We start from the raw sequence: 144,179 nt of genomic DNA, 5'->3' as shown, positions 1-144,179 counted from the left end.
TTGGTGCCCATCTGTTAGGATGGCAGGGGGCCCACTGCTAAGTTGGCCAGACAATTGCCCTTGAGGATAGTTGCCAGATAATGTTTGAGCTTCTGTGGGCAACACAGCAATGGAAAAACCACCAGCTCTGCTAAACTGCCTCCTTATACCAACAATGGCATCTCACACAGTTATAGTTTCTACTTCACGCAGAAAATCTATGAAGTAAAAATGTGGAAATGATGATTTCTGTCCCTTGCAGATATACAGCTTAAGATGCAATGAGCAAATGTAAAAATCATCCAGGAGAACTATTTCAAGTCAGACTGCAGTAAACTACAATTACATATGTACAGTATGCAGGAGATTTCCCATCAAATAAGAAACTACACAACAGACTGATGCAACACATCTGTGGCAAAACTAAAGATGGGAGTTCTAAAAATACTTCAGGGATTTAGCACTCAACATCAGAGAGAAGATCCTATGACTCAAGTTGGTATTCGCCATGTAGGAGGTGAATTGCTATTTCAAACAACCAAACATATTTTGCTTCATACTAAAGCTAAGGAATGAAAGTATTATTTTGGGGGGAAAAAATCCTTAATTCTTTGCAATTTAAAACAAATTTAGATTCTGAAGACAGTTCATGAAAGTAAAGGTAGGACGAGTAAGGAATAACAATATGAATTGTAGCAAATGCATTTTGCAGAGTATAAAAGTAGAGGTTAAGGTAAGAAAAGAGAAAGTAGGAATTAGCATCAAGAAGGTATCAGAAGCAGGGAGAAGTGAAAAAAGTAGGTAGGTTTGTTTATACCAATTTTAAAAAGTACACAGTGCACAAAGTCTTTAGTTTGGACTTGGAATTGACTACACTGAAGATAAAAGCAGTCATGACTTCAGGAAGGAGAGGGAAAACATAAGCAGGAAAAAGCATTCAGTCTAAGAAAGAAAAATAAGCTTTCATCTGTGGGGGAGCTGGGAAAAAAAACCCCAAGAAATTAAAAGCAGGTGGTAGAAATTGAAGTTCAGCTCTTCCATTGACTGAGGGGGATTAGGCCTTAGAAGCTCTGAAGCCTTGGTTCCTGCACAGTGTTACTGAGAAAAAAAAAAATCTGCTTCTCTCAAGTTCATTCTGGTTCTGGACAGTTCTCTTGTCTCTAGAAGGTCTACTCTGTCAGAATGTTCTCTTTGCCTATACAGATAGTGAGGTCTTCAGTAACAGTGCCTTCTGTACCTGTAACTTTTCTGGGGTCTTTAAATTCTCATTGGAAAAATCAAATTAAGCAGATTTTGTGTTATTGGAAAATAGTAAGAGCTTGACATTAGGACTTTTCACATGAGTTTAAGAGTTTTAATAGAGATTTTATTGGAAAAGATTTGTGTATAAATGGACAAAACTTATTGAGATCACAATTTGGTGGTCAGAATAATTGCTTATGATGAAGAAAGTTGCATGCCAGTTCTTGAACCTGCTTCATTTCAGGAAATATTGATTTCCTTCATGCCAGACAAGTGCCCTGGTCTCTGAATTTTCTGGAGGAAATGGTCACCTTTTCCTTATCTTGTTTTCACCTTGTTTGGGACAGCTGGAACACAACGGTTTTTTTTAAAAAACCATAACTTCCAATGTCGCAGGTTAAAGAGGGCACGCTCTGTGAAGAGGAAATGGCTGTCACAGACTCTAGGCCCCACAAGGGTCCAGCAGTTGAAACTGGTTGTCCAGTTGTCCATTGTCAAATCTCTCTTTGGAGTTTTGAGAGGAAGCTTTAATTTCTGCTAAGAAGGTGTTACTACCCAGGTCACCTGTTCAGTCTGAAAGGGACACCATCCTCTGCTGAAACGAGCTGGCCAAGGAAGTGCTTGAAAGAGAATTCCTCTTAGTGAATCATCTCACTTTTCTTCCATTTCTAATGTTTATGTAATAAATGTGTATTTTCTAAAGTAATCATGGCAGATACAGTCGTGTGTTCCAGGAGATTAAGTTAAACATGCTATATGAAAATGGAACCGCTGAAGTAAAACAATAGTTTTTCTTAGAATCCCATTTTTGTAAGACACCTTCACTCTGTAAATAAGTTTGGTTTCTTTGTGTTGGCTTTATGGCATTTTGTAGCAATCATAAGATTAAGAGGTTAAATCTGTAATCTTTAATGTGTATTTTGGCTGTGTAACATTCATAGATTCACATTGGAGGTTTTCAGATATGAACAGAAATGTGAATTTAATTTTGAGCTTGGCCCCAACATCTAAGATTAACCCATGATAACCCAGTTACATAGTTCATTCTGGACCTGAACTCTAGCAAAAACTTCTGTCTTTTAAGTTTCCCTGAAATAAGTGAAACACAGCACCTATTAGTAACCAGATGTAATTGAAGCAAAATACTTTCAGTTTTAACAGATGGGCCTTTCAAAACCAACCATATGAAACTAGTTTATTTTGAGTGTTTTGTTCCTGGAGGGACAGCATTTTATTTAGTCATCATAGCTCTTATTTGCATATTGTGTTTCATTTGTTTCACGACCACATTAATTAGAAGAAAAGACTATCTTGCTGTAGATGACATTTCAGTTCCTGAATGAACAGGGACATGAGCTTCAGGCAAGTTGCATTAATTTCTTCTGTATAGAAATTAATACCAAGTGTACTTCAAACTTTCCCTTCAAAAATAATTTGAATGTTTATGCATAAGAAAAGGCCCTTCCTGACCCTTGGCCAAGAGATTACTTTGGTTTATCCCCAACAAAATATTTTATGTTGACAAGCCATTACATGAGTGATTTTTTTGAACAGAAACAGAGCACAGAGTTTTTACAAAGCCTTAATCACAAATTTGTTTCATAGAGGTTTGATTATGATCTGAGAGGCTACTCTTGATCTTGGAAATGAAATGTCCAATGTTGCTTTCTACAAAAATTCTAGGCAGAAACAGCCTAGTCCTAATAAAAATCCCAAGTGTTGGGTTGTGGGTTATGTAATGGTCAAAGGGAAACAAGAAAGGGAGGAATGTTGATGTACTTAATAGGTATTAGAAACAAGAAGAGTTTGAAAGTTACCAAAGTTAGTCCAGGATATTCCTTTTGAAACTGCTTCCAAAACTACTTGGATAAATGTCTCAAAGTGAGGATTCCCCAATGAACTCCCTCTTAGAGTGACTACACTGAAAAAGTGCATTATAGGGACATGTGCACTTCAATGCCATCCTTGAAGAGGAAATTCTGACGGGTAGTGCAAAAATAGAAAAAATCTGTTCAGAACAAGAAATTTCATCATGTGTACCTCATTTTTGGAATGTGAACTTCAAAATCTCAGAAGTTTTATTAGGTATTATTGATAAGCAAAGCACATTCAGAGGGCATAGCTTCAACAAGAAACCTCAAGTAGTCTGTAAAGCTGTGTTGACAGAAATATTTTTTAAGATATTGCAATCTCATGCTTTCCATTGGAGGAAAAAACTCTTTTTCTCCCTCCACCTTTCATGAAGTGCTTTATATTTGCAGACTGCATACCTTTTAAGGTCAAGGAAAACTAAGGTTGTCCTTTTATCGTTGGCTTTCCAGTTATTTGTCTGGACTTAGAGCTAAACATCCTACTCTAAACTTTACAAGTTTGTTCATTCTATGCACTTTAAATTTTAAAAAATCTTATCTTTAAATTTAATTTGTTTAGGGCATATAAATATGTTGTCTTTAGAAATTTTTTTTTATAATAGTTCTGATTTTGGCAGGAGGAGATTTTATAGCATCTCCATGTTTTGATTTTATTCATAATATCTTATTTCTGTCCTTCACTTCCACAGGTATTTAAGGAATTTAACTATATTCCTACAATGTTGTCTTTCTCAGAACCATCTCAGAAAAGACATTTAATTTTGACTTTGAATTTTCATTAATATTCTTTTTTTTTCGTATCTTTTCCTTCAATCTTATTTTCCTAGCAGTTCAGTAATTCTAGTCCCATTTCCAGCTCAACCTGAATGCTTTGAATTTCAGATGGATTGCAAAAAAACCTCCTAGACCCTGAGACGGAATGACTTGAGTTACAGAGAATTGGGCAATAGCTTTTTACACTCCCTGGTGTACCTTCTCTTTATCTTAATCTGAAGACAAAATGTCTAAAATTTGATTATGATAATAATAATTTAAAAAGCGATAGCCCCTTTCATGTTCATTGCAGCAATAACTTCTCTAAATGAACAACATAAAGAATCACCCAAAGTAGTACTGATGGGTTTATTTGGCAAAATTGGTCCATCTTTTGCACTTGATTTTACCTGTACAGTCAGAAATAAGGGCGCCAGGTTATGGCAGCTCAAACGCGGGCAAAGCCTGATTTGTGACTTGAAATATTTCCTGGGCAGCCCAAAGGAAGGCCTCAGACATTGGCAGCCATCTACTTCAGCACTGAAGTCACTGGCACTTCCTCTGCTTCTGCAACAGTTGCACAAATTCCATTCGTTTACCTATATGTATTTATTTTGTCTCATTCCAGGTTTCCCAATACATTTCTTGCAAATAATTGAACAGCCTACAAATCCAGACTATTAAAACAATTGTATCAGGTTTTGTACCCAGTGTCTGGGTCCCTATTTAATCTTAGAAAATGAACTGTATTGCAGAAGCCACTATGTTGTTAATGCAAGCAAAGATGTTTAAGGGAGCTGGGGTACCCCAGCAAATCTCCTTTTATTCTACAGCTCTTTTCTTGCTTGAGATTTGTTAATTTTTGAGAGCTGTTCATGAAGCCAGGAAAGCAGTAAAGTCTTTGAAAAGCATGAAATAAATTCCGTTCAGTGAGTGGGTAATTGTTCAAGGTCATCTGTTCGTTGTCTTTGTCTTGATTGTTTGAATTAGTAGCTAATAATGGGGCAGAACCGTGAATGAATTATTATCCATAGGGCATATTTTGGGGAGTGTCAGGAAATATTACAGGGTAATTAAGGTTATCCAATAGCAAGGCTGTGTTACCAGCAGATGTCTAGTAATTACTATGTTTAAAAAGTGTGGGGATTAAACCAAGATTATAGCTTTTATATTGACTGCCTTTACAAGTCAGACTTGGAATTTATTCAGTTTATTCTGCTGCCCTTTTTCTTTTGTTCTGATTCTGTCACTTAAATTCCAACTTAAACACAGGCCTTTCCTGGTGAATTAAAATAAACATCAGCAGATGGTATGCAGTACATGTGTATACAAAATAGCAGTGTGGTTATTGAGGACTACAAAGATAACTGCATTGATAAATACTGCTACTATTTATTTGTTAACAAGTTCTGGTTCCACTCTAGGGTTTGAACATTAGGACTTTCAGGTCCTAAAATAGTGCAAAGATTACTTTCTCTAAATATTTTTCAATACTGTAACAGTATTTAATATGACAGGAGTGCTCAATTGTTGGTTTAAATTTCATTTGTTGAGTTGGATATCTTCATGCAAAACCAAAAGTCCTGAGTTCAAAGTTTTGTTGTTATTCCTGACCCTAAGCTGGCTTAGTGCTACCAGAAGCCAGGCAAGGGGAAGCATTTGTTTAGTCCCCGATCCAGCAAATTTGATTTTAGCAGATGGGCTGAAGGGAGATAATGCAATGGACAAGTATCTGTGGCATCTGGAATGTCTGGATTTAGCACAGTTGACTGGCACTGGGGTGGGGAGGGCAGCGTGGAAGCTGTCTGTGCACACTGAGCCTCAGAGGTAATGAGAAACCTCTCAGGAGAAAAGGGTGATGACTAGGAAGAAAATGTCAGGACATTGAGTGTTTATAGCCAAAACAAAGGAAAAGTGGGAGGTTTGAAAAACGGAGGAGAGCTACAAAATGAACATGACAGAAAAGGGAAATGTGAACAACAGTGAGTAAAGTGTTTATGTTGTATATGGGACCTTTTCAAAGAGGAACACACTGGCAGATTGTTTTTTTCCTTAGCCATAATTTAAAAACACAATTGAAAAAAGTTCCCTTTGCAAATTGTACATAACATCCCAATGTCTAAACCCCTTTGATTCTGGCTTACCAAGCCTTAGCATAATTTTTTCATCTGACTAGCATTAAGCAGGGTAAGCTTTTTATTTATTTATTTTGCATGCTGCTGGCAGTGCAAGAGGGGATTACACAGGAGTGCTATGGATTTGGAAGTCTGGCTCCCATTTAGTGATTTTTGTTGGTATGGGGCTAGCAGGAGGTGAATCAGCCCATGGCAAACACAGTTGGTTGTTGCAGACCAAGCCCCTGCTCACTCTGCCCATAGCTATCTTATGCCAGAGATACCCACTGATGCACAGGCTGTAATGTCAGAAATTATTATAGCCATACTAGAAGGAATCCACTAATTTTGTGTTGTCAGCTTCTTTGACTTTTAAGTAAGTATGGCAAATGTTACATGTTAATGACAAAGGATTGAGCTGATTCAAAATGCTGATTATGTGTGTGCATGTGTGAGCAAAGAAAAATAAGCAACAGTAACCTGACATGCCAGTGTGGGAATGTGGCTTACTTTGGACACAGCACTAGGATGAAACTTTGTCATGAACTGTCTAGGATGTCCAATGCACATTAATTGTCCTAATTGCATGTGGGATCTCGTTAAAGTCAAAGGCATTTTTCATATCTAAAATTAAGGGACATATGAAGTTTTTTACTTGGCTAAAAAACATTCTTACAAAGTTCTTGCTTGAAGAAATTAAAAATTAAAGCTAATACAGTTCAGAATCAAATCTAAAATCTTCTGATATTTAAGAAGTTATTATAATCCAAATGGATTTTCTTTGATATTAATTTTCAAAAAAATTAATCCCTCAAGTTAGTCCCTCAAGTTAGGACTTTTCACTTATTAACCCCTACTGGAATTAATGTTTGACAGGTGTAGAGGAAAAGCTAAGAACATGGAAGGGGAAGGACAGAGAAAGGCAGAAACAACTAGCAAAACATTTGAGATTTCTCATTGAGGTAAATGATACATTTGAGGTAAAGATAGAGGTGAAATATGAAGTGTCTCTGAATGTTTCTGCTTGTGATTATTCTGAGTTAAAGTCCATACTCATCCATGCACATTATAATGGGATTTTCATCTGTTTAGGTTTCCTGACTTTTTAAAGTGCAGGCCCCTCATCAAATCAATTGAGAACTTCAATATCTATTAGTCCCTCCAGTGAAATACTGTAATGCCTCTTGTTTGTATTCCAAGTCATTGATATCCATATGTTACATGATAAATGGCAAAATCTGATGCAAAATGCTCCAAGCCTTGTGGAAGACATCCATATTTCTTGGTTGTCTGGTTACTACCATACAAATGTCTGAGCCAGAACCTGTTTAAACTTAATGAGAGTATTTTTACTGACCTCATTGTACTTTGGGTGCAGATAGAAAACTGTATAACTATTTTCTTTCTTCTTTTATTTTATTAGCAAGTTATTAGTTTTATTTTTTAAAAAGTAAGATTGTCCTTTTTTTGGTGGAATTAGTTAAAATACAGCAGTAGGGAAAGAGAAAGTTCAAACACCTAATCATACCTTTTGATCTGATTGTAAATTAACAAATAAGTAAAAGCACTGCTGCTTTTATAGCATTTTGTATAGCTGAGAAAGGAGCTTAATGGAAAAGCTGCGTTTTACCCTAAAGCTTTTCTTTTACTTTGTAAGGAAAAGAAACACCAATGATTAAGTTTCCCTATACTCAGTTCACTGCTGCAGCAGTAATGCTTTTCCTGAAATCTCAACACTACCAAACATAAGCAAAGGCAGTAAGCACACAGGGCACTGCATTTACTGCCTACAGTGGGCTAATAATGACCTTGGGTATTTCAGAGAAGAAAGAAAAGCAGACTCTGCAACTTTTTGAGGCTCTTTATACAAGTAAGGGGATGAAATCAGAGTGTTCATTAATAATGAAGGAATAGCCAATGTAATGAAGATATGTCATGTGTGAGACCTAGACAAACCCAGTAAAGGTGGGAAATACAGTGCTAGTCATGGTCTGACTTTAGGACATTTGTAGGTTTCTTTACCCTTAATCAACATGTGGCAAAGCCAGGCTTTTGAGAGGTTTTTAACCTTTGTTGTCCATCTTTTCCAAAATGAAAATAAAGAGTACAGAAGAAGATAAGCAGAGTCAATACTTCACCATATGATTTAAAGTAGAAGAATGATCATTGGGGTAGTCGCACCATGTTTGAGTCTCAAGTGCAGTGAAAGGTTGCTATAAAACAGATGTAAAATAATGAAGTTAAGAAATTAAGGAATTCTAGTAGACAAAAAAAAGGATGTTTTAGTTTTCTTTTTTCAGCATTGGTTAGATTTAAGAAATGGGAGAACTTTGAACACCCTGTGTTTTTATTTTAACCTCAGAACAAACATTTAAAAGCTGTAATTATGGGTGGATGATTACTAATGACTTTCTTTGATTTAAACCTTAGATATTTCTAAAATTACCTCATCAGACATAAAATTAACAGTGTATGGAAATGAGTGAAACAAAATTGCTCACATATAAGCAGCTGAACATGTGCTGGCATGAGTGGAGTTACAGAGATAGGGAAGTTGCACCGGAGCCCTTGATTTGCTGTGACGAGGTTTTTAGGATTGTATAAAATGTCTTTTCTGTCTGCAGTCTGGGCTAGTGGAAGGTGTCCCTGCCCATGGCAGGGAGGGTGAAATAAGGTGGTATTTAAGGTCCCTTCCATCCCACAGCCTTCTATGACCCTGTGTGTCCTAAATGATTGTTTCCACACTGACCCCGTGCATGGGCCAGCCCCTGTCCCAGGCTTACACCCAGACATTTACAGCTTGAAACTATTCATAAGCAAAATGATGTTTTAATAAAGGTGAGTTTGCAAATCAAATAAAATATTCTATTACCATTTGATCAAAGCCTATTATTTATTAAAAGGTTTTGGTTAGGCCACTCAAGTAAGACTCCCATTTTTCAGAATTTCATTCTCAATATCATTGCATGGAATTTGTGGCTGTAACTCTTGCTCTGAGAACTGTGCTAATAGTACAGCATGTGTGGTAATTCCTCATCTAAAACATGAACTCCAAGGTAAAACGTGGTGTGAAAGCCTGTAACTTTGACTGGTTTTAATTTCAACACCTTTCAGACTATTACAGTTTAAATCAGAGGTATAAGCATTTTTGTGGACATTTGTTTTCTGTCAATCAAGAATGCATGCTCCAACATCAAATCTCAAAAGTAGGGGAAAGAATTTGCTGTAATTTCTTCAGATCCCTTTTCTACTTTTATAAATATCTTTAAAAGTATCCCACCTAAAGATTGCTCTCTTTTTTTGACTTCAAGTATAACTAGTTTTAGATGTGAGAAGAAATAGTTTGATGTATATTTTAGATCTAAAATTCTCTCATCTGGCTCTGGACTTCATGAGCAGTATGGCTGGTGTTTATTTTTAACATGTTAAATCAGAAAGGAAATAAAAATGGTCATTTCTTGAAACATGATTTGCTGAACTCTTAAAAAGAAAAGGGTAATTTAGAAGGGTATCCTGTGACAGGAAATGACAAGCTGCCTTCACCCTGGTATATTGATTTAGGAGGGAGATGCTTGCACAGAAAAAGCAATACTTGTTCAAGTCACTGGACAGTCTGAGGATTTGAGGAGGAGGCGGGGAGGGGCTGAGGCTTTACACTAAAAAGGCTGGAGTCATCAGACTTTAAAATAGCATGTGTGGCCTTTTTCAGTGAAAATAGAGAGTAATGTGGCTATAAAAAGCAAAGTAAACTACTAGTTGACTGCCTCTTTTATGCCATACACATCTCTGAAGGTTAAATTTGTTATTTTAGAAAAACATAGGGTAGGTTTGAAAAGAAAACCCAGGTTGTTTGGCTACAGTTTTTTATTATGTGAAATCAAAAAGTCATCTCACACTGAAGAAGCAAAAATACTTGCCTTCAATGTTGTGTTAATGTGCAGAACTATGCTATCTTTTAAAAATCCTTCGATAATGATATCTAGTGTTTAATACTTAAACATAGTTTGTAGACATAAATTGTAGACTGTCATATTGCAACTATAAAAAGGAAATTCACAGGTTCACTAGAGTGTGAAGAACTAAATGTCCATACTGCAAACATTTCCAGTTTTAAAAATTTCCCTTATGCATCCACTTTTCTAAAAAATGCTGGGTTTTTTAACTCTTAATGTTTTTCAGATATGAGAAATGTGCAAATAACTAGTGAGCTTTTGATTTTATAGGGTTATTGAAAGAAAATTAAAGGCAAAAATGTACAGATTTGAAGAGAAAAATGAAAGTAGGCATCTTATTCTCAATATGAAATATCTGTAATGTAGGCAAGTGTCATAAAAGTTAGAGACATCTCTGGATTGCCTGAAATAGTAATGCTTAAAATATGGTTGTCTCATTTTGTTAACCTTTTTTTGAATTTTCTGTTCCTAATGCTTTATCCATGTAATACCTAACATGATGAGGATCTCTTTCTTTCTTTCTGTCTTAGCAGCAGTGGAGTTCAGATATGTAAAGACAGAAATATGAAAATATTAGCGTACAATAAAAGTCTGATTTGGAAATGGGCAAAAATGCAGGAAACCTTTAAAGATCTAATATTTATTCATCCAGTGTTGAAAACAAACTGCTTGCTCTATTTTATCCCAGCCCAAATCTACTAAGTTGTTCAAAGTCCCAGGACTTCAGCTCTTTAAATACCTCTCTTCTCTCACTGACTGGTCTGGAAACTGTCTATCTTTGCAAGGACTATTCTTTGGCTTCTTTAGACATTTCAGCTCTTTGGGTCTCAAATCACCTTTGACAATTAGAATTAGTAACTCATGTCCTTTAAGCTACACAATACAATCACCTTTGATTTCATTTAGAACATTCATTTTGTTTAAAACTTCAACTGTTTGAGACATCATTTTGTACATGTGATTTTTTTTTTACAGTAAAAATCATTAATGATTATAGCCGTTCCAGGAAATTTGATAGTGTTGTATCAAATCTTTCCCTTTCCATGCCTCTACAAACCTTCTTAAGTACATTGACAATGACATTTTAGGGGTTCATGTTCCTTCTCTTTTTTTCTACAACAGCTTAACTGCCACTCTCCTTTCTTCTATATGTTATTCTCCATACTGAAAATGTTTTCTAATGCTCTGAAAATCACTTACCAAAATAAAAGGTTTATTTGGGGAACAGTAGAGATGTTGGACAGCAATATCTTTTCTGTCTGAATTCTTTTCATCTACATAATTTTCTGTCTACTCTTAATGTTGCTTTTCCTTCATTCCTAAAGAAGCTTGGTTTTATATCTCAGGCCCTTTTTAAAATATCTATATTACATACAAATGAATTTATAGAAGAACTGACAGCTTTTAATGATTTAATTAACACATTAAAGGCAGTTGCCTGTTTAAAGGCAACTGAGTAATAGCCATGGTATAAAACATTTGGGTGATCTTGCACTTTTATCTTTGGGGAGTTGAGTAACTAATCAGTTCATTCACAAATTAAAGTGGGTATTTTTCCAAAGTATGGTCATAGTTTGTTCTATTATTCAGTTTCCTATTTCAAAGAAGCAATAACATTTTCAGAAAAGCTTGTTGAAGTGAATGTAAAATAGCTTGCAAAAACACGTTCACCTGAAGAAAGTAGCTGGAAAAGGAGCACAATGATACAAATCGCAGGGAGGAGAATTGTTACTTCTTTTGGAGGCTGTTGCCCTGAGAAATTCCTCCCTGCTAAGATTACATTGTGAGCTGGTGTTTGGATATTGGTTCAATGCAATGTGATAACCTGAATAGTTCATGTCTGAAGGAAGTTCATACATCTGTTAATTAGTTCAAAATATCTGCCTCTGGGCATGAAATCAATTAGGTTGAACATCTCACACAGCAAACTGGTAAATAAACATACAGGTGTTCCAGCCAGCATGCAGATTAATAAGAAATATTTTTATTATTGAAAGCCCCTTTCGAGTGCCTCTGTCATTGATATAAGGTAGAGGGCAAGCAGGGCTGAGGGGTTTTCCCACCAGTGACAAGAGGGGAGTGTTGCTCAATCTGTGCTCCCAGAGTGGGAAGTGCTGAGCCTAAAGTGAAAATATCCCTGAATATTTTCAGGGACTGGTGGTGGGAGTGAAGAGGCAGCAGTCCTTGAGCTGGGCAGACAAAACAGGAGAAAGAGGGACGAGCTGGCCCAAGAAATAGAACAGTGTCAATTATTTCATATGGGCTATGTCTAATGACATAGAATGACTGTGCCTTGCTGAGTAGGCCAGGCCAATATGAGAGCATAATCCAGCATTCAAAAGATGATGATGATCATCATCATCATCTCCATCTGTGCCTGTCTATTTTCACAAAAATGAAACAGAATATCTTATTTTCTCATGTAAATGATATGGGATAGCCTTTTTCTGTCTTTTCCCTCTATTATTAAAAAATCAGTGGCGAGAAGTTTTTAGAGATCTGTGAGCTAATAAACCTCAGGTTGTTGCAAGCTAGAAGAGTATAACAGAAAAGTGGGACTACTTGATACTAATGCACTTCACTAGCATTTGTTGATAAGCAGTGCTGGAGGCAAGCCTGAGACCACAACACACTGACACCACCCTCCAGCAGGGTCACTTTACCTGCTCATAAACAGATGTGTCCCACTAAGACTAAAAGGAGATGGCTGGTATGGTAGGGAAATTGTTTTCTCCAGCTTAATACTGGAAGGAATCTTCCATGTCAGAACATTTAGCCAGGCGCTGTTCCATGTCTAGAGGGCTGGGAAGAGTGAAATTATGCAGTAGCTGAAAAAGAGGACAAGAAGCTGGGTCTCCTTTGGAATTTCCTACAGTGGAACAGAAAACTAAAGAAGAAAGAGAAAGATGAAGCAATGGAGGAAAAAAAAGCCAAAACCACTACAACCACCCCCAAAACCTAGTACACCTTCCATATTTCAGTAAAAAATGTGGAAAGATTTCTACCTTTCCAGAGGTCCTTTCTCTTGGAGCACTCTGTAACAGGGCACTGTGTATTGCACCACCTTTTTTTTTTTTCCTGTCCCTTTTGTTTTGGAACCTTTTGGGCGGCCTGTCTCTGCTTTTATGGTTTCATGTACTTAAAGAGGTCTCACTAAACTAAACAGCCCATAGTACTAGAGCACTAGAAGTTTTTCTTTGAACCTGCCAAGTGTTGAAGTGCCACACTGTGGGCAGGGTGACAGACTGTTCTGAAAGCAGAAAGTCTGCCAGGAAGGCGAAGAAGGAGGCAGCTGCCTGGCTATAGCAAAGGAAGGTCAGGGGGATGTGGGATGCAGTCGGGAGGATATGGAGTGACAGAAAGGTACCCAAGCATGGCTGGTTTGTTTAGGAGGACTTCACTCTTGGAGGCTGGATAACAAGAGAGCACAACTTGGGTTTTGCCAGACAAGGTGAGATCTGTGGTTCACCAAATGTCACACAAAAAAATGATGACTCATAGATGTTGTGTGTATTTTGACATTTTCCCACCTATAAATACTATTTTTACCTTGCAAAACACAAACTTTGTTGTATTCTGAAACTAGAGGGTCCTTTTTTCTTCATGATCTGTCTTACAGATTTGATAAACTCTCCCTCAAGACCCTGTAAGATGATATTAGCCAATAGTGCTAACATCAAAGGTTCTTTATTGAATATGATCAAGGAACCTCTAATGTCAATACAAGGGGCGTTTGTTTTGCAGCTGGTTGGCAGCCAGCCAGTTGCTGTGCAGTTATGAAGCTCCTTAATGCTGAAGTGGCGTTAAAAGTGTGGTGAAAAAGACTGATGGAAGGCCTACAACTCCAGACTGTGCAGGAAAGAGATTGCTTGTGTATTACAAAGGTAATATTTTTTAGTTTATGTTTAAAAGGGGTGGAAAGGAAAGAAGAAAATGAAGGTAAGAAAGCAACTCTGTATTTTTTCAGCTGTGTATGCCAACCTGGCAACCAGTACAAATTAGTGAAATGTTACCAGTGACCCCTTTTCTCATCAAAGATGAATAAATTAAGTGAGGTAGAAAATTTAACATTAAATATACAGTAGAATAGCAGAAACTCTTGTGACCCCACTTGCTAGGAACTTTTTGCCTCTGGATTTCAGTTCTTGTGGTGGCAGGCAGAAACACGAGACCCTGCAGCCCTGACTTGATTCACAGAGTGAGGGCTGAAAGTGGCAGCTGCCCATGTGAGCAACCAAGGGTTGAATTCATCCACTGTAAATTATGCATTCCAAGGAAGCTTAACAGCAAGTTATTTTGGAATTTGTCACATTTATATGCTAGGCTTGTGAGATCCAGTAGCACACCTTGTTTATGGATGTTTCTTTCAGTAGCATTCAGATAAATCACCCTAAAACTGCAGTGATGTTGTCAGGCATCTTCTAATGGTGTTGGAGGTGTGGAGCTGGCTGAAGGCTGTTTCGATGAGTTTGCTGAAAGATAAACAAAAGTTTTGTCTCTGCTGTGAGATTTTGGAGCAGTGCTGCAGGAGTCAATGTATCATCCATCTATATAAAGATCAGATACAGATGGTGGCACAGAGTAGCTGCAATATGGACAGATTATTTTTACTCAGTTATCTGTGAATGGATTCTATTCAAGTTACTGTGTTGTCTCCTTGGATTATGTATGTTAATTTTTTACATTCAAAAAACGTGTGTATCTCTGTCTCTGCTAATGCTCTGTCACCTATACAAAAGAAAGTGTGTGAATAGTAAAACTCACTCTTCACCCTGCTTTCCCAGCCCAAGACCAAAAATCCCACAAGTTAAGACTTTAAGCTACCCTGAAGTGAATGAAATAAGACTCCATTGGTCTGGCACATTATCAGCTGATGCTATTGTTACCCATGAAAGCAGTGATGAATTTTGAATGCTGCAGTGCATGGGAGCAGCGAGTGGGGCCAGAAAGGAGCACCAGTCAGTGAAAGCTCCTCCTGCTGCACTCACTGACACAGAAATGAGAAAAGTTTGATTTATAATCCTGATGCTTTTACACTAATATTGGCTACAGAATCTAAACTCTGGCTTAACATTGCAGAATTGGTTTGCACAAAGTCTGAAGTGCAGGGTGAAAGCTGTGACCCACAGCACGTTGTGGAGTGCCACTGGTGAGCTGGGGACAGGACAGGGACGTTCATTTCAGTGCACATTTTCTCATGAAGGGAGAGAAGACAAGTGTGATAGCTGACAAGCTGGAGTTTGGTGTTCCCACTGACAAATACATGCATATCTATGGATGTGAAATTTCCAAACAAGCTCTTAAGGATGCATAAAAATAAACAATCAAATGCTTACAGTCTGATAAGAGCACATATTTAATTCTGATTTAGAGCAAGCACCTTGGAATCTGAGTCTTGTTTTGTTACCAACAATGAGCTATTTCTAATTTTAGTGGTTTGCATGGCCCTTTTTTAAAAGATGAAACTAAAATGTATAAGATGGCTGTTCCCTTAGAAGGCTATTTGCATGCAGTTTAATTAAGATGTGGTCATTTTGAGATTTTTTACAAGAAAAAGAGTCTTTGAAGTCTTTTATCATTGGTGAATATACTCATTAAATGAGATTATGAAATAAAATTTCTAATTAAACCAAAATGTTTAAATAGGTTCTTAGTGTCTAAATTAAAATTTTGAATTTAATTTAGGTCCTATCCATTGCTTTAGTTGATGTAAAAGTATACACCTGGCAAAAATTAAGTAACTGCTTTTTTGAGAATAGGAAATGCAGAAAAATCAGCTTTTTGCAATAGAAAAGTTTTGTACATGTTCTACATTTGAATGTTTGATTCAAATATCATTTGAATTTCTTGCATTAAAAAAGAGACATTTTCTGAATTAGAAAAGTGAAAAGAAAACAAACAATAGGATGAACTTTTCTGATATTTAAACTCAAACATTAAGTAGCTGAACAGCATTGTCATCAAACTAAAAAAACCTATAGTTATGCATTGGCAGTGGAAGTAAAGCTATTTTCACCAAGTTCTATAAAAAATTGCTGATAATCCTCTTCTGATTTTTACTTGATAAAAAATCAGTGGAAAAATAGAAATCTGGGATTTCAGAATTTTCATTTGAGGTACTCTCCTAAATAAGCAGAGGAAATAAAAATAGCCACCTACTTATGTATTGTCTTTGTTGCATCTTTTTGTGAGTGGTTCTGGATACTGCTCCTTTTTTCCCTCCTACGCTAAGTTCAGTCTTTTGTCTCTTTCTAACTCTCCCAAATCAGCATCCAAAACACCTTTGGGAACTGCTGTAGCAGTCAAGTAATCCCAAATTATTTATTACACCATGAAAAGCTTTCTAATATTAGAATTACCTGTGAATTTCCCCTTAGATTTTAACTGTTCACCTAACTTTTGATATTGTCCTATTTCTTTACAAAATTCCATTTTTTATTTTTCCTATACTCCTGTAATAGGGAACCTCTACCAAGAATGGAATTAATGCATTTGAATCCATGCTCTAGCCACACAAACTGAATTTGCAGTGTCTCATTCTCAGGTTAAGATAAATTGCTTCAAAAGTTTGGATATATTTACATAAACACCCAAATGTGAATTAGCACACTTATTAATATTAGCAACGTAAAAACAGTGTTATCAATCTTACTATTAATGCATTTGTAATGTTTTTTGTTGAAGGGAGAGGAGATGCTGGCTGTGGTGTTTGTGCAGTGGCACAGCCATTCCATAATCAGGGATTGCTAATAACCACAAACTGATCAGAGTGCCCCTTTTCCCCTCTGAGTCTGTCAGAGCCACAGAGACCAACCTTGAGATTTCCCCTGGCTGCCACACAAACCATAGCTGAGGCCCTGGCTGGGCATGGCTTTAGTGCCAGAGCACTGGGCTCTTTGGATGGAGCTTCCTGGATGATCCTCTGTAAACTCTCAACATTCATTTTGCTATTTTGTTCATGAATACCTCAGAGTTAACCTTTCTGGTAAAAATTATTTTCTTTTTAATCTAAATTTAATCCACTCCACTCTATGATTAATTTGACTGAGTGGAATCCTGTGGTTGTGAACAGCCTTCTATTTTCAGCTGGGTGGGGGAAAAAAAAGAAAGGTTTTAAAATAGGTCTTTTAATGTTTGTTTTCCCTTTGATTGCAGACAGTGTCCTTACACTCAGTAAATACTTCTGTAGCACTTTTCAACTTTAGTCCTTGCAGGCTATCTACTTAACATTCTCTCAGTGATGTGAACCTGTGCTTTATGAGGTCAGAGGATATCAGCAATGACTTTATATGATATCCTTTTTCAGCTTTAGCTATTGAGTAACTGATTTTATAAATGCATTTCTGTGACATTTTGTCATCACTGTCTTCATGATTTGATTTAAATAAAAGCACTTCTCCTTTTTCAGGGGCGGGGGTGGCAGCCTTTAGCATTCTGTGTGGAAACTGATTTGTATTTTCGTTAGCGACAGGTCTAAAGCCAGGTGGCAGTTTAGAATTTTTGAGTCCTGTAATCATCTTTTACCCCAAATGAAGTTTGGGAGTATTCCATGAAATAATGGTCTATATGACCAGTTACCAGACTGCATCGTGTACAGGTTTTTCTGGTGCAGCTGTCCTTGTTCTTTTCTTTCTAACAAATAACTAAACCAGATGAGAAACTGTACAATATTTATAATAGGTTAGAGTATATGTCACTATTAATACACAACGATTTTCTGGGTGGTTCTCATACTCTCAGTTACTATCTAAAGAAACACCAGTTAGTTAAATATTTTACTGCAATTTGAATAATTGTGTTGGTCAATAATTGCCCTAATAAGGTTAAAATATATTGTTGTTAATGCAGTGTGAGTTTAAGTTGTCGATTCAGTTGATTTCCAGAGTCTTCTGGAAAATGAAACAAACATTAAATTTCCCAGAAAAGTCAGCAGATAGTGGCTCTTGGAAAAAATAGAGCTTTCATGTGTTTTGTAGGTGGTGAGAAGTACTTTTTAAACTTTCTTGTAATTCAAAAGACATGGAATTATTCAGTAAAAAATGGACTGTATATAGCTGTATTAACTCTTCATCTTATACTGCATGGAAAAAGAACGCTTATTTTTTTCCTAGCTGTGAAGTTTTCCATAAAGATCACTGTAATCTTAGCATGGGAGAGGGTATATACGGAACTTTTTGGTCACATCTGCTGCCTCCACACACTCAGGACCGTTTTGGGTTTTTTTATCTCTAGACAAGAATTGTACGCCTAATTTTAAGTTCTTTGAGATACTATCTCCTTCAGCAGCCTGGTGTGCAGGTATTTGTAAACCTTCTCCCAGATGAGTATTTTTTCCTCTTTTTTCTTTTTCTTTTTCTTTTTCTTTTTCTTTTTCTTTTTCTTTTTCTTTTTCTTTTTCTTTTTCTTTTTCTTTTTCTTTTTCTTTTTCTTTTTCTTTTTCTTTTTCTTTTTCTTTTTCTTTTTCTTTCCGGAAAGGTGGAAGTGGTGAGGGACCGTTAGAGCAGTGGTTAAGGAGGTAGGTGTCTGTGGGTATTGATGGGAAACAGTCGTTAGAGGAAAGCTGCATCCCCACACAGGAAGAAGCACAAAACTCTTGAAAGCATTTTCTCCAGCTGTTGCGGAAGAACAATTTAGACAGCAGAACTTGAAAGCCACAGATCTTATACCTCATTTCTAGCTGAGAGAGTCCTTCCAGAAAAAGGACTGATTAGCTGCAGTGTTTTAACAGCTCCCTCTCAAAGGCTCAGCAGTTTCACGGAAAAGATGGGTTTAACAGTAGGGAAACAATAAATTGCAAATGTGTAATCAAATATATACAGGATGGCCTTCAAATTTTGCAATGAAAAACACAAACTATGAAATAAAATAGTGAATCTTTTTATTTTTGAAACAGAGTGTGGCTCCATAATTTATTACAAACCTGCTTGCCAATAAATAGTAGCTAGAGAAACTTCTGAAAAATTGCATTTAAAACCATTTCTGAGAGTAATTAACTTTCTGCCCCCCCTTACCCTTCCCCAGTCACACAATTTCTTTATTCTTTCAGGTATTTTGCATTAAGGGCTGAGCAAAATTTCCTAGTGAGTTGGAGTCATTCAGTTAACTGCAGGAGCTGTGAACTGAGATCTTGGTGTTCCTCCTTCTTGCCCCACTTTCCTTAGGCTGTCTCAAAAACTAGACAGAGACAGACAATTTTCCCATATAAACGTCCAGTGTTCTGCCATCAAGTAACTTCATCACTTGTTTCTCATGACATATTGTTGGTAGCTATTCCACTTCTAAAAGATTGCCACTAGCACCCTTGGAATAAATATTTATCAACTTTTCTTTGAAGTATGTATTTGGAGACAAAGCAGACCAGCATGAGCTTTAAGCCAGTATTTTTCTTTCAAGTGAGATTTAAGGGAAGCAATTTTATAGTTTATAAGAGTAGTACATGATTCACTTAACTGATGGCACATTTTATAGTCCCACTTCTGTTACTGACCTGTTACATCACCACAGGCAAGATATTTCATCTCTGCTTTTGTCCTTTCCAAGGCAAGGGTGGTCACTATTTTTTTTTTAATCTGTACATTTTGAAGCAACATTCAGTAAATTCTGTCTTTTGTAGTGATGTGTGTTCATGTGTGATGTCACGTCTTGCAGTTGTACTTTGTGTCATAATTTTTTTTGAATTTAGAGGGTTTGTTTGCAACACCTTAGTGACATTTGTCTAGGGAAAGAAGCCTGCCCCCACCCAAACCCCAAGAAGAAGCCATGTCCCATTGTTCTCAGAGACACCCAAACCCAGGTCTCTCAAGCACACAGGAGCTTCTCCTCCTCAGTGACAGAAAAATTGAGCTGCACTTGGGGTGGCATGTTTTTAGACACATTCTGAAGCCAAAAAAAGTCCCAAGAATATTTTCCAAAAATTAACTACCCTCTAAGCCTGTAGCAGTCTCAAATATTCAAGCATTTTTTTCATGTTCCCTCTGTGGTGCAAACCTCATGTTTCTCTATGTGCTATGTATTTCCATAACTTAATTTATAATAGTTGGGTTTGAGCTGCTTGCTTTATCCTGCATTGATAAAACATTTGTCATTTAAGAGGCATTCATTTTATCCAGGAGCAATCTGCATCATTTCATATGCTAAAGGATGAAGAAGGTAGAGATGTGATAGTTTGCACACACTGAGAGGCACAAACTGGCAAACCGTGCTGCAGGGAGAAGTTGGGGGGCCTAACTGAGAAAGGGAAATTAAATGATGTCAGACAGGATTATTTTGATCATCTTTGGTATTCAGGATTTCAAGGCAGGAATAGACAAGAAAGTTCCTGTCTATAAGTATAGGTAACTTCATTTGCAAAATAATCTGTACTTCTCCTGTAGATTACTTAGGTCATTCCTACCTACAGAGGAAATGAGGCACATGTGGGTTTTAGTTGATATTGTTTTGGAATCTTTCTTTGGAAGGTGGGGACCATGGTACAGTTGTTTAGAAAAAGGCTCCTGAATGGCAAGAGTGATCCAAAAAGCTTTGTCATGATTAGACAGATCTAAGCACATGTATGTCAGCTGAAGAAAAGGACCTAGGATAAGGTAGAATACTGAATAGTCTGCTGTTCTTTATTATATTTAGCCTCTGCAAGAATAATCTTAGAAAAAGCAACTTTTCTACAGTGCAGACAACCCAGAACTATAAAAATACATAGATGATGATGCATTTGGTATGCATTAGCTTGACTTTAATGCTGTGACCCAGAAACACTCTTTCTCATACTGACAATCTGTTTTTTATGTGAAGGAGAAAAGTAATGGGACTAGTTTATACCTACCATAGTGCAGATGTTGCTATTTGATACCAAGGACCAAACTGACTATGCTGTCTTTACTGGAAATCCTAGTTAATGTTTTGCTTGTGTTAATATTTCCATGTGCTGATCCTCTTGGGCAACACCTCAAAGTACTTGTGTTTCATTGCTAAAAAATTTTAGTCTCGTTGAAAATCATTGGGATTTGAATTTTTGAGGTTGGTTGTTATGTTTTGTTTCAAGTTTCACCAATTGCTACATCAGAGCAATACATAAAACAAGGGATTTAACTTCTTTGGGCAGATATCCAAAAGGTATGTGGTCTGAAATGTGGGATGTGAGGCTTGACTCTCTTCTCTGCCAGAGATACCAGTGTAATTTTGAACAAGCCTTTTAATATTTCTGTTCCTCACATCTCCAGTAAGGAAAGGAAAAATGTGGTAGTTCTCTGCTTGGAAATACCACCTTTCAGAGGCCACTATATTTATGCTTGTATGTCAAATACCTTTGGTTGCCTTTTTTTCCAAACAATCTGCTCCTGCATTCTGAACCAGTATAGTAACTTTGCAGAAGGGAGTTCTGCTGAGGTCGGCACCTTGGTGGGTGCTAATTCTGTTCTGAAAGGGTCATCTGAGAACTATTTTAAAGGCAATGAAATTCTGTGTCATTATCATTTTCACTCTTCTAATTCAACCCCCAAACAAAAATGAGTACCAAGACTTTTGTCCCTTCCACAGTGGGGGTGGGATGGGAGGTGATGCTCTTCTGTGTCTGTGTACTTCATACATGAGTACAATGACACACTAGAGATGTATATTCTTATATGAGCAGATGGTATCTGTCCATAGCTCAGGCAAAAAAAAGCCTGAAAAGCCAAAAAAACTTCTGAAAATCTTCCAAAAATAATGACTTGTTCCCCAAGACAAACTTACTCAGGATGCAGTTACCAGACAGAACTCAACATCCTGTATTAAGAGAAGCTGTTTGAGCAAAGGCAGTTATTACATGCTATGACATTTTGAAAATGAAATTGATGGATTCTTCTCACGGCTGGAGCAGACACTAATGGAAAGTCCTGTGAAAGTGCTGAGACCATTTGAAGGAGCTGCTCAAGAGCTGACTGCTGAAACAGCACAGCTCCACAGCACAGCTCTTACTCTCAGCTGTTGATGCATGACTCCTCTCCTCCCCACCACCCATAAAGTCATCCAATGAGGAATCTTATTTGTTGCCAAAACGTTTAGGGGAAAAAAAGATGATGGATACTATTTAAGCCCCTTTTTTTTCTGGTTTAGAGAAAAGTCTCTGTCTTTATGGAAGTTTGCTTTCAAATCCCTATCTTTGAAAAACTGGTGGAAATTTAGTGTCAAGGGAGTAACAAGATTAAGTGACCACATATATCTGAAGGGTTGGGGAACACTCATATTCCTTTGGCTGCCACTTTTTCTATAAATTCCCTTTGAAACATTGCTCACGGGTGTAAGCAGACAAAATTTTAGTTGTTAAAGCAAGCAAAAGAGAGTTGCATACTATTGCTGTCCTTTGCTAACTCACTGAGCCCAACTAAAAGTAAAATTCAGATACTTGTCTGCTGGGATTTCAAATAAACCATCTGGCTAAGCAATGTGATAATTAAGTGTCTTGAATTCCATCCCACTAAATTGTCATTTAAAACAACAATGACAACACTTTAGTAGTTGAGGCTTTTTTAATTTATTTATTTTAATTCTATGCAGATCATATTTAAATCTCAAAGCCCGGGTAGCTGGCTATCAGACAGATTCTTCATTTTGAACTGCTGACACACATTAGTTAAAATATCACAGATACTATAAAGGGCTGGTTAATTACACGTTAAACAAAACCAAAACAAAACAGAACCCCCCCCCAATACTAAACACAGAAACTTCAATGGGCCTTCTTTGGAAAGTACTCTTGGTTTTGCACAAGTATTTATTATTCCTTAATTTCACTGAATGGATAGAAAAAAGAATTTTCTTGTATTGTTTGCAAACTGCTCATAAACTCTGTGCAGTTAAATTTGTTTTGTGGTTGTTCCCTGTTGACACTTAGATCTATTTGAAAATGCATAGCTAAAATTCTGAATTTACCAGTACAAATGGTGAAATTTGAAAGAATTTAATATATTTTAATGCTATATAAATATTTTGGAGTAATAAAGTTGTAGAGCACTGGCCAAGCACTGGGCAGCTCTGAGCTAGAAGATAAGAACACAGGGCTGAAGTCAATTTCACCAAAGTTTCCTCTTTACACAGACCCCTCTGAACACAGTACAAGCTGTTCCTCACAGTACCCCCCAATGGAGCAGTTGGAGAGTTGTTGAGTGACTGAAAAGTGCTGGCTTACACTAATAATTCTAATAAACTTGGTGAGGAAACTTGTGAAAAAGTATTACTGGAAAAATAATATCTTTACCATTTCTATTGATTTTTTTTTTTGATTGGCACAATGAAAAGTACAAATATTTTAATTTTCTGTGGGTAGACAGACAAAAGGTAAGAATAGGTATGAAAATCTCATATATTTCATTCTTCAGCTGTAGTAAAGTAGAGAAGGAGCAGACAAATAGTGCAAAGTAAATTTATAATAAATCTTTTTCTAGGGAAGAGTCAAATGTTTAAATCTTCCACATCATAATTGAATGCCCAAATCAAAGGTGTCTATAGAAACAACTTCTTCTGTGGCCCAATAAATTTTTGAGGTCAAGAGACTAAGTAGCTCACTGCTTGGCTCTCAACAAATGGGAGCCATGATCTCACTTGGCATTGAATAAACTGAGGGAGCAGCAGGCTGCCAGAAAAATAGCTGCAATTCTTACTGGTGCTGTGACTGTAGCTCTGAACAAACATTGATGGGACAGTGTCAGGAGTGAGATGGAACCAAATGAGGACACATCATTAGGAAAAACACATTACAATTTACAGTCTAGTCCTGAACTGAATAGTTATCATATGGTGCTAATACCCATTTCACTCTTCTGTGGAGCAGGTCTGGGATTTAACATCTTGAGATTGGCTTAATCTAAAACATATGTGTTTTCTTTTATTTCACATATGTGTTCTGCATTTCCCTTTTTCCAAGAGCTAGGATCAGCATGATAATATGCTGTGATGAGAGAAATACAGAGAGAGTTGTTGTGATATAGCTACAGAAACAATATGGGACCTACAAGAAAATGAGTATGTTCTCTTTTACGGGTTTATTTTGTGGTGCAGATGGTGTTTCTATTAAGATTAGAAAGAAAAGTTTCCCCTGTTGGTCATGCTATGTGTGTGTATGTATGTCCCATCCCCAAAAAAAGCTTTAGTAACTTAACTGAACATTTACTAAAATTTGCAGCAAAGGCTGAAGCATCCTGAAATGATAAACCCTAAACATGTGTCTGTCTTCTACCATGGGAACGCTGTAAAGGAGGATTCTGTCACAAAGCTTGGGATCACTTAGATTTTTGTGGGTCTTTGTGTCTGGATCTATTTAAGTCTAGCATTATAAGACAAAAGACTGAAATATTTTTTTAAAAAAAGAAAAGGATGATTTATAGCATTAGTTTATCAAAGTGGAATAAAAAATATATATATAACATGAAAAGCATTTCATGTAAAGATGTCATTTCCTTTCAGTACTAAAATATAAGTCTATCCCATAATATATTCTTTTGTTATGTGGGGCTGCACTAGAGTATACTACAAAATAAATTAATTCCCTGTCATAACAATGTGGTATATGCAGTTCTAGCAGAATTGTTTGTCCAACACAATTTTCTTTCTAGTCAGAAACCCCCTAACTGTCACACTGAAACTGTCTTTTCTGGCAAAAGAAGCTCCCTTGATCAGTGCTACATACCCACAAGGGATTTTCTTTTGTCTTCTTTGGTCATAAGGTTGCCTTACTGTGTGGAACTAGTTCAGTATGGTAAATGAAGTCTCAGCTGAAAACTCATTATGTAGCACGGTGTCTCTCCCCAATGTTTTGCTTCCTTTTGCTAGAACTTCTGCTTTTAAATAAGTGAATATGGAAAGTACATTTGAACTATAAATAGTCTGTAAAGGAAAATCCAGAAAAGAGACTTGCTATCTTTTCTAAAAGGAATCAAACATCTTTCATGTGTTTGAACCATTGCATTTGCATGGAAACTCCTCTTTACCCTCATGAGAATTCTAGGGAATTTATTGGATGTATTTGAGCATGCTCACTGGTGTTAGGAAGTAATGACAGAGGTTATCTAAACAAAACCTCCTATTTAATCTAACCTACAGCTTTCTTTAGTCTTCAAAAGACTGCAAACATAAAATTCTCTTTTATTATAACATGCATGTAACAAGTCTGGGAAGACCATTAAATTCTGCTGTATAATTAATATTGAACACGGAGTCTCTGTGCTGATACTCTAAATGGAAAGAGTTGGAAAAGAAAATGAATCATCCTGGCATCATCCTGCACAAATTGAGTGGAGGAAAAGTTCTACCTGGTTATAGGCAGACACTTAGGTGGTCACCTGCTGTGCTGCCTGAGGGGATGTGCCTTGTTTGCTGAGCAGGGACCAATCACAGTGAGGCAGAGAGGCCACAAAATGAACCATGCAGCAACACCTTCACCAGAATGTGACATGTGTAATGGGAAGGATGTGCAGCAGTGCCAGCTCTTCTCTTTCTTTATTCTCTGGGTTTTACAGGCCGTCATTTCATGGGGTTGAGTCTTACTTGTGTAGCTCAAGCTAGAAAAGTCTAGCCTAGATTGGCCTCAAGAACATTATTTTCTGAAGCTTTTCTGTATCTAAAGTGGCAATCCTTATGCAGCCTGCACTGCAGTGCAGCATGGCCTCTGCTGAAAGAATAGTACATAAGGTGTACATTGTTTACCAGTAGTATACAGTGCTTAATTTGTTTGGTCGGAGGTGATGCCCCTGAGTGGAATTTGCCACATAAAAGTGATTTGCATTTTGGTCTTTGTTACTGCTTAAACAGAGGAATGGGTTCTTTGCAGCACAGTCTCTAAATCTACATTCAGAGACCTTATAGAAACATTCTCCAGATACAGAAATTCACAATTAATCTTCTGTTGTAGTGCTACCCAAATTGAATTTCTTTGGGCACTGTGTTGCATAAAGCATGAACATATAGTTTTATTATTCACTGGACAAATGTTTGAATGTTATTGAGCGAGTGGGTTTTCCAGTAGAGAAATGCATGTTCTAAAGGTGGACCAAAATGTATGGATTTGTGTACAAGGGAAGTGGGTAGCAAGGAAAGATAAGTGTCATTTCTTCTGGCTGACTATTAAAATGCACAAACTTAATTTTTTTGCCATTGTATTGTCATTTGACTTGAAAACATTTAATGATAGATGGCTAAGCTTGTGTTATTGTATATGCAAACATGTTTGTCAATCTCTTTGTTCTCTGAAATGAACCAAACAGGAAACTGCCTGTCAGGTCCTTTGATGATGTGTCTTCTTATCACAAGTAGGAAAGTCTGCATTCAAGTCAGTATTTTTTCCATCACCTGTATTCAGGTTCTATGTCCAAACCACCCCTACATTTTAGAAGTCAACTTAAATCTATCCCATACAAATATTCCATTTATGTTGTTATGAGAAAAGCAACAAAAATTAGTCTTAGTTATTCTGAGTTAAAACAGTGTTTTAGCAAAAGGAAACAGTTCCAGACAAAAACATAAACATTCTTTAATATCCATATGGTTTATCTTTCTGAGAAGCTAGGGAAAGCTTGATTCCTTACATCCATTTACAAGTATTTAAAGCCTTCTAACTTCTAAACTTTTCAAACTTTAATACCTTTTTAACTTTTTAACTATTCCAAACTTAAATTGCAAGCAACTGCCTTGGCAACAAATGAATAATTTATGTGATGGGATTCCATGTTCAAATTTTGTGCTTCTGCAAATTATATGTGTGATGTTAGGCAATAAAGCTCTTCCTTTTAAAGAGGTTGTTTCACATTGGATAAGAAGGCATTTTAACAATTGTTTTTAAGCCATCTGTTAAATAGAATGAGTTGTTTCAGGGTTGGTGTTTTTTAAGCCTGATTTTGCTTCTGCCTTACGTCTGAAGAGAACTGCTGGGCAGAATAAAATGTAGATCTATAGAAGGTACTGCCAAGAGAAAACAAAATCCAAGAACAAGAAAGAAATCATTTAAAATTGAGAACATATATTTTTCTTGTTAGGTGGGTGGGTTCACAATTTCCAAGTTTGAAACTCAAGCAAGAGAAGGACCAACTGGGCTGTCAGACTGACGATTGTGTAACAAGCAGTTAATCCAGGCTGGCCCCGGGGGACATCATCTGCTCCTCCTCTCAGAGACTGCACAGCACTTCTAATACCCTGTAACAAGCTTAAACCCATGATAAAAGATCTGTGGTCACAATTACAGTGTGCCACAGGAAGAAGGCAGGAGACTCAGCAGCTTTATTGCTGTCACAGGACATGGCAGTGGCAGGGACTCGCTGAGTGAAATTTCCAGGTGAGCCTCAGATGCAAGGCTGGGTCTGCATGAGCAGGGGAGTCCCACAGCCCCACTTGTGCCAGGCAGTGGACCCTGGGGGGAAATGCCTTCCTGGCTGCAGTCTGGCAATCTGTAAGTGCTTGAGCCAAGCATCACACAAACTTCAGGGATTTTTATATCAGCCAAAGGGTTCTGTTCCTATTTCTGGCTACAGCTACTTTTCTTCAGAAAAATACCCCAGGAGTTAGCTAATATGTCACCATGGGGAGAGTGCTGGGGGAGAATAGGTGATGGAAAGAAAAGCTGCTAGGTCCTGCAGCAATCAGTGAGTGCTGAAGCAAGGGGGAATACAAGCTTAATACAAAGGTCCCATTGAACCGTTTTGTCACCACCCTCACAGGATATACTAACAAACTGTGGTTTTAGAAAAATGTGTTCTGTCTGCAGAGAGGTGCCTCTTGCTCCATACCCCTCCCCACCAAGCAGTTAGGTCAGACATATAAGGCTCTCTGGATTTTGGTTGCTGTGGCCATAAAGTATGGGACTAGAAAGAGAAGTAGGAAAGGGATTTTCTATGTTTTGCTGAACATCAAAGCCAATCCACATCTGACATCGGCAGCTGGCTTCTGTTATGGTTGAATGAAACAAAAAACAGAATTCAAGAACACTTGTATCATTAGGACAGTCTCCCCATTAAACACTTCCCAAAATAGACATGTAATAAAAAGCTAAAAATAAATGTTAACTGCAAATTTGAGATATTTAAATTATAAGTATTCTGCTTTGTGCATATTTTTGAGAGAGGCCTGTTTTGGAATAAATAATGCTTGACCAAATCAGTTTTTAAGATGATTGTTAATCACACATATGTTAGTATTGGCTTGTGTTAATTGATACTTTACTTCATGAACCTAGTACATATTAGCCTGGCTTTGGTCTTCTAAGCTACTCTGAACTTTAGGAAAACAAATTATAAGGTTGTGTACTAGGCCTTTATTAACAACACCTTTGTAGCATTAACACCGAAGTCGAGCACCTTTGTATTCCTGCCACTTTGCATTCCTGTTTCTCTGTTATTACCTTAACACATGGTAACGAGACTGTGACAGAGCCACACAGCCAGGCTCTCTGCACAGGCCTGAGAAAACAGCAGCCCCCTAGGGTTTATGCCTTTCTCACCAAAACACTGGTAATTTGAATTTACCCTTAAAAAGTTTGATGCCTCTTTGATTGTTAAATCAAAACCTGCTTATTAAGCACTGTGTGTTTGATAGGTGTCTGTCTCTAGATGCCTGGTTCTCATTACTTCAAATATTTAACTTGAATGATCAGTCAATTCCCATGAATGATTTAAAGAATTTGATATAGGCTGAAATAAGTTAAATGCCTAATTTTAAGCATAGATAATTGAGTGACCCACTTCCTTTCTGCTTAAGATGTTTAAAGAGGCTTAGTTTCAGTTTCTGATGGATGTGTTGCTGTTTTATCCAACTCTCTTAATCCCAACCTTATATAAACCCCACGCTGGTGTATTTCTAAGCAGAGACAGAGGCAGGAGTTTCTGTGTGTACACTCAGAGAGTGAATGTCATTTGGCAGCCTGAAAACTTTGATTCAGACTTAGTAATATTGTTCCATGGGCCTGACAGGGTACAGCATCCTGTGGAGGGGTGCAGAGGAAACATTCCTTGTGCACTGTGTGCCAGAGGTGATGGAGCTGCTGGATAAAGCAACTGCTCTGTTACTGCAAATTGTTACTGCAGTCCATTCAGGCCTGGCTTTCAGGGTGGCGGCTCCCAGGCCTTAATCTGCTCACTCCCCATATGAATTGCTGTAGAACTCAGTGGGTTTACATTCAGACAGGAATGTTTTTATCACTATCTTAAAGAATTACCCTTTCAGTGGTGCTGAAACAGAACAGTGGTACTGTGATCCTTGACTTCAGTAATGTTATGTCCTCTCCACACTAACTCACAAATTATGTAAGCCCAGGACCCCAGAAGGTCAGCTCTGAATCCAGACTTTTCCCAGTATGAGAAGCTTTCTCCTTGGATTTCAGCTCCACCCACTCTAGAAATAAAGGCCAAATGTTAAGGTTTGAGAGGGACTGGGCTTGCACAACTGGAGTTGGGTGATGTATAATAGTCTGTGACTGCTTTCCAGTTCTAAAGATAGTGATTCTTGAGCTTTGATGGAAATAACTCTGGAGCACAGCTATAACTAGGATCAATCCAGTGTGGCTCAGTGCATTTTAAAGGATTGCCTTATTGGAAGCAGTGCCATCCAGTATGTGGCTTACTCAAACAAGCTTTTCTACAAACACCAGAGTGCAACTTCATGGACCCTGTCAGTCCAATGGATTTACATCCCACGTCATTAAACGTCTTCTGCCCTTATTTTTTGTTTTCTTTCACTTTCCCTGCTTCTCACTCCCTGGTAGTTTGCTATGCTGCCAGGTGTCCCCACATCTCTTCACCTTGCTGGACTGAAAATAATTCTGCAGAATTATAAGTATATTTGGTAACTGTGAGTCTAATGTAAATGATAGCATAGGTTTTCATCTCTAAAAATTTAATGAAAATACCAAAAAAACTGAAATATACTCAATTTTTCTGGTCTGGTTTTCAATTGCCTTTTCCCCACAATCTTTGATGTGGTTGCAGTGCATCCAGATCTTAAATTACAGCTGCTCTGAGTAAATGAATCAGAGTTATGAAAGCTGAGAATATTGGAAAACTAAGCAGCAAATAGTTTGTTGCAGCACCGAAGAGCAATGGCTGATTTAGAGAAAATGTCTGTCTGCTTGCTAGGGGTGGTATTAAAGCACTTAACTTCTCCTCCTTTATTGGAAGGTATGAGGAAGCTTTGATATAAAAGTGCTGGAACTTTTTCAGCCTCAGTAAACTTTTACAAAACTTTTGTAAGCTTTAATAGAGCCATAAAGCCATGGAAGTTTATACCATATCCTAAGTTTGTATACTGTATCTCAGGTTCAAGTGATATTCTGGAAGCCCTCAAGCTTTTTCAGAAAATTGACTTGGGTTTCTTGTGCATGAACACTTTTCCAATCTGCTTTACAGTAAACTTTTTGATTGCTGAGATTTTTTTGTCCACCATGACTAAAATAATGTAAGGGGGTTTTTTCTTTCTTGTCTAAGCCAATTCATTTCATGTTTGAACCAAGATGCCATTTTTTCCAAAGGCTGTAGATGCTAGCAATGTCAGTTAGGACTGTAGGAGCAGCAAAAACGAGATCAGTTAAATACCAGAAATAAATTTGATCATAGACTTTTACAACATCACCAAAAAAAGACATTATCTTTATATGGAAAGGTTCTTCACTACTAATAAACTAAAAATAAGTTGTTTACTTTCTTTCCCCCTTAAGGCCTTATGACTATAATTGTATTCTCTAACACCTAAATTTAGTTCTGAATCAAGTACAGTAGCTCAATAGAACACCACACATTAAGATCCACATTGAATTTCACATGACAGGCTTTACATTTGCTGAAGGCTTGGGGGCTGTGGTTTTAACAGTCATCTCACATTTTGGTTGAACACAGTTTGATGCACGTCTATGAAATTTGTGTTTTGCTCACACAGGGGATGATTCAAGTCTACAGCTGTCGCAAACAGTATGTAGGACCTAATTCATGAATAAGCTGTCAGTTACTATAACCCCCCAAAATAAAAACAAATTACAATCACAAGAGGAAATTGGTATGAAATGTAAGAGTGGAACAAAAACTTGATCCCAATAAATTTGGACACAGATTTGCCTTAAAAAATTAGTGTACCTACCTCTGCCTCAACTTGTGTTATTGCAATTGGATCTTTGTAAAGCATACCTCACTTATGAATCTAGAATTATGAACACTTGAATAGTATTATTTACCCTTAAAAATATATTAATTCATTTACAGTGCCATTAAAATAGCTCTAATGGTAAAAGCAATGCAGTCATGCTGAAAAACCTCATTGTGCTGTTGTCCTTGTATTTGTCAGCAATCTGCATGTAAGACAAATACTAAAAAATACCATGTAAGGAAGTTACCATTTCATAGCTAAGATCAGGGTTCCTCAAGAACTTAAGAAACCCAGAAATCCTTTCTGGAAGTCTCTGATGTTGTCTCCTGAGGCTGGATAGAAGCATCCAACACAGAATGTACTTAGCAGCAGATTAATTATGTCACTCTTCTGTGGGCAGAACTCTTCCCATTTGGCCATAATACAGTGTTATTCATTTATTTACAGAAATTTACTGATGTAACATTTCAGACAGTCAAGTGACATTTCTAGTCTTTTTCCTAGTGTGAAAATAAGCATGAAGTGCCAATTTTATGGAAGTGCTGATACACTGAAGTATTTTGAAAGCTATTATTTGATCCCATTGTATGTTTTAATACCCAAATAGTAGAAAAATATATGTATTACTCAGATAAATATGAACCAGAGTTAAATATATATGTGTGATGTACAACTAATTAAGCTAGTACTTGGTGAAGAGTAAAAACTTATAATGATTTGACACCAAAAGATGTTGTACAGGAGTAGACAGCCATTATTTTTACTGAAGTAAGGAAACTTCAGAAAATATCACAAGAAGCCTATTTATTTAGTAGTAGTAGTACCTATTTTTGATTTTTTTAGCTCTCTTACTGCAAATATTGTCCCCTAAAAACCATTTCCATTCATCTCATCTTGTATCTTCAATTTCACTTGGGCTTCTCTGGCTTAGTACTTTTGGCTGTGTGAATGTCATTATGCTTTATTTCTAAATCCTATTTTCTAATCTAGATTCAGAGCATCAACATGAATGCAGTTCCCCTGTGTTTCTTCTTTCCATGTCACCTAAATAAACATCTCCACCCTTAGCCCATTCTTTGAGAAGAAACTTTTCCTTAAAGCCTCTTCAGCCAGAGCTTCAGAAGTACAAAGGTGGCTCCTCATCACATGAACTGACCTTCCTCTCTTATGCTCAGAGCTCATTTGACAGCCCAGTGGGACTGAGTGTGTGTGTGTGGTGACACATGTGCCTAGGCTGCTGCAGGCTCAGATCTCAAGGGATGTGTGTGTCCCAGTTTATACCAACTGTTGGGTAAGAACAGTTAAATAATAATCTGATCATTATTAGCACAACATAAGACTTACAGTGCAAGATAGTCTGACTGGTAGAAGCAGGTGCAGCTTATGACCATCTATTTTTTTTAATGGGAAAGCTCTATCTGTAGCCATTCCTGAGTGTCACGTATTGTACAGGATTATTGTGTGACGCAGTTATTTAAAATCATAAATTAATGCATTTAAAATGAAACTAAATCTAAACAAGCCTGGAAATGAATATTTCCATGTGAAGTACCTGTAACCACATGATAGCAGTATAGTTTTTGTTGAAGACCAAAAGTATGCAACCTGTGTGACATTTAACAAGAACTTTGGAAAATGGAATATCATTGCTACAAACAAGACCAAGGAATTGTTTGAGGTAATTAAAGCTGCACCACACAATAGTTAATTCGTGTATGTAACTTCGCTTCCATTTCAACTGTCTCTGTGTACAGATCCCTCAAGTGCTCTTATCTAGTTTTCTCCAAGCTTGTTCTGGCAAGTTGGAATAGTGGTGGTTTGTTCAGAAGCAGTCAGTCCTTCTGACAATGCAAAGAATTAATCTTTTGTCAGTGCATACCATGTGCAACAAAGGCGCCATTCTGTACAGCCTGATTCGGTGGCTGTTTTTCAGCAAGGCTGATGACTGCGTTTCCAAATTGTGAAAATTTAACACTGCTGCCATGGCTGGAGATTTATTTTTTCTCATGTGCTCAGTGACAAATAAGCTCACAGTTGAAATTGTTGCTAATTTAGAGGAGCTCATTTTTTAATTATAGTTGTTGGATTTTAAGACTTCGTGCCTTACTTTACGGATATACATAGTCATGCTTGGTTTTATTTGGCATTTAGGGGAAATGTCATACCATTTTCTGAAATGTCTTGAAATATTTAAAAAACACTTCTGGCCATAGTTTATTCTTAATACTCAAAACCTTTAATTTATATTTTTTTATTCAAAGAGAGAATCTCAGGGAAGTCACAGTTGATTATAATAATAGTTATCAAGATTTATTTTGTTTATTTTATTTTAATCAGCTTTAACATAATACCTATTTACTTTTTTAGTTACACAGACTGTTCTTTTATATCTAAATAGAAATTTTAGCTTTTCATTCTTCAGATTCCTATTTTCATAATGACGTGTTCCTACATCAGAAATTGACCCTACCTTAATTTTATTATGAAGACTTGGGTGATTTTACTTACAGATGTATGAAATATTCTTTATCCCTGGAAGTTTCCAACCCTTGTGAAAGATCTTGCTGTAGCTCATGAAAGACTATTACCTATAAAAATCATATTATGGGCTGTAAAGAAGTATAACTTGAAGATATATGAAATAGACTGTGAAACTTTAATTACATATAATCTGTCAGACATAGGCTGACAAAGACCAAGCTTTATTAATAATTTGTGAATTAAAACCACCAAGGAACCAGAATAGAAATATGGACTCCTAAAGTTGTAATTACTCAGCTACTTACAAGGCTGTTTGCAGTGGTTACAAAGTTTTACATCTCTTTATTTGAATTACAGTTTATATGCAATCTGACAAAGCATAAAAAGTGACAACACAGGCATTTATCTAAATATATTTAATAATACTCTTGTGCAATGTAAACACATCACATGGCCATCCTTTTAGCTGCAGTGACCATTGCAAATTCCTCAATCCTATATTCTATTCCTCACTTAAAAAGGCATCTGTCATTTTCATCTCACTACAAAATCAATCTTTCTCAATCCTTTTTCTATCCTGTAAGCATAGTTCATATGTGTTGACTGGTTAAGGAATGACAAGTGGCAGAATGCATGATGTTTCAGTTAAATAATGTGACCCTGTTAATTATCTATAAGAACAGTCTAAACTCTAGAGTGTTAACATTTCATCTTGGTTTCCTATTTGTTTCTTTTAATTTTTTTAGCACTTAATTGATTCTTGCATTTTCTTTTAGGAAGGAACTTAGTGAAATTTGTTTGCAGCAAGCCAGTTGTTTCTAATATAGAAACTATTTTCTTAATGGAACAGAAATTTTACTATGAAAATGCAGACTCTTTCTTTGTGGTTGGAGCTAAGACATTTGATTTCAATAAGGCAAACTTCACAGTTATTTTTCTAATGCAGGGTTATTCCTGGTCATATTTTTAATTGCAGGGTTTCTAGAAGACAATTTATGTAGGCTGCTATGTTTTGTTCCTCCATTTAGAATGGTAAATGTAAGAACAGATACTTGAAGGAAGTCTCTAGCCAAGGATAAGATAAAGCTATTGTTATTCAGGTCTTTTATTCTGTGATAAAGTTTTAATCCATTCCAGAAAGACTTAGTTGTCTCTTAAAGAAGCAGTTTATGTGAATGGGTTTCTCAGGATATCTAGGGTCTCTGTGAGATACAAGCAACTGGGAAAAATTTCTTGTAATGCCTATATGAAGACCAAGAGCTGTGGCAGAGGGCTGTCCTATTCTTTGGCATTCTCAGTGGCCACTTCACAGGCTCAATCACCAAAGGAGGAAGGCAGGAAGCTGTTTCAGTTTGAACAGGACAAGTGCTAGATGAGGACCAGGTTAATAACTTAAACTAGTTCTACTGAACCAAGAAAGTGAGGAAACATACTCTGAGAGACAGAGATGATAACTATGTGGAGTGTTAGACAGCAAGACAGCCAAAACACTGATTCAAAAAGACAGGGGCTCCTTCTGAGAGTTTACCTGACCATCTACTGAGAGATGCATGGCCAGTGCTTCCTGTCTGTGTTTGGATGTGCTGCAGGGCAGGGAGGAGCTCTAATGTACAGCCAGGGCACATCTTGGCTCCTGTGCAACTGCACTTCAAATTCAACTGCTCATTCACCATAGATAACTCTGGAAAATTTTCAATTTACACTGCATTTAGTATGGGAATTGCCTGAGAAATAACACCAAAGAACCGCTGACTGTGAGAAAGGCACAGGATTTAGCTTTAAGGTCTTAATAGGGCTGTACATCCAAAAATCCTCCTGAAGGCACACAGGGAATTTTCCTTCCTCCAGTGGCTGCAGAAATAACCTACTGTCACCAGCCCATCTAGCAGCAGGGAAGCTTCTGTATGTTCACACTTCAGATCCTCCTCCTGCTCTGCCTGCCTATTTTGACTTCTATGAGGCAGTGGTATCAAGGTGATAAGTGATGTTTCCAGTCAAGCAACCAGCCTGAGGATATCAGCCCTCCCTACAGCACCCCCACTGGCAACTGTCCCCAGCCATTCTGGCACAGCAACAAGGGCTTAATCCAACCTGAGCCCACATGCCTTCTGTCTGCCTGCCACTGGAGATAAACCCTCAGGAATCTCTCTGCACACCACCTCATGTTTTGTCGAATTTCATTCCTACACCTGCTGATATTTTTATCAGATTGATGGAGTCTTTATATAAGCTTTGTGGAAGCTCCAGTCCATATACAATATTGCAGTAGAAACCAGAGATAAAGGAGATATTGCTGTTGGGACTATGCATAAATTTTCTATTCTCTTTCTGATTTTAAAATTTATTTACTCTTAAAAGGCTCTAATTTTAGAGCCTTTTAAGACTTAGAGGGATCAAAATTACCTTCTCCTTCAAATTGAGAGGTGAGAAAGCCTTTTCATTGCTCTGTTTTTGGGGAGTCTTGGCACTGTATTGCAGTCCACAACTGACTACACAAGGACACAGCACAGAAGGAGGGATGGCTTTCTCCAGTTAATCTGTTGGCAGTTTGGGTGCATGTTTGCTTATACTGTAATAAAACATATATTTCCTCAAGGCAGGTCATGTTAAAGGTTGGAAACAATACAGATTTTTGACAGAAAATTCCATTCTTTGAAGTTTCATACAGAAAACTGTATTGTAAATTTTCCATAGATGGATTCTCTGGCTATTATTTATCTGTGTTTGGTTCAAAGATAGTCATGGATGAGAATGTTGGTATTTAGAAAGATGATGTTGATGGTACCACAGGTACTGTGGTACCTGTTGACTTTGTCTGTGCCTGGGGAATGCAAATTCCATGGACAGATTTCTGCTTTGTTGTATCCATTTTTATTACACGCTGTCATCACAAAATACTGTACTGCTGCATCTTGTTCAGACAGCAGAGTCACAGGAACTTTGCAGCTTCACCTCTGGTTTCAGTGTGTTGTTCATCAAATTTGTAGCTTTGTGACCCTGTTGTAAATACATCAGCCCAATTTTGCAAGAAAATTTAAGTACTTTTATCTGATTTTGTTACCCTTTAGTGAATATGGCAAATGACATCCAAAGGCATGCAAATAGAACAATTGAAATGTAAAGGCCCTGAAGAGCTCCCAGCTAGTGCTGATGGTACAAAGCTCACACCATTGGTGCTTAACATAAAGAAGTGTCCTGGGGTGTACTAAGGAACTGCAGGCCATGTTTGGGGGTGGCAGATAGTCACTCATTTGAAATGAAAGGTGTTTACTTACAGAGAAGGAGAAAAAAGGTCAGACTCCTGCTATATTCCTAGTTTCTATGGATTTTATACATACAGAGCACAGAATGACAGAATCAGCTAGTTTGGGAAAGACCTTTGAGGTCTTGGAGCCCAACCTGTGACCCTACACCACCTTCGCAACCAGACAGTGGCACTGAGTGCCACATCCTAAGTCTTTCCTTAAACACCTCCAGGGACAGTGACTCCACCAACTCCCAGGTAGCCTTTTCCAATGCCCAATCACCCTTTCCATGAAAAAACTTCTTCCCAACGTCCAACCTAAATGCTATATTGGATCTATCAGGGTGATATCAAAGATGGCAGAAAAGAAGATGGAGTAAAAAAAAAAAAAAATTAGTCTGCAACTGCAGCGTTTATAAAGGGCTTTAAATACTGTAAGTGCTGAAAAGGTGGCATTTCCAGAAGATGCAAAGATTTAGTACTTTTCTTTATAAAGCCTCTTACTGAGTGTCATCTGCAATCTAGTTTCTCCAACAGAAATATTTTAGTATAAACCATCATTATTTTCTTTGTCAGACAAATTTATTTGTAATTTACTGAAATGCATTTGTTTGGAATGCCATTGTTCAGTTACATGTGGACAATAGGAAATATTTAGACAACACCTTAGGATGAAAAACTTGTTAATTTGAATGTGGTTATTAATAGATACCTCATGTATTACACACTAAAACTTATTTTTCAGACAAATAAGACCAGATTGAAAAAGATCATTCCCTTTCATGCTAAATCTACTTAATAATAGTTTTTTTATTATTATTCCTACAGCCCCTCAAGCAAATCAGGCTTGGATTCTGTCTGATGTGCATTTGTTTGTATTTAAGACATTAACTTGTCTAAGAAGTGAATATGATAAAGGATCGTATTTCAAAACTATGAATGTATTCCAGCTTTGTGAATCAAAGACCTTCTGACAGAGCTTTTACTTGTCAAAATAAAATATGTATTTTAACATTTCTATCCGCGTACTCTGATGTATATCCTCTTCCAACCCATATTTAAAATGTCAATTGCCTAACCCAAATTGAGAACATCCATATATGAAAAGACTTTGTCTACATGTTTGGAATTATGTCGTTTTTACTTCAAAAATGCATCACTTAAAAAGAAGACTTTACAGTTTCACTTTAATGTTGATATTAAAAACCACAAGTATTTTTTAAATGCTTCACTAATTGTTTTATTTTGATTAGATCACATTTTATTGTTCTGTTACAAGTCCATGTTTTTTCCATCAGCATTGCACTCTCCTGTTTAGGGTTCTGTATGAGCACATTGTACATATAAATTTAACAGGGTGATGATCACAGTTCACAGGGAACCACACATCTATGTCATGATGGTTTCCAAAGACGTTATGAAACAGTATTATGACTGCAGATATTCTTAGTTCCAGAAGATTGTTTTAACCAAAGGACTATTATTATCTTGAAATAGTGTAGTTCAGGCTCTCAGGAGTCTCTTCAACTACAGACCTTGGAGGAGATTTTTCCCTTCTGTTCTGGTGTCTCTTTCTTCAGAAGTCCACAGACACAAACACAGCAAACCAAGCAGAGAATCACAGGAGAAAACTCAGAGCATTTTCAGTTAAATACCAATGGCATGTTAGTATTCACTTCAGCCAGTTTGCCAATCTCACTGATTTTCCAGAAAGAAGAGTATAGGCAAAATTTGCAACAACAGCACTCTGCAGGACTCTTTCAGGTAGAGAAAAAAGTCCTTAAAATCCTAAATACCTTGCTAGCACTTGAACAGAGATCACAGCATTTCTTCTCTGTACACAACTCATCTTTCTTACCAACCTGAGAGTGTATTTCTTGTTTGTCAAAATGACAGCAGCCGGGCCGGCTGTCTGTAACATGACAAAGCACAAAGAAGGGAGAGACAGGTCTCCCTGAGGAGGCTGGCAGCGGGCAGCAGCCCGAGCCCTGCCCGGCACGGGGCCCTGGCGCTGAGCGCTGCGGGCTCCGCTGGGCTGCGGCTGCCGCAGCGCGCCTCGGAGGGCGGTGCTGCCGGGAGGCACCGCCACCGCCCCGAGAGTATCATTTGTCAGGATAGCATGTTCTGTTTGTTTGCCAAAGAATATATTTGATCAAAGATCTCAGGGCTTATCTGTCTCAATATTTTTGTCATTGATTATACAATGTCTGCATTTTCTAGGTCACTTACGTATTATGCTTATATGTGAGCATGTCAAAGAAATGTATTCGCTAATGTATGTTTAATGTGAATGCATCTGAACTCTTATTCAAACAATGAATATTTCCTAATCTTTAATATCTTCCACTCAACTCCTTTTGTAAATTAACATCTTTTTATATATATTATCCATAATCCCAAATATTATCAGCAGAAATAATAGGTTTAAAAAACCGTAACATTTACAGTTGAGCTTTATAGTCTGATGCATGTTTTTCACTAATTAACCCATTTTAGTTGTTTTGTATCCCAAGACGCTCTGTATTCATCATTTATATGCTCTATTTAACTCTTTTCAGGCAGAAGACAATACGAATATATACAAGCAAACTCCTGCATATGTTACCCTAGTGAATTGTTCATTCTTTGATGAATGTGCTAGCTGGAAAGTGATTATTGTAGCTAAATAGATGAATAGAAAATTATTGTTCTCTTGTTTGAAAAAAAAAAAAAAGGCCTTTTTCCAGGACATGGTGTTCCTAAAAGAGACAGACTGACTCTATAGGAAATAAAAAATATGTATACCAGAATTCCCAGGTTTTTAATAAAAAGAGGTTTTCAAAATTGTCAATAACACAGGAATACTGTAACTGTATTCTGTAGCACTCCTAAACAACAGACCCCGCACAAACACTGATGTTGCCTCTCTATTTTCTCCACAGAATCTCTGAATGTATTTACGTATTTGGAAACCTGCTTTACCAGAAATATTTGAATCTGAAATATGTGATTCCTATCCCAGCAAACTGACATGGTAAGTAGATGCTATTTCTTTTGCATAATTCAGTAGCTTTAAAGGGAATTTTAAAATTGGAATTATCTGGATGTTTTAAACAAACAGAGTGTTCCTATAGGAATTTTTCTTTTCACACCTGGAAAGCAAAATGCCACTGACCTTAAGAACTGTAAGGCAATACTAACTGTCTCTAGCAACCAATGTTTGCCCCAATTGTTCCTTGAGTGAATAACATTTTTAATGATCAAGAGCCTTGAATGCCTTGTTGTGGTGTACACGTCCTTAAAACAGATTTGGAAATCTCAGCTTCCCTATGTAATAACACAGTTTCACCTTGGATGAAACACATTAATGAGTATAATGTAATGTCCAAACCTTTAGCTTTTCTTTTTATTGCGATGGTTATCTGTGGTTGTTTCTTTGGACATGGTCTCTTGTGACTAGACAGACAAACTGAGATCTCTCAGTAGTTAAAGTCAGATTAATCAGAAACAGGGCAAAGGAAGAATTCATGGTGCTTAGGAAACCACATATTATATACTACAACATTTCAAAAAATATATTTTAAAAGTCTAAAGTCATGCAAGAGTAAACTCCATTCCATAATGTGTCACAAATATCTGAACCATCCCCTCAGAGTACAGAACACGTGCCGGCTGCTTTTTGTTTTGTTCAGTAACATGAGATGTTACAGTTCCACCATGGTTGTTAGCCTGATGGACATTTCCTGAAGTCACTAGTATTAAATTTAGAGGAAATACATGAGCAGGATGATTGTTTTGAGTATTGAGAACTTTTAAATGGAGATAATTAAATCAAATAAATATTCAGATTTGGTTTGGATTTTCTTTCCTTTTTTTTTTTTAACTACAGACTCTTTTTGACTGATGGGAAGCTCTCACTCTTTTCTTAGTCTGTATAAGGTATAAATATCATTGTTATATAGTTTATTGCATTGAAAATGTGAGTTATAATTAGATTGTTGTTTCCACCAAAACCTATCCTAAAGCTCCTGTTAGAAACAACTAGACAGATTTACATCACTAAAAGGGCAGCACAAGAAATCAAGTAAAATAGAATTTAGTGCCTATAAGCAGATGAGTAAAACCTCCCCATCAAGCCACCCTCACTCAAAGAACAGAAATTTTAAAAATTCTCAAATCAAACACAGACAGGATACTTCAAAAGACAAATATGAGACTTGTTAGAAAAGGGAGTGAGAAAAATTTCTGTTTGGAGCAAGTAATTATCTTTTATGATTTTACCCCACATTGTATGAATACATTGGTACCCAGTTTAGCTTGGAGCACCAATCTTTCTGTTTCTGTGAATTACATATTCTGAGGCAGCATCATGCAGTTTCAAGTCTTTTTAATATATTGTTTTACAATTGGACATTAATTTTTGACATTTAGTAATCATCAGTGTCTCAATACCTATGTCTGCTTATTTATAGGAAGTTTCTCTATATATCCATTAATATCAGAATAATCTGCAGTTTGAACTTTGATGTACAAAATCTGTAATAATGGTAGTTCTTTGGGAGAATTCAGCTTCAAATGAGAAATAGGTCATTTATTCAAGAAGTCACAGAAGTAGGAGTAATTCTTTCCTCCTTTGGCATGTCTCCTTTTTTCCTTGCATTCATTTCATATGACAAAATTCCATTTTTTTCCAGCACTCAGTTTTTACCAGTAGGTTAAAATGGTTTTGTCTTGCTGAGATTTGTTACGTACTCATGTTTTATCGCAATTGACAGTTTGGGGCAGCACTGTCCCTTGAGTTTTGTGTTTTATTTTCTATTGAAATGTTTGCTACCGTGTTCTGATAATCTCTGCCAGTGAAAACAGGAAAAAAACAAAGAAAAAGGAGGGTTGATGTCCTCATGTTAGAAACACTGCACAGAGACCAAAGATCAGAGAGACAGACACTGGAGGAAGAGTTATTCAGAAGTGATTTGTGAGCAAATGTAGGAGCTGCCTTCCTTCCTGGTTAATATTAGCCATTAAATGTGTGAAAGTCAAGTCTTCCATTTGCCTGGGAGAGCTCAAAGGGATTCATAAAAGGGACCATAATTCCTAAAGGAGATCCATCATACAGATCAATAGCTTGGGTGAGTTTTTGACTGTTTAAAGTTCAGCACAGCATTTCAGGCTGGATGATCCCAAATAGGGATTTACCAGCTTAGCATTTATCAGCATCCAAGTTTAAAACTTTGGGCTTTGTGCAAAGTTAATTATATATTGCATTTTTTTATACAACTGGAATATTTTTTGTTGCATTTTAACTGATCCAAGAGGGGAAATATATTGGACATGGAGAGATCAAATTATTTTGCCTGGGGAAACATCCTCACAGTTTGATTTTTGAGAGTTACAATTAGCTAGGTGCAGTGAATACAACGGTGGTGGCAGACAGATGAAAAGGACGGGCTGTTCCCCAGTGTTCCATAAGATTTCCTTCCTTGGCCTCACTGTGTACAGGAGATTTGAGCCTTATGTAAAACTGGCTCTTATGCAAGGTCTTTGACACTTCTGTGCGCACTGAAAGTCACTGGAGAAGGCTGCAGGTATCCCTCTGCTTTTTAAATTTTTTTAGTCAAAATATTTGGTGCTTAACAACTGAATTCCAAAGAAGCAGCAACTGCTGAGAGCATCTTTATTTCACAGAGAGCATTCAGCATCTTTAAGAACTGATGCTTTCCTAGATGGATTTGGCATTGTCAGCTTGCTTTCACTGTTATTTTCTGAGTGTTTCATCTACATTTTTCCTCTAGTTGTCATTGGTGTCAAAAGAGAAATAAGACAACTGATTCAAAGGTCAGAGACATCATTTCAGATTTGATGAGTCAGTGACAATAGAGCTCAGAGAAGTAGCCCTTGGCAAGTTTAAAAGTAGTGACAGTTTTGACGGTGAAATGGTTCGGGGCAGCTGGGAAGGCGGCTTCTTTCCACATAGGAAGATGAATAATGAACTAATACTTCTATTGGTGAGATATGCAAAAGATTTATTTAGGGACAAGTTTGGTCTTTAGTTTTCACAACCTAAAAAGTGATGAAGGTTTGAATATTCCAGCTGCTCCTATGGTGATCACCAGCTGCTGGTAGGAAACTGATCTGCTAGGATGGAATCTCACCCTCCTACAAAAGGATGGAGCCTTTCCCAACAATATCCCTTCTTTTGCCCAAATATATTTTTAGTTCAAGAGGTCCTGTGCAACTGGAAGACAAGCTGTCTCTTACATGGTACCAGTAATGGATTTTTTTTTTTTTGTCTCTGAAGTGAGGAAGAAACTAGGGTAATAGTGAAATGTGAACCTATGTTAATAAATGCAGGACATTTATGCTGAGACCACTTTTATTTGCCCTTCTTCTTCAAGATACATTTTAAAATGAAAGTAATGAGCTGGGTTAAATCACACAATTTTTCTTATGTTGTGGATCTTCAGCTGGCAAGAGAATGTGCACTGCTCCACATCCTGGAAAAAAATAGAGGAAGAATCAACATAAAAACCCATTTCTCACAGGGGAAACCACTCACTCTGTAACCTCTGTGTTTTGGTGCGAAACAGACTTTCACCAAGAATGTCCAGATCAAGTTTCTTTCCTGTTGACTCAAATGTAGAATCTAAACCCGAGACAGAATCTTTGATAATATTAATAAAACTTTCCTGCTTTATGCTTTGATTGTTGCCTAGAGTAGGAAGCTGGTCACAGAAAAAGTAGGTCACTGAAATAATTACTGTACTGAAAATAATATAGCCTGACAGTTCTGGGGTTGAGCTGCTGTGTGTCCATCGGGCTGCAGCAGGTTTGGAGTGTGTGTATTACCATGAAGATGTAAGTCTCTAGTATTTAACTTTAACGGGGAACTTGTGTCTAATCTTCTATAAGAGGTGCTTTCTTGTCAGCTAGATGACATCTATTTTCCTTTTCAAAGCTACCTGCCAACTATGTTAAAAAAAAGTGGGATCATCTATAATTGATCTTGCAAGTACTGCATTTTTATTTTACCAGAGTGTGCATCTGTATTTTCTTTCTGGTATTTGCTGCTGGTGTCCAGAGTTGCCCAGTCATTTAGCACTTAATGTCCTGTAATTCTTGCACAAACTTTAAAACTGGATTATTTCTTGTAGTAACATTGCAATCCACTTCTATACCACATGTTTACACTGAATGGAGAAAAGAATAAAAGGTGATGGATGTCTGAAAAGGTATCCAAAGGATGGCTGAAGGTCAGGCTGGACAGTCTTTTTGTTGCATTAATTTTCAAACACTGCCTTATCTTACATACAGGGTGTATCACAGGAGAAATATTTGACTTTGAGGGATATGTTTTTCTGCATTTGTGATCATTTTGTGACACACAATTTTTGTGTCAAATATGTGCCATAATAATAAAAAAAAATGTAGCTCAAAGGAATGTTACTAGTAAACATACTCCTTTCTAAAGCCTTCCAGTAAAGATACATAAATCAACAGGAGAAAAAGGGTCTACAAACGATAGGAATGAGCTCCAAACCATAGGTTTTACAGAGGAAAATATTAGGAAAATAAAATATGATTGTAGTCTTAGAGACAATAATACTGCTTTTTATGTTTCACAACTCTATTTTTAGACAGCCAAAAGCTCTGGTGTGTTAAAAAGCTATTCCTCATGAATTATACATTTGTTCTTTTTCATTTGGCTACAGTGACTTTGTCATATGAGTCCTGAAGATACTGAAGATGTATGTATGTATGCTGAAATTTTCTGTTGGCAGTATGCACAGTTGTCTGTTCGAGCTTTTTGACTGCCTTTGTATATTTATATGTTAACTAGATTATACACTTCTTTGTGACAGTGATTTATTTTTTTTTAAAATCTGTATTTTCAGATAGATTTAGTGCATTCCTTCTGCCTGGACTTTTTGGGGTTTTTTAATTAAGAGTTCAGGAAGGTAGGAATCACATTTTTGAATTTTTTGCTTTAATTTTTAAGGACTGGCAGGACAAAAGTGTTCTTCAGTTAGCTTCCTGGGTGCCCTTGAGCCTTACAGAGATGTAAGAGACACAACCGAGTTTGTTGTCAGCATTGGGTAAACCTGTTGATCAGATCGTGTTGTAAAGTATTTTAGGCAACCATCTTAACTCCCAATTTCATGAAAAAGAATACAGCCTGCTCATGCCTGCTGGAAAGAATTCATTTCCTACTTGGTGTTTTATTCTTGAGATTGTGTTACCAATGCTGCACATCCTTGTCCTGGTATGAAGACGTGCACTGTAACCTCAGCTGTTCACCAGGGCGAGTACCTCATCCTGCCAGTCACAACCCCCTCCCCAAACTGCCCTGCCTGCTAAGGAGATGTGTGGTGTACTAAAAAACAAACAGAGAGGCAAGTAACCTCCAAAGCTGCTGCTCTGTTTCTCACTATGGTGTATTTAACTTGTGGCATAATTGGCTTTGAAAGGATGGCTTTGCAGCAGCCAGGAACATAATCTGGGTTGTGGGCTTCAGTTTGTGTTTTACCAGGGATGATTTGTGTCACATCTGTCAGTAATTTAGTTTCTCTGTCTTCTCTATTTGCCCTATTTCACTAAAATATTCTGGAGGTAAAGAGATCATCCTCCAGCATTCAGAGCCCACTTCATGGAATTCAGATAAGGATCTATCAGACATCAATGAATTACATTAAATGATCTTTTCTGCCATTGAGAGGACAAGTGAACATACTTGTTTCTCATCTTCCAGAAGAACATTTATTTTAGTGTTGAAGGAGAGGATCTGTCTCACTCAAATTCTTCCCCAGCCTCAGCTTCCTTTTTTTCCTTAGCTATTTCCATCTTTTCAGATGCCAAAGATTCCTTTTCACAGTCACTTGTCATTTGTAACCCTGAGTATTTTGCCTCTGCCTTTCTCGGCCCTGGCAAAGCTACAGATTAGAAATAAAGTCAATTCTCTTGCTTTCCAAGTTCAGTTCATTCTCACTATTTTTATTTTACCAGGTCAAAAAAGGTGAAGCTCCTCTCAGATGTGGATTGTCTGATTTAGTGGATTGGGTTCGGATTTTGGGTATTTCGGGGTTTTTGGGTTTTTTTCTAATTTGATTGTGAGTTTTGGTGGTCTGGTGGTATGACATAAATTTAAATTGTGAGCTTGTGCAGAAGGAGTAATATTCAACAAAAGGAGTGAACACAAGTTAACAGCCTCATGGATGGGGAAATTTTACCCATGTTACAGTAGCTCTGGTTTCTTCTATCAAAATATCTGTCTCTGATTTATTGCAATTTCAAGCATGCAGGAGCTGTAAATTGCTTAGTACTTTGACATCTTTTTCTTAGCCTCTTTCTTCTTTATTTCAGTGGCCAGTTAAAGTAACTAGCAATTTTTTTTCTGAACCATACTTTTCTTTGGACTCATATTTGCCATATTGCTAAAATCTGGAGTAGAATTTCTTTGGGTCTTGCATGTGCTTTAGAAGGAAAGCAAGCTGAAGTGGAGGGCAGCTGTTTCCCTGCTGCTGAGATGTGAACAGCAAGGCTGGCTGGGGGGCTGCAGGTTTCCCCACCCCAGGACAGAGAACTCGTGGGTAGGGGTTATATAAATATATATCCATAACAAAATTATATATCACAGGACCAGGAGAGGCTCTATTCCTCTTCTTGGCCCCAAGCCGCAGGGGGCTGAGCCTGGGGTGCAAAATCAAGTGTATCATTGCCAATACAGCTTTCACCTGCATGTGAACCCCTACAGGGTGTACCCCAGAGTCTGTGGGAAGGGAAAAGGACTTTGCACCTTCCACTGGCCTCAGGGATCCCTAAGGACCACTAAAATTACTGCTACTCTTAGTAGAAAGAAACTTTATGCATTTTTTATACAGCAGGAGAAGAATGTAAAAGGACAAATGACTCAAGGAGATGGGTAGAAATTCTTGCAGAGTTACTGAACAATTTAAAATTATACTTAGCATTAGGAAACCATGACCTTCATCTATCTTGATTTTCTTTGTACTAAACTGAGGACAATTTTAATATGGGTTCAGTTGCTCATAGCAGTTTTAAAATGACAGAAGTTCTGTAATTAAAAAAGTGATAACAGAGCAAACGATAATGCTATTTTAGAAGGTACTTGTGGCAGCCCCCTGGTAGGCTACAGCTTGTCTAAATATAGGAACTAACAGAAGAGGTTTCCATGTTCTATGTCAGTGACATTATTACACTGCTGATTTCATAAAAATAAATCACAATTGTACCTCTTTCAAATCCTCAGCACAAATGGCTTGTGTTTATACCACATAGTTCAAATGTTGACTTCTTGTTTTGTTTTTTAAAATAATGTTACCTTTTTTTCATTTTTTCAGACATGCTTATGCAATAGAATTTCCCCTAAACTAAAATTTTGAGTGATTTTGAACACGTACCAGAGCTCAGTTTTTACTTGATACACTATGGAGGTCTCCTTTTTTGTATGGCCAAAAAGAAAAGATGTGTGAAAATAAGCTGAATATGTCTTTATCTTACATTGGGAAACTGATCTGCAAAGCCTCCTCACATGTGACAGGGTTATGATGATGTAAAACTAAAGTATTTTCTGTATGTACTTCATTTTGAAATACTTAAAGTGTTCAACTCAAAAAGCTGACTGAAAAATGTTCCCTCCCTGTATTGTATCTTGTCAGTAATTTGGTTGAGTTAGAAATGAAATCTAGGTGGTATGTGGACAGTGCTAAGTTAATTCAATAAATTAACTAGAGAGTATTTCCATAGAGTGGGGAAGACACAACTTTGGAGACCAAAAACTTATGAATGTTACTATATACTTCTGACAATTTATTTTTATCTCAGTGTCTATGATTTTGTTTTCTTCCAAGTCCTAAGCTTGACACCATGAATAACTTTGTACATATTTCTAGGATATTTTTAGCCAAAACAGAAGATGCTGGATCTCTTTTCCACCACAAATTTGCACAAGTGGAGGGTCACATGGCTGTCACAGTAGTGTTCAAGCAGCAGTACCCGAAAACTCTTGCCAAAACTCAAAGCATGCTCCAGGGCCATCCCTGAATTTGTCAAGTGTTGTTTGCAGCATTCGGGCTGCAGATGAGGGGTCAGCAGGACAGCAGGGAGGAACCTGTCCCTGGGAAAGGGACGGGAGGCAAGGGCAGGTGAGGCCAGAGGAGGGAGAAACCTGTCCCTGGGAAAGGGACGGGAGGCAAGGGCAGGTGAGGCCAGAGGAGGGAGGGCGGCGGCACAAGCGCGCTCCGCGATGCTGCAGTGCGGGGCGGTGGCGGTGATGGTGACACTGATCCTTCCTGATGGGCTGGCCGGGCTGCCCTCCCCCACCTCGGGTAGTGTGTGAAGCTGTCTGAGAACAGCCTTGGAGAAGAAAAGAAACGCGGAGGGTTCTGTTGCCCCCGCAGTCGGGTTCCAAGGCCAGCACGGTCCCAGGAAGCGCTGGGAGGCCCAGCCGTGCCAGCCCAGCCCCGGCAGGGTCAGCGCTGTCCTGCGGTCTCTGTCCGTGTGCCGTGAGGGGGCTGCAGCAGCCGGGGGATCCGTGCAGGAGCGCTGCAGGAGCCCCGCCGGCCCGGCCCGCGCTGCAGAGCGGTGCAGGGGGTGCCTGAGGCACCTGGGAAGCGCTGACGGTGCTGCTGCTGCCCCTGCCCAGCGATGGGCCGTGTAGGAGCGGCCGCCGAGGCCAGGCCCGGGCGCCACCCCCGCTCAGCTCTCGGCTGTGGGCAGCGGAACGTGGGAGCGGCACGGGCGGCCCGGGTTGGGTTGCTGCACTGAACCCAACACACGTTAATTTACTGTAGAAGGGCCTTTCTTGTCTTCAGCCAGGAAACAGAACAATCACACAGCAAAATTCTCTCCTCCCCTGCCCCCCTCCTTTTTTTAAAAAAAACTTGGGGAAAGATGTCACAGAAATTTTCAGACCACTGGAGGTAGTTTTTGACTGTCAGTTTACAATACCAGCAGATTGCATTGTAAACTTCTAAATAAAAATGAGGACAGAACACTAGCTATGTTCTAGGCGTAGGATTTTAAAGTTTAAAATTAACTTTAAAAAAATAATTTTTTACTATTATTATTGTAAAGAATGCAGTAAATACTGTGAAAAAGCCAATGCTGTGTGGCTTCCCTAAGAATTTTAGGATGCAGGCTTGACCAAAGTGTTACTGTAGTTTTCTTGCATGTGCAGTACCAGTCTGTTTTGTCAAGTTTGTATTGCTCTTGCCAGAAGGGTGTGGAAGGGAGTAAATCCACCTTACAGAGGTGGAGTTGAAGGAAATGCCATTCAAGCCGCCATGCAATCAACCCAGAATAGTTTGCATGGTGCAAATTGAATTGCTCTTAACCCTGCAATATGCGGGGACTGTGCAAAAAATGCCTGTCTGTTATGAAAATCAAAAATCCAAAACTTGAAAAGCAATTTTGCGGTTGGACTTTCAAAGTAACCCAGAAAGTTTCAGACATTATCTGGAAAACTTCTTGAAAGTGTTCCTAACTAAAGCTGGGTTGGGGTTTTGGGGAAGGGTTTTTTTGGTTGGTTTTTTTTTTTTTTTTTTTTTAGTGCTTCTTTTTTGTTTTGTTTTTCTGTCTTCTTTTAAAGAAAAAAAAAAAAAGTTGATATCATTAAAAACAAAGCCATTAGGAATTGGGTCAGTTATTTAGATAGCATCACTTAAGTGATGTCCCAAGTGCATTGAAGAGGTATTTTTTTTCTCATAGACTTTCTGGAAAAAAAATTCAGCAGTCACTGAAGGAGATAAAGCTTTTTTTATTGCAAAAAAAGAAGAGAAATTAGGAGAGTGATTCACAAAAGAGTCTGAATATAGATTTTTAAGACCATAATAAATATAAAACTGCAGGATTCATTGACCAAGATACAAGGACATGGTTCCCTCTCATTTTATAAACATGTTATCTGTAATGCCAGAATGATTATTAGCTGAAAGTCAATGTTCTTTCCTTGACCACAGATTGGATTAATGGTTGTTCTGGAATGATCAGTGCTTTGCATTCTGGCACATACTGAGAACAGCAGAATTTCCTAACATTTAAATAAAATCGAGCTGCAGAAACACAATACTCGGAACAGACAGGTTAGATGGATGTTTGCTACAGCATTTGTTGTTCTGTCCATCTGCTTGAAAATAATCAGCTATATTAAATTTACAGCAGACATTTCTTACTCTCATTCCGTGCTGGCAATGTGGAAATAATTTATAGAAGCACAGGTAGCATCTTTTGTAATAAAATTATTGCTCATCTACTACTACCTTAGGGAAAATCATGAAAATGGCAGGCTTAGAAATCAACTAAAGTAAGTAAAAGACTAGGCATGAGTTGCATAAGATACATACAAGTTTATTTATGCTGCAGAAAATACTCAGATTTAGTCCTCACTATTTTCAGCAGTAAGTGAAAATACAACACTTGAAATAATGAATTATCTGTACAGGACTATATTATTTTGCCTCATTAACAAAAACCAAACACAAACCCAAAAAAACAAGACACTATGAAATAAGGTTGTGGCATGCAAATGAAGAGAGAGATGGGGACTGGAAATAGGGGGTTATCTTTCTGAAAGATTTTTAAATGTTTCTTAGTTAGTTTTTTCAAAAAAAACCCCGAAATCCCTTACTTCTGAAACCCATGAAGTGAGTGCAGATGCACTGTCTCTTAAGTAGTTTTAAATAACTATATTAATAATATAAATGAGTGAGATGAGAAGAGGACAAAAAGCCAAACATTTATTTCCTCTTTCTTTCATCACTTTCCTGGAAGGCATTACATCAGCTTTTCCTCCTCATGCTCTCACTTCAGTACCTCTGCTGGCAGAAGGCAGCCTGAACTTGCAGTGTCTGGGAGGAGGGTGGCCACAGCAGAGGCACCGGGGCTCCGTGTGTGACCCGGCTACCCCCGCTGCCAGCTGATGTGACACATTCCAGGGTGTGTCCCCGTGTCCCCGGTGCAGGGAGCAGCGCAGCGCTGTGGGATCAGTCCCTCTGCCCGTGTGGGGCTGCTGGGCACAGCAGGAGTGGCAGCTTCTCTGGAGAGCCTCCCTGTTGTGGAGTCCAGTAGAGATAAAGCCTTAGTTCTGTAAAATCAGTCAGAAAGAGTCAGGTGAGAACTGTTGAGAGAGAATGTGGTGCTTTTCTGAGGGAAGGAAGAATCTAAGAAGAGTTAAAAGTGATTGTTAAGGCAAAGTAAAATAGGAAGCATCTTGATAGTAGACGGTGGATTGTTTATTGCAACTTGCTAATTCAAGGTGATATTTAAATAGCTTAGAATTGTTGAAGGGGTTAAAAAATCATCATGGACAGAGCAGCCAAGCCTCTACAATTGCATGAAAACCCAGTTACACCAACAAGAAGCTGCTCTCAAATGCCAAGCCTGCAACAGCCTAATTTGAAATGCTGGTTAGAAGCTGTGGGGCTGTGGTTTGCATGCTGACTGTCTGGGCATCTGTGATTTTTTTCTTATTCTGTGCTGTGATAGCACCTAATAAATGGATTATTTTCTTAGCAATCCTTAAGTTTGGTTATTGGGATGCTGGAGGCGGACAGTTCTTGGAGGAAATCTGTCAGCCCCAGAATTTGTTTCCCTGTTGGTTTGTCAGAGCTATTCTTTTGACCTTCAAGGTGCAGAACAGGGTTCTTCTATTCACTCAAGCTTTTGCCTGAGGAGAGGAGACTGAGGGAAATCAAGCCTGTTCTTGGATCACAGTCTATTTGGCTTGACGTTGTCAGTAAGTGTTATATATCACTGTAAATGTTTACTCAGCCTGTTGGTGAAGCACACTTTATAAGATGAAGGATATATAAAAGCAGTGTGGATATGTGTTAAGAGGGAGACAGTTAAATGGCACGAGGGCAGAACAAAGAAAGGAAAGAAATTAAATGCATCGGGGTGGATTACAGTGAATTATATCTGCACTGAGGTGGACATTGGCAATTATTTTCTATGATTTTTGGAGGCTAAAATGCATCTGCTAAAATGGAAGACTCTAGGTTTTCATTAAACTGTGCTTTGTATCTGGATGAAAAGATGTATTTTGATTTAAAATATAACACTGAAAGTTGCATGGTAGGAGTGATATTTACAAAAGATGGATCTGCTAACCCTTGATATGTAGACTGCTTAAAAGGAAAAGCTGAGCACGGAAATGAGGAAAGCCCTGGAGCCAAGGGGCAGTGGGTCTCTGTTGTTCCAGGCTGTTGATGGTATGTCCATGCTGCTCAGTGGAGCTTCTGAAACCTTTGCATGGCAAGGCTGACTCCAGCTTCCCTGCACAAAGTGCTGCCTCTGCATTCCCTGTGGGACTACAGGGAGCCCAAGATTTTTTGGTTAAGAAGCTGTTGTCAATGTTATGTCAGATAAAAAGAAGTCTGTCCCATGGGAATTTACTTGCATGAATGGATATTCACGTTTTAGAAGTTTTAAATAGCTTTTACACATCTGGTAGGTGGTCATGTTTATATTTCTCAAATTATCTTCAAATTTCAAGCTGTCTGGAATGTCTTGCCTGAAAAATTTGTGCCAACAAAAGTTGGAGCTTAAATCAAAACCAGAAGTTTCATCTCGTAAAAGTAGTAATTAATTTTTTTTTTTTTTTAGATGGGAATTTTCTTTAATTGTGACTTTTGTTCTGTTTCTGCTTGAAAATGAAATGGTAAAAGGCTACATGAAAATTTCCTGAGAAAAAAATTTTTAAATACTCCCATTTTTGGGTAGGAGAAGGAGTTGCAATTTTTGGCTAACTTTTCCTACAAATGTTTTATAAATCCAAAATAAGGTATTGTGGAATTAAAGAAGGAAAATAAGTCTCTCCCTGCTTTTAGAGATACATTGAAAAGGTAACATCTTTTCCCACGGCCTGATCCACGTGCAGCAGAGGCGGAGCAGAGGCAGAGCTGCGCTGCAGCCCCAGCAGGAGCGCTCAGAGCTGCCCCAGGGCACCGAGCCGTGCCGAGCCCACCGGGCCGTGCCCAGCGCCGCCCTCTCAGCAGCCTGAGCGCACTCGGGCTGTGCTGGGAAAGCCTTTCTGCTCTCACTGGGCACAGGAGAACCTCGCTCAGGTCTCCTGCCGGCCCGAGCAGTGGCAGCTGTGTGATCGCAGCCAGCACCAAGCTGTGCCGGTGCTCCTGTCCATTCACTGTCCCTTAGTGTAAAAACAGAACAGGGCTGGATCAGCCTCCTGGCTACACCAGCTGAGCGTGCACGAGAGGGAATGAGGGAGAATTTTGAGTTTAGGTTTGGGGTTTTTAATAATAATTTCTAAAAATTAGAAATCGGCTTACATATCAAATTTCTGAGAAATTATTTTTACGAATAAATCTGATCAATACAAACTTTGTACCCATCCCCCATCTGACACACTTGGTGCAAAACCTCATCTCTGAACATGCCTTCAAATGTTCTGAAAGTGCAGATCTGAGCATCCTGGTTATTGCTAACATATAATGTTGCTTTAAAAAAAGTAATTTGCCATGAAATTCTGTAGGCAATGTGTTAGGAAAGGAATTAGAAAATACAGTGAGTAAGAAATAGATTAGCTTGGGCTATTATAACCAACCTAAATTTTTTAAATGGCAGTCCAGTTTATCTCTCCTGCAGCTGCATCAGACCTTGTAATGGGATTAGGCTTTTCCTTAAAATCTTTTTTTTTTTTTTTCCAGAGCTGTATGTTTCTGGCAGGGAATAGTATTCCAGTTATCACTCCCAAAGAGATGATGCACTTTAATATAAAAGCAAAGAGGGGGCACCTATAACAACTGAGTCTGAGTGTGAACTCATTTCAGCATGGTGGGAAATGGTGCACAGTGTCTGCCTTGCACAACAGGGTGGTCCTCAATTTGTTTAGATACAAACACTGTTACTGGAATAACTTTGTGGCTTAGTATTGGCCTGTATGAATGCTACAGAAATCCCATCTCCTCACTAAAAGAGAAGAAGGAATTCACTGTCCAAAAAAGAAATAAAATCCTATGCTTTGTCAGCTCTGACCTGAATAAGGACATGAACTGACCACAAGTGCCCAGTAAACTGCAAGTGTTAAAATGTTCCCAGAAGGTGGAATTCCTGTAGTTCAGCTTTTCAGTGATCTCAGCTGTAAAATGACCGCCACACTCTATTTGTAAATTTTCCCAGTAAATGGAGCATCCTGATTGTAGAGCATCTTGACACAGCTGGCACCCAGAGACAGGGGATCAGTTGCTAATAAACAACTGCTAACACTAGTAATGAAAAAGCAGAAAGAGGGGCAGGCTCTGTGAGTAAGCAACAGTTGCTGATGCCCTTGGGGGTATCTCCAGAGAGACCTGCTCTATCTAGCATATGGAGTATATCTAGGATACAGTCAACTCGGTGTACTAAGTTATTTATTTCTTTGAGAAAGTCAACTCAATGCATCTGTGTTAGCTGTCCATACCCATGGTTTGCATCCTGGATCCATGGAAACCACACAGGATTCTGTGGACACTCAGCATGCTCCTTTAGTGGATGCAGAGGCCTTTCCTGTACTTCCAAAGGGATCTGCCTGGGTCACATACAGAGCACTGAGAACAGTGCTGTCATTGCTCTTAGTGATTTATTTTGCTCCTGATTTAAGCAGGATTATGAATTGAGGTTAAATTGTACATCTCTTTAATCCCTATTGTGGGTAGTTTCAGGACAGATATGCATGTGTCAGGAATTCTTAGCAGGGTCTGTGTTTAACATGGATGAGAGCAGAGAGGGCTGTGCTGCACAACCTGCTCCAAAGACAAACTGAGAAGGGCTGAGTGGGCTTGTTCCCTGGCATGACCTGGGTAATCCTCTGCAGGTGTGGCACGGTTTGTCCTGCCAGCCCAGCCTGACTTTGGGAGGCTGTCCTAAAGCATAATCAGCAAAACCATTTTACTGTCTTGCACCATTTCTCAGGATGTCTGCCCAAAATTTGAGCAGAATTTGAAGCAAATGTCTATTAATAAGAAAAAGGGTTTTAATCCATATCTTACAATGATTTAAGTACATATTAGTAATTAATAAATGGAATACATATGTGTATGCATCCCCACACTGAAATATGTGTATTTGTCCCTGCTGTGAGGGCCACTCCAGCTGCAGGTGTAGCATCTGCCGAGGGTCACAGTCTGGCTGTGGCAGCTGGAGTGACTAAGTGACTCTGGCACAAGTCAGAGTGGGAGTAAGGCAGGTGTTTTTATGGGGCAGGGTAGCACAAGATCACAGTGGGCCATAGCAAACGAGGCTACAATATAATTACCTATGACTCCAACTCCTTTGTGTTATGTGTTGAAACCAGCATGGAATGTGCTTTGGAAGTTCTTTTGTGTTTGTTGAATACAGCAATATGCAGGGCCTTATGCATTAAGCATGACAATCTGGTTTTCAAATAGATGCTCTCCTGAATTTATAAGTCCAAATCATCCTTCGTCCCCACACATATGAGTAGAAAACACTGATGTGGAGTAAGGTAGAGCCCCTGACTTATGGCTTATCTTTCTTTTTTTTTCATGTTATTTGGCTGATTCCTGTGTAAAATAGTTGCATTGAGTAAACATGATGCTGAGTATGCCCCAGGTCACCTAGACTCTGCTAAGACATCAAACTAAACTTCCTTGAACAACACTTGCATTGGATTGGGTTGCTCCCAGTAGAAAAAGGACTGATAATGTAGGTTTCCAGTCTCCTGGGAGTTCATTTTATGACCTGTCTTTCTACAAGCTAAGAGGTGTTTGTCTTGTGTCCATATGATTATAAATGAAAAAGCATACTCTGTGCTTTGCTCCAGCCATATAAACAGAAACACAGACACAAGTCTTTATTGAGCTACAGTGAGCTGTTCAGCACAAAATTGAACTCCAGCCAACTCCACCTCTCAACACTGTATTAAAAACAGCTCAGATCCGGTTTTACATTTCCCTATTAGACTTGTGTTGGGATTACACAGGCTAAAAGCAAATGGAAGGGAAAAAAACTCACCTTGAGGTTCAGACTTTCAGTTAACCAATAAAAAAGAAGGAGGCACCTAGGCAGGGAAAAAACATCCACAAGAGTCTCCTGCTGGAAAAAGGTTAAAAATTGGGAGTAAGAGAATTTGAGTGTAAGTACTGTGGATTGCGGGACAGGGAAAATATGATAGTGAAAACTGAAATCCTTCAGGAGTGTCTAAAGAGCTGCTGCAAAAGAGCTACAGGGGCTGTGAAGAAAAGAGTAAGTCACCTGGAATAAGTCACATGCTTTGCTTGAGCTGTGCCCATTTGCTGCCAAACCTGTCCATCCTCTTGTGTTCCCTGAACCAGGCAAGCGCTCCAGGAGGGGAGAGAATTTTGGTATGACAGTGTCAGTCAATAAACTGCTCAGCAGCCAGGACTCAGGGACATGACCCCCCATCAGGCTCTTTCCAACTGTTTAATAAATTGAAATGTGTTCTGGGAAGTGCTGGTGGCCTGGACCACAAAGCCTGCCACCTTGTTGAGCTGGCTTGTAAAAATGGTGACGTGGCTTGGATGAAACAGGGTTCCTGACCCAGGCTTTGATTTAGAATGGTTTTGCTAGTAGGAGCAAGGTGAGAGGAAGGATGGAAACAACATTTTTGATACTTTTTCTTGTTTGGGTTTCTGTTTATTTTTCATTTTCCAATAAATAGGTAAAAGTACTAGTTACAAAGATTAGTGACTGTTCTTGTTTTTTTAGGCCAGAAGGGAAGAGAAGACATTAGTGCAAATGCAAGAAAGCTCATTCTTGGGAGAGATGTGACATAAATTTTAGGCTTAAGTACAAGATGTTAACAAACAGGCAGATAAATTTTTGCATTCTAATTACTGTCCTTACTTTCAAAACAGGTAAGCACCAGGAACTCTCACAGTGATCTGTAGTTTTAAAATTAAACTATCTGAATAATCAAATTTGAGTCTAGCATTAGGCTGCCATATAAAATCAACAAAGAAAGCCTGTTCTGGAGACTCAGCTAAATGTCTGGCTTCTTGAGGGCAATTATCCTAAGCAATTTTCCAAGTTATCTGAAACTACACTGCCATAATTTACAGGGATTCAAACATATTTCAGAAATTCTCAGATATCATCCAAATGGAATTAATCTCTTACTGGATGAGGGGCTCTGTAAACAAAGTTGTCAAAGCCAAGGACTTTCAAAGGTTCTTTTAGGGAAGCAGGACATGCCAGAGGTTCAAAAGCTGCTCAGGTTAGAGGCTGTATAAAAAGAGAGAGTTCTTTTCCTGCACTTATTTCTCTATTTATATTTAGAATATACTTGGCATCAATAATTAACAAAGGTTAACACAGGATTAAAACAGGATTACTCCTCTTACAGGTATTCAGAATAGTCCACATTGCATCTGAAAATTTGATTTGGTTTGAATATTGTCAGAGTTCTACACAGGGTAGCAGCCCAGCTTTGTTCCTACAAATATCATTAAAGAGGACTTGTTGAGACTGTAATATTTATTAAACAGTTTAAATCCTCCAATTTCATAAACAAATGCTTTGGCATCCTTTTTCATTTGGGTGTAGAAGCTGCTTGTATGCAATTGTTAATTGAAATCACTTTCCTTAGTGACCCCCTGGCAGCTTTGATGCACTGTATCCCTGATTTCTGATCGTGAGACCAGAAGTCAAAAGCAACAAAAGATAATTATTTTATTTCTAGTCTTTGTTTTAATTCGTAATTTTGAACTTAAGTGCTTCCAAAGTTGCCAGACAACAGTGGAATTTCCTTTTTAATTGCCTAATGTGAGAAATGTTTGCCAAATGCTATGGTAACAAAAGAAATACTGCAATTTACTGATTATAAAAGCCTTTTGTAATTTAACTTTATGTACCATGCTGACTTTCAGTCACCCAAGGAAAATGTCCTTTGACACGGCCTCCCTTGCAATCCTTGATCATTTCAACAGAGCTATTTATCTGCATTTCAGATCTATTTATGAACAAATAAATGCCTTAACAGCAACAAAAAACATAAAAAACCCCTCGTATGAGCAAAATGCACAAATTCCATGGATCTTCTGCATGACTTGAACTGCCTAATTGTACAGTTAGTTCTAAAAATGGATGACTTACACAAGGGAACACTAGCCTGCAGCCATGGTTGAAAGTGCATATTTCTGTGAAACATTCAAAAGTGAACCTCAGTTCCCAGAGTTAAAATGAAGATTTACATATTTGATAAGATCTGGAATGGCTGTATGACTTGCAGCAGACCTAGATGTCATATGGGTCACTGGAAAGTACACAGATTATAGCAATAAAATGAATATAATTCAGCAGCAAGAGTAACACAACACAGAGTCTCATTAGAAATCATCCCCCCTATTTGGGTTTTAGTTACAAATGAGGAATGTTCAGAATGTTGAGATCTTTAATTTGGATGAGTCTTTGTAAAGGAGAGCTCTTATAAAAATTTCCTTTTTCTAAAACCAGTGGCAATTGACTTAAAAAAAATTCTGGTCAGGATGGAAAAGAATGATCCACTCAATCTGAAATCTGCAACCAAGCTGAACAGGAAATTACTGTAATGATCTTACATGCTTGCCCATCACTTTGGATTCACAGAAAATAGCTAATTTTACAAAGACAGGAACCCATCTACATGGATGGGTTAACCAAAATCTAGCAAAGCTAATGACCAAACTTTTCAATGTTTTGGACAGCTGCAACTGCTGGTGAAATCATTTTAATTCTCATTCTAATAGTTTTCTAACAAATTTTCAGTAGTTTACCTGTTCTGAGAGATTGAGAAAAGGAGGTGAGTTACATACAACAGAAGACTTTTTGGAGGGAGTCTGCCTAGGGGTATGAGAGATTTTTTTAATTTAATTTATTTATGTTTAAAGTTTTGGGAGCAAAACTGTTTAAGGCATCGTGATGTGAGAAGCAATTCTTTGTTATGGGTTTGGGTAATAACACAATTTGGAATCTGTTGTTGGTGAGCATATGTTCAGATTTGTTTGCTAGTACTTAAATCTGTATGATCAGAACTTGCTACTTGGCAGAGGGGTCCAAATTCCTCAGTAGCTGGAAAATACATTCCTGAGCATAGATTAGTTGCCCAAGTGCTCTTGCTGGCAGCATGCAGAAGGTTTGGGGACCTGTGGCAAGCACCAACATAAACAAAGAGCATGCCTAGAAAAGCCTGCCTGTTAGCACAGTGTTACATGTTTGACTGGATGGTCATGGACCTTCAGACACAAACCTCTGTGCCAGAGAATGTTGGAATTTCTTTCAAAATTGTAAATTATAAATATCCATTTCCTGACTTGATAAGCATTACATCTTCCATGGGAAATCCACAGTAATCCTCATCTTAATGCTTATGTAAGAACTGATCTTGGAACTTGGAATTGGTGATTGTCCTGCTTATGAAATGATTATAGTTGAGATATATATGAGTATAATAAAATCCCACCTAATACTCATAAATCTGTAATTGATTATTAGTTCAGTCATAAGGGAAAAATATAAATATTGATTTTACTTGGGCAGTAGTTGGCAAGATTTTACTTTTCTATCCCTAAACCCAAACCCTCAAATCTAGGAAAGAAACCTTATGCTGATTTAAAAAGAAACATATGGGGTAAGAGGGAAGTATTTAAATCCAGAAGAAGGATAATTCAGCAAATGAAACTAGGAAAAAAAAAATAGGATTATAAGGTTTATAAGGGAAGAAAAAAACCTAGAAAAAGTGTATAGTCATTAGAAAATGACAATATATTAAAATTAATATATCAAATCAATTATATACAATTACTAGATGAACAGGTAATGGGAGAAGAAGGTGTTTTCAGTAAATATTTCAATTCTATAACTAGGAAAGCAGTAGATTATATATTAATGGGATAGGTTAATTAAATATTTTCCATTCTTTAAAGAATTTTTAAACATCACCTGAGTCAACATTCAACAGAAATTTCCCCCAAGTATTTCAGGGGATGTGTCTCATAGAGTATTTTTGACTGCTAGTATTTATTTTCAACAAATTTTGGAAAACTGAGAAAGTTTCAAAAGCCTGGGGGGGGAAATCTCACATCCCATTGTTTAAAATATTAAATGGCATAAGTCAAGTAATTATAAGCATTGTTCACCTGACTTCAGGCATGGGAAAAATGATGGAATGGCCTTTAAAACTCTAATACGGGTTGAAACAATGGTACTGTAAATAATATTGCTCAACAGAGGATGAGAGAAGTAAGTTTTTGTCAGATCAGTTTATTTGCAAGACTGTAATAAAAAGAGTCCTAATAGTGCTTTATAAAGCTTTCAACTTAGAATGGTGCAAAAGTTTGAGAAATCAAGTTGCCATGGCACATATTGAATGAGTCAAAACAAGTGACAAAACAGAAGTCTAACCAGGGGCTTGTCACAATGTTTTTCTCCAGCATGCACCACTGAACATCTGAACTTCAGTCCCACTTCCTCTTTCATCCAGATCCAGGTATCATGGTTAAAAATATATCAATACATTTTGAATCTGAAAGAAGATTAGGTTGCTAAATTTGAAAGGCTCAAAAGGACAAGTTATTCAGTATCAGATGGAAATTATTTGGGATTTTCATCCATGATGAGTCTCTTTCTGTGCCTTCTGGAGGGAGGCTCCCATGAGCATTTAGAGGATTTTTCAAAGTACACCAGCCAGTGCTAGTGCACCCACCAACTGGCCAGCACGTACCTCAGTCATCCCTCTTACCTCTCACAGCCTTCATCTGGACAGAAGCTGATGCTGAACTCTGAAAAGGTCTTGCAAATATCACCACCATCAGGCTGTTACTTCAATCTTACTTGGCAGTCCTTAGAACAAGTTTGTATGCCATGCTGCAGTAATTTTTTAAAAAAGAAAAATATAATTATGCTGGTCAGGAGCTAACACCTGATTTTTCATTTCAGTGATCAAGCCTGGAATAGCTTTTAAATCCTACTTAAACTGGATAATTTCTAAGAGAGATTTTGTGTAAAACAAATAAAATCCTAACTGTCCATGGCAAGCATGGGAAAGATGATAATGCACCCTGTGGAGGGTACTTCTTACATTTTCCTGGACTGATTTATAAAAGGTTGAAACCCTTCACAAAGTGTTTAGATCATAGAGATAAAATTATATGACTTAAACTACTTTCTTGCCTTCTTGCCCCTAAATGATGGAGTGCAGTTTCAAAGACCACAGATTCTGTAACATCTTTCTGTATTAACTATGACATCTAAAAGCTCTTGGAGAGAAATCTGAACTTCAATACACTATGCTATAAAAAAGCATCACATAAAAATGGATTCATGCATAGTAAGCGTTGGAAAGCTTCACGGATGTTTTTGTCCCTTCTGTTCCATCTGGGATGTGCTATTTTAGATTGGGTTTAGTTTATAGTATTGTTACAGTTTCCTTAGTTATGAAAACATAGATACAATAGTAGAGGTCTGTGCTTCATATACTGCAGTTTTTGTTAGGAGTTTGTTTATTGGCTATGGGAAGTGTAGAAATTAATTCAAGATGGAGAAATGTACAGTAAAAGACACATTGTCTTGTTACACAAAGACATTGTAGTCTTATATCTTAAAAAAAATGCATTCTGACTGAAGTAAGAGTTTTCCTCTTGGTATTTGAGGAGCACAACACAACCAAACCACTCTTGGGGCATGGATTTCATTTGGAGAAAGAGCCATGATTCTCTTACAGATAAGTGACATAATTTTTATCTCATCAAGATGGAGCTTTTCAAATATAAACAGGCTGCTCTCTTTATAGCATCTATTTGCCTCAAAATGCTTGTCTCACCTAATAGTTTAGAAATTCCAAGGACAGCCGGACTCATTTTCCAGCTGACTTCAGTTTCTGAACTGAACTCTCTGATCCTTTTTTGAAATATTTAATTTATACTTTCTGTCCATCCATGCATAATGATAGCATTTTGACATGTCTTATATAAAAAGCACTTGTAACAAATCCTGCATTCACAGAAATGTTTACGAGCACCACAGATTCTCTGTGGAACAATTGCCAATGAAACCAATGTCTAGAGACCACCTAACTGTTCGTGGGCAGGTTTTCCTGGCCTCACTCTGTAGTTCAGCTTAAGAATTGTTCTTTGGTGCCAGGATTTTTTTCAGCCTAGAGTGGTTTTTTTTTTTTTTCCTCTGGAGGAACAAATATGAAATTAGTGACTGGAGCATGGTGTCTCTGGCTTAGCAACAAGAATAGGTAAACACAGCTTATACTGAAGCTCTGACTGCTCATTTCTGACAGACTGGAAGTTGAACCTGTGTGGTTGAAGCCTCGATCTCGCAGTAACACTCAGGGTTATGGTGCTAGACTCTGCATGCAGCTCTGAGAGCATCACCGAGGCTGCACTGCAGCTTGTGCTACACTTCTGTAGCCGCCAGCCAAGTGCTTGGGAGGGCACAGTAAGGAAGGCATTGCCTTCTAGCAGGTCCTAGCACTGCAGGGTACATGCAAGATTAACCTACTGAAGTCACCCAGAAAATGTCCCTTGCATTTAACTGGACCAGGGTTTCATCTCTTGCATGCTTTTAATTTTTTGTGAGAGTACTTATCAGCCATTTTGTCTGGCCTGTGACACATGCCACTAAGGCTGGAGACACATCAAGGCTCTTCAATGATGCACTCTAGGTCTGTCTGCAGGTTGTGTGCCTTTCTCAGGAAGCTGCAGGTACTGGTGTAGCCCACTTACGTGTCCCCATTTGAAATTGTAAAATTATGTTGTTCTTTGTTCTGAATTTTTAAAATTCTTCAAGAAGGATTTGCTGTAAAATAGAGGATTAGACAAAAATAATGTACTTAGTCTCAAAGCAGAAAAATGCAATTTATGCCCCTGCACTAGTTAGCTTATCAAATTGATGATGAATATATGTGACATATGAGTTCTTGTTGCTGTAACACATTTAAAAGATTATGTTGAAATGGAACAAGATACTTTAAAAAATCAGATTAAACAAGATTTTCAAATGTATTTACATTCAGGGCATATGGGTCTAGCTAACAAATAAACCCCATTTATCTAACTACATTTCATCCACAATTTTTTCTATAAAGTTTGAAACAACTTCCATATTTGACTATATTCCTTTTAGTATTTATGTTCTTGGGCAAATTTTGTGCTGTCTAGTACTGCTCATAAAGCTATTACAGGCTGCAGGATTTTGTGGGATTGTGCAGTCCAAATTTGGCTTGCTATAAGCCAGATTCATCAGTTTAATACTGATGTACTACAAGTCATTTATGACTTGTGCTCATGTTGTTCTAAGTGTTTTTCTTAAAGGCAGCAAGTATGATTTTTCCTGCTGCTTTCTGTCTCCTCAGAGGTCAGTTATGTACTGCAGTGTGATGTGTAAAATACCCTCAAGCCTTTGCACATAAATGCTAATACCTAAAGACATTATATACTCTAAAGTGCTCTCACTAATAATCGAGTTTAGGATATGATATGGATTTCCATTATAAAAAACCTTAAAGCTGAAACTTTACTATACATTTTGCATTGCAGCCTGAACAGTTGTTATACCTCAGGAAGTTCAGAAGTACGAGTTATCTGAATTTTGTCCTTTTCTGTCAGGAGCTTATCACTGTGGTGTGAACTGACATGCTTGGTTATTCTGATGTCTGCTCTTGCAGTGCCCTGTAGTTAGAGCTGCTCTATTCCATGTCAGGAATTAAGTACTTAAATACTGAGTGCTCAGTGCTGCTTTTTGGCTAGCATGTGACAATTTTGCATGTGCAAGATAATTCTTACTCTCTGAAGGTTTATAATTGTACAGTCAGGCTGACTGTACTATCTCATGCTGTATTTTATTGCCAGTGCAGTATCAGGATGTACTTCAGGTGTGTGTGCTTCACACATATTCAAAAGAATATGCTAAGATGAAGCCTCATTTGGAAAAAAAAAATATGCAGGATGGATTTGCTGGTTGTGCATCCAGTGTTTTCCTGTAAATTGAATATTTCCAGAATATTTCCTGGGATGCAGTGTGGATACAGGTTCTACATTTGCTGGAGTTGTGTTCCCTATTGTATCGAAAATCTTACATTAAGTTAAAAAGAAAGGAAGCATGCAATAGGAATTCAGATGGGGAAATGTATTTGGTTGTGTTTGATCACTGTGAAAAAATCCAGAGTGTAAGTAACTTTTTGCAGTATTTTGCAGTGTTTGGGACAGTTTGGAAAAAAGATTACATTTAGGCCAATATCTAGTCAAAAATCCATGTTTTAATGTGGAATGTTATCCAGCCAAGCTTCAACACCAAAAGTGTTCTACTGACATCACTGGAAAAATCTTGCTAATCCACATGTTTTATAATCTGAAGAGCTGGCTCTGCCAGTGTGGCCACTTGTGCCAGAAGCCCCAGCTGGACTAATTGTGCAGATCAGTAGAGCTCTGCACAGGTGTAAGGGGGCTGGAGCAAGGTTTTCTTGGCTTCCAGCAGCCCAGACCATAAGATTTCCAGTAGGCCCCAGATTAGGAGAACAGATTAGAACAGTGATTGCAGTGATTACTTTATGATATAGGTGTGGACAAGGAAGTTTGTAACAGATGAATGGCGTTGATACAAATATAGGAAGAATTACACATATTTGTGCTAATCCTTTAATAAAAGAGTGTACTTGGACCTAATTTAGAGTAGGTGATTTAAGTTATTTTGACATCAGCCTGCTAAGAAACACCAGAAACTTTAGAATTCAGATTGAAATAAACTATTAATTCTGTCAAGAAGCTGTTGCATCTCATAGCTAAAAATAATATTTTAGAAAAAAACCCACCTTAGGCTGGTTTTCCAATAATGTGTTCATATGAGGCTGCAGTTCTACCTCATTGATATCTAATGGGCAGTCACATAGACATTATTGGGAAAATTGTCGGAGTTCTAGCAAAGGTGTTGAGAGAGAATGAAAGCAACTCACTCTCCCTCTTAATGTTTCCTCTGTAGCTTTTATATTACAACACCATAGCATTAAAAACCTCCCAGATGGAGAATGAGAGAACCAAGATGTCTTTCAGATGACCAAATCACTTAAAGTTTGGCCTATGGGATAAGCATTAACTTACTCCACAGGGAGGAAGTCATTAATTTCTGATTTTAACTTCTGTTACTGTGCCTGTTCTGGGCATGCTCAACATTCCAAGTAACAAAGATCCAGGTATGCAGAATATGATAATCACAAAACCAGACAAAATGAAAATGAAATTGTAAATGCTCTGTGTGCCCTCTCGTCTTATAACCAGGCACAACTAGCCTCTTCTCGAGTAAAAGCTTACTTAGATTAAAAAATACTTGGAGAATCACTTGTAATACTTCATTGGAAGACAGTCTTGAGTATTCTGAAACGCAGAGTGCTTAATAACCTCGACTGTGAATGCTGTCAAATATTTATGCTTCCTTCCTTCCAATGTTTATTCAGAATGCATTTTTGTACAGCTGGGAAGGTTGTTAGGAGCTGATGACTGGGGCTGCAGAATGACAGATATTCTTAAAGGGGAAGAAATGAAAACTTTCCATCCAGAAGATGCAGATGTTGATGTAGCCTGTGATGTGTGGTGTGAATTAGTGATGAGTAAAGCAGCATCCATGCAAGATGAAAGACTAAATCAGAGTGAAGAGGATTCCTCAGTAAATGAATCCCTTGAAAGGAAAGTACCACTTAGCAGCCCAGATTTAACCAACTTGAAACACAGACACAGAAAGAATTAAATTATTAAGTAGCTTATGAAGATGTGGCGTGGAATAAGGGGAAACTTTTGAAAGTACAGTGCTAACTTTTTAATGATTTTCTCAACGGATTGAATACACTTCAGTGACAACTACAGTCAGGTGTCTTTTTTCATGTAAATTGTTCTGATCTGTTCAAACAGACTAAAATAATTTTAATTAGCAAATAGATAAATAGTGTAGATTAATGTAGTTAAAGATGCTCTCCAAAATAATTTTCTTTAGAATTTGTCATTCTCATTTTCTTTAGAGAGGATAAGTCTTTGCTCTCAGCAATTATACTGCATAATTCACAGTACTTCTTATTTTTCAATAGCTGTGCAAACATTACGTAATCTCCCAGCATCCCTGGAGCTGGATAATGGAGTCTTTCTCATTTATGGATGGTGTGATCAGGACTTCAGCAGTGAATGCTCTCTGCACACTAACCCAAAGGCACAGCAAACCCAGGCATTCTGCACCACGTGTTCTCAGCTATTTCATGTCAGTCAGACACTGCTCTGCATGCTATCCATTTCCATACAAGTACACAGGGAAGCCCATGATATTATTTCTTTTTCAAAGTGAGACCTTCTTTAATCTACCTCCTGCATATACTTCACGGTAATTTCAGACTGGCTCAATGAAATAGAAAAATACTTTAGAATCACACTGTAGATTTTGGCAAGCATCTCTACCAAAAATAAATTTTAAAAATTAGGCTGACCTTTAAGCACACTCATGGTTCAGAAAAACTGTTCTACTTTGGACGAGACCAAAACAAAACCACCTTCAGATCCATCAGCCTATTGCCTTTCTCTTACTCTTCTTACAATTTATTCCAGCAGGAGGAATGAGGGTACAAGCCTCCATTTTGCACTAGCAAGGTGAACTGAAAGCTGTGCTGCCACCTTCCTAAAGTGCCTCCCCACCTCACACCAATGAGGGTGTGTTTTGCAGAGGCATTGCAAATTAATAAAGGCCTGACAAAACAAGGAATCTCGCGCCAAAAGGGGAAGATGAGCTTTTCAAACAGAAAAAAAAATAGTAAAAATCAGGGGCCTGGAATTTGAGTACCTGTTAACTGTGAGGAAATTATATGAAAATCCAAATGCAAGCAGATAACACAATACAAAGAGATTAAAACATGAGGCATGGCTAGGAGCCAGAATGATCTGGTTTGAACTATTACTATGGAGAGGTTTCTCTTTATGTTTTCTGTGTGCAGCACAGCTCTGGTTCTCTCTGCATTGAGTATCCCAAGTAGTGAGTGACACAGTAGAGCATCTCATCCTTTTCCTCAAATGTAGCACTAAGTCTATCAAGCTTATACCAAATAAATTCAGAGAAAAGTAACAACTCTTTTTTTTTACATGTAAGGCCTTAGAATCTTTATTTCTTTGTTAGATATGTCAACATAAAGGCAATCAAGTGCCAATATGTTTCACCTAAATCATGTCTGATTTTATGTGCGTAGACCATTTTGTCTTTTATATTCAAGAGTCTGAAAATATTAAATGTGTTCTTTTAGCTCCACTTATTTAAGTAACAATCATAAAGTAATTTAAGAGATGGATTTTCAGGCTTGGCTGTACACCAGAAGTAGTCTAGCACATATGTTGCACACTTTGCTATATAGTTCCTCCTTTGTGTACTTAAGGGGGAAGTCTTACCTCTCTTTGGTTTGCAGTGCAGAGGGGACATAGAGCTCTTGATCTGGCAAAAATGGCTTTACATGTAGGATGGGACTTGGGCAGGCTCCTGTGGCAGAAGAAATGCCTTCCACATAGAAGACCTGAAGTTTTGCATGTGTGAATCTGTATCTGAGCGTTCCCTTCCCTTTAATGAGTGTGATGTGTACAATTTGGTGTGCAGCTAGAAGTCTGCTGATCCAAAAATTGTCACAACTGTTCGTGGCACCTTTTCTTTGCTGTACTGATGTTGATATAATACTGATGCTTATGCTGATAAGTAGTGTCCAAAATGCCTGCTCATTTTCCTAGGAGGAAATAATTAAACAACTGTTTCAGGGTAGACTATTCTGCTAAATTAGATTTATAAGTTTTAATGTTAGTTTTAAATCCACTGGAAAGTGGCACTGAGCCTAGAAAGGGAAAATAATTCTAAAAAAAGATTAAAATGTTTACAAGGTATTATAGAATTGCACTAGATTGCACTTCCAAAAGGGCCTCTGACCTCGATCACTGGTGATGAATAATCATAAAGAACAAACTGGGAGAAATTCTCTGTTATATAAGAAAGTGAGTTGATGCCATTGTGCTCAGGATTCTACGGATGTCAGGAGAAAAAGAAAAAAAAAAGGTCCAAAACAGATCAATCCTTAATGCAAAAGTGGCCCAGGAAAACGATGATGAAAATTACTAAAAACTGTTAACCTATATTATGCCTTTTTGAAATCAGACAGAAAATTGTTCTTGCATAGCAGGAAAAATCCAGATTCTCAACTAACTGTGACAGTGTGATTTTTGGAAGAACAGCTTTTAAGTTAAAATAAAGTAAAATCCCTTCTTGACACTAGTAAAATTTCATGTCATTTGCCTTTGCCTGCAATGAAATTTAGTATAAATCATTTTATACAAATCATGCAATCACTGAAAAAGAATATGTGATTTAGATTATAACTTTTCCAGCAATTGGATATGCACATGAGGACTGCAACACTATTAGTCTAGCTAGAATCCACACTGCTGCAGGCATCTTAGGAGAAAATATGGATTCTTAAAGTGAACATCCTTACCTTCCAGTGAGGTAACAGCAACACTGGGACCTTATTATCCAGTACAGCACTGGTGCCACTGTAGCTCCTGTGAGTGCACATGTAGCGCATCTCACGTGGAGTGTTAAGGTGGGGTATGAGCTAGTCTTAAAAATAGCATAGGCACAGTAAATAGAAAGTCTCAGGGGTTGTGTAATATGTCAAATCCAGGTGTAATTTTTTTTTTTTTTTTTGGTTTGCAACTACAAGGAAAACAGCCACACTGGAAACCCTCACCAAAGCACTTGCCTTAATCTTTCTCATGCCCTTAGCCTCCCCTTCTTATTTCAGTACTCCCCTCCTCCCAAAGCACATTAAACAGCCTTCATGGACCACGAGGGGAACAACAGTGGAAACAATAGCTCATACTACAGTGGTCTGAATTCAAACCCCTCTGAATACTCTGAGGAGCACTAGTGGCACTGGTGACCTCTTGCTCGGCAGTTTCCCACTCCTACTGCCTTGCACAGCTGCAAAGTATGACGGCAAATTTCAGAGGAGCATCGAGGCCCAGCTCTTGTTTTCACTAACTTCGTTTGCACCACTGTAGAAAAATAAATACTCCTACAATATATAGCCCCCTGGAGAATTAGAGAGTGAAGTTTGTGGGAGTGGAGGGTTTAGTATCCAAGAATTTCTGAAACTCTAACTGTACATGTGTGTTGTGTGTGTATATTAGTATAAGCAGTGCTGATAAAGAAAATTTTGACTAGTATTTCTGGTGAATTAGATAACTAAGAAGGGGTGGATCTTGGCAGTCTCAAAATGGATGTACCATTGCTGTTTTGTTGCTGCTTATTTTCATAGAATCAAATTGCTTTTTGGCTGTTCTTTTAGTTTCATTCTCTCTGTCATTCTTTAAAGCTGAGATGTTTGATCTGTGGCAGTAGAAAGAGCTGACTTTCTCAATGTCCAAAAAAAGTCTTTTTTGGACATTGAGAATGAATGAACCAACAAATCAGATAAGGGATGGCAGGGATCACATCACTGTGAATTTATGAAAGCTAAACAGAGCAAAAGGAAGGGAGGAGAAGGAGGTATGCATCCTCATACAACTCCTCCCCCTCCCAGCCCACCCCAGTGAGTGCACTGCATGGAAAGCTCTGCAGCAGTACTCTGCCTTGGGTAGCCTGCCCTACAGTTAGGTTGCATTTCCAGAGAAATTAGTGTACCAACTGAGGTGAATTAAAGTCACTGCATTCCCACTCAGGTTCAGTGCTTTATTTTTAAGTTTTTTAGCTTAACACACATTGGCTAGTTTTGTCTGAGGTATGTTGATTTCATGCTTAAATAATTCAGCAAACTCTTTTCGTTGTTGTTGCAAATTGTACTGTTGCCAAAACCTTGTGGAACTCAGCTGTTAGTGCCCATGTGGGAAACCTATAATGCTGCTCTGAACGGTCTGCAATTCATTCTGCTCCATTCATTGGGGTTTCACGTTTCTTTTAGCACAGACCCCAATTCTCTACGCTCTTTTACATTCTGTGTTTAGTCTAGTACCATTCCTTGCTCGCTGGCGGTTGTACTGGAAAAAGATTGTTGATATTATTCTGGCATATATAAGCAGTAAGGATTACACCACAGTCACTTTGTTGCTTTTAACTCACATTTGAGCTTCTTGAAGGAATCTTCTACTCTTTTTTACATATGTGGATACAGTAAACTTGGCTGCTTCCAGTACAAAAGTTGTAGCAGGCCCAGCAGAAAGTATAGTGTCCATTCAGTGGATGTGCTAGTGTTGACTGCACTGCAATGTGCAATCATCCCCCTTGAGCATTGCAGAAGTCCTCTAGGGGGAGAAATTCAAGTGGTTAAAAAAGTATTGCCTGTTTCTTTCAATTTGTAGATGTCTGGGTTTTGAGAGTCCTGGTTTTTACATTTGCAATTCAGTTAAATGATAATTATTATCCTGACTAGAACATTATCTCTCTTGATTAGTATTGCAGACATTTGTAGTAATGAACCATTCCTGTGGCTCCAAATGTTAAATTTTGCTCTTAGCATGGGTCTGTCTCTGAAACACAAGGTCTAAATGTTCAGACAAATTTGGCTACCTATATTCATCAACTGAAATAAACATTTCAGTTACTGTTCTGCAAGAAACTTCCTTGATGCAAGTGAAAACTGTTTTCCACTTTGGATTATATCAATACATTTTTCATGCAAGTGAAATTCATACAATTTTTCTCTCAAGCTTCAACTCAGCATAGGACTCAAGCATATGTAGAATCCAATTGGAACTATTTTCATGTACACTAAGATTGTTTTTTCCTGCAAGAGTGTTATTAAAAAGTCTGTAATGAAAATTAGAATCTTTCATTTCAAAAATCAGAGTTACAGATAAAAACCAGATTATGGGCCTTTATTCTTAAAGCATAAAAACAGAAATATCATTTAGTATTAAACATCATAAGTTTTTACACTGTTGTAACTATTTCAGCTGACTTTGCCCTACTATGGTTTTATTTGCATTTGAATTAAATCACTTTTCTTACGCCACAGATTATTTCCTTTCAGAAGATTTACCATTACCTGAACTTTTATTAGCTTGGATAGCAAATATTGGACCTAATTATTGAAAAATAAATTAAAAATACACTTCGAATTTGAAACCAGGGGACTTCATTGGAGTTGCAGGTAAATGGACTAAAATAGTAACTAGAGACAATAATGAATTATCTGCATAAATAAAAACAACAAATAAAAGCAATAAAAAAGGATATTTTATTGAATAGAAAAAACCACAAATTTACTAGCATCTGTTTTTATTGTCATCAGAAGAGTGACTAAAGGAACAGTTTTGTTTAGGCAATATTTACTTTCTTAGTGGTTTTTTTTCCAACCCTTTTAGAAGGGGTAGTAGAGTATCTGTATATTCAAGGGTTTAGAGGTAATTATTTAGAGGTAAATAATTGGCACAGATTAGAGATTGGTAAAATGGTAGAAAATAAACCAGAAAAATTGGTAAAATTCCAAAATGGCAAAGAATTAACTGAGGAGAGCCCAAATGAGACCAGTTGTTAAACAGTGTCTGGAAGTGAGGGAGAACATTTGCAAATTAGAATTTGCATATGGCACAGAAACTGTTAGGTTAGCCAAGACTAGAGAACTCTTGAGGGACCAATACAATTTAGGCACTTGGGCAGCACAATGGCAGATGGGATTAAATGCTGACAAATACATATTGGAAAGGATAATTGGGTTAAAATATGATTGCATCAGCTCCCTTAGTTGTTTTACAGTCTCGTTTTTAAACACTTCCTTTGAAGTAGTTGGCAAACACCCATTTGTTTGAGTTAGAGAAGACCCAGATCTCAGGTCTGAAATCTGTGTAGCTCTATAGCTTGTTTGGCAAAATTATACAGATACCAGGCTCTGCTGCTGCATTTTCTTTCAAACAGATGCAGATATTATGCTTATTTTATTTGCTGTGTGCTACCACAATTCTCCTCCCCTTCAGTCCCTGCAATATTATTATTGGGTTGCATGGCAGAGGCCACCCAGCCTTTGCTCACCCAAACAGCTGATGAGTGCAGTGCAGTCCTGGGAGTTCTGGGAATCCTTGTGGCCTGAGCCTGGCTTTGCCGGGCTTTGGGCAGTGCCTGTCTGGCCAGCACACACCAACTGATGCTCCAAAGGGCCAGGTCTGGGCAGCCTCTGTGTGCCATACACACCACATGCTGGGTGTGTGATTTAAGGTAACTTGTGAGCTCACCCTGCAGGAGGAGAAAGAAAGTAGTGTTGAGCTTATTTCAGTTCTTCCCTCATTCAGGTGTTGGTGGTTTATTTGTCTTTTTGGGCTGTAGCAGTGAATCTGAATGCTGATGAAACCCAAATAGGCCTGGCTGTGGGCAATCAATTTGTGTTAATGATTTGGATGCTGTCCCTGGACCACAAATTTTGTTGCTGTTTCCAGCTTAGACAAATCAGCCAGTTATTAATTTTGATATACTGTGATCTTCAAGAGTGTCCAAATCAGCTAACTACTGCAGTATTTGTGTCTCCAAAACTGGGATGCTGAACCAAGAAAATATCTAGGAAACTTCTTCAAAGTAGCTATTTCTATAAATGAAAGCAATTTCAGGTACTCTGCCATGCTCCTACAGTTCCATTGACTGGATATTCCCTAGTACAGTGCTTTGTCTGGGCATCTCCAAGGTTTGGAACCTCTGAAGAAATGGCTGCTCATAGAACACTCTGCATGGGCGACCAAGGGACCCTGGATGGACATACAGACAGAGGAATGAGACACTGGGGAGAGCAGCACTATGGAAAGGGCCCTGAGGGTCCTGCTCAGTGCCCTGGCAGCCAGGAAGGGACATCCTTGTCCTAGGGGCACCAGGGACAGCACAGCCAGCCGGGCAAGAGAGGGGACTGTCCTGCTCTGCTCTGCACTGGGACAGCCTCACCTCGAGGTGGTCCTGTGAAGGGCCTGGAGTTAGACTTAGATGATCCTTGTGGGTCCCTTCTGACTCAGGATATTATATGAGCTTATGATATTATCTTTTGGATCCTGAAATTATTTATTCACACTGTATAGCTCAGAAAGCATCCTCCTATTCATGGACAAAGTCACAATTTTTTAGTCCATTTCCTCATTCTATTCCAGAAATTTGTATAATCATCTTGATGCATTTTTGCCCTAAGTTGTCACAACTCCATATAATTTTTTTTTTTTTTTTACTAGGATAATTTTCTTTATCAGGTTTCCTTCTGGCCCAGCCCTGCAATTTCTCCAGTCCCCTCCAGCTTTTAGACAGTGTCTGAAGGAGCCATGTCTGCCCACACGCTCTGCAGCTGAGGCAATGAGCACTGACCTCTTCACCCTGAGCAGTGTCCCCTCCACCTGCCCCACAGGAAAGGGCTGGGGTGTACCCTGAGGACTCAATTCCCCAGCACATGGCTGTGAAGGCTGCCCTCGCCTCCTCAGCTCATCCATATTCCTTCCCCCCACCACAGGCACTGAGTCCAGACTGGCCCCCCACACCAGTCCCTCTCTCTTCTTCAGGAGCTTGGGAAGGTTAAGAGTGAGCAGCAGGCACATGGGAGGGAGGGAGGGAGGGGCCACTCCTGCTCACATATAAACTGGGAGGCAGAGAGAGAAGTACAGGTGGTGAAGACAGAGAGAGGGAGCAGTAGCTGCATCCACTGGGCTCCATGGCTCTCCTTTGGCTCATTTCCACCCAGACCAGCCTGATGTCTTCCTGCTTGCCTCTAGATCCTCCTGAGACTCCTCTCCTTTCTCCATCGTACCGTTTGGCTAACCTTGGAGATCCTTCCTGCCCTAGAACCACTCTGTTCCTCATTTCTGCTTGAATCCAGATGACCCCTTCAAGTCCTCTTCCCCTCTGGCCCCCTAAACTTCTAAACTCCCTTTGCCAGAAAATTGGACTGAGCCTCCATGGCTGAGACATTCTGAGCCAGCTCTGCACTTCTTGAGTCTTTCCCCAGTGAGTCTGGTAATATCAAACAGATGTTTGAAGGAACTGGGAACTTTGCCCATTCTGAGGGAAGCCAAGTCCAGGCTTTTACATGAGTAATGTCCTTGGTGTCTGAAACTCAACTTGTCCCAGGCTCTGGCTATTCACCAGAATCATCTTCCTTTTCTCCAGTGACCATTGCACATCTTGTGACTCACAGACTTTGTTGTCAGATGGAGTAGGTGCCTGGCTTTACATTTCCTTTGGCCACAAGTGTGTGAAGAAGCCAGATAGTGTCAGGCTTTGCTGCCATGAAGTGACTGCAGTGCCTGCAGAGCCCTTGCAAGTGCAGTGTCAAGTCATGCCCAGCCATGCCTTTTGCTAAGAAACAGATAATTCTGCATGTTTACTAGAACTCAATGGGACTTCTGAAAGGAATAGATGAAGTCCCAAGGTTATGATAGTGTCACTCTGATTTTGCTTCTCTTCAAATTTCATTCTCTGTTGTTAACCAGCTTCTGTTTTAAGGATGAGAATACTATTTACAGTATTTGCACATCCACTATGGCTGTGTTCATCAACTTTATTCTTGATTTTTAACTCATTCCATTCAGATTTGCAGTGGGTTTGTCTCAATATGTATAAATGAGTTTAACTGAATTAACTGACTTGAAGCTTCACCCAGATATTTAGGAGGTTTAAGGGTGTCTAGAGAAGCTTTTACTCTCCAGTTTTCATGTTCCCAGTGTTTCTTCTCTCTGATTCTTGCTCAAACTTGTGACAACATGCACAAGAAAATGTGCATATTTAGCCTACATTTTTAAATTTTCATGCATAAATAAATATGTAAATTTGTACAAATAAAAATTTGGAGACTTCTCATTTCTCTGAAGAGTGAAAGTGGACCAAAGACCTGAGAGAAACACTTAGAAGTTTGGGTAACTGAAATAAAGACCAAAATGTTACAAATGCAATCCATTTCTGGCCTTAAAAAATTTTGCTGAAAGGAAAAGCATATGCAGCATGACTGCTGGTGGTGAGTACAAAATTTCTACTTACTATTCTTCATTTTTGCATCTCCTTGTTTTCTGTTTTGTTGCCCTTGCTGCTGGGGTTCCTATATCTGAGCAGTTACTCATTCCTTTTCATTGACATTTAATGTAGCAAACTGTTTTCTTTAAGGGTTTGCTGTCAATCAAGCTGATACTTTATATAAAAAATAGAAAATGCCAACCTGTCTATGAAGATTATTACAAAAGAAACAAATTTAAAATACTTCCTTTTGGATCTATCCCTCTTCTGTTTGTATTCTGTATTTCACAAAGCCCAGGCTGTGACACTGGAAAATACTGAGCCTGACTTCTTCCCACTTCCACTTTTATTTCCTTTTATTTTATGTACCCCTGCATAACAGTACTGTTAATCTTCTTAATACTTGAGATGGAAGTTTATATTAAAAGACATAAAATTACTGATTTGAGTTTTAATTTTTATTTGGATCCTAAGTTTTGTAAAACCCCCTTGCAGTTTGGGGGCCCCAGTCTAAGGGACAGTGGCCCTTTAACAATGGTGGAAGTTTCACAGACTTCCAACTTGGCTGCCTTACAGTTTATTCTCAATATAAATATACCACCTGGGAATGCTTGATTCAATGTTTCCCACATAATTGCTTTCTCATGTCAATGCTCCATTCTTTCCCTGAGTGCAGTAGCCTTTCCCTGCACTATTTTGGGGGACAACGATAGCGGCCACCAGTACCTCAGACACTGAATCAGATGGAAATATTGGTAGCAGCACGAAATGTTCATGGTTTGCAGCACTTGTCAGTAAGATCAGTAGCCTTGGGAGAAAAAGGAACTCACTGTGTGCAGAAAAGGGAAACAAATATGCTCCATCAGGAAAGGCATGGAGAGAATGCCCATTATTATGGGTATATATGAATAACTGGAACTTCAAGGAATTTAAATTTATGTGTAAAGTGTGTGTTTACATGTATTCTTAAACTGAAGTTGCTTGCAATTTGTTTCAAACAGGAGTTCCATAAATTCACCTAAGAAATATTGAAGCAAGTTACAGAAAATTGGTAGAAATTAGTTTTACTCTACATTTGAAACTAATACATTCAAAGACTGAATTTCTTTCTTCTTTTTTCTATGACTTGTTTTTCTCCCATGTGACCAAAAAGTAGATTTTGTCACTAAGGTGGTATAGCAAAAGTGCAAGTTTCTGTTTGTAATCAGTCAATAAACAGACTTGTGACAAAAAAAAAAACAACAAAAAACAAAAAAACAGTAACATTTCAGTTGGTTATGCTGAGGTATATAACAAATGAAAAAGTAATATTTAACATTTTGTAAAAGGACAGATGCCACGCTTAACATTTGTGTTATTTATTAATTAGTAGCTAAATTTGTTCACTTAAAACACCCTTGTCTGTCGAGGCCTCTGGCAGCTCATGTCCATACTGAGGGCTCTGCTGTCTTCATCAAACCTTCTCATAAATACCACTGACATTTGGGTTGTCTTTTTTTAAAGTATCCATGTATAATGTAGACAGGTGAGTTTGATTATTCAGTTTGTATGTAGGCCTGTAAACAGCTTGTGAGGCAATACTGGGCCCTACCTAAATCAATGGAGTGCTGGACTAGAGCTTAAGACTTCAATTAAACTAGAAAGTCTGTAATAAGTAATTGCACAATAGATCATGGACAGGGACTTCTCTCAGAAATTATTTTTTGTAAGTACACAAATGATGTAGGTCTTTCAGAACATTTAAAAAATTCCTGTACAAATCCATCCATATCTTTAGGCACACAAGAATCCGTAAAAATCTCTCAAAAGTGCCATAAAAAACTTTCCACTGACTTTCACATTGGGTAACTTGTTTTCATTAGAATATACACATACTTTGGTGCTTAGATTTTGCATATTTACCTTCTTTTTGATATGCAATATTTAAATAAATACAGATTTTGCATCTAGAGGGACCATGACTTCAAAAAGGTTCTTAAGATATTTGGATAGGTGTCAAAAATTATGTTGACTTATTAATAACTAACACGTGGCTTAAGTATTTCCTTTTAGTCACATTCACATCATGGTTTCTACCTAATTGTTATTAATCTAAACATTATTCAACATAATAAAACTTAATAAATTCTATCTCGTACCCTGTAGTTTTTCCATTTTAATACAACTGTTTGTCATAGAAGAGAAACTTCAAATACACTTTAATAGCTTTCTTTCATAAGAAAGCCCTCCAGTGCTTTTAAATACATTGCAAAATCTTTAATCCAATAAGAGAAATAATAAAATGTGCTACGCTGCTCCATGTCCACAGAAATAACCTTAACAATAAGGCATTTCTTAATGCCAGTGAAGGGATTCAGTGCAGAATTGGGACAGATTGCTAAACATTGTAATATGGTGCTAATTCAAGTTTGCCTGTGTTCCGTCCCTTTAGAAAACTGTAGATATACATCATCCTTTTTTTGTATGGTGTAGGAGTCAGCTTTGGCAAAGAGCATCAGTGTGTTGTGTCTGGACAGCTGGCTTTAAGAACTGCTATGTTTGGAGCATGGGGATGAAAGGAGTTAAGTAAGGAAGGATTCATCAAACAATCTGAGAAATATCAACTGGTGAATCTACTGAATTTTTAGACAAACCATCTTTCAATTTTATTCTACTTATGTGTTAAGACTAATATTTATAATATTTTAAAATTCTAAGCCAGCATTTTTTGCAGATGACATAGTGAGCTCTATCCTCTATTTGCATCTTTCTTTTCCCCCTTTCACTTCTCCTGCAACCTATTTAAAATCAATGCTATTTATTCTGTTATGCCAAAGAACCAGAAATATAACAGCACATTAGGGTCACAAGTAAGCACTGAGCTAGTAGTAATCAATCCTTTAAGATCTCAGAAGTGTCATTGTCTTGGGTTTAAACAAAATATGATCCATAAAAGTTTGTTTGTCTGTTTGTTTGTTATTGAGTTGTCTGTTTGAATATGAACTGAATGTTGCCCAGAACTCCAAGCATCTCATATCCTCCCATCTGCCTTGAGCAAAACCAAGTCCATCAGGAACATTCTACATGAGTGTTTTCACATGCTGTGAGCATTTAGGCTCTCTCCACAGACACTGCTTCAGGAAGTCCTGTCACCTCTCTTGCAATAAGGACATTTACTCTCTGTCCTGTATCAGTACAAGTCCCTTCCCTCAAAGGTACCATCTTTGGCTAAGGAGTCAGTTATGGTAAAAGTTCAAGTGGCCTAGCAGATTTAAGACAGAAAGCACAGGAAATTGATCTAAGAAATCTGCAAAGACATGTTGTTTGCATTGGAATGTTTAAATCTTCTGCTTTTTAAAATGAATAATTCATGTATCTAACAATTTTGCTCAAGTCTGAATGAATTGTAAAAGATGAAATTTTGGTAAAGATTACTAAAATGTCCTAAATAACCTAAGCACCAATTTTTCCTAAAAGGTTCATGTGTTAAAAAATATTATTACATATTTCCAAGACTTGTTAGAGACATTAATGCTTCTTGAATGTTTTCTTGAGGCTGCAGAAGTTATGGTAACAGAAAGGTATTCTCAGACGTCCCAGCTGGAATAGCAGGAGCAGAAGTCACTCCAATATGATGCCCTTTAAAATCACTAGGCAGCCTTCTGACTCCTTCACATGTGTGTGACAACAGAGTGGCAAAAGGCTTCCAATATCTGTGGCTTTTACTATTTATTTTGATTTCTGTATTAGTCATCAACTGGTTTAAGAAGTTTCTGTTTATGACAAGGCTCTGTCCTTCATTCAGAGTTCTGCAGGAAGGTTCTGTGCTCTCCAGGTTTGCTAAGCACAGGCAATAGAGTGAGGCAGTCAGCAATCCCTGGATGATGCTGCCATGAGCTCCCTGATGCTTTACTGTGGCTTTCCCTTCCCTATCCCATTATCCATCTCAATGTGCTTGGCTTCAGCATTAGGGTGCCTCAATTCCTCACTGATAAGGGGGTGTTGCTTTCCTAGAGAGAGCAAACACTAATTAAATGGGCACATATGGGACCAACCGTGCATGCCCTGTCAGGGCCTCTGATTGCTCTCATGCCTGATCACACAGCGCTTGGCCAGAGCCTGCTGAAGGCAACAGCACTTCACCTGTGATTAACAGGCACTAGAGGCCGTGGTGCTCTCAGGGCATCCTTGCCTGGGTTTTCACATAGATCACTCGATGGAAAGGCAGGTGCCCTGCCCCAAGCCAGCTGTCTCTATGCTATGGTGAGAAAACTGTGTGCCTTTCTGTCTCAAGAGAAAAGAAGGAGTAAAGTCTGAAGTGGGTGCAAACAGGGAAATGAAGGATCTGCCCTTTAACTTCAGAGCTCATTTTTTGTTGTCTTTTACCTGATTGTGTAGAAAACTGGGCACAGAACTCAGTTTGCAAGCCAGATAACAAAGGATTTTCTGTAAACTAACTAAAGGTTAATTTCCAGAGCACTTTCTGACTCTGAAGTTTGGGGAATTCAGTCTTGCACAATACCATGAAAGGAGTCTTATTTTTGTAATGTAGGCTTAAAAATCAGTCCAACCATAAACAAAGAAATTAAATGTTAGGAATTATCCCTGACCTAGAAACCTGATCCTTCACCTTAAATCCCTCGCTTACCACACCTGTTTGTCTTTGCCTTCCAATAAACACTGGTATTACAAAATATTCACTACAGCTGCACAACATTTAACACTGCTGATGTTTTCATTACATGGGAGTACATGGCTTTTTACTTTACATTTAATTAAATGTTTTTATGGTTTTATTATGAGGTAATTTATCTGTCAGAAAACAACCTGAAATTGTGTATGAAATCTTGGCCATAAATTAGCTTTTTTCAAGGACTATTTACGTTTTAGTTATAGCCTTTAATTTTATAGGTAATAACTATCTTCTTTAACAGTGAATTCATTTGGGACAGAGTTGTGTTATCAGATACACTATTAACTTCTTTTCACCTACTGTTTACTGTCTTCATTTCTTTCTCATGATGACAATAAGCAGTTTGTCTGTTTAAGCAGCTAGACTAATTATTTTCAGCTGCACATGAGATTGCTTTAATTCTTCCCAAATGGCCCAAAATTCACCAGAAATATGGTCTGTACTATCTCTGCAATTTATTTCATTCTGCTTTACAAGTGCTGCTTTTAAATCTGGAGAGCAAGTCCTTTTCTCACCAGTTGTGTGAAGGCAAGTTCTAGTTTTTGTTGTCTAGAACTTTAACTAGCAAGAAACTAAATGAGAGATTTAATCCCCTGGGTTGTGGATCCTTCATGTATTTCAGACACAGAATTCACTACTATTCTGCTCTCAAATATTTAACCATATCAACAAGTAACAGGAAATTTTATATTAAGTTGGGCCAAATTTAGCTTTGAACTAACTAATCCAGGAGAAAAGGTTGTGCTATACCTGAGCTGACCCTATTACTCTGTCATTAATCTGCTTTGTTATGCCTGAAGAAGCACGGGGGTCTCAGAACTGCTGGTAATCTTCTCTGCCATATGTGTGGTAATATCTGAACACAGCAGGATGAATTAACACTAGTTCCATCTTTGCTTTATTACTTGTAAATCAGCCCATTAATATTATCTGAAGGCAGTTTGTTAGGATTAACATAGATGATATTTGAATTGCCACAGTGATTACTTCTTTAAAACTCTACTAACATGAATTCTGAAACTTAGAAATAAATTAATTCTGAAGTCAAAAAACCCTTCAAATGAAGCAAAAGGAAGACTAAAGAGTTATATCAATAGGAACAAACAACTTGAAGCCAAGAATATAGAAAATATCTTTTGCTATAGTATATTTCAATCCCAAAAGACAATCCCAAGTATTGGCTTGGGGGCTAGAGTACTTCTCAGTGAGTCAGCAGAGCAAATAAATCACTGCCCAGTTTGAATTAATATAGTAAATTAATAGTATGTAGCCTTTCATTTTTTAATAAACATGTGTTTTTGTCTGATTTACAAAGAAAACATTCACAGTACTAGCCACCATGCTCTGATCTGGTTTATCCCCTGCATCTGTTTTCTACTGTGGGATTTCAGTCAGCTCCGTTTGAATTTGTGAGATGATTACATTTTTCTGATTTTTACAGCTTCTTTTTTAGAAGAAATCCTATGACTGTCATAAAAAATCATGAGCAAAGATGACCCAGGGTGAGCAATGATTGCCCATGGGCACAGACAGAGTCATAAAAAGATGCCTCCTTTGTAAAGGCAGCAAATTCTTTTTCTTGTAAAGATATGCCAAAGAAGCTATATACAAACAATATGTCTGTAATGTGATGAAAACTAAACAGAAAAATCCATCTGTTACATCATTAGAGCCACTGCATAGCATTAACATTTTTATTTGCCAAGGGCCTGCCAAAATTTTTGGGTTTATTGAGCATTGCATATAAAAGTTTCTCAAGCTTTTTCACTGTGATAGATGTTGTTACATTAATAAAAAGCAGTGCTTTGGCACTGTGCAGGTTGATGGCTCTCTTTGCTTTTTGAATTGTGTCCTGGTTCACAGGAACAGGGCAGAGCCTTTGTAGTGAGGAGTGCATTGTAAGAGCCCAGTGCTGAGGAGGGTGGAGAGGAGCTGAACTGCAGGGGGAGGGCCCTGTGACAGCCACCCTGTCCTGCAGCAACACCCTGGGCAGCAGGGCAGCCACTCCTGCCCTGCCCAGCCTTGCTGGCCAAGGGTTTCATGTCCTCCTGCCTGCTGTGACCTGAAAGCCTCTCTAAAGCCTTGGCCAAGCATGAGGGGAATCTTAAGGCAGCTGCTGTTATAGAGTACTTGTAATTACCCACAGTTTCTCAGGCCTATCTTGAAGCCCTTGTGGACATAGTTTGGAAGGTCTCTCTATTAAAATAAACCTTTAATTTAAATGTTGAAGATATTTTTAAGCAGTTTGTAGCTATCAGTTAGTTTTAATTCTATAACAGTGCCTCAGATTTTTTTTTTTATACCTGCAGAGATTTTCTTAGAATTCAGATGGGATAGAAAAAGTGTGAAAGTGAAAAACGGCACAAAAATGGATGTTCCTTTTTGCAGAGGGTCTTGCCTTGTAGAAAAGGCCCTGCCCTTCCATAGCCAGTTCAGCAGACATCAACAGACAGGAAAGCATTTTGTTATTAACTCCTGCAGTGCTGCACCCTGAGAGCAAAAGCAGTGAGAAACTTCGTTTCAGAACAGAGCCATACTGTACCTTCACATTTTATTTTGTTTGCTTTTTGTGTTAAAAATAGCAATCTTCCAGTTGGAAAGCTGCCAATGTCATGGTACTTGCAATCAGATCTTAGCATTTGTTGTATGTTTTTCCTAAAGATGGCAGTTTGTTATAGCAGCCTGTTATATCACACCCTATCTTGGGGTGATTTGGGGATATTCATATAGGAATAAGTGCTCAAACAGCTTGTTATCTTTTGTACCAGTGCATGAAGAATGTAGTTGCTGGTAATCTCTGGAAGTACTAATCCAGTCTTATCCAGTTTAGTTTGTAATATCTGAAAACAGCACAGAAAATATAGCAAGATACACTAAAAGAGCTTTGTATTCACATTGATGTAAGGTAAGATTTATTTTAATGTACTCATGGACTCTTAGAACCATGCATTTGCTATCATGTCATCCTATAATATGTCAGAAAAATAATGCTTCCAAGAGCAAGATGGCAGATTGTCTACTACTGATGATGGTGTATCAGAGATGTAGCATTTTTATGGATAGAATTACAAAAGAACAGCATTTTTTGCCCATGGCAAGGAGCTCTGTTAGGTATTGACAGCATAATAAGTTAAACTGAAATTCTTGTGCTCTTACTAGAAACAGGAACATTAAGTTTAAAATCACCCATTAGCAGGACTACTGTTACAAGTAGGCTCTGGGCAGAGGGTTACATTGATTGTTGTTCAGGACTATAAATTAAAACACCAAAAAGGATGATTCAGCTATTAAATGTTAAATAGAAAGTGTTGCTCTGTTTCACTTACCCTGCAGTGGGGCCTGCAGTTGGGTCTGCAGTAGGAAAGGCCGGTGTACTCAACTGAAGAAAAGGCTCAGCCCAAATTCAGAGCAGCCAAACCCAACTTGAAGAGGAGCTACAAAGACAACAGGGTCAGGCTGTTGTGGTGGCAAGCAGTGTAACAAGGGGCAGCTTGGGAGGTTTTGGTTCTATTTGCTGCCTTTTATATAAGTCTTCATCAAAAAATAAGAAATACAACTCAGACACAAACTCTTTGTTCCAAAAAACCAAGAGACAAATTCTTTCAACTGCTGTAAACCAGAACTTTTTAGTGGTTATGAAAATATTACAGTCACACATGCTGGGTTTTCAAGTGGGACCAATATTGCTGTCAAGATATTGACAATCTGTTGTTTGAGGTGGACTGTCTCCTGACAGAGGTACAGACATAGCAGCTTGGAGCAATGCAGAGATAATTTATTTTTAAAAAATCAGACAGGAGGTTGCATAAGAAAGTGTCATTGCTTGCATTGATGTCAGTCGTCTATAAACAAAAAAATTAGGATTTTTATAGTACTTTCTATAGTAAGAGAAATTGGGTGTCTGTTCCTTTTATCATTTGGTTGACTATTACAAGAGCATCTTATCTGTCATAACAATTTTTTGAGACATTTGGTGTGTTTTCCCCACTGCAAGTATCTACAAAACCTAAAATAGATATAGGTATTAATCCTGAAGTGCAGGGTGCCTGCAGCTCTCAGAATTGTCACTCCCTATGACAGTTGCCAGACCTATGTGTGCAATTTATTGCTTTTGCATTGTTGGATAGATCCACAGGGCTTAGACTTAAACCCAGGATTCATAGGCCCACCATTTCATTCTTCATATGCTCAATTCTATGCTATGGTGCTCACATTTTATAAGAAGTCCTTGATATATATAGTACATTTTACACTACATGCTGCTGTCATTTATGAGCACAAAAAAATCTTAAAGATTATTAAATGAACCAGTTGAAGTTAATAAAAGACAGCAAAATGCAAGAAAACTTTGAATAATATGAATTTGAGGGATTCTTATGGATCTTTTTCCATCCAGCACCTTGTCCTCTGTTTTCACATGACTTTGCCTCATTGAGACTAATAAGCAGAACCTGTCTTACTGCCCCCTTCATAATATAATTAAATATATTTTTCTGAGTTTATGTGCCAGTCCCCTTAGCTCAGAGCAGACCCTTCCAGGTCAGGTTCTCAGTGCTACATGCCCACCAGTTCTGCCTGTCCCCAAGAATGGAGATTCTTTAGGAAGTCCCTTCCACCATTTGACATCTGTCCTGGTAGAGATTTTATTTTCCTAGTAACTGATGAGGATTCATTCATCTGCTGTCAGTTGTGTCCATTGCTGGTTGTTCTATCATCTAGCACCTAGGGGAAGGGGCGGGGTTGAATGTTCTTTCTAGAGGGACCCCATCTGGAGGTTTCCTCCCAAATTTGCTCTAATCCAGGACATCACTACATAAAGAGTTTATATTTTTAGAAAGAAAATGTAATATATGCCCTAAACCATTAAGAACTTATGAGCTCTTTTCCTCCAAGATGCATCTCTCCTATAAAATGATGAACAAGTACTAGTTAGTTTTAACCTAGTCCTTATCCTTTGCAAAACATCTGTAGAAGGTTTTAAAGGTATATAAATTAAATGGATTTGTTTTTCTATGTTTTCGATTGTTACTTACAACATGTAATGCTAATATAACATTCTTCTTTTTAGTGGATAGATTATCTATTTAAAAGAAAAATAAAGCTCAAGCATACTCACCCAACTAACAGTAAAATTTACCAAATTTGCTAAATTTGGTAAATTGGTGTGTGCATTTTAGAGCTCAAACCTTGAAAATTTTGTGTGCCCTTTATTCCTTTAGCACAGTAGGAGGCTGGGGAGCCCATCATTTTGTGAGATGCAAGATTAGATATTGGAATAATCTCCCACCCCCTCAATATTTACATCCCAATATTTCATCATCCTCCCAAGTCCACAGCCTTCTCCAGTATACACGGAGACAGATGGCTCATAAGATTACAGGCTATGGAGATTTGGTGCTACAGACAGGTCCCCTGGTATTCTAAGAAAATTAACAATTTATTTAAACAGCTCTGTCAGATGCAATCCTCTTTGCCTCATTTTGTCTCCTGCTGGCTCTGTCTCATGTAGGATTGCCTGCATGTAGATTCACTGGTTACAGATTCATCATGTAGGAAAGAAAAGGAACTTAGTCATGAGCTATATGACCCGTAGGCACACTGGACAGGCATGTGAGTAACCAGAATAGCAGTCAAAAAATATCACACTTCTTATTGTTGTACCATCTTTATGAAAGAACTCTCTCTTTCAGGGAGCTGAAACAGATTCTTGCCTGTTGAGCAGCTCTAAATTAAGTCAAAGGATTATCTGTATCACAGTAGTCCCAAGCAACATCAGATTTCAGATAAGGAGGTCACTAGCCTGACTGCACCCTGCCAAACCAGTGCTGCTGCTGCCCACCAACAGAGCTGTTCCCTGACTGCTGGGCACTGGGTACCCAGGAGCTGGCACACGGTCAGCAGGGGATGGTTTTACACAGAAAATCTCACACTTCACTGATTATTGCTGCACTGAGCAGTTTGTTGAGCCAGTGGAAACAGGTAGCCAAATTAAGGATCTGGCTCTTGTGGGAACTGTAGCTCTGAGCTGATGAGGGGCCACTTACAGGATGGAGTGATCAGCACATGTCTTGGTGTCACAGATGGGGAATGAGTTCTCCTTTTTCATTTCCTTGTCACAGTCAGGACGTGCAGGTCCATCCAGCCAGAAGGCAGTCCCTGAACTGCTGAGCCTTGTTCCCCATACTTTCAGTAATTCTCATCTGTCACATATTGTAACACAGCTTTTCTGAGTTTCTTTTCTATCATTGTACATGCTACACAATTTGTCAACAGTGTATTCACTCATCACTGGAAATACTGCACTTAGGACATTAGGACTGCATTTGTCTTTTTCACAAATTAATGACAAGGGATGTATAACTATCCTGTGATCCTCCCATACCCTGCCATTTTCCACTCCAACACCCTGGTTTGAAATGTTCTTTGTTAAATTTATCATTCCCTTCAAATTTTCTATTATTGAGCTTCTCACTGTTCTGTTTTTAGTTCTTCTTCTCCTGAAGGTCTTCTCAGTAACTGCTTTTCATCCTGGGAGGTCTGGAGCCATTTCTTATCTGGTTCTTTTTTCTTCACTGGGGAAATAGGGTTCAAATAATTTTTTCAACATTGACAGGAATAAATTTAGGTGTTTGCCAGGGGAAATATCTATGGCATCTGTTTTCTCTCCTACTCTGGCTATGAAGACACACTGTTTTAGGAAAACAAATAAGTCTTTGCTCTCTAATTGGCATTACAGAAGGCAAAAGTGGTTTTTCTGCAAGTGTATACTCATATATTTTGTCATGTGGTTTTCCACACACAGTTTGAAAAAACTCATTCAAAGGAAACCTAACTTCCCTCAACTCTCCTTTATTTCATTCCTTAATATACTGAGAGCTTTTCTGTTTCTTTCACCTATAGCAGAAAAGTGCCATAATAAGTTTTTTTAGGATGAAGTAAAATTCTTAGCAACTCTATTAATGTAAGATCCACAGGCATAAACTATTTTATATTATTGCTATTTTGGTAGTTGCTGCAGCATACTAGAATAAGTATATATCCTAAATAAGTAATAAATAATAAGTATATTTTATAAATAAGTAATTTATCATGGTAAATATTTTCAGTTCTTGTCTGCCTTACACCATGTCCAGTCCTTTGTACTTTTACAAAGGAACTTTAACTGGAGATGTCCACAAACTCACAGTGGCCCACCCACTTTTCTCAGCACTTTTCTTTCACTCTATGACATCAGCTCCAAAGCTACAGAGAGTCAGACACAGAGTCTCATTTTAGACTCACAAAAAATAGAATCCAAACAGTATGAGTCAATGCATTATTTCAATAAAGTAAATAAAATAGTATCTGAAATAAATAAAAAAAAAGAAGGTAGATGTCATTCCAGTGCAGTAACAAACTCAACAGTATAAAAGCAAATTCAGCCCTGGAAAAGCAGGTGTGGAGGAGGGGAGACAGCATCAAGATATTTCTTGAACCTTTTCTGACAAAGACAAGAGGTTGTGGGAAATCTTTGGCTACAGTACCATTAAATCTTGCATCAAACATAAGCTTTCTGGACTTAATTTTTACTTAACAGGGATGTCTTCTTTCCATAGGATCGTGCTCATATGTATAGGTCTTACATTCTCCTAAATATCTCTTTGAAATTAGCAGCATAGAAAAGTCTTCATGAAATCAAGGAATTTTGCCTTTTTCATTTCTCTTCACTCCAAACCTAGAAAAATCAAACTTCTCACGACCCTTTATTGACTGTATAAAGATATTCTCAGTCTGACATGCAAGATGTCCTAATTTCCCTTAGTCTCTCAGTGAGCCCTGGCTGTCATTTGGCAGCTCTCAGTGGTCTCTGCAATGTGATTCAGCTGTTGACTGCAACAGCCACCTTCCCATGTGAAAACATTTCCCAACACAAAAAGATGTAGATATAATTGCTTAAAGAAAAACACTGAAAAATCCATAAACCAAGACCAAAAAAAGTGAAAATACAGTTACAACCACAGAATATGCCCCATTTCTCTCCCCCATTTATGCCTAAGGAGGACAATATAGGTTAACTGAGCACAACAGCTGATCACCTTGGAGTAGGATCTGTTGAAAATACAAGTGCTCATTTATCATTTTTCTAAAGGCCATTGCATTGTAAGTGAGGAGTGTTCAGGTGAACATTTGTTTAGTGAAAGATCACTAGAATCACATCCAGAAATGATATGACATGAGTAGATCTCACACATTTCCTGCAGAAACATGTTCTGGTTGTAGGAAAATCTCCAGAGTAAAACTGGTAATTTTTTTGATATTATAATAAAAAAAATGTCCCAAGAGAAGAGAACAAAAGAACCCCCTTCCCCAAAAATGTGTTTTGTTCTCAAGACTATCCTTTCCTCAAAGCTATGTGGTGCTTTGGGCTCCAAAGCTTTAGGATAAGAATGGCAGAGAGAATACTGAGTTACTCTTGCTCAGAAAAAGGCAAAAAGCAAAAGGGATAGCTATGTCTTTTGATTCAAGCTTGTCTGTCTCTTCTGCTTTGTTTTCCTTCTCATATTGATAGTAGCAGCTAAATGTGAGTGATTAGCATTATAATCTCTATAGCACCTGCATACAGCTAAAGATTTTCTAGCCTACCTACAGGATTAGCAGGCCTAGTGCTGAAGTTAATGGAATTGGGTATTAAAATCACAGAGGGAGTTTTGGAAATCACAACAAGGGTGATCAGCAATTACTCAAGGCTGCTTTTAACTTAGGCAAGAGTTTCTTAGAGGACAGTCAGTAAATTATCCTCCTGAAAATTCTGCAGCCCAGTCATATATTGGATCCCGTTCCGTAGCAGCCTGCTTGGGACAATTTTTAATTCTTAGTACAACTGTCACTAATAAACTTTAATTTCTAGTGCTTAGCACATTTTTCTGAGGGAAAGAATCAAAGCACATCTTTTTCTATACACAGCCAGAATGTACAGATTTGAGTTGCTCAATTGCACTAATGTTTTTTCATGAACGTGTAACGAGTGGTTGGATAAGAATGAAATACAAGAAGTATGGATATTTTGCTTCAAGCTTGTAGGTAGCAAAGAGAGTGAGTAAAGTGAGAGGTGTAATTCTGACATGGAGAGGTGCAATTCCACTGAGATCATTAATGACTGCAAAGCTCAGAGAAATCTCATTAGTGTCCTGGAACAGAAGGTCAGATAAGGTCAAATATAAATAGTGTGTAAAAAAATAAAAGTTATCAGGTACACTTAGAACTCAATGTGTCTGGACCAATCAGGTGGGATACTTAGAATCTGTTCAGAGATATTTTGACTTTTCTGAAGTCTAAAATTTGTGGACTTAAATTTAAAATTATTAGTGTCCCAGAAAATGTAAATCTAAAGCAGGGCTGTCTCCAGCAAGCCTGGGCCCCCTTACACTATTCCTTAGATAGGTCTTCCACTTCAAAATGAATGTCAACTTCCCCACTAACTTTTGATCAAAGAATTTTGACATCCTCCCTGACTGATGAGGGGGTAAACGTGTGTCAATCAGGAATTTCATTTTTTATGGAGAGGTTTCGGGCGATATTGGGCAGAGGTTTCACATTAATACCTGTCATAAGCCAAGGGTAAGGTTGAAGAAAAGACATGTTCAGTTTCCCTCAAGGCTCAGACTGTCACCAAGAGTGGCTGACCCACACCATGGCAAGCAGGATGAGCAGTGGGAATTCCACACTTCAAACTCGTCCCGCAGGATTTGGTAACAGAGTCTCTGCTGTGGGAACACATGGGAAGCAGCAGTCTTTGTGTATGTGACTATGCCTTATGTGAAATGTTTGCATGGCTTCAATCTTACATGCATAAGAACTTGTGGGCTGGCTGTCCTTTCCCTCTCCTGCCAGTCTGGTCTCTGTGTAAGAACTGGGTGAGGATGCCTAAAGGTTGCTTGGCACAAGAGGGCATAGGAACTTGCTGACTCCAGTGGCAAATGAAGTCAGTTCCATGAACTTCTTTGTGGAAGCTGTTATGTACATATTCATTGGTACATTTTAGTTCTTCCACTTGTGCTTCTAAACATTAGTCTTAAAAATAAGAAGGGTATTTTTGAGAACAAGATGCTGGAAATTGCAGTATTTTATGCCAGTATTAGTACACTAAAGATGTTGTATTGCAGAAAGTATAAATAAAAACATTAAAGAAGTGACAGACTTTGATATTAAGTAATTCATCTTCTTCCCTTGGTGCTACAGAGAATTGACACATTCATTTCAGACATTTTAATACGAGCATTAGTGAAACTGGTTTCTCAGCAAACCAAGTTGCTGTAATCTCTACTTTTCCATTAAATATACTGTATTTCTTCACTTTACCATCTTTATACAGAGAAATACATGGTAGTATAATGAGTATGACAACAGATACCTTTGAAGACTGTGGCCTTTAGGAGCTAGAACTAAATAAATCCCAAGAATTTAATTACCTATCTCTCAGTGTTACTTTGCACCTGAGCAGTAAGGGTGCAGTGTGGTTTAATAATGCTCCCAGAATCTCCTGTGAGCACCAGTTTTGCTTCTGGAGGCCCCAGCTCTGTGACAGTCCTCACCTCACATCCCATGGGACTTTGATATATATTTGCATTTTATCCTCTATAAGGAGATAAACCTGCAGGAGTTCTAACAACAGTCTTGAGAAGTGTGGAGCGGGAGTGTGAGCACTGATAAATTTATGGTCCAAAGGGCACTATCCCCAAACCTGGGGGGACCCATGACTGTGCTGCTCAAGAGATTGTTACCCATTTGAGCAAGAAGTATTATGGCAGTGAGCAGAGCAAAAGAATAAGAGGATGGAGAGCATATTCCAGTGTAATTATAATAATTTATAACTCAGGGTTGTTCTCCTGTTAAAATCTCAAAAGCAGAATATTTTTACTTTCTTATAAATTATTCACAGTCATTTGCTTTGCTTCGTGACAAGTAACTTCTTTTCTTCAGACAGGATTTTCAACCTGAAAGAATGAAAGTGTTGACCCAGTTATGCCTAACAAACAAAACGTGAAAAGAACTAAAATTAGAAATGGATAAAATAATCTTAGTAGGAGCAAGAAATAAAGCGTTTTTTCCCTTCCTGTTCCATCTGAATTTAAAATTGGTAAAGTGTTTTCACTAAAAAAAAAAAAAGAAAATAGACTTCATAATGAAACTGCTCAGAGAAGGATGAGGTAACATTTATGGAAATGCATTATTTAAAAAAAAAAGTTTCAAAAATGCCCTAAACCAGAATTTAGTCCCTTTCCAGTTCTGTGAAAAGTTCCTGATGTCTTGCCAGACTCCCATGCCCCATCTGCAGCCTCTCTCCTGCAGACTGAGACCCTTGTCATTCAGCATGAATTTCTGAGATGGGATTGAGGGCAAGGTACAGGAATTGAAAAAGTACATACTATGTGATATTTAAGGGGTTACAAATGCTTTCGTGGCATCATTCTCCAGAATGGATCTACCCACTCCCAGATTCAGGAGAATCCTGGAAAGGAAAAATTAAAAGGCTTAATGGAAAACAAGTGCCCCTTTTAACCTTCTGCTATAATCAGTACTAATGCATGGGATGTTATTAATGTATTGATTGCGTATTCCATTTAAAAAGTCAGAAAAACTTTACATAGGTCAAAAAATTACTTCCCTTTTAAAACATAGAAATCAAGACATTAAAAATTATGAGACTTTCTTAAAATTCCTAAAGCCATAGTTAAAACATTTAATGGGTAACAGTATTTTTTTAAAAAAACCTTACACTTAAAATTCCCACTAGGATCAAGGATTTAGGCTTTATTATCTGAAGTGCTTCAGAAACCGGTAGTAAACAACACTTAATTAAACAGATTAAATAAGAAAATGTTTGTTTACATTATTCTATAAAGGAAAGAATCCCACAAATTTTGTAATGTGAACTATGTTTGCTCTTTGAAGGAGTTAACAGAAACAGAGTGCCAAGCAGTTTCTTATCTACTCACTGGCGACAGTTATGATTACATTCAAGATAAGAGAGGGGTTGTATATATTTAAATGACTTGCAGTCCTTGCTTGTGCATTTTAAATTGGCTAAATGCATCTACGTTTCATTTTTCCTCAACCACTCTTCACAGTATTTGAAATCTGTATTAGTTCATAACTCAGCTCCCAACATGTGTGGACTACTATGGAAAGGCAACATAAGATGGGAGTTTATTCTTCTCTCTGTGAGATATAAAAATGGAGCATATCTCCTTGGGCATATACATTTCCTTCTTGGCTAAGTATTTTGTTGATTTTGTCCTATTTATAGTAGTTTTCAGGGTTTCAGTAATGTCCAGTTAAAATATCCAGGCAAATCTTTTCTGACTTGGGAGCTGTGGACTATTAGAGGTCTTCCTGCTTGCAGTAATTTGTGTGTACCTTATTTACTTTGGATATCAGACCTAAACTTGGCTGCATTTATGAATACTTTCTTAGGTGTTTAGAAAAGCAGTTGTTGGACAGCAGGGAACCATTTCACTTGCAGCTGTTTATTTAGTATTTATCATTTTAACAGTTCAGGAAAAAGAACATTTTCCAACCTCATTTTTTACAAGAATTTCCACTCACTACAAGCTATCAATACCTTCACCAAGTCAGAAATATAAAGCTGGCCTCATTCTCCTTACCTTATAATTTATAATGATGTTTTGGTAGCTGGTAGTCTCAGCATGTTCAGTGGAGTCAGTGAAGGGACTCGTGGACACAATTAGTAAAGTACATAGTAGCTCTGAAAATGATTATTACATCAGGATTCTCAACTATATTTTGAAAACATAATTTCTGTGTAAAGAACCTCAAACTTTCAAAGAAAGAAAGCAAGCCAGCTGCATGGCAGGCAGTGATAAGCACAACTGAAAATCAGGCTGTGCCAATATAGAATTGTAAGCCTTTTATCTCCATTTTAAACCTTAGGAAATTTCCTCCAAAAGAGGAAGGCATAAATATCCTCTTCATTTAAATGGCTGCTACTTGATATCCTGATGAAGAAGAAGGTTTTGGGTTGGACTTTTGTTTAGCTTGGGTTTTAATTTCTTTTATTTCTTCCAGTCCTTGACTGCTGTGTCTGCACTGGCTCAGATGTTGTGCTTTTCCTGTGAGAAACCTGCACAGGTTTCCTGAATGTAGGAGATTACTACTGCTTAGGGAACAACATCAGAGATGCAGTGAAGATAAGTGGATTTGTGATCAAATGATCCCCCTTCTTCCATATTCTTCTCCTTCCAGCCAGTGAAAGAGAAGCTTTCTGGATAAAATTAAAGTGGAAGGAGGAAGAGCTGAAATAATTTTCAAAAAACTGATCCAAGCTAGGGCGTGATCATCAATGTCCCCAAATAATATGTAAATTCCCAAATTAGTACGTCCTTGCCAAAGAGTATAATTTTTTCACCTTCTTCAGTTTCCTTCCTTAGATTTACAGTGAATATTTGTATAATTCATGTCCTGTTGATGAGGGAAACGGTTGCCATTGATTGCAGTCATGGGAGATTGGAACTTTTGATCCCTTTTAAAGAAAAACTAATTACTGCTGTGCCATAATGCAGTATCTGAACAGATGAGATGGGTAAAAAAGGCACTTGCTATGATAGGCAGGACTCAATCAGAGGTGATTATCAGGATGTCAGAATCTGGTCAGTGGAGTAGCCACCAAGGTTTTGGAAACTCAGCATTAGTTCATATTTGGGAGACTTCTGCATTTACTCGTGCATTTTACTTGTTAGAGCCACAAGTGTCCTTTCAAGGGTCTGTGACTCCAGCATATCAAAGATTGTTCAAAGACCTAACAATAGGTGTGGACTTAAACAACTTGCTGATTCACGGTTATGATAAAAGTTTTCTTCCTGAGAAAAAAAAATTGCTTCGTCTGTAGCATGTAGTCAGAGATGCATTTAATCTCACCTTGACTGATGTGTGCCATCCCTAGCACATAAAGGAAATGCTTACATAGTCATAGCTACCTTTATTTTAGAGACATGACTGTGGCACTTGCTGCACTAATTCCCCAGGATATTTATTTATAAAAAAATTACTTCCAGAGCCTTTTAGTGCATTGACCTTGTTTCAGGGTTTAGCTGGGAGAAGGGAGAGCTGAGTTTTTTTCTTAAGCACTGCAGGGGATTTCTGTCAGGTTGCTTTAACACTTCCCTTCAGATTCTTGCCAGGCTTTCAGGCTAAAGAATTTTAAGATGTAGCTAGCTATCATCACATAGGTTTTTGCATAGTCTCTGTTATTTTATGAATCTAAAATTCAATTGTTTTTCAAGCAAAGACTAAACAACAGCATGCAAATATAAAGCTACCAGATCAGAATCATAAAGGCATGGAAAAAAGATAACCTCTAATGTATCAGATCTGTATGATACAGTGACCACTGCATAGACTGACTTACTTCATGCATTATATCAATTATCTGTCCATAAATTTGGAAAGGAATTGTACCTCTATAGAATAGGAGAAGGAAGAAAGTCAAATGCATTGAATACTGTTGTATTGTGAAATGTGTTGAATACTATTGAATTTTCTTTGAAAAACTAGAATGTTCTTAAGTAGCAAGACACCAATTTTAGGAATCATAAAAATATTTTTATGCTCTACAGTTGTGATAGTCCTAGCCATCCTTCCCATACCATGACCCAAGCGGGTTAGCACTGCAACTGCTATTAGCCACACCTTTTATTGTTTCTTCCTGTGTTTCCACTTTCAAACTGACGGATTTATGGGAAATGCATGCAGGTAATTCCTGACCCTCCTTCTCTGACTGTAGAGAATGCATCTACCATAGAGGAGCATAAGATGCATAGGGGGTTTACCAAGTTTGGAGATAGTGGGGAGTACCAAATTTGAACGTCTTTCATGCCCCCAAAATAACTGGTTACATCCAGGCCATGAGGAAGTCCCTCACATGCTAGAGCAGTGATTTGGGTTAATGTTAAAGAAAGGCTACTGGTATGGCAACATGCTCCCTCATCTGGTGGTGTAACAGGTCTAACTGTGCACTCTGTGCTGTTACTGCCTATCCTTGAACTCCATCTCTCCCTCCCTGTCACCGCTCCTCAGTTTCACACAGGGCTGCCACATCCGGAAAGTGGATATACAGCCCTGGTCACAGATGGGGCTTAGGCAAAGTGTTCAGCTTCATGGCATTTCTGTGCTAATCCCTGAAGGCCTTTGGATATACCCTTGCAGCAATGCACTTATTGACTAGTGCCACTGTTAACCCTGCTTGGCCAGACAGAAACTTAGGTGTCCTGGGTTAAATACCAAGAAGATTCAGTGGTAGCTAACTAGGTGTAGGCAGGTGAAAATGTACAACACAGCAAAATCTAATTCCACTGCCTCTTGCTTTTATTAGTGTCTCAAAGAAGGGCTGGGTTATTCTAACTGCAGTGTTGATGCATCAGTGTAAAGTCTAACTAAAAAAAGAGGCGTTTGGAGAAATCCTCCATTACTTATACTTTTCAGGAAATAAAAGCAATTGCATCATTCTCAGCAGAGAATGGAAAGAAAGCAATAAATAACACAGCTCTTCGGTGGTAACTAGAAAACAACAGTCAGACTCAAAGCTTGCTATGTCTATTCACAGTGAAGAACTTAGGAAAGAAAAGATTATCATGACCCTGCTATGTGCATATACTAAGGACAATATTGCTGGTAAAGTTCTAGGGTTGTCTCTTAAAATGGTTGATTGCTAACCATGTTAACTAGACTCAATTTTATCATTCTATGTCTATATGCAGTGTGGTACTATGTGCAATTTCAGGTACTCATTCCATCTCAAAGTGGACATTATCTGGATTGCTGTCATGTCCCAAACTGTCTGCACTTTCATTAAAAGAATTACTGTTCCCGTCATCAGCTTGGTAAGAACAGCACCAGGAAATAAGCTACCTCTAAATGGAGAGATGAATTCTATTGTTCACAAAGCTGGTGAAATATTAGTCAAACATACAGCAGATAGGCTGTTTGGAAATGGGAGTTAGTGCCCTTGATGGAGTTCCAAAATGCTGCCTGGCATTTCTGATGGTGCACTGGCATCCTGTTACCTGTAAGATCTTATGAAGGTATTCAACCTCTCTATACCTCAGTTTCTTCAGTCCATCAGTAAAATTATGGCAATTGTTTTCTACTGAAGTTTCCAAGTGATAGACTTAATTGTCACACACTGCAAAACACTTAAGAGATCTCAAATTGAAACATAGTTCAGAAGTGCAAAGTATTTATTGCTGTTAGAAGTCCATTACAGCTCTGTTTTTTTTCGTCCAAACTGGTATTTTGGTACGTGCAGCTAGACAGCTTCTAATGTTATCTTGATTCACAAAGCACTTTTTGTGTGAGGTTTGACTCACAGTAAAATGCCAGTTAGAATTTTTTCCTCAGGAACTCACTGGAGCTTGGCTTACAAAATCTGAAAATTAAATCAACCAAAATAGGTCAAACACAAAACTATATGTCCTTATGTGTCCTCTTGTCCTCTTTTAGCAGTACAGAAGATAGTTGTTGTTTTCTTTTCTGTAAAATTTGGGATTGTGTTTCTCAGTTGGCTACGGTAACTGTATCACAGTTACATTTTGAATACCTGCTCATGCAAGATTTCATTCCCTATTAAATATAGTTTAAAATGATAGGCTCATCTGTTAGTCGTCCAGAAATAACGTGCTGGGTATAGAAGCGGCTGATGCTACTGAACGCGACACAAGAGTGGATCACTGTGTTGCAGCTTGTTGATAGCCATCACTACAGAGATCATTTCAAACCTTAAAAAAGGAACAAAGCATCTTAAATATAATCACATGTTAATATAAGCTGCAGTTTTGCATTTACTTTCCCCCTGTAGCTAATTCTTTAGGAATTTATTCCTATTCACATAATCCTTTAAGTTGATATGTTTATTCTGTACCTATTTTACAATTTCTATTCCTATGTCAAGTATGTAAAGCTGCTGCTTAAATTAGTACTTCAGCATTATACATTTCTGAATTGGTTGTTCAGTGCAGTTAAAATGCACTGAATACATTTGTTAATATTTGAGGTGAGAAAGAAGGTAAACAGGGAAACCATCTATACCAGTCAGAGTCTAGCTTTCTTGTTATAACATATTATAATTTATTTAAACTCAATCAATACTTAATCTGGAGTTTAAATTCTGCTAAAGATCTGTGGCATGGCTAAAAGCAGCTGGTGCCAGGGAATAAAATTTTCTTCAGGCTGTGATGAATTTATAATGCGCTCTAAGGGTGATGCATTGACCTAAATTCACAAAAGCACTGCTATTCCTATTTATTATTATGAAAGTTATCCTACCCGCAGTTTTGTTCTATCAGATGTTGTGTGGCTACATGGAAACGATGACAGGTTGCAGTGAGGATGACTAGGAAGGAGCTGCACACACATCCCTGGCACGTAGTGGCTGCCCAGCCTAGCAGCCCTGGGGTTTGGAGGGCACTCCCAGGCAGGAGGGCAAATCCCTGGCAAGGGGTGGAGAGGCACAGGACAGCTAGAGCCCCCTTCCACCCTTGCTTCACCAGAGGGAGCATCCAGCATTCTCTTCAAGGCTTTGTCTGTGCAGCCTGTAACCACAGACAGGGTGGTGCCTCACTGTAATTCCATGATTTGATGCAGGAATAATTTCAGCACTGTAAAAACCCAGCAAATGTTTGAAGCCAGCAGTGAGGGCAGACTTCCTGAGAGGTGTGTGTTTGTGGTGATCACTTGGATTTGTTTTGTTGGCAACAAGAATGATGTTGTTAAGGCAGGAAGAGGACAGTTTTGTTGAAAATTGCTTCTCCTATTTTATTTTGTTTTGTTTTTCTCCTGTAGCCTTACAAGGGATATAGAGTTAGGTCTTGGGTTTGGTTTTCTGTTCGTAGCTCTTTAGAATCCCTCAGGTCCAACCATCACAGGACAGTACCTATGAGCGACTCACATTGAAGTGGTTAGGAATTGCACACTCTGATCTCTTGTAATGATCAGGCCACTTAATTTTTTCCGTTTCATTTGGCAAGCTTTTCCTCTGCATCGTCCAAGGGCTTTTCATAGTAAGCAGTGCCTTCCCAGTGACCAGCATCCTTATCCAAGCATTCTTTGTTACCTTTAGAGTTTGCAATCATATTTGTCTATTTCTGTGAAATGCCATGTGTTTTAGCAGATTCATAAATGTGGGAAAATTTTGGGTTTTTTAAAAGTGGAGTGAATAAGGTAAATATATCATAAATGAAGCTGACAACCCTCCCCACTTCTTTCATGATGTGATATGGATGCCTGGAGTACAATTATACTTCTTTATTAGTACTTGACCACTTCTCAGTTGTTGCTTTTCCAGGCAGAATGTCCAAAGAGGAGTCAGCTCTGCATTGTTTATCTCCTGTGCTCTCCTGCCTCCCTTTGGGGCACAATATCAGACACTGTCTTCAGCATGTCTGTTCTCATTGTATTCTGTGCCCAGTTCTTCCCATATTGCTGCTGTAGTCAAATGGCTGTTGTGATTTATCCCAGAATAACTGTGGGATAGAATAAATCCACAGACTTTAAAGGCATTAGCCTTCTTTTACTGCAGCACCACAGACACTAGCACTAGCACTGCGACCTTATCCCACCCCCGTGAGGCAGCATCCCAAGCCATGCTGCTTGGGAAGAGCAGTGCTGTGTGCTTGCTGAGCTCTGCTCCTTGGGGCCAGCCCAGAGGATGGGAACAGCATGCAAACACAGCCTCTCAGCTGGAGCAACTGTTTGTTTCAGCTCTAGCCTTTACTTAAAATGTGAAGCTATTAAACAGAAATACAAAGACTTGGAGCTCAAACTCATACCTAACTAGCTTGGAGAGCTGGGTTTGTAGATCCAACTGTGTTTTGCAATCTGGCAGCAGGAAAGTCTGGGTTTCCACTTCAGTTTGTTTTTTTCTAATGGTCAAAGAGAGTACTCCAAGATCCAGATGCAAGGGTGCAGAAATACCTGCTGTTAAGATTATTTATAGAGGTCTCATACCTCCCCTCTCCCCAACATAACAGTCTGATCCACATCACAGCTTTGAACTCTGTGAAGTACAACTCCAGATCACAGGGGATCATTGGCAAAGTAATATCCAAAACCTGTGCTCTGCCTGGCAGAGTAATAGATTGGGAACATCTGCAATTAAATATCTGGAAGAAATAATTTAAATAGAGAAAGACAACTGGAACTTCAAACAAAGGACTAAAGTTGCATCCTACTTCTTATCATGAAGTTTGACCAACTGAATCTTCCTAATTTACCTTTATTGATTGCTTATGTAATTATTTTCTATAATTTTATTACAATTTATGTTCTATCTTACTTTTTCACAGAATAAAAATGATAACCTTCACATTTATGCTTTAGTTAATGTCCTTGGCATTTCTATTGCAGCCAGGGGAAAAGTGGACTGAAGCTCATTCATGTGCATGTCTAGAGAAAAGCATATTCCTTGCCTCACAGAATCCAGCTGATGGTTGTAACAGATTAATAAGATAAAAGTGGAACATAGGTTGGGAGAGACAAAATGCCAAAAACCAAGTGTGTTCATAGTTTTTAGCTAATCAAGAGTAGCAGTAGCACTTTGCTTATTTGACTAATCATGATTAGGTTTTCTGTTCTTGTAACAGAAGAGGTAAATTTCAAGCCTATGATTTGAAGAAGGTTGAGGGGAGTGACAGTGGTTTTTTTCATAAAGTTTTACCAGGCAGGCCTACAGACCAATTTCTGTCTGTAGTTCACCAAACTTTACAGTAATGTTTTTTTCTTCCCACAGTGCCATGAAAAAAACTTCTGGCTTCAGTTCGTGTGTGAAACCTTTTGCACAACAAAAGTGGTTTCTTGTGGCCAGTAAGACTAAATGTTCTAAACATTCCAGGAAGTGTATAAATGGATTGGTACCCTTCCTAGGTTTATGGAGCCTTATTTCTTTCCTTTTTCTCTCATTCTTTTTTTCTCATTTATGCTCTCTTCATCTATGCAAAGTCCAAGCAGAGTACAGTTTGAAAATCCTGACTATCATTTTCCCTTTTTCTTGGGTTTTCCTTAGTTATATTTTATGAAAAGAAGTTGTTTCAGTAAATGCAGCCTAGTAAATTATCTTAAATTACTTCTTACAGTCCAGGCTGGTATTATAACATGAAAATTGTTACTTAGAGTCTCCCACGCCCCCAGTTGCTGCAGACCTATGTCTCCAGGGTGGGGAGAAGCTGAGCACTGCTCTTCCCCAGCAGAGTCTGCAGGCCAATCCACAATGTGGAAAGCAGAGTTTACAAAAAGAAGATTTCTCATCCTTCCTTCACGATCCTGCCAGATTCTGTTGTAGTGATGGTCAAAACCAACTAAAATGGTGCTTTTACACTGATGGGTAGGCATATGTCTATGCAGAAACCAGATGAGAAACTGTTCAGACCAAAACCATTAAATCTTTGCTCATCTCAGGATACCAGAAAACAGCCATCCCACTTCTTTGATCTATGATATTTGACTCTCAATGTGTGTTAATAAGACATATATGTTGGGCATTGGCATTTTCTCCTGTTGAACAAGGGTAAACATCACATTTGTCTCTGTAAAAATATACTTCAATAGCTGGGAGAAAAGTGGAGATTTGTTATTTTTGCAGTTGTAGAAGACATTTAGCAGCTGTGTTTATACTGGCAGACAATTTGGATATTAGGTGGCAGGACAGAGAACTGCAGATGTACAATATTGTGCAGACATTGTGCACTTACAGTCCATTTCCAGGGAAACCTGTTATTTTATATTTCCCTTGGTTTCATTAATCACATTTCATGATGTATCTTGCTATTTCAACCCATTCCCCTAGATTCATTCCTTTTTGGCCTGTTTGTAGTAGTTATTGATCTCTATTTCAAGAAATTCTATCTTAGCTACAGATAATTAAGTTCTTTTTTGTCCAAGAAAGAAAATTAAGATGGCCCTATACTGATTACTGAGACTACCTGTACCAATTGGCATGTCTACCACATCAGAAAGGTATTTAGCCTGCTTTTGGTCAGAAAAGGATTCATACTCTTCCTTGGTATTCAGAAATTAAACTCATTTCCTGAAAGTAAAAATATGTTTCTCATCTTGATCTACAAAGGGAAACAGCTGCTCTTTTCTCTGTTCTTGAAGTTCTCTAATTCCTTAACAGGCTTTGTTTTAGTTTACAGGTAAATCCCTTAAACTATAGCAATGATGGCCCATCTGCTGGGAGAAATATGCTGATATAAACAGTGAGGAATCCCCTGTTAGAGGGTTGAGAGCCTGAGGAACATCAGTGTATGGGATGTATCCCCAGGCCTTTTTTTGGTGTTAGCTCTACATTTAAATAATGGCATTAAGGTTTCCTGAATAAATTTGGCTTGCAAGTGCTGCTGTGGGTGCCCTTTGAGCCACCTCACCCTGGAAGGGTCACCTGGTGTCATTGTGCTTCTGCTGTAGCTCCCTCACCCATGGGCAACAGTCCTGCTGCACTGTGTGGGGACAGACCACGTATCTGTTTCTACATAGCTGTCTGGGTGTGCTGGAGAGAAGTTAAAAAGGGAAAGAGCTTGTGCCAAACTTTTGATCTTCTTTGTCTGAACAACTGGCTGTGCAGGAGCTCTGGCCTGGGAGGTGGGAACAAAAGATCTGCCAGGCACACTTTGTCCTGGTTGAGTCTGGGTGTCATGCTAGGTAAGGTTTTTGTCTTGGGGTACAGAGAAAAGGAGTTCTACCAACCTCTAAATAGAAGCAAACCCAAAGAATTCATTACACAGAGAATTAATGAGTTATCCAAGATGGTATGATCAGCAGATTGCTTAAAAAAACCACAAGCCCCACCCAGTGCCTCTTCTCGTGACTGGTTCAGAATGCTAAATATAATCTGGCAGTATTTTTCTTAGGGATAAGTGAAAAGCAGACAAAAATGAGGTCTGTTTGTGCTATATGGCTTAGACACACCTAAGGAAATGCAACTTGTTTTCAATCTTTTTGTTTAGAGGATATCTGGGAGGAGGCTCTGTCCACCTTAGTGAAAGTAGCAAACCAGGGTATGAGCATTGTCCTCATGGTGCTGTGAGTTGTATTGAAAGAGATGGCCCCAGGCACCAGAAGAGAAGACAGGGTAGACTTGAGGCAGTGCTCAGCAATTTTCAGAATACTGAAATCTCAAAAAGAGCTTTACTTCCAGGAAGGTCATGGAGTGTGGATTTGGGAGGAGAGGACTCTGATGATCACATTTTTATTCTAGAAACCAGTAACATATTTTTTATATATTCTCGAAGAGTAAGTGGTTTGAAAAAATACATTGGAAGCTGGTGACAGAACTGAAAAAATAATACAGCTCTGGGAAAACTGATTCAAGTGCCTTAGACTAAAAGTCTAAGAAAATAAATACAAAGAAAATAAAATGTCACTATTATTCATGATCTTGTGGACCCTGTGATTTTGCCTTCTCTAAAATGCTTGCTCTTTCCTGAGATCTTTTTCCCTGTGATCTTTTCCATTCCACTCCCTCTCTTTCTACTATATTCAGGTGCAGTTTTTCTTATGTGATGATGCTTATACAACTGATGCTTAACACAACCTATTAGAAGCTCTCTCTGAGCAAGCAACGCAGGCAGAAGACTGGAGCTATGACCATTTGCCAATCTTCTCCCCACATATGCACTATGAGGTTAGTTGTATACAGTATAATTTACTGGTGTTAAATAACCTCTAAATGTCTAGTCTAAGCCTGCATAAGCAAATTAATGAAATATCCATTAAAAGATCTATCAATATATACTGCAATTCCTACTCCTTTCAAATATGTTGATTCCATTTTTTTTTCATTTAATTCCTGTTTTCTTTCTATGTGTTCATCTGGAAAGCACCTACCTTTCTACTGCAAATAACTCAAGAATTGGTAGAAACTCAGGTTTCTACTGATTCCACTCCCCTAGTATGAAGAGCCTCCTCTGGTTTCTTGCTCTGTTATTACACTGCAGCCCTCTACCGAGTGGTCGCAGTTGCTGAGCCATCATTGTCACACAGCTGAGCCCCCTACCAAGGAGGCTCAGGGAAAGGAAAGAGGTGTGGCTTGCCCTGATTTGCTTAATGTTCCTTATAGCTCTTCTCTAGCATACCCTTCTTTGCTCTCTTCATGTGCTTGCCCCTGTCCTCCAAGGCTTTGCAGTGCTCTCCTCTCAACGTGACCTAGGCCTGTGTCCCTTGCTGGTGCCTTTGTTAACTCCAGTCCCTGCTCCAGTCCCCTGGTTTGCCCTCCCTCGCAGAGCCAGAGCTGCTCCTGATAACAGCATGTGAAAAGAGATGCAGCAGGCCGAACATGTGTTGCACCAGTGCCATGTGAAGTCACTTTCTCAGCTACCAGTTGTGCAGGTCTCATCCGTTTCAGAGCTGCACTTCTCCTCCGATAGCTCAGCCACCAATGCCTCACAGAAGCAGAGCAAATTAAATCTCTTACAAAAGATTTAACAAGGGCCTAACCGACCGATCACTGAACACCACACCTGGAATCATTTAAATTTTAGCATTTCTAGGCGTGTGTTTTATTTTTCCTTTTAAAATAAACCTAGGAAGTGGCTAGGTTAATGCATACGACCTTAGCCTAAAGGATAAACAGCCAAGCCAATAAATATAATGTGCAGGCTCCTGCCTATTCCTGTCTATACAGGCAATCAACTATAGCACCTGTATCCTCTCTTGTAGAGGTTTTATGACCAACACAATAAAGTGCAGAGAAACAGAAATGCTGGTTAAGTACAATATATTCAAGTTAATTTTCCCATAGGAACTGTAGTATTTAGTTGCTGATTGTCTGTACAATCACGTTTTTTGTTTTAAATGTGGAATTGAAATATTGCATTTGTCTAACTGTTTAAATTTTAATTATCATAAAGCTTAGTCTGAATACAAGGGACTTTCTGTGCTTCAAGTACTGAGGAGGAGGGAAGTGCAAGGAAAGCTGTTTCAGTATCCCTGACCAGATCAGCTACTCACATTCTCTGGTTGCTAAAAGTCTCCAAGAGGATGCTGTAGCAGTGGTGCCAAGAGGAGTTAAGGCTCATGCAGTAGGCTGGTACCCTTTACACTGTGGTGACTATGGACCTAGCCACCGACAGGGATCTTCTGAACAGAGCAAAGAGTCAGAGCAAATGTCTAGTCTGGCCCCACAGCTATTGATTTCTCTTTACTGTCATTTAATCAATAAAAAAGAACCTAAAATTCCAGCTGTTAGCCACTTCAGGGTCTATGTAAGTAGCAGAAAAATTAGAAACATTTGCATTTCCATCCCTGTTTCAAGTAAATACACCCTATCAAGGCAGGTCAAAGAAACACAAGGATACAGCTCTGGTTTATTTTACTTGAAGTGATCAGACCTGGAATGGTGAGAAGGAAACCCAAACCCTATTCCTATCCCCACACCCTCCAAGACACAAATATTTTCTTTTTGCATGATTCTCTTAGAACAACATAGCTCCCAGTGGACTCTGTGCTATGGCTTGATATGCCTAAAAGGCACACAAGGAAAAATGTGGATTTTGCACTTAAAAATCAAAGTGCATCTTCTGACAGGCACTATTCTAGCTGTGAGATGTGAAATGAACTCTGTGTGTTCATTACTTCATAATAGAGTGCAAATATGCTCTTTGATATTTTTCATCCATAGTTCAAAAAATGACAGTGGTGCTATATTGTTGAATTGCAGTGCTTATCACTCAGATCTGCTATTGTTACAGCCATGAGTATCTCCTGTATGTATATTGATGTATATTTAACCCCACTAAAGCAAGATGGCAGAACCAGTCCCTCTTTATATCTGAAAGAGATTGCCAAGTGTGGTATTTGCTCTAATTGGCTTCTGGGGATGTGCCTCAATAATCTCCAATTGCAGGTTACATACAGTATCTATATTATTTTAGTGAAACATAAAGAAACTGATAGGAAATGTCATTCTGTAGTTTAGAGGAATTCTGCTGAGTTTAATAGAGGATGATTGAATCTGATAAAAGCAGAATTTTGAACACTCCAGTGATCTAAAAGTAAGGAAAACAGGGAGCTGCACAGCATGGTCTTTTAACAAAGTACATTTTTACATCTCTTGTGTGAATTGCCTCTGACAGCATGGCCATGGAGGGAGAGAGGCAGCAGGAGGCAGCAGAGTTGGGCAATGGAAAGGGAGCTGTGGTTAAGGCAGTGGCTCTGGAGACCATCTGACTGGATTTCTTTTCTGTCCCTGCCTAAGAAAATCATATAGGAGGTGTCTGTGGCACAGTGCCAGTCTGCATTTAGTTTGGCTACTAAAAGCAGCTGCTTCTGCTGCATTCACTAGGAGCAGAAGTGGACAGTTTCTCCCACTGGCTCTGCATTGTCTGTGAATGGCAGGAATAACGTTTCTTTCCCCTCACCCTGCTCAGTGCATGCCATCCCTGTCTCAGTGTGCTGATATGAACAGGACGCCAAACTTTCAGGTCCCAGTCTTCTTTGGCCCCTCTTGGCAGTAATTGCTTTTGCTCCACAAACAACTGGTATTGGAATCACAAGGATTTAGTTCCCAAAGCCAGTGGATTTTTGTTTTGCTGCTGGAAGTTGACTTCTGCTCTCCTATGGAGTCAGTGTGTAGCTGATCTACCAATTAATTTCATGCCTCATTGCAAAGTTTCTTGTAACTTTTACAATCCCTTTAATCACCATGACCATATCCTTGTTTATGCTGAAACCCTGTAAGAGGAAACAGCATCCAGCCACATCTTTCTTGCTATCTAGTCAAAAGTCAGACTTGTCTTGAATAATATATAGAATCCAATTTAATATTAATTCTGTTGTAATATTCAATTCCTAAAGCATATATGGCAGCAAATATTAATCCATTAGATTCTTTGTAATTATTTGAACTATTTTTATTAAACATATTAGAACTATAAAGTATTAAGCTCTAAATTTAATACAGCCATTCTTAAAAACTAATGTTACTGTATTATTAAAGTTATACTCATGCATTCAAAACTAAATCATTTTCACCTACTGCCCCTACAAATTTCTTTAGTAGAACGTAGGAAACTAGGGGGAAAAGAGGTAAATACTTTTGTATCAATTAGATCAGCTATCCCAATTAGAAGTATCTAATCAAGTGAGGAAAAAGGTCTTCTAAGATTTTAGCTATCTTTTTCACCTTGCCTTGAACTGATGCAACAGCTGAATGTGGTTGCTCTGAAAACTGGGGAAACCTTTTAAAAAATGAGATGTCTAAACATGTCCAGTGCAAATATTGTCAATGGAATGCAAGTGCTAGTAAAAAAAAATAGTAGTTGGGCTTTCTTTTCCTTGTCTTTCTACTTTTGAGCATGTAGTGAGAGGAAAAAATGTCTTCAGATGTAGAAAAACCTATGCAAGAAAAAAAACACACCACATTTTTCCTTTAACATTTTGGAAGATAAATTTACAATTCTAGTTTCAGTGAAAGATGTAAGAAAGGACTTTTCATCTTTTCAAGCTGTGAAGTCCTGTCCTCAGTGTTGGTGGTCATGACTTTTTTATTTCTCCAAGTACTGAATGGGATTTGCAAATAGGAAACTAAGAGAGATTGGAGGAAACAAGAAGGAACATGACTCTAGGGTTTACTGTTCAAAGCACTCACCTACAAAGAGGAAGAGAGAGGAGAAAAATGTTGTCTACTGGTCTCTCTTTCCACAAATGCTCTCTACCACAAATATCACTAGAATAAAATTAGGGGTTAACCACTTAGTATGATCATTTGGTTCTTATTTTGTTTTGATGCAGTGGGTCTATTCCATTGTTTGCTGCATCACAATGACATTCATGTGACAATATTCAGGTTGCAAACTATTTAGTTGTTTCACAGTGCCTTTACAAACTACTTTGCACATGCTTCAGTCAGTGTTGCTTTTCTTTCCTACTCTAGATATGTTTTGATCAGATGCTGCTTCTGTTCAATGTTAGTGTTAAGCCAGAGACACTTGTCTTTGGGTTTTGGGGTTAGCGGTTTTTTGGGGTTTTTGTTTTGGGTTTTTTTGTTGTTTTTTTTTTTTTACTTCCTTTCCTTCATGTTTGCTCAAGAAACAAGACCATTAGCATTTTACACTAGCCCTTTGGTAGGCCATCTGCTTCTGTGAGAATCGTGCTGGAGTCCTGGATTTGCTCGAGATGAGGGATATGTAGGGGAAACATTAGCTAGAGAGTGTTGCATGGTTTAGAGCCTGAAACGCTGTGCTCCAAGAGGGCAGAAAGGGCAGGACATGTGTGAAGACATGCAGGGGGTACTGCCTCATTAAAACTAATAATATGAAAATGGTTTACAGAGAGCTTGAGCCACCCATCCGTGTTTCATCAGCTGGGCAGAATGTCACTCCGGGGCACAGCACGCTCCCGCAGCCCTGCAGGTGCAGCCGGCTTTGCAAGGGGAGCTGCGGGGCCGGGCCCAGCCCGGCCTGCCAGCCAGAGGCACAGGGTGCCCAATCCTCAGCTGCCTTTCCCTGCTATCCATTCAGAGCCCTTGGCCATTCACACAAGCACCAATTAGGCTATGGGCGGTAAGAGCATTCATTGGTGAAGTCGCATTCCTTAGCATCTGACAGTATTGATGTTTACCCTGTTCTCAGGTCTTCAGTCTTTTATGCCATTTATTATTTCTTCTATGTTTATGATACACAGGAATAAATAAGAATGGCTGTAGTTCCTAGTTTGAATTCTTTTTTATTTAGAAGCTTTCTTTCATTACATTAAAACCTTTAGTTTGGAAAACAATCAGTTCAGTTTTCCATTTTGTGGTATTTCCCCATTAAGATATTGCTCAGCTGAAGTAACATGGTTTAATAACTTCTCTAGCAGGATCAAACAGGCAAGCCCCAGCTTTACTGATGATGATTAAGGGTGGGAGTCATGCTGTGAAAGAGTGACTAAGTGCTGTTATTGAGATCTGACAATTTTCCTGGAAGATGGATTTGATAACTCTATAACAAGCATATTTCAGTGAAATGACCCAATTTTAGAAGATTAGTGTATTTTCCTAAATTCAGTAAGCCTTTATAAAAATCTCACATCTAGAAATCTGTAGGAGTTCTCTGAAAGGAATTCTAAAAAAGGGAAACTGTAATACCTACCTGGCAGTCTTAGGGAACTGTGGTACAGGGGGACATCCTATAGGAGCACTGTCATTTTGTGCTCTGGGTCTGTGAAGGTGTCTAAGATTAGTTGACGCTAAAGGCAGTAGGAAATCACAGTGGAAAAAAGGATCCTGAGAGTTCAGTACTTGACAACATTCTTCTTAGAAAAGTGAATGCCTAACAAAGCCTCAAGTTGGTCTTACTCTGGTAAGTAATTAATATGGCCATTATAAGTAATGGTTTTAATGAGCTGGGAGAACCATCTCACTCGAACAAATTAATTACACAATACTTCGCAATTCTTCTGCTGATACAGATTAATAGTTAGGCAAAACAAGGATACAGGTTATAACAAGAATATAAATGAGAGTCACAATACAACTGAACAGTGGATAGCCATAGGCCTTATGAATGTGGGAGAAAACAGAAATCTTTTTAATAGCTATGAGTTATCTTACATGGTTTTAAACATTTGTAGTTTCAGGCATAGAAATGCTTTGCCTGAAAGAAGTAGTTAGGAATTCCCTCTTTCTACTGAGAGGATTCGGCTCCTCCTTTATCCCTTCCCTGCCACTCTGGGATCCTTTCCACATTTGTAACAGGACTTTTATCAATAAATCAGGTTTATATTTATTATGACAAACTCAGGCAGGGCTAGCTGGGGGCCCAAATCCTGAATCCAGTAGGAAAGGTGCTTCCACTGACTCTGCATTTATTCTTGGACGAAGGAAGGAGCAGTTGTTCAGGGGGTAAAAGATCCCAGGCTTTGTCTTAGGAAGGAGGAGGGAAGGCTACATGCCCATCCATGGCCCTGCAGAACCCTGAGCTGCCGCTGATGTTGTGTCTGCATCAGTTGGGAGGGGAAGACATGAACAGTGACAAAATTACACCAGATCGGTGGCTGTCACTCTCAGGAAGGAGTCAGGAAATTGCCCTCAGTCCCAACTGGCTCCTGAGCAGAGTTCTTTCTTGTGGCTGCTGAGTGAAGACCACCCAAACACACTGCTAGTGAGTGTCCCAATCCAATCCCTACTTTTTTATCTTTTAAATCAAACAAACAACAACAATAAAAACAAACAACCAAACAAAAACAAATAGAAACTCACCAAACAAAATCTCCCACCCCTAAGTAAATAAAAGATGCATCCTGAGGTTGTTTCAACAGCATTTCATCTTTTTTTCTGGCTAATAAAGTCATCACCTAATTGATTATTGTAGCAGTGGGCCAAATTCTGTGCTGGTATAAAAGGGTGCAGCCCTGTTAGGAGTAGCTCCTACTAAACTCAATCCTACTGGCCTTTAAAAATTGATTCAAAAGTTGAAAGGAAAAAACTTGTTTATTGCCTTGTCCTCAGGTTAACAGAGCAACCGAAAATTCATCATAGAGCCTAATAAATAAAGAACATCATGTCTGTCCTCCAAGCTAACACAGGTGAATTAGTGCTTTCCATCCTTTTCGATCCTCCCCCCGCCACTAATTTTTTCCAACCAATATAATTTTTATTATATTTTTCATAATGTTTCATTTATCTAAGAATGTTCTTTCCCGTGGTATTTGTATTATTCTCAGTCTAGACTGTCATGTATTTGAAGATTCATTCTGTAGCAGGACAGTTTTTTTCAGTTTGACATTTGCAAATGTAGTGCTAGAAAGTTGTGAGTTCTGAACTTTTTCATTTTGCTGCTAAGAACTGCACACAATTCCAGAGATGTCTGTGGTTCTTAGGTACTGAAATTTCATCATTCTAGGTTATGCCTGCTAGTCCACATTTTCAAGTGGCAAAATAGCTCCGTGTATGAAACACAATACTCAGTGTAATCTGAGTTTCTCCTAATCAGGCTTTAAGGAAATCCTTTTACAGCCATTTCAGTTTTTCCTGTCATTAGCTTCATTATGTTGCTGCATATGTGGTTGACTCATCAGTCCTTCTGATCTGAATCATGCTCTTTAATAAGTGCTTTTGTATCTGTGTGCTGGCTTTGGCTGGGATAGGGTTAATTTTCCTCCTAGAGGATGAAGGCTGGGATGAGAGGCTGTGTGGTGCTTAGCTGCCTTCTGGGGTTAAACCACCACACTCAGAAGTATTTTTACAACTCTAAATATGTCTGGAAAATGCAGAAGACAGTCGCTCTGGAAAAATAATTTTAGGAGATCCAGGAAAATTTTCAAGAACCTAGACAGCTGCCTTTGCATTTTATTTTTCTGAAATTCTTAGTCTTTGCATTGGGAATTTTATGCTGTTTCCAGAATATCTTTGGGTAAAAGAGTGTGTGTAATGGTGACAGAGTCATTGCCAGATTTAAAAATAACCTCAGCAGCAACAGCAAAATGCTGTCCCTTGCAATTTGTCTCCCTGCACCAACATTTCTTCTATATTTTCAGTTATCATCATTCACAATTAAATAGCTATAAACTGAATTTTATGAGAACTTAAAGCGCTTCTGAATGCACCAAAAACCATGTGTTGTATATCATATACACAGCTTGCTGAACTAAGGAGAGAAATTATCCAGAAGTAAGTTATGTGGAAGCTTTCCACAGTCTCCTTATGTGACCTTGTACAAGGCCACAAATGTTTGAGGTCAGAGGGAACATAAATACTCATTTCTACATGACTCATTCTGAATACTCTGCTAGACAAATTTTGAAATAATTTTAGCTAACCAGTACTGAAAACATTTTGGACATTGATCATTAATGTTCTACATGTTGGTTTGGCAAAACAGCTTTTCCCAGCTTTCTGTACTAGAAAACAAAATAAAAGCTTTGCTCAGACTGCCCCCTGCAGAACACACAGCAGTGGGGTTTAATGCCTCGGTTACTGTCAGTGTTAAGATAATCCAGAGGCAACATCACAGCAGTGAGCTTGTCCATAGCTTACAGAAATAAAGCAAAGCTAGACTAATAGTTATTTTTCAAAATATTTCAGGATCCTATTGATGGAAGTGTGGATATTCATTTCAGGAAATGTCCCTAATATGCCCCTACTGTACTGCTTCTAGAGTAACAACTGTGTGTGGAAGCACAGGCCCTGCTAGATATACTACAGTGATTCCATATGCTCCTTGTAATTCCCTTTTTCTTGGTCACAGTCAGTGACCAAGAAAAAGGATTTACCAGCCCACCCATGGCTTTGTTCTCAGCTGCTATCAAGAGTTTCACTGAAACTTTACCAGGACTCCGACCCTGACTGGACCTAAATATATATTCATTAAATGACAAATACTCTGAAAAACTAAAATGTAATGTCCTGTGACTCATGTCTTAGGTTTTCCTCCTATTAAAAGTTAAAAAAAGAAATGTGCTGTCAATGACTTACATCTTGAGCATTTGTTCAATTTTCCCTTTCCCTAATAGGTCTGTGTATAGCAGCAGCAGGTTTCTCATGAAACTTCGTGGAACTAAAAAGGAAGGGTTCAAATCACCCCTGAACAAATCTGTTTTCAGGAACAAGAGACGAGAGCATTCAGACACTTCCAGACACTAGCCAGATTTAGGGGAAAATGCAAATATGGGTTTGGGATGGAAAGAAAAAGACATACAACAAGCATTACAAGTTCTGATTCCTGATAAAGACTTTTTCTTCCAAGCAGGGACTTAAGTTTTACGTATTTATTCAAATATCAACTCTGGTAGAGCCATTAAGACTTGGATGTTGGCTCCAAAATCTTTTCCTATCAGATACTCAGTCCTTAGACTGCATCAGGGCAGAAGTTTTCCATTTGACAGTGCCAGTCAAAGAAAATATACAAAGGCAGGGCATTTTTCTGATGGATACACATCAGCTAGGAAACACTGTTGTCTGAAAATGAATTATTTCAAATTTAATGGGCCCAAGTAATAATAAAAAAATTTAATTTTTTTTTTCCTAAGAAAATGTCAAAAACATAAACCTGTTTTCTCCACCGCACAGTGCTTTCCTCAGAGACTCCCTGATCCAGTGGGATTCTAAGTCCCACCATGTGAAAAGGAGTAGGAAGTTTCTCGGATATTGCTGCCTTTCCTATTTTCTTTGGCTATTGAGATATGCAGTTTTTAAGGCATGCCAGGCACTGTCTTCACAGGAGATATTTGCCCAAAAAGGATCAGAGAAAACATTTAATATTTTCATTACAGATTTTACACTCTTGAATACTTCAAGGAACTGGATTTTTCAGCTAGGTTCTTTATGTATTGGAGAAGTGGAAGGCTGTTTATTTCCCACCAAAAATTAAATACTTCTTGGTTAAATCTCAGATCCCACAGTAAGATGACCTTTTTCCAGAGAGACCCTAAATCAAAGACTGACTTACTCCCTTTCTGTTTTGTGAGATTACTGTCCTCTGTTTGGATCAAGAAGGAACACCATGGAAGTATAAGTGCTTGCTCTTGCTTGAGGATCATGTTTAGCACCCTGTACCAAAGCAGCCTCACAGCTTCTCCAACCAAGGAAATGCAGTTATCATACTGAGGAAAAACTCTGCGATAATTATCCACTGACTTTGATCTTCCATTGGAAGATCCTGAAGGCTTTTCACCCTGCAGAAACTCACACCAAGTAAAATCCCAGTGTCGTATTTGTTGATGATCACAGTTATTTCCAGAGTTTTAGAATAAAGCTGACTGTCATTAGGAAATTGGGCCAAACTGCAGAAAAGCCTGTTTGGATGTTTGTAGCATGGCTTTTTTGTCCTGGATAAGGATTACTTTCTGGGCAGGGCTCAGTACCTTCAGTGCCCTTTCAAAGAAGTTGTAGCTGAGGGTATTTTGCAACTGAAATTAAGATTTCAGTGACTGACATGATTTCTTTCCTACTTGCACTTTGGTTATGAGAATGGGTCACCTTAATGTTTATGGTGATACTATTTCAAGTGAGGTTTTGAACTACTTTCATAGTCACATATATTTTTTAGTCTAAATTTTAAAACTACAGCTTGCTCAAAAGTCTGGTTTATCATGTGATTTTCTTGGGATAGAATCTAACAAAACTCTAAAATTTTAAAGACAAAGTCTGGCTGCCTAATTTTTATTTTCTTTGAAATTTTATTTAATTTTCTGAGGTTCACTTTTTATTTTCACAGATTTTTCATAATATATTTGTAGGCATGGGCTCACTACTCCACCTGTGTTCCTTAGGGGCAGAGAAAAGATTTGTTTTAGAATCAGTACCATAAGTATGTAATAAAAAGAAGGAAGGTTGAATTTTGACATAATGCATAAAGGTATTATTCTTCCAATAAATGAAAGAAATTACATCAGTGGAAGTGGACTCAAATAGAATTCTTATCTTCTACCTCTACCTAAGTTTGCTACAAGTTTCTTAGCTGTGTTCCTGCACTGTGTCCCTTTTGTAAAGGTTCTGTTTAAGCAGTTTTATTGCACGAAGCACAGATTTTGCAGAAGTGGATTCTTTCCATTTTCAGTTTAAAAGTGATTCTTGGAAATCTCAGAGGCCTCCATTGCTTTAGAGACTGTTTATACCAAAGTCTGAATTCTTGCTTTTCTTTGAGGTGAGAACTGTAACAATAATGTGACAAAATAAAAGTAATGCAATTCTTTTTAAAGCTTGCAAGCATTTTGTTTCCCTTATTTCCTATGAGATACTTGCCCAAATCATTTTTGAAACAAGTTATAATTTGTTGGCTACATTTTGTAACATGGTATCCCTGTGTAATTTCTCTTTCATTATTAAAAAGTATGCATATCTTTCAGCTGGACATTAGAAAATTATTTTGATAAATTCAAAATTTGCTCATAGTTATTGGGATGGTAAGAGATGCTGCAGAAAAGATCCTAAACAACTCGACTCATAACATCAATCCTTTAACTATCATGAAGAGTCTTAAGAGATGTTATTAAATAATTGGGGCAATTAACACATTTCTCAGGATAATACTTTTATTTTGACATCCTATGGTCCAAGTTATATCAAAAATCTATTGTTGAAGAAGGACTACAGGGAGGTTTCCTTCACTCTTCATTATCAAGGATATAATTTTTTAATGTTTAATTATTTAGAGATTAAAACACCAAAGTTATAGGCCTAAGTATTTTATATCTCTGCCTGTATCTCTGTAATAAGAAATGACATTGCAAAGGAATGAAATATGAACTGAGTTGAAAATATATGAAATGTGAATGGAAATTTTTTTCTTTCTGACTGGGGCTATTTTCTGTTGACAGCAAAATGACCTTTGCTTCATATGTTTATTTGCCTCATTTCCCTTCTCTCAATACTTAAATATTTCAACACACAAGCAATGTGATTTCTGTAATTTAATTTGAAATAATATATAAATAGATTTATGTTTAACTTGTAAATTAGACTTTTAATATTGGCAGTGAAAATTAAGGAGCTGACTGATGGAGAGAAAGAAACAACTCCTTCCTTTCCTTGTTTTGTCCTAGTTCCTTACTTCCTCTGCCAACAATCACAATTCTTTCTTCAAAGGGAACACACAGTTAGCCAAAGCCTGACTTATCAATTTCACTTTTGCATTGAGCATATTCAACAGTGCAACTCCAGAGCCTTGTTTGCTAGACTGCAATGACGCATGCCAGTATGGTTCCTTAAATTACCTCTCCACTAGTCTAAGTAGAAGAGAAAACATTAAACAAAAAAGTATTTCTCCTGACATTTTAAAACACAAATAACGAAATATTTACTTTCCCTTTTGCAAAGCCCAAGGACAGCATGGCCCAAATGTACAGGAATCATGGCACAGATGCAGGTGAACCTTTTCATATATGCCTGGGACATGTCAGACTTCTGGCCCTGAGCTCTGCTTTGGAATACAGAGTGGATCTACCTTTTGGTGAGCTGCCAAACAGCCAAATAACCAGAAATTCCCAGCTGGTAGGGTGATGTATTCCACTGAAATGCAGCAGGACTGAGACGCTTAAATTGAAATCAAAGATTCATTTTGAATTTTCTTCTAGCCCTTAGAGATGGGTTCCCACAGACAAGGGTTTGGTCCTCATGGACATCTTCCATAGGCACAAAGCACCAAAGGGTTTTTGGAATTGGGGCAATGGAATGTTTTCTCTAGGAGAGTGTACTACATCACAGCCCTTTGTATTGCATAACTTTTGCTGTTGATTAAAATCAGCTTTATTCCCAGAGCTGTTGGCCTCTTAAGTCTGGACATCACCTTTGACTATGTGTTGCCAACAAAATTAGGGCAAAAAGAAAGGCGAGGATTGCCTGTAGTATTTGCAAATGTGAATAAGTTATTGTAATGATATTTTTCTCCCTGCGTGTGGCTTTTATTTGTTATGTTTTATTAATTTCTGCTTTCTGAGTATCTGAATGCAGGCAATGTTCAACATTACAGATTCATAAGGCAGCCAAATAATCACGGGTTAAAATATGCGCACAAAATTCCTCCTCAGCCCAAATAATTTTTTCTCTCCAAACATTTTTTCCTTTCATAAATACAGTAAATAGAGAAAATATTTTATCCTGATGCTTTTGGTCACAAGGAGTCTAAGAAAACAATGAAATTGTGAGTTATGTTAGCTAAGAAATGTCTTCCTTTTCTGTTTTTCATACCAACCTGTGACTGCCAATTTGGATCACAAGGGGAATGGAAGTTGGAACTCTACTGGAAGTATGGAATGGCACATCCTAAAAATAGAAGTGCAACAGGTATGCCCGTCAGCTGGTCACAGTCTTACCCACATCCTTACCTGAATGAAATGACCTGGAAAGGTTGCTTTTCAAGAGATATTTAGAGAAGGACTAAGGAGAGAAGGAAAAAACCCAGTAGGAAAGTATGGGGTGAGCAGGAGGAAGTAAATGAAAATGCTGATTTTTACATTTTCTAGTTCTGACTCTGTTTGCACCCAAAAGTGGACAACTTCCCAGGAAAATATGATTGCTAGCTCTAATCATTCAAATGTTTGTGAGGAATGCTGATTTTATAACAACCCTAAGAGTCTGAAAGAGTACATTTCTTTGAACTGTGCAGTTGAGATGGGCTGGTTAAACAATAATAGTAATTAGTATAACTTGCTAAAAAAAAGAAGATTCATCTACCAGTCTATTTGACATTAGCAGAGGAAAAATTGCAATATCTTACAATCACAGGACACTACAAAAACAGTAAACAACTGTAATCCAGTTTTTACAAGATGGAAAGTCAAAGCAGAAAAATGTGAAGCTGGCCACACTTTGAAGGCAGTTCCAGGAAAAAAAAAATCAGGATCACTGTGTTATTTTTGTCTTGTGGTAATGCTCAGAAGTTCTTTTTCTGAGGCAGCACCCCCATCAAGAAATATGCATAACTTCATATGATGCACAGAATAAGTAAATAGTTCTAAGCCCACTTAAATAAACATCTCGAAAATTTCAGTCTGAGGTCAGCTAATGGTAGGAAGCTATTTTTCCTCTCACTCTTTCTTTGTTTTATTCCAATCTAACAGGATACTATAGCTTATGACATATGGTACCTTAAATTAGGCACTCCAAACCTTGTTCGTTCATCTCAGTGTGTGGAGCCAAGTTGTCTATTAATAGGAAAAGCTTTGCCCTGGAAAAATGTGTATGCACCAGTCTCTGCATCGGGAAAATGAATTATATGCTACAACAGGGAATAAAATTAATTTAATATGTATTATGGAAAGAACCACTCTAATGTAATACTGCCAAACAAAGTGGAGAAGTGCTGTTAAATCTTTATGTCTCAGAGGTGTGGTGCATTTAGCACCTTGATGTCTGTGTTATCCAGCATACTGAGTTTCCAGGGTTATCTCCAAGTTGTAATGGACAACCTTCCTTCAGCTACCAAAGCCCAGAGAGGAATAAACCAAGACCACCAGCTAAGACATTATGTAAGTGCCATGGAAATGAGCATTGAATGACCTCAGGAGCTGTGTTTAAATGAAAAGATTTAGTCAAAACCAAAAAGAGTTTCATGTAAAAAGGATTTGTTAGCAAGTAATTTTTTCTCATATTAAATAGAAATTTTAAGGGAATGCTACAATGAAAATGCTGACACAAAACAATGTTATTAGAAATATCCAATAAAATTCCCAGCTTCCCATGCAACATGCTTAGTTTAAGCTTAAAACAACCATTAAAAATAATTCTCTTATATGGCAGTGAGTTATAGAACTTAGAGATTATTACTGTGTAAGAATTAATATATATGTATGTAATTACCAAGCTCTTTTGATGATTTCAATAGCCATTCCTCTGCTTTTGAAAAATGCAATTTTGCAGCATGCTTCTATACATCGTAGCACTGCAGAGATCATTTGCCTAGCCCATCACTTTGGCTGTCAAATGTAACACCTTTTTCTATCAGATATAAGCAGCTTGTCTTCACCTTCAAAGCCTGCACCTCATCCTACCTATCATCTCTCATGCAGGATCAAGAAATCACTTCTTTCACTGACTAGCCCAAGATGCCAGCCTCCTTCATTGACTTCTTAGATTTTGAGTCGCTCATTCTGAAGCTTTATCCCATGCCATTCCTTACATTTGGAAAGTGCTCCTTCAGACATCTGTAAAGCTACCTCCTTATCTTCCTTCTAATCCTGTCTGTGAGGTTCCCCTGCCATTATGCCTTCAAAAGAAGTTTCAGAGTTTGGACTGAATTTGCCTAGTTATAATGAGCTGTTGCCAAAAAAAAAAAAGATTTCTGGATCAGCTTCAAATGGAGCACTCCCAAAGATCTGAAGGTTGGTATTTCCTACTCAGATGCTGCACTGTCAATTCTGCATGGTTACTGGTGCCTCATTTTTCAGAGGATGTTGCCTTACTGTTGTTGGGGAGAAATATCTTTCCATGACAATATGGGATGAATGGGTGACCTGTCAGGATTGTAGGCGAGACATCTGAAACAAGGGGATAATCTAGAGGGTGCCTTGGCCTTTTCCTTCACATGGCAAGTGTTTATGATACTATTTATATTGACTAAATGAAACAGTCTTCCTGCTGCTGGACATGGGCATAAGAAATTTTGCTGTACTTATGTGGAAAGACTGATAGGATATTTTTAGTTTTGGCAACCAGTTTGGGGGAAGCTGGGGGCAGAATATTGCCTCTGGCTTGTTCAAATTTCTGTTGTGGAAAAAATGAGTGGTCACAAGAAGCAGTGTATTTCACCATCTCAGATGAGAAGATTTTGCTTTGAAGCAATTACATTTTCAGCCTGTGGCCTTGAACACATTTGCATGGTGTGTTGTGTTTGTATTCCCATCTCCAGCAGCAGTGACTCAGGACCAGGTCATCCCTTCACAGGAATTACCTACAAAGGAAACTGGAAACTCCATGGCATCTCTCTGTCATCCTTCCCACCAGATGGTGCCTCCAAATCCCTTCTGAAGGCGATTGTGCAAACCAGCATGTAAGTAAGTTCTGTTGGTTTCATCTCCAATTGTGGTGAAGATTTGGTTTCAGGATGCTGCAAAGGTGCCTGACTCCTTCTCTCCTTCACCTGTCCCTCCTGGCACTCAGCCCCAGCCACCAGAGAACTCCCATAGCTCCTGAAGAAGCAGGAGGCACCAGTTTCCTCACATTCACCTATTCAGATTTTCTTGAGCCTCCTTTCTGCAAGGTTTTCATTCCCCAATCCAGCAGCATTTCCAACTGCTACAGGACCAGCAGGATCCTCCATTACTCTGCATGCAGGCATTCAGAGAAACCTTGAGAGCCCTCCAGCACTGCAGAGCAGTTGGGCTCACATCTCAGCCTGCTGAAATCCTCTGAAAAATACTGTGGTGTTCAAGTGATTAGACAGTCTTCCAGAGAAGCAGGGACTAGATCCAATTTGAAAATATTTAACATATGGGATAACCATTTTTAAAACACCCTTTTAGCTTGCCTTTCTATAATTTTTAAGGAGTGGATCTGCACTTTTAGAACGTCAGGTACCAATGGGATGTAGACAGCAAGTCATAGTCTTGGTCAGCATTTTAATCTGAAAACTTCCACTGAGTTGTGCAGATTTCTCAGAAACTGAAATCACTTCCAGACTGAGTTTTTAAACTAAGTTTCAGCATAAAACTGTATTTTTTTAGCCAAACTATAAACCTCTGAAAATAAGAGTTTATGTGGAAAGGCTGAAGTTACTTATAGCACTGCTATGTCTATGGCACTCAATGATTTGATGCTGAAGGCTATTAATCCCAAAGAAAACTTTCTTGGAAGAAGTTGAACTTTAGAGGTCAACAAGATCTCAGAGGAAGCTGGACTGAAAACTGAGAAAAGCTGATTTTGTCCATGTAAATCAATTGTTACTGTTTCCTGTCTGAGAAAAAAATTTAATGCAAAGATTAAGGATTTATGAACAGGAAAAGGGAGAACCTCTAAAGGTCTTGTAAGAAGTGATTAATAACACTGGGGTTTTTTAGATAATGCTATTTTAAAACCATGTTCAAAAGCCACACTGATGGTTTAAGCAAAGGATAAACTATGTTCACTCGTGTGCCCTGGTTTAATACTTGTGGTCAGTGTTAAATTGTGATACTGTAATTGCAAATACAGTTTTGTAAGAATTGACTCTCACCTTTCAGCAGAATTAAGACAATTAACAGACAATACACAAGAATTTTTAATAACATGGCCTAGAAGATTTGAAGAATTATTTTGAATTGTATTTTGAAGCAAAAATATGTCTGACAGGTCTGTTTTGAGGGGAGCAGCAAGAGCACGAGGATGCATTAGACAGAAGCCTTCCAGTGTAGCATGAGAAGCTCACTCCTGAATTCCTACCAGGGCTAGCCACAACCCCAAATGCCATTAAGGCCATGTGACTTAACTCCCTAGGAAGTCATCACATTATAGTTCCCCTAGTGGTCAAGACTCTGACATAGGCCTTGAATGTCCTATCATTGGAACTGAAGAATGCTTGAAAACAAAGCAATAAATCCTCTCCTTTGCTATGGACAAGTAAATGAGAGAAATTCTTTTGGGGGCTGAAAGCAAAACATAGCAAGGAAGGCTATTTTGAGTGTTGACTAAAGGCCTTTGGGTAGGCTTCAGGCTCCTTATCAATCTAGGTAAAAGGATCCTACTTTGTCTGTTACGAATTTAAGAAATGTTAAGTTTTTTGGAGCAGTTACAACAGACAAATTGTCAATTAAAACAATAGTGATTGAGGTATTTTGAAATTTGTCTGCTTCTATTGAATTCATGCAAGTAAATTACTAGCAATTGAAGCTATGTATGTGGGTGGGCTTACAATCACTAATTAATCACAGCTAGCAATTAGTATGTCTCATTTAATGCATTTTCTTAATCTCATATTGTTGTTCTGATTATTCCAGAAAAACCAAGAATTAAAAAAAAAAAAAAAGACCACCAAAATGCTTCTATGTGGAAAAAACAAATCCTACTTAAATGGAAGCATGAACAAACTAGTATTTATGCAAGGTTGTATAGGGGCACTTTCCAGCCAGTCTCATAGGATATTCTACACAGCATTCCCAATGTCACAATTTCCAAAGCTCATCCCACACAAAGGGGTGAAAGTGGTGCACAGGGCAGAGGAAGCACAGCAGATCTGTCCCTTCTCCTTCATAAATGTGGATGGGACAATAATTGAGTAAAGTGAACTGTGACTATTGAGCATGAGGAGGAAGACATTGTATCACCTCCAAGATATTAATCATGAAAGTGATTGGTAAATATTTTGGAGATGTCTCAGTAAGTCATGAAGTGAAGATAGGTGATTCTGCGCCTGTAGACATTTTCTGTGAACTGCTGAAAGTGCCACTTTTGATTAAAGTAGTCAGTGTTACCACTTGTCTGAGTGCCACCAGTAAAAGTCAAGCCTGACATTCCCATGTTTCTGCTTTAAGTTAATTTTGTGAGACTGTTACAGCTACAAATTGTATCAGGGCATCACAAATTATGCAGCTTCACTGTTCACAAAAGTATTTTATCATTTGAACAACCAAATGACTCATTTTGGTTACTTTTACTCAAATGTTTAGGATACTTTTGTTATTTTAAATTTTGAAGTTTCAGACTTTTTCTTCAGAGAAAGGAGATTTCAGTGTGTCAGCAGAACACCCCTCTGAATGAAAACATAGTTTCCAAACCAGTTCCCCTCTTGGACAAAATTCCTCTTCTCCTAATCCTACGAATGGCACAGTGAAAGTAGATTATCACAAATCTTGGCAAACCAGTATTTCCCCAGGAGGAGTCTCAGCCATTATGGACAGATATATAGTTTTCACATTCCACTAAAGCCAATACACAAAACTGTCAGGATGGCTCATCTTCTAGCAGTCTTACAAGCAAAGAAAAATTTTCAGTCATCAAAATCATTGGATCAGACCAGACTTTCCACATGGTGGTACAGCAGCTACGGCACTGCAAAGATCTGCCTCACACCTTGAATTTCTTCAAGCATCTGTGACCAAATCTTCCCTTTGATAAAACAGGGATATGTGTTTGACTCTTTTAAAGGGCTATGGCATTTCACCCTGGTGCTGAACAGAGTATTCTGAGAAGTACAGGTCTATATTGCTGATCCACTTTTAGCTCCTGAAAGCTGGAAGCTCAGTTAACCAGGTTGCAGTGATGTAGAGAGTGTAAGTTCCATGCACACTGATGACTGCAAAATGCACACATCTATTCTTGATGTCTGTTTGACACATAAGTTTGCAACTGCATTTTTAGTAACCAGAAGTAGAGAAAATAGAAGAGAGAATATCAAAATGTTTGTGTGTAGTAAATTTCAATAACTGGTTCTTTATACACAGACTAAGAACAAAATGGTGTGCAAATAACATCTGTTTCAATGCTATGGCACACATCTAAGTGCACCATTTGGTGTTAAATTGGAATTAGATTTTGTATTTTTAGGTATCAGGTATCCTAACATACCTGATACCTAAAAGACAAAATATTTGGAGTAAGACTGTAAGCACCACAAAGAATGCTTCTTTAAAGCAAATGAGATTCAGGGAAGTATATTGTGGCATCTGTTGATCTGATCATACATTTGACTGATGAAAGAGAAATGAAAGTATGTTCAAATTGTATGTTGACTGCTATAGAGCTTTTAAAAGACCTCTCCTGTTTTGCTAACTCTGTTGGACACCCAGGGCTAGTATGAATTTAGTGTTTGGATGCCACAGTGTGCTCAGTGTCTCAGACTGGCTTCTGTTCTAATTCCTGCCAAGCAACAATTTCATACCTTCTTTTTCCTTTTTCCAAAAAACTGTTCATTTTGTGCCATTCCTTTGTATTTTAGTACATATCATCACTGAGAGTACAAATCTTTTAGCAGTTTATGATGACAATGCTCAGGCAACACAGGGAAAAACAGAAAACAAAATCAGAAATAAGGACTTGAAAACACAGCTGGAGATACCCAGAGATGGATGTATCTAAGAGCCAGAGAAGAAATGTGACATATGCAAATGAAAAACAGTTTAAGCTGTTCCTCTGCAACTGTTTGACTTGTACCTTCTGACTTGCTATTATTTTCCTTTAAAAGACTTTTTGGAAAAAAATGTGATGCTTAGTAAACTAGTTCACAATAATCATATGGCTAAGGTTGCATAGAGAAGGTGCAGGAAACACCCAACCCTGTAAAGACAGATGTGATTTACTCATCTAAATTAGTTCTTTATTAATCATGTCATGAAGAGATGAAGATTTCTGATACTACATTTAATCTTTTATTCATCAGGAATGTTTTGGGTCAGCTGATTTGTATTTACTTAAACAGAAAAGACTTTTTGGAACGATAATAAATTAATTTGAATTAAAATTTTAAAAATAAACTCTTGTTTTGCAGAACAAATACAAAAGATTCTGTCAGCAGCCTGCTCTACAGAAAGATGGACTTCTATCTCATGGCTGTTAAATAAGAGAAAAATTATTATTATTCCCATCAGTTCTGAACACTAAAATAATGCCTAATACTCTTTTCCAGTGATAATTTTTTTAAGTCAAAAGAAGCACCTTTTTGACATTTTCTGTTTGCAATCATAGTCTCTGTGGTAGTCTTTATGATGACCTTTTCACTAGAGAAGAAACGCTAAAAATCATTAAAACTGATATTGTCACATAAAAGAATGCAAATGTGTAAAAGGAGCCTATTTGAAAATGTTTATTGTGATTTTTTTTCTCCCCTCAGAGTAAAGCAATAGCATAATACCCAGCTGCATGATAATATTGGCAAGCGAGGCCATGAATTTCAACTGCAAACCCTAAACACTGAATGTGCTGTGCTTTTTAAAGAAACCCCCTTTTGTATGAGATATGTAATACCCTTTTGTCCTGGAGCAGTTTGCATAATAATAGTTTTCTTTACTTATTCGTTGTCATGTGATGGAGCTGCAAAGTGAGCTACACAGCAACAGCATAAAAGACAATTTTCCATTTTTCTCTAATTTTTTCTGAGATTTTCTTGTCTTTTAAATGTAAATACTTCTAACTATCTTTGGAAAAGATATCTAGTTATAAACATTTCAGTTCAGACCTAATCATTACTTTTCTTAATATCTGCAAAATTATTAGTGCTTTTCTTTTTCATAAGAAACAGAAACATTTCCTTTGCACTCACCCCTGAAGAGCCTGAAGCATATTTAGGAAATTGGGCATATGATCAACTGGTATAAATCAGCATAAGTCTATTCAAAAATACCTCACTCAGGACTTTAACAGTAGAACTACTGGATCAGAGAAGTCAAGAAAAGTTTATGCTACTAACTGTATAATTTCTATCAGAGTTGTGCATGTGTTAGACTGTGCCACTGAGATGAAATACCTGACTGAAGAGCCATCTTTGAAAACTAGATATCTAGAATACATCTGAGACTAGGCATAAAATAAAATTGTAGGAATTTTCTGGTGAGATTTCCTTTGTAATTTTTTTTTTAATTCCTCTTGGGCTCTTCAATGTGTTCTAGTCTGAGTAGTAAGTAAGGAGTACAAAGGAGATACAATTACATTGAAGTAGAGCTCAATCTTAGTCACAGTGAAATCTTAAGAGAAGGACTAAAGGCAAGGGAAGTTCCTCAGCTAATGTACAGTAAACTAGCCATTATTTTAACTGCTGCTATCAAAAGATTTCTCCTTTGAAATCAACAGAATTATGCCAAGTTACTCTAGTTGTGACTTTGGCTATAAAATTACACATAGTTCTGAACCTCTGCCCTGTAGCCATTGCAAAGGGACTATATCCAGGCAATGCCTCCAAAGGAAATCAATGCTATTACCCATTAACTCAAATTCAGAGTGCAGAGAGCATTCATAATCTTACTAGGAAACATTTAGAGGTTTGCAAACTGAAAAAGGTCAAAACCAACTGGGTTAGATTATTTTGGAGAAGTCCACGAGGTGGATCAACATATAACAATACATGGTCAGATCTGAACACTGCAAAGAACACCCAGGTAGAAAATAAAGTCTCCAGAGCCCCAGTAAATTATTTTATAGCTCCACATGTTAAAATAAGAGACTATTAGACACAGACATCCTTTAAAACTTAGATTAATAAATCAGCATATCCCTTATGAAGCAACCATATTTTTCTGTTTCCTAAAGTATCTAAGATCTGTCTTTGCCAAACGGCTCAACAAGAAATGTTCACAGCTCCAGCCAGTAGAAATGAATACCAGAGACAGAAATCCTATCACTGAAGCCATGGAGGAAGACACACACTCCAGGTAAGACAGTATTATAATGATTCTATGTACTGTAAATCTTTTAATCTCGACTCTCACAATTGAGCCATGGGGTTCTGTCCTCTGAGAAATAAGAGTTGCTTTATATCAGTTGGATACAAGATACTCTTAATGCACTGCAGGCTGAACAACATGTCTTACACCCTTAGTGGCAGAGAAATATATTAGCTTAGATCATTCTCTTTGCCTAGGGGCCCTGAAAAAAAAAAAGTATTTCAGGAGGAAAAAGTTCAGTGGCACTTTCTGAAATATTTTACTAGAAAGGTACAGTCCATCCTTTACTTATTATGCCATTATAAGGCACTCTGAGGTTTTTTGGGACTAAGTTCTTGTGACTCAGTCATCATATACCTGTCCTTGGGATTCGGCTCTTTTATCCACTTTTCTTGTTCCACTCCCCCCATTTCTGGGGTTCTGTGATTTTTTTCTGCTTCTTAACAGATGTAGCAAGAACCTTATGCGCTCACCACTTTCTTTTTTAATTTCTTAGAAGTGTTGAAGTTTTTGTTCACAGAACACTGAATGAGAATTAAATTTTTCTGTTAAAAAAATCCCACAACTTTTCAAATATGTCATTTGTATGTGACTATTTTAAAGTGATGCAGATGGCAAAAAATTGGAGGAATCAGCCATGGGGCTTGTTTGATTATCTGAAACAACTGTTGCTTAGTTTGTGAGGTAATGAAGTCTCTACTAAAAGCACTACATTCACCTTTTTTCTATTAATAATCCTCGTTCAGATGATTTGGCAAGTCCAGGTGGCTGCATGGTGTGCAGCCTTTTTCTGAGACTTTGATAAAAGTAATTCTTATTACAGGGGAAGTATAAGTCCATTCCTGGTAAGCATAATTCAGTTAGATCCTGATACTGTGCATTTGGACTTGGAAAAGCAAATCTTCCATAGTGCTAGCTGCAGTGGGTAGTGTTGCAACGAAATGAGAGACTAAGACAAATTTACTTCTATTCTCTTCCTGTGATAACTCAATAAGAATGCACCTTCAAGGAAACGAAGCTTTTTCACTATTTTGTGGCATTTTCATGCGGTGCATGAAAACTCACCGCAAATAGTCTTCTGATGATCCAGTAACTGAGAAAGACTCCCAGACAGCCGAGACTGAGTCTAAATGAATTTAAATCTTATACTATGTTCTTCACTTACGTGTGCTTTAAAACAAAAGGTTTATTCTCACATGTTGGCATGTCTTTATTGGCACCATTTATTTACTTTTTATAGGAGTGAGAGCATGAGTACTTTTATGCCAGCACATTTGATTGTGTATGACTGACTTTGACACTTACAGGGATCTATTGTTAGTTAGGAGGAAAAATAAAATTTCTGTAGAGTATTTATTTAACTCTCCATTGAAGTTGAACAAGACATATCTTTAGAAATCTCTTAAAGGATTATTTCTAATGGCACCATTGGGACCCTTGCTTTGCTTATAAAAATACATGGGAATTTATAAAGGACAAAGATACAATTATCCCAGGATAGCTTCAGGAAAAACCATCATACCTCTTTCAGAGGAGGTACACAGATATGGACAGCAGCATATGTTACTGTTCCACAGGCAGACTAGCTTTTATTTTCAATGTGAGACATATTCTTCTACCACTTTTGATGGTCAAAATTAATTCCCTTTAAATCAAGATATTGTATTTCCTAAGTGGAATTAGTCCTTATTCATGTGAGTACAAGACAAAGAATTTTCTTAGCCAAGATTTTAATATTGCCTGTGATGAAAATCTGAATGCTTGAAGTCTCTCAGAATTCTTAGATCTTTGAGAGACAGGCTCTCAAAGTCTGTTCCAGTTTAATCTAAGAAATTGCAAACTCAGTCTTATTGTAACAAAAGAAATTATATTCATGGGCTTCTTTTTTTCTTTTCTAGATCAAGAGTTCTGTCCTCTACATTCCCACTAAAGCTTTTCTGCAAAGTCCTTATAGAGCTTAACAAACCTTGTTTATGTTGTTAATTACACATTGTATTAAAAACACATCTGGAAATTACATTTCTTACAAGCTGGTGTTTAATTATTAACAGTTATTTCTCTTGACTCCCCAGTGAGCTGCTTATGAAGATGGAGGGACTCTCAGATGGGCAGAACTGAAGTTTGAGCTGAAGAGGATCTTTAAAAGATCCTCAGTTCTCCCAGCATCTTTGTGTATATAAACCTGGGGTGTGGTTGTCCTTCTTTACACCTGGTCTCAAGCATGAATTACTGTAACAGCACCTCCTCTGACAGTGAAGTGTTCCCTCAATAGATGTGAGCTTATTGTCTGGGTACTGTTGCTAGGAAAAGCAGCTGATCAGGGGGCCAGGGTGGCAGCCAGTTGATGTAATACATGCTTGATAAAGCTCTTATCGGAGCCTTGCACACTTTCAGGAATGCTCACAATTCAGCTGGATTTATCAATATGAAAAAAGCCCCATTCTTTTCTCATTTCACTCACCTGTTGGAAGCTGGTCCCACAGAGCTGGGTATTAAGGCTTGAAATCACCAGTGTCATCTCCTGCTATTCCTGCCCATCACACAGCAGCCAGGGACGCAGCAAAGGAAATGCCGTGTCAGGAGTGTTTTCCCTCTGTAGCTGTTGTGGTGATGTGAGCAAGGCAGAGAGCTCTGAGCTGCTCTTCTCCAGCCCTGCAACTCCTTTGAAGGCCTCTCAGGTGCTCCCTGCAGTGAACCATCTCACTCTGGCAGAAACAGAGGAAAAAAGGCCATCAGAACTGAACTGGGGACAAGTCTCTGGCATAATGTTCAATTTTCTCTTCCCAAGCTTTCAGTAGGGGACCACATTCAGGGAGGAGGAGGATGATTTTTATTTAGCCACTAGATACTTTTGATTAATGCTATGTAAGAATATGAAATCAAATGCAATCCCTTACTTTTTATAAAAACTACTATGTCAACTATTATTAAGCAAGTCATGTCATTTCCTTCAATTCCTTATGCAGCAAACAGCCTCCATCAGTCAAAAGGGAGTATTTCTTTAATAAAAATTACATTATTTCTCTGTATTGCCAAGAAAGATGACCAAAGGAAAGCCTTCAATCTTGGAGAAAAATCTAAGAAAAGTATTTGCTAGATACATTAGAGGCTTGCTGATCTGTGATTTAGCATCACTGCTCCTTTTTGCAGCTGCTGCGTAAAATGCAGATTAGCTCTCAGATACCTTTCAGGAAGGATTTGATGGATGGCCTTGGGTTGCCCTAGCAGCCCCTACACCCTTAAAGTGAGTGATTACTAAAGCAAAGGGGTGGCACTCCCCTTAGCCAAGCTTGGCAATCTCTGTATACCTTGGCACTTTCTTGCCTTTCAAATGGTTTTTCTAAGCCTTGGCCACTGGGGTGCAACTCAAAACACCCTGTTACATGCACCCCTCTGAGGTGGAGGGATCATTGAGGGGATATTGCTGTACTGGAGATAGGAGCAATTACCTGCTTTTAAAATTTGAGTGGAATGATACTGGGATAAGTTATTTTGTAAAACGTAAACAATGTGAAAAGGAGAAGGTGATGTGCTGATTACCCTCAAAGCAGTGAAGCTTTCCCGTATGCAACGAGTTCTACAAAGGCCTTCTGGTCAGCCTTCCAAAATCAACAGGTAAATAAATAGATTTTAACAACTGCCAGTGCAAGGTTTATAACTTCAAAGACTTTGGGCATATTTGCCCACACAAAGTTTAGTATCCTCATGTCTTTGGTCTACTGAATCACCAGTCTGCTGCTAGTAGAAAAATTATAGACCTGATTTTTTTTTTTCAGGGGGGGGGGCAGGGAAAGGGAAGGTTGTTTGGATTTTTGTTTTATCAAATACATCTGTCTCAGTCTCAGTTGTGAAGGGTTGGCTGGAACACACAAGAACTGTGGAATATTTGGGTTTACCAACAGCTTCATCTAAAAGTACCACTGTGGTATCAATTTTATTAGGGGCAATTTTGTAACTTGGAAGATCCTTTGTAACCTTAGGAAGGTTCACAGAGTACAGCAGGGGACAGGGCAGAGGAAATCAAGTAGAAAGTGCAGATGCACACATTACACCCGGGGAGGCAATAGCAGCTGGGTATTGCATTCTGCTGATTTGCAAAGGAACCGGTTTATGTATCAGCTTAAAGATAACTTGGTCATCTGTCACAGGACATCTGCTTCCTGCAAACTGACTCTATCCTTTCTTTTCACTTACAGTCCTGACCATTGAACTACTGTGGTTTAATTATGCAAAACTGGGGTTGAAGATTCAAGATATTGCTCAGATTGTTCTGCAATCAACTCTTCTGATTCAGCAGCATCAGCAGGAAGGAGCCCATGGATGCCAAACCAACCCCACCTCTACAACCAGTTGGGCCATCACATGAAAGCAGGATTGTTGCTTCTTGATCACTCAGATCTGTTGTCCAGGTGATTTTTTGAATGTGTGACTGTTCTACTTTGTCTTTGATTTCCCATTTACACTTCTTGCTAATTTCTTCATGGCTTGCAGAAGGCATTAATGTCTTCTCTGCCCCTGCAGTCCCCACTCACATAAAAGCTTCACCACAGTATGCCCTTTTATACCTTAGTCATTCTTGCTTACTGCTCTACAAAGGGCATAGCTGATCCTGGGAAATCTTTTTCTCTAGCATGCTGATGTATTGTGCTTAATGTATTATCAACAATGACAGAGCTGCCTCAGGCAACTCCAGGAACACAGAAAGCACAGGGGGTTTTATACAACGGTTCTTTTGAAAAAAAGGTGGATAACCCACACAGAAAACTTTCTCCCTTTGGTTTCCCGCAGGTCGAAGCAGGAGGTGATGCTACATGGAAAGACAAGCCAAAGAGACCTTGCTCAGGTAAATCAAACCTGAAAGTAGTGGTAAGTAACTATGCTGGAATTTATTTGTGCTGTCCGTTCATGTAACACTGCAGGAGCTTCATGCAGCACGTACAGAAAGCAAGTTCTAGAAGGGACCCGAAAGGGCAACCCTGCCCTCATTTCCAGGGCTGTGCTGTACAGTGCACTCCTGCTACTGCATTTGCATGAGAAAGCAAGAAAGCCTTGCTGAAAGGTTGCAGGTGCTAATTAGTTTGGGGAAATAGAAGGAGGCATTTCAGAAAAACTTCACATGCCTTGCACACAGTGCAGGTCATCTTGCATTTACATTTGTGCTCCTACAGTTGCAAGATGTCTCAAGTCTGAGAGACAGGGATGCTGTCCCAAACAGATTTTTAAATTGTTTTTCTTTTTCAAAAGTCCAGAGTGAATGTTTTTCTTGACAAACTGTTGACAGTTCTGTAACTCTGGGCATTATGAGTGCTAGCATAAATCCCATACATGTGTTTCTAAATTGAGAGTCCAAAATAACCTCATTCCCTGATCACAATGTAAAGAATTATTCAGGATTCAGAAAGAAGCCAATCTTTCAGTGAGTTTCACTTAATTTAGAAGCTTGTAATGAATAGGAATTTTTAATCTGTTTGAAATCTCCTTTCAAACTGAGCTCTAACTATAACTGATCCTTCTGACTAGCTGGGTATGGTTGGAGTGCCAATAGCTAGAAATACAGTGCTCTTCTGTCCTGACAAGAAACTTGAAATCTCTGTATTCTGGAACTCAGCCAGAAATGTTCTTGCATGCCTTCTCCTCTCCTGACCTCAGCTGTCACAGTGGCCTCCAGCACCACACAGGAAAGCACCTTGGTTTTCCATCAGACTCCATTTTGATATATCAGGGAGATGAAGAATACAGGTTTTTGAAACATATGCAGTGCTGCATGTGTTTTGTCTGTATTTCTACCATGCCATGTGTACACATCACCATCTAGAAAACTGGTACAGATATTTTTTTGGAGTTAAGGGAAAGGGGGAGTTTATGAATTATATGATTTTCAAAATGAGACCATGCAGAATGCTGCTCAAATTGCTCACAGGACTGAAAGAGGTATTTGGTAGTCCACTGTTGCATGGCAGAAACATTCCTCCCACATCCTGGACAAAGCTTATACTTAGAAAATTATACAGTGAAAATGAATCTGCAGCTGACCATTCAATCCATTTTAATTTTTTAACAATACCTGTCCTTCCTTTACCTACTGCCATGGTGAACAGAGGCAAACTCGGGCACAGGAGTGGGAGAGAGCAGTGTTTCACAGGACACAAAACATGGCACCAGTCACATACTTCCCCACTCCTTGTTTCATGGGTGGGAGCTGTCCCTCTTTTTGCTATTTCTTTTACCCTGAGCTCAGAAGTCAGTACAAGCAGCAACAGGCATTCACAAATGTGCTAAGGAGGAACCTCTTGGGATGGCTTCTCAACGTGCTTTATCTTTTGCTGACAAATCAGTGTCAGGGCCAGAACTTAATGAAGTCTTCAGAGAAAATTTTTCAGCAAATCTGGGGATCTTAAAGTTGTGGACCTGCAGGACCACAATTTATCTATTTTTGCTCATATTTTGAAAGGCTGAAAATTCAGCTTTGCAGCAAACTGTAAAATCACCTTTCTAGCTGCACCCACTTTGTTATTGTTCAGGTTTCCATACAATCCAAAAAAAGAGCCTAGGTCACTAACTTGGAATAATTTGAAGTTAATCTCCTACTGATACCTTCAAGCTTGAAAGCTTCATGAGCATCTCTACAGCACCTCTCAAGAAAATTATCTGAACAAAGCTGTCCCAACATGGTATGTCTGTGATTCCATTTCTCTCTGCACTGTGGAGCTGGATTCATGTCAGCAGGTAGGTGCCACTCTTTTTCCAAAAGGACAGTAACAAAGTTTGCTCCCCTGTGTGTTGAAGAAACTCGGATGACAAGATGTCTTCCTGAAGCACTTCATTTCCAGTGCTGGACTCCTGTTTCTGTCACCACAGAGGGCTTCCAATGCTTGGGTAGGACCTTTATGGGATTGGCTCATGTACCACAGAACTGTTTTGCTTCCTTCATTCAGATGTAGGCAGGAAAAGCAAATGGGCAGCACCTTACAGGGCTGTTGAAGACTGGGACAATAGTTGTAGAAATAGGGGTGTCTAAGGTAAGTTAGTTTTCATGAGCATTACCAGTTTGGAAGGAAAATATAAACAATGTCTTGATTTTGGAAATATTAATGTAAACATGCCACATTTGGTTCTTTCTACTGAAAAATATGGGGGAAGAAATATTTTTCCTTATTCTAGGAGTCAAGGGGTTTTTCTCCATATGAAAACAGATAAGGTTTTCAAAGAAATTGATAGCACTAATCTCCTTGTAGAAAAACACTCACTTACTAAAACAAGAAAACTGCTGCTCTGAACTGCCTCATTTGCACCAGCAGTAAAACAAGGCAATCGTTAGTTCTGGCTGGTGAGGAGACACAAGTTCTACATGTAAGTCCAGCTTTGTTACAGAAGAAGTTTTACTTGCTCAGATGTAAAGGGAGGAGGGGCTTAATTCCAGCTCCTACCTCTTGTTTAACTTGCATAAATGCACAGTGGGTCTCTGTAAATCACCTTTACTTGATGTATTTTCTTTCTTAAAATTTCATGTTGTAATGAACAGTCAAGAAATCCAGATGTGCTGTTACAATGAGAGCATTTTAAAGGGGCAGATGTTCTGGTACGCTCTCAGATCAGGACATTTCTGTCTTTTTGGTATTGTTTCATTGTTTAATGTCATGGAACTTGATTTTCTCAACATCATCAGGAAACTTTTATGAAACAGGCAGTTGGATGCAAGTAAATACTAATGTGCAGCACCAACTCCTTTCTTCTGATTCCTATTCTGGTTTTATACATAGGACCTGTGCAATTTAGATTTTTATATTAAACAGATTCTTTCTTTGAAAGCTTACTTAGCTTTCAAATTTAGATTTGAAAAAAAACATAGAAAGAATGAAATTAAATGTTTCTTTTGGATAGCACACTGACAAACAAAAGGAAATCCCTTGCTGCAGGATATTGCAGTCACAGGTCACAAATGTTTAAGCAGGAGTTACTGCCATCCAGAGGAGAAAAACCATAAGCTGTCGTATTTCATTATTTTTTAAGCACAGAAAGGTAAACCTAAATGGTTGATTCAGTTTATTTCACATTAGGGAATCAAAGAATACAGAAGTATTATAAATGTACCCAGAGGTATCTGTGACAGAAAGCACCCAGGACCCCCAGGGGCTGCTAAATCAGGGGACTGGGAGATGCTGTGGGCTGAAGGGATTTTTCTCAACTCTTAATAACCGAACTAACAAAAAAAAATGTGTGTCCAGCTCCGGAAAAAAAAGGTCCCTCCCTCTTCAACCCCCCTCTCCCTCAGAAACTGACAAAAGCACAGCAGGAAACAAAGAAATAAGTCATCTGGGGAAATAGACAAGGGGAGAATGGGGAGATCAGCATGTTTTGAAAGCAAACAAAAATAAAAGTTCTGAGCTGAAGGAGAAAAAAAAAATCTGAGGGGGAAAAAAATATATATTTGAATTTAGTGTCTTTTTTGGGCAACCCATGGCCAGTCACGTACTGTAGAAAATCCAAGAATTGCAGTTCATTTTGGGCAAAAATCAATAATGAAAATCTTCCCAGGACAGGCCTTTTTGAATATCTTATAGAAATTGTAGCTCAGGATCCTTCTAAGCTTTATTTCTTCAATACCTTTTTCTTCACCGGGAGCTGACGTCCAGGTGCCCGTGTCTCTCCGTATGCCCACGCTGGACGGGAGCAGCGGCGGCGGCCATTCCCCATCCCCGGCTGCTCCCGGCCGCTTCCTGAGGGGGCCGAGCCGGGGCGCGCGGGCCCGCAGCGCCCCCTGCCGGCCGCAGCGCTCCCAGCCCCGGCTGCGCGCCCGCGGCGGGACGGGACGGGACGGGACAGGACAGGACGGGACGGAGCCGGCCCGGCACGGCGGGAGCCGCGCTGCGCCGCAGGTACCGGGCCAGCTCGAACGGCGGGCTTGTGTCCGAATGCAACGGAAGGAAGGTGCCGCTGGGCCAGGGCGGGTGGGCTGTGCTCTCCCGTACCTGCGCAGAGCTGGGGAAGCGCGGCTTTGGGCGAAGCCGTGGCGTCACAGCGGAGGCGGGAGGCGCTGAATTCCCAATGTAAATCTGCAGCACCTATGGCTGCTTCGGCGTTGTGCTGCTGAGCAGCGGGCTGTACTGGCCCTCCAAAAGATCATCAGAAAGAAAGGGCATTTTAGGAGGGAAGTTTCCCCATCGGAGGTTAATTCTCTTGACTGTTAGACCATGTATTAAGACATCTACTTAGCCTTCCCAGTCTAGTTTTGACCCCAGGAAGCAGAGCAGAGCCCAAATTCTCAAATGGTTATTCTAAATAACCATTTATTATCAGAGGTCTCCTCATGCTTTGTCTGCAAATGCAGTGCCCAACACGGTTAAACAATTCTTTCCTCAAGGGGCTCTGCTTAATGGAGGGACTTCCAAAAGACCCCAAGCAATATGCTTGCCCTACCCCAGATTTATTTGTTGAGGCAGAAGGGAGGTCAAAAACATTGAGCCTTCCATTTCAGTAAGTTATGTGCCCGATGACCTGCTGTAGGAAGAACTATTGATCTGTGCTTATAACTCCTGGTAAGAGTCCTGTACGTATCGACAGTCCTGGAATGCCCCACATTTAAATACTAGGAGTGCCAAAGACAACCAAGCAAATATTTCAGCTTGCTGTCTGCAAACATTCCTTCTGACAAAATATTTCTGGTTTGATTGTTTCCAGTGACATGTAAGAAAGCTGAGGTTTTATTAGTTTACAGCCATTCAAAATAATAAAATATTCCAAGATAATAGTTCAGTTTTAATACAGGCCATGTATTAAAGTAGTTTTAAAACAGGCCATGTTACCTATTCCTCCTGTATAATGCTGCAACTTGAGGGGAAAGAGGAGCTTCTCCATTACTAAATAGTTTGTTGTCAATAACATTCATAGTCCATTAAAAAGTCCATCAGAATACTCGACTGATTTCACTCAACTTCCAGCTCACAGAAATTTAGTGAATTTGGTAGTGAGACAGGACAAGCCCCATGGTTTTTGCCCCTGTCCCAGTTACCTTAAGTGTAGCATTGTGCCGTCTCCAGCTCCATCACAAGATGATTTATGTCAATAGCATGTAATAAGCAATTGCCCTTAGAGGCAACAGATAACCATAGAACAGCAGCATCCAAGAAAAGCAGAGCATAAATCACTACCTGTTGTTTCCAATTAGGGAAAAAACCCCAAAACATCATGAAGAGCCACATTTTACAGAGCTAAAATGATTTTCTATTCAATGTGGTCTATTTTTAAAATATTATAATACAAATCAAATGAAACTGAATTTAGAAATCTGTTTTAAAAGCTGAAAGACGCACTGCTGAGATGTAAGGAGGTGTATGGGCCAGTACCCAAAACATTTGATTTCATTTTCTACCACATTCATTGAACCAAATCCATGTAAACTTCGAACAAGTTTGGCAAGAGCCATAGTGGTTTTGGTTTTACTGTCATATAATGGAAGAAGTTCCTTGTGCATTGGCTGTCTCTTTGTAATGGGCAATATCACTTTGGTAAAATGTGTTTATATGTCTTAAGACAATCAGGAATCAAGGCAATTCTTTGAAGGCAATTTATGGTAATTTCATGGGTGTTTGTTATGCTGCCTGGTCTGCATGGCTGCCTGCATGGGGAGGTGCCAATGAAAGCAGGCAGTATTAGGTGCTGCCAAATGAAATCATCACCTGCTTCGTGCCCCTTCCCAAAGCCTGCTCCTCTCGGGCAGCCTTCAGCACATAAACAAATGGATAAATCATCTTGCCAGCTCAGAGGGTGACAGTGAAATTAGAGTCCTTCTCTGCTCAATGCAACAGTTTATTCATTTGAGACAGGAAATCACTTTGTCTTGGGAAGCAGTACTGGGTAAATCTCAAGCAGTTTCCAGAACAGTCAAGGGCTCAGGTTGCAGAAGGAACAATGTGATTATGATGGGCAGGAAGCAGAACAGGATGAGTTCCAGCAAAAACTCCACAGAATGTAATAGCAAATGCTGCTCTTGGTGTTGATCTTGAATAGGTCATTCAAAAAATATATACTGAGATTAATTCTACAAATACAATAAACTCCTAGAGCTGTTTCTGTAGAATTCTATTCAGTGTGGAATTCTATCTGTTTTCCTATACAAATACTTGTTTGTGCCCTGCATCACCCTGAGCACAGTTCTACAGAAATATCTGCACAAATAATGATGTCAAGGAGGAGATACAGAAAAGTTCTTTTTCTCTCCCACCTTCATCAGCTGCAGTATCTCACCATCAGTGAAAGCTGGCAGAGGGATCAGTGACAAGTTGCCAAAAGATAAGGAAGACACAGACTGCCGAGGAGAACTTTGAGAAGTATCTCCTCCAGGATCTGCTCCAGGGCTGACTGAGATTCCTCTTTGTCAAGGCAGCGGCTAAACTTTGGAGTGGTGTCAAGTCTATTTTTATGATACTAAGATCTCCCTGGGAATTTATGAGACTCTCTCTTTGGATTTAAATTATCTCTTCAGGAAGTGTGGGTTATAGATCAGTCATTTTAAGCCAGCTGACCTCAGTCACCTTCAGTGACAGGTAAACTCAGCTTAAAGTGAAAGGATCCCTAGGGTCAGTGGTTTCTGAAGGGGGTGGGGATGTGTGTGTGCACTATCAGAATACTCAAATAAGAGAAACGTGATGCAAAGTGAGGGCATTTCCTTGCAACAGTGCTGCAGACATAAAACACTAATGAAAGGACCATTGATATTTCATTTCAGAACCATTAATGCTTCCCAAATGGTCCAAAATTAAGTGGAATTAAATTCAATAGTGAATCCCACTTAATATGATGATACAAGGCATTAATTGAAATTATCTGTTGAGTGAAAAAGGAGCTAAACACTATTTGAGGCATTTGGGTTACTCATAGCAGACTTTTAACAATTGCCTGAAAAGGTGCTGTCTTTTGTACAGGTCAATATAATCTACCTGTAGAGCTTCATAATTTTCATATCTGTTTTACATGCAAGAACTTCCATGTCAAGCTGAAACGCTTGCCTCAGATATTCATGGGGGGTTCAATAAACTCAGAACAGCAATCAAGGGTGAAAAAGCCACTTGTCAAGCTCAGCCTGCTCATCAATCCACTTGCTGCTCTCCTGTGTGTCTGCTGGGCAAAGAAGTGTTTCCAGTGGGTTTGAAGGCTATTGTGAGGCAGCAAAGTGCCAGGTATGTTAGAGAGATTGTGGAAGGCAGTAAACCACACAGTGCATTTCTGCAGTGAGTTTTCAATGTCGTTTATGGTTTTAAAACTTGAGGCTCCATCCACATTGCAATTTAAGCATTTGTAGCTATTCTGAACAAGGGAGAAATTGGGATATGCTGGATTCTCTTACAGGAGAGTTCTTTGAAGCCCTTTTCAAACATTATCCAGATACTCTGTCTGAAGCTTTCATTTAGAGCAAATACTACAAAGGATCAGCTATTTGAAAGAAATTAAAAGGATAGAACATTTTCTTGGCTGTTAGACATCTGAGAAATCCAGAAGTGGATGATGCCAGACTATCTGTCATATGTGTACTTCCTGTAGCCTTACTCTCCTGAATGAAATGTGGTTACCACAAGAGATATTTGCAATTGAGAAGGAGAGATCAACAAGATCTGGCTTTCCTAAATATGGTCTGTCTCTTAGAAAGTGTTTTACAGTTTCTGTTACAAATTTGAAGGAAAGGTTTTCTCATTAACAATTGTCAGGTTACATTTTCAGCACAGAAGAATTAAGGATTTTGGGGTAAGTTTCAAGCCCCCATTTTAGAGTGTTAGGCAAGCACTTTCATCAGCTGATTTGAATAACACCACAGGCACCCTATATACTTATGGGACCATTTAGGAACGTGCTTCTATTTAATCAATCCCTGAAGTAAAAAAAAAAAAAAAATCAAAGTACATTTACATACCCAATTGCAAAATATATGTTTTGGAGCTATTATAAATAGTAAATATGTAATTCCAATCTTTAAAAATAAGGCAAAAATTGCATTTCTTTAAAATTTCATAACAGTAAGGGAAATCTTTCTGATTTCTTTAGGTCAGTTTTAGCTAATTTAGGTTGAAAAAAACTTCTGTAGATGGTCCAATCTCCTTCTCAGCACAGGTCTCATTACTTCAGGTCACTCATGCTGTGTCCAGTCCAGTGGAACCCTCCAAAGATGGAGATTCTGAAAGTTCTGCTGAGTGCTGATTGCTGCAATGCATTGGTGAGAGAGCAATCCACAGGCAAAACTTTCTCCACTTTTCTGAACACAAGAGGAAATGTTCCACTTTCTATAGAGGACGTTCTCACTGAGCTTTCTGGGTTGCATATAATACCTTTCAGGAATCAGGCAGCAGAGCTTTGTATCAGGGGGATCTAACAGGTGTCTAGAGGTGCCTCCTCCATTTAGGCTTGCATAAGCCCATTGTGGAAGGGATTACTTTAGTAGCTCAGGATTCAAAGTTAGCACAGTAAGTTAAATCTTTCCATTACTTTGTGATTTATGGCTGGTTTGTTCCCTTGTTTACAAAATTAGTTGGGTTTTTATTCCAGTTAAATCTCTTTTAGACTTATTGGGGAGGTGACAAAAATCTGAGAATTGTCACTATCACCAGTATTTTTAATGGTCCCTTAAAAAGTGTGCAGTGATTTGACTCATATCTTTTAACAAATTCTGGAACTCTAACATCACTGCTAGAACTACTGGTAGCCCTTCTCTGTGCAAATCTCCTGTGAGTTCACAGCCCCTGTGCAGACCTCTGCAGAACTGGGGAGCAGAGCTCTTGCCTCATCCCTTCTGATCTGTCCTGCCTCCTGCAGCTTCCATCCCTCTTCCATGCAGAGCTCAGGCCAGGAGAACCAAGGAAGCACTTGTGAGTTGTGAGTATTTTTGTGGCAAAGTGCTGCTTTCAGAAACATGCATCAAAGACACAGATGATCCTTTCCATTTTGTTCCCTATTACTTGCAGAAGAGAGGCCTGGATCCAGACAAGTGCTAGAAGCCTCTTCTTCCACTTTCCTGGGATACCAGGGCAGCACCAGGTCAGATCTCCTGCCAAAAGTGAACATGGGGCATTTTGTTTAAGCTGGGAAGCTGATAGTGTTGAACCCATCTAGTTGAATAAACCAGCTGGCTGTCCTCTTGCCTTCTCTGATGTAAATCTATATGGTATTGTGAAACTTTATTTATTTTAAGTTTGCAATATTTACCAAAGCAAACCAAAAGGTTCTTTCTAACTTCCATAGCATTTTTTCTACTGAGCTATTTGTTGGAAGGATATGTTCACATATAATTAAATGTGGCTTGCTTAAACCTTTGCAGTTGGTAGCTTAATATATATTTTGTTGTGCTTTGAGTACAAAGACTATATTATGCTTTTGTTGGCATCCTTGCTGGTTAGAATGCCAACTGCATAATTTTGTTCTCTGCTCTATGTCAGAATTCAAGTGCCGAAGGCTCAACAGGTGGTGCTGGGATAAAGTTCTGGCAAATCAAATAGGTAATGTGGTTATTTCTTTTGTCAAATTATAATTGAAAACAGAGACAAGTAAAATGAAACTCACATTTTCCTAGTGCAAAAGAGAGACTAGAATTAAACTCAAATCAGTTTCCATGACAAATACACATTACTACTGGAGCTTGGTCGGTAAATAAATGTGCAACACCTTAGTTTTGATGTAGAATGATTTTTTTCTCTGTAAATTTGAACCTTAAGCATCAGTGTTTAAACAATAACAGAAGACCAGAGTCCTCCATGAATCTTCTGTCTTGCTTGTACATATTTAAGAGAAAATGTGCCAAAAGCTTCAGAAAAAACTTTGAAAAGATTTAAATCTGAAAAGTCAGACTCATTTGAGACAATCTGTAATACATAACTCAAATGTTTAACATCAAGAGTTTCCTGCCTTATTGTTTTCTAATCATTGCTATATCCATGCTCCCAGAAGAAGATGATAAATACACTGGAAATTCCAGTGAATGTGCTGAATGAGGTGCTGCCTATTTTATGCTTGACTTGAATAGTGTTTATTAATCCTAAAATCATAAAAATGGGATAAAACCTTCTATAGCAAAAATGCAACAAGTCATATTTGCACAGCTTGGTTTTCCAAAACTGCACATAAAAATGCCCATGCACTTCCAGGACTATCCACTTTGCTATTGTGGCTGATCTTTTTTACACCAAGATATTTTTATTTTCCTCTGAGGACCTATCCAAATCTAATATAATATCTAATCTAATATAAGGACCTATCTATATCTTATGTACAGTTTCAATGATTATCGTGGTTTCATTTAGTTTTCCATTCCTCCTCATTTAAAGACATTTCTCCTAAACTATACATTTCTCAACTCAAAGTTTTGTTTTGTCAGCTCTGAACCCATGATTCATTGGAGCAGCTTCCTGCATTGGCCTCCAGTTCTTTAGGGTATCACAAACATCATTATGTCCCTTTCAAGCTCTGATTTAACTCAAGGTGCTGCCTTTGTCTGGGACCAGATGGTGCATTCTCTTCTTTCAGTAAGTCATTCTGTAAGTGTTCAGGAACTAAGCAACATGGAAAAGGGGTATCCCATCAATCCAGAAACATTGGCATTTTCACCCTTTGCATACCATGGGGATCTGGTTTAGTCCTAGCAGAATACACGTTTCTCTCCTAGGCTGTGGCTGTGCCACTGAGTGCCAATGCTCAGGGGATGGGACACACCTCACAGAGCATGGCCTGAGAAACTCCTGATACGGCATCAGAAATTGCTGGATCTGACAGATCTCAGGGTAAGAAGCTGACAAATAGACACACGTTGCTGTGAGGAATTCCCAGGTGGTTAAGGAGGAGTTTTGTGAGAAACAGCTGAATTACAGAGAAAGGTGTTGGGCTTGTTTTGGGATTTGGGATAGTGCAAGGCCAGCAGGGCTGAGTAACCATATCAGCTTACCCATACACAGCTGAGATCACCCTGAAATGGTACCAACAATACCAAAATTCAAATTCAACACCTGCATAAGTTGAAAATGGAAAAGAGAGTAACTGGATTCATAGAGAGATAATAAATCCATGACTCTTTTATCTGTTGCCTTTTGGCTAGTCATAAATTTCTTCCCACTTTTCAGTATGAAAATACCTGGGAACAAGAAGCTTGGTTAACCCAGAAAAGCTGCACCCAGTTGTTTTAGGAGTTAATCTGTAGCTTTGCTGCGAGCGATTAGCTCAGAAGGTAAAAATGATATTACAGCCAAAGTATTATAAAGTTCTTTACCTCTTTAAAAATCCTTTTCCTGCACTACTGCATTTTTAGACTGACCTGAGACATGCTATGAGGACAGATCCCCAGTCTCTATGATTTTTCATAAATGTTCAATACATTAAAAAAGTCTTCTGGCTTTACTTTTATTTTTTCTTTTAAATAACCATCTTGAATATTTATCTTATTTATCAGGTAGCTTTTTGGAAAAGAAACAGCTGAGAAGCAGATAATGTGCCTTTTTCATTGACAAAAGATTTCTGTCTTGCCTGCAAGGACCTGATACTTCTAGGGCTCACAGCTGATGTAGCCAAGCACAAGTAGCACATAGTCCAGTATTTATCCAGGGGAACCAAGACTGGTGCTCCCACTTCTTTTGTGTGAAATTAAATCACACTGAAATTGGCTAAGACTTAAAAACATGATAAAAATTCTATCAAGAAGGGGAGAGAGAGGCTCAGAAGCATTTTGAATCAATTAATACCGTTCAGAAATAAGTAGGGTGTGCCTGAACACTTCTGGTGACCTTCTGCAGGAGCCATCCATGTGCTTGCCAGGCACCCTATCGCCATAGGACCAGGTGAGGAGTTCAGCCACAGAGCTGACCACCCTTCCCCCACAGCTGTCAAGCATTTTGCTAAAGCCAAAATGCTAAAGTAGTTTGGCTTTAGCATTTGTATCACTGAATTCTGTGCTGAGCCACAAAGAGAAGTGAAAGAGAATGAAACATGTTCTTAGGTGCCTCTTTGCCATGGACTGTGTGTAGCTTGGGGTCACTGACTGCTCAGAGAAAAAGCTTATCTGGATTTCAGCACAACTTTTTAGTCAATGTATTAAAAAAACCAAAATAAACCACTATGGGGTTTTTTTTCCTTTAAGCAGGGGTTGAGAAAGGTAGACTAAAATAGTAAAATTCTGCTTTTCCCAGGAGATCCTTAATTTTCTCCAAGGGTAATATGACAGTTTCCACCAGCTTTGCCATAGCTCAAATGAAGCAGAAGGAGTAAACATCATTTAGTATGTGGTGCTCATACTCAGATGAGCTTTCACAGGAGACCAGAAGAAGGGCAAGGGGTTGGGCGTACCTTACTTTCCTAAAGTGAGCAAGAAATCTGTAGGTTTTCCCATTCCCTGCCCCTCATCCTCCTGCCAGTCCAGACAGGTCAACCCATGGAAGTGCTATTGATGGCAGCATAAATTGAGTATTTGAAAGCACAGGCAGAATTTGCCCCAGAGGAAATTAACCATGAATTGGCTTGAAAAATCACCTCCTATCTAATATAAATAATGCTAATATCTTCAGATATATTACTGTTATCCTGCAACTGAGAAAAGAAAAAAATTGAATAGTCAGGAAATTAATTTTCTTACGTGCTGAAAAGCTTAGAGGTTAATGCATACAACGAGATGGCCACAGACCTGGGGGCCATTTCTTCTTTAGACAGTATTCTGCATTGCAGCAGGCAAGTCACCATATTTCTTTTTCAATAATTTCATCCATAAAATGAGAATGAACCTCCATGACTCCCATTCCAGTGAGGGTAGTAGAGCTCATCTGATTTGGTTATGAAGTGAGACTGCTCAGATAGAAACAAGCTTCTGAAATTCAAATTATTCCTATTACTCCATGCTGTTTCATTACAGAAAAATGGCAGATTCTTCCATGGTACTTAGGAACAGAGAAACAGCAAATTTTTCAGGTGTTTCTTTTACATTGTTGCAAATTTGAATAGGATCTACATTATGCCCTTTCACATACAGCATTTGATTAATTGTTATGTAATATGTTTTATATTGTTCTCTTCGAAAGAGTCTATATTATGCTTAATTTTTTTGAAAAGAACAAAAAAGGTATTTTCTATGTAGCTCTTTGTTGTTGTTTTCTGTGAGAGCACATAATGAAACAGATACTTGGAGAAATATGGGATCAGGGGCTTAGTATGTGTGTGTGAAGTATTTAAACCTGCAACCAGATTTTAAATTTTTCTTGAATTTGCATACAAAAAAATGTAAATATTTAGACTGAATATAACATCTGTGTTATTAAAAAATAGGAGGGTAAAAGAAATCCTCCAGAACAGGAGTATGGTAGGCATTATTTCTCCTCTCTCCCAGCACTCTTAAAGCCCAGAAATAAATACTTAGAGTTATATTTTCATCTCAGTTCGATGTAACAGATTTTAGCGACTCAAATCCCTTTTTCCATTAGTGTGAGTTAAGCTGCTCAGGCTTTGTCCATGGATGTTGTTGCCCTACTTTTGTCACTGTCTCTGTGAGCCTTCAGTTCAGTTCCCCTGCTCTGGACTGCCAGGTAGGTGAACCTCACAGGGCTCTGGCTGGCTGGAGCATCACTCCCAGTCTAAAGCAACACCTGCTGTGCCTCTCCAACCTGTGGCACATTTAGCACTTTCCCCCTCCAGCTCAGGACAACTTCTGGGATCACAGCCCTGGCAAGGGCTGCTGAGAGCAGCCAGCCCAGGCCAGCAGTGCCCCATTCCTGGAGCTGGGAGGGCTCCCAGCACATCTGCCCCTGTTACTCAGGTCCAGAGATTAGCAGGGGAAGAGGCTGGGAACCCTCTGAGCTTAGAGCTGGGTGCATTCTGCCAGCCCAGCCCTGCACAGAGCTTCCTCTTTTCTTCTTGTTGTTCTTGGGTATGTGCACAGGGCATGATGCTTTTTGAATACCTCTTCACTTGTCCCTCTGAACCATCCTCTCTACTGTCTTTTCAATTATTTCATCTTAATTTCTTTTTACTACAAGTAGTCTAAGGACAGAGGACTTCATCCTTATCCAATCATTATGCAACCTAAAATGGCAATGCTTACCCTGAAGTGTCCGGTTTTCAGTGACAGTCACAGTGACAGGTGTTGCCTTGTACCACATGCCTGAATTTCAAAACATTGCTAAAGAAGGGCTTGATACCTTACTGAAATCTATTTCAGCGGGTTTTTTTATGCTTTTATTATGATTAATGGATGAAACACAACCATTTGTAGTGCATTTATTATTACAAACAATATTGAAAGTAATTTGACCCCTACAGTACTTTCTTTTCTTAATAATACTATACAGTGGCAAAAAGGCTATGAAATCCTGTGCAGAGATCTTTATCTTAGTTGAACTGGTTGAAATACAGACAATGGAAATTCTCTGGGTTGACATTGGTATAGTAGGAAGCAGCATATGACCTGCTTTTCTGAGCAATGTGCTGTCACCACAAACTACATCCCCATACATACCCAACATATAAAAAGTTTATTTGTCAGCCTGCTCCTGTGAGCTCTTTATTTATGGCTACTTTATCATCTGAAATAAGCCATGTTTTTCATTATTAGAAACATAACACTCTGGCAAAATCTGCAGTTGTATAGGAGAAGGGGAATGCTTTTATTATGAAGTCATTTTGCTGTAAGCACTGAAGAAATCAGATAATGCCACACTATGTTACTCAACTGGCAGGTCAAGTGTGATAGAAAAACATGGAGTTCAGCAAACCTCTCCTGGCATGGTGTGGTTCACCAAGGGACTAAATTACTGTTTCTCCCAGGACTTGAAAAGTGGGGAAATCAAGGTAATATTTTTGTCTGCGGCTTCTTCAGCCAGAGACTGAGCACTTGTGCACAGCCCTTCCCTGGCCATGGGCTGTTCCTTGGAGGGTTCTCTCACAGCTGCCAGAGGAGAAGATAACATTGTGTGCCATTTACTACAGTTTGTACCAACAACTTAGCTTTGCAGAGGTGCTCTAAGAGCTCCCCTGAGGAGTCAGAGCTGAAGTAAAACACTGACTGACATAGCTGAATGCCAGTACCTCTTACTGGTCACATACATTCAACAGAGCTAAGCTGCCAACTTTCAAAATGTAAGAAGAATCAAGTCCTGACATTGTCATTCTCAAATT

The 144,179-nt window shown here is 38.5% G+C and overlaps 2 long non-coding RNA genes across 3 annotated transcripts; one reads left to right on the top strand and one right to left on the bottom strand.

Annotated features, from left to right (window-relative positions):
- Positions 1 to 50,049: 50,049 nt before the first annotated feature.
- LOC115483915 (uncharacterized) lies at positions 50,050 to 132,793 on the bottom strand. Of its 2 annotated transcripts, XR_003944654.2 has the most exons (6): positions 132,660 to 132,793; positions 126,517 to 126,760; positions 82,640 to 82,747; positions 60,411 to 60,535; positions 55,688 to 55,768; positions 50,050 to 50,801 (listed from the first exon to the last, which is right to left on the bottom strand). It is a non-coding gene; the product is annotated as an uncharacterized LOC115483915 (long non-coding RNA). The 2 variants fall into 2 exon arrangements; XR_003944655.2 differs by lacking the exon at positions 82,640 to 82,747.
- On the top strand, positions 117,627 to 128,926 carry LOC127059871 (uncharacterized). The gene is made up of 4 exons (XR_007778181.1): positions 117,627 to 117,760; positions 123,922 to 124,043; positions 128,252 to 128,464; positions 128,844 to 128,926. It is a non-coding gene; the product is annotated as an uncharacterized LOC127059871 (long non-coding RNA).
- Positions 132,794 to 144,179: the final 11,386 nt, after the last annotated feature.

The sequence above is a fragment of the Serinus canaria genome, chromosome 8, assembly GCF_022539315.1.
Source record: "Serinus canaria isolate serCan28SL12 chromosome 8, serCan2020, whole genome shotgun sequence".
Lineage (NCBI taxonomy): Eukaryota > Metazoa > Chordata > Aves > Passeriformes > Fringillidae > Serinus > Serinus canaria.
This window is presented reverse-complemented; position numbering and strand designations above follow the sequence as displayed.